Source organism: Gallinula chloropus (assembly GCF_964237585.1).
Source record: "Gallinula chloropus genome assembly, chromosome: 19".
NCBI lineage: Eukaryota > Metazoa > Chordata > Aves > Gruiformes > Rallidae > Gallinula > Gallinula chloropus.
The window spans coordinates 11,183,695-11,317,250 of record NC_140104.1 but is presented as its reverse complement, the minus strand read 5'-3'; the positions used below and the strand labels follow the sequence as shown (position 1 = coordinate 11,317,250).

Here is a 133,556-nt window from a genome sequence, read left to right as displayed (position 1 = left end):
ACTTCATAAGGATACTTTTACAACAGAATCTTGCCAATTATCAACTGAAATAATTTTCCTAAATTAATGCTGCTTTTGTCTGGATTTAAATTTATTATGGAGGCAAACAAATAATAACGATCTGAATCTTCCAGCCCCTCACCACTCTCTCTGTAAAAAACTTCCCCTGAATATCTAATTTAAACCTTCCTTCCTTTAGCTTTAATCCATTTCCCCTTGTCCTGCCATTGTCTACCCTTTTAAAAAGATGATTCCCCTCCTATCAACTACAGCTCCTGATATTAAATACTGCAATACAGTATTTAGAAAGTATTTTTTAATTCAGATATATTTTCCACTGAAAACTAGTCATGCTTAATTATTTGGTGTATATTGAGAACTGTCACATGAAGAGCAAGAGAAGTCCTTTTGACTGACTTAGCACATTAATATTTTTCTTTATTGTTATTTACTCAAACCCCTTCCACAGTTTTGCTCAAAGGAATGCTATTTGCTCCTTCACAAGTTTCACAGGCACTCATGCAATCTATGTCCTGAACAATTACTGAAATAATTTTCCTAAATTAATGCTGCTTTTGCCTGGATTTAAATTTATTATGGAGGCAAACAAATAATAACTATCTGAATCTTTTTCCTTTCTCAATCACAAGTGATTAAGAGTATGTACACATACACAACTGCATAATCACTGACTTCTCCTGTAAAACAATGTTTCAAAAAGCATATACAAAGGAAGTTTAATCAATTCATTTTGTTCTGTTACAGGAAATCTTTGGGAGGAGCTGAAAGACGACAGCCTGGCTGTGGATCCCCTAGTTCTCATTTCATCATCCCCACCGTCTTCCCAGTGTTTCCCTTCTCACTGCCAGATGGAGAATGGCAACAACAGCAACATCCAGAACGGAACTGCACACAGCAACCTACCCGACCTACAGCTCACTACTCTGTACTCTGCCTTTATGGAACTGGATACAGTGTCTCCTGCCTACCTAAGTAATTCAGGATCCAAACCTATAGCACTAATGTGAACCACACACCAACCTAATTGTTCTGACCTTGGAACACAGTCCAAACCATCACACACGCCTCCCGATGTGATTCCTGTCAGCTGAAACTGTGTCCATGGGAATGAGAATCATCTTTTTCCAGAAGTCACCTGCAGGATATGTAGCTTTACTATGATAATTTTCTACAGACAGATATTAAAAAATAATAATAATTAAAACTATTTAAAGATAAAAGGCTGAACTGGTCAACACCATTTTACCAAGGCCCCCATCTTCTGCCTCTTCCAGAAACAAATGACTATAAGAGGAAAATTATTCACTTTTTTCCTCCCCCCCTTATGTTTTTTTTTAATGAAAGCTGCTTGCAACGAACTTATAGCAATACAATAACTTATTTCCTGGAGCCAATGATGTCAACATCATCTGCCACAAACTACTAAGAAAAAAAATATAAATCCAGATATTAACACATTTACAGTCCCCTTGAAAGAAGTTCTGTGTTTTGGGAAACAAGAAAATAATGGGAAACTCTGCAAGTATTGGAAGATAGAGGACTTGCTGCTGACAGACTAAACCAAAGGAACAAATATACTTTAGTGAAAAAACTAAGTTTTACTGTGTTTAAAAAGAATTTTAAAACCCTGGGAGTTTTTTTAATAAAAAAAAAAAAAAAGAACAAAACCATTTAGAAGAACTTTTACTTGGCTGGAAATTATTTGCATTCATTCATCTAATTTCATCCACATAGGCTGAACAATAAGATAAATTATTCTACCAATAAATCACAATTTTGGAAAATGCTATTAAAAAAAAAAAGAGAGAAAGAACAGTAATTGTTGCAGTTGGCCAAATCCAGAGAGCCTCTCTATTTTAAGGTCCAGCTGACATCTTGCTCATCCAGTGGGGTTTATTCTGAACTAGCCTGCACATTAGGATAGCACATGGGCCTTCACATGAGCTGAACAAAGGCATTTCAGTAGCCAGTTTCTCAGGAACACACTTCTCTCTGATTTACCATAAGGTGCTGCTCATGACACAACAGAACAGTGTTTTATTCCAAGTGAGGCAATTTATAAACAAAGCAGTCTGGAGCAGGAACCTTGAACAACATCAAGGAAAATATTCTACAAACAAAAAATATATCGAAGCATCTCACATGACATCTGTAGTCACGTATGGCCTCTTGGAAGAAATTAAGGAGGTTCTAATTTGAGTCAGATTGGGTCATTTACCCCATGAAAGAACAGCAAGGAATTATAAAGGAAAGTACAGATCAGGCAGAACAGTGAGATGGGATTGTTAAAATAAATGCAGCAGGGTAGATTAGCCTGCTTTCTCACGCAAGGTGGGAGTACTGCCAGTTAAAACTGAAGCCAAACCCAGGTTCAAATCTACACCCTCAACCATGTCTGCTAGCCCTGACTTAAACCAAAGCCAGATTAAGGGCAGATGGATAGAGAAGACTTAGGAAGGACACACGTGATGGAGTTTTGTAATCCCTCACCCGGCTATTAAGAAATCCTCACTTGACTTGAGCCCCTCTTCCTCTGCCCTCCTGGAAACAGAATATGCAGAGTGAGGAATACAGTCAAGTTTGCCAAGCTGTTTATACAAAAAATAAAGAGTTATGTAAACATAGTAGGTGAATTAATTCTTCACCATCCTAATATTTCTCTAAAGAAATAAGGAAAAAATTAACTGAGCCACAAAACTAGAAATGTGCATATTAAATTATAAGCCTAAAGCATAGAGTAAGCATAAAGCCACTAAACACTACATTCAGTATAATTTAGGGAGTGACTAAGTTACAAATAAATACCTACCTAACTTAAAAAGCAGTCTTACCCTAGATACTTTAAAAAAACCAAATACATATCTGAATATAACCATGCACTGAGGAAAAGCAAAACCACGCTGAGCCCTTGCCCTGCACTCAGACAGCATGGGTTTGCACCCCTGCTGGCTCTGCACACAGAGCTATTATTATTCCTTGAAACATGCTAACATTGCTCTTAAGCAAGCCAATAATGATAATATTTGGTAAATAATGTTATCTACGAATACTAGACTGCTTACAGCAGCGCCAAGAGATTGGTTTCCACAGCTCTGTGTGTTCCCTGAGACTTCAGAAAACACCACTACTGTGCCAGCACCACCCCCAGCACTGGGGCACGAGCCCAGACCCTCCCAAGGTCCTCAAATACCTTTACTTAACTTCAGTGAACAGCCACACGGATGTCAACGGGACTTCTGCACACAGCTGCCTATATCCTCAAGGACTTGTCAGCCTAGGACTCTCCTTTTAGTGAGTCCACACTGCAAACACCAGAGTGGGTACACTCATCACCATTTTCAGAGGCCTAAGAGAGCAAGGTGCTCAGGTTTTAATCACTTTCCATCACTGTTTGCATCAAACTCCTGTTAGCCCTTTTTTAAATGATACATACTGAGTAGCATTCAGTCAACCACATCATGGCCAGTATGTGGTGAATGGTACAGACCTGTGCAAGGTATTAGCCTACAGAATTAGCAATCTTCCTGATAATTCATGTTTGGCAGAGGGAGACAATGTCAAGAAAATCCATTCAAATCAATGCCATGATTCTGGACAGCACTTTACCAAGATGAGCTCAATATCTGCTACAGAAACTCCAAATTCACAGTTTAAAACAAGAAAGCTAACCTTTTTGTTTGTTTGTTTGTTTCTTTGATTCTGTGCTACTGTAATTTATGGACATAGCAATTAATTCACGGTTTGTAAATTCCTGTGTGTCATTCATATTCACTCTGAGCTGAATTTGGCAGGCTAGGGCAGTCCCTGATGCACCAATTTATTCCACACTCGTGACTACAAACATGATCAAAAGGGGGGGGGGTGGGAAGAAGCAGACAGAAATCCAAGTGCCATACTGCATTCTATATTTTACTTGGTAATAAATCTTTGAAGAATGACCAGGCATAAAGAACAAAAGGGGAAAAAGCACTCTAACGTGTTTTTTCTTGTTTCACTCGACTTTCTTGACATGCTGTGTTTACACAAGAGAGGATTGCCCTTGCTCTACAAAGTTAGTTATTCTAAGCACCTCAAAGTATTTTCACCAATGCATTCTGCATTTAACACCGTTGGACATTTCACAGAAGTTAAAAGCCATTACATGAATTTTCTAACATTAAAAAAAGAATCACGTTGAAAAAAAAGAAGACTGCAAGTCATTAACTAATGGAAGTTGTCTGGGTTCCACCTGTTCCCTTTCCCCCCCACCTTCAGGCTCCTACACCTAGAATTTCATTGTTTTGCTTCAGTTTAGCATTAGCTATTCTATTACATGTGAAATAAATCCCATTAAAATACAGGTGCACAAGAGTCATACTGTAAATTACAATTCTGGAACAATTATTTTTTAAAAAATATAATGCTGTGTTTATTTAACAACTTGTATTTAAGTTTATATAGCAGAATAATCCTTATCTTGTGCAAGTACTTTTAAAATATTTCTGACACAGCAATTTGTAGCACAGCAAACATTTTCTTAGAACTTGCAGAGCTCGTGACATTTTACTTTGTACCTACCCTAAGTATTCTGCACACACTGTAAATCTATTTAAGACACGTTTACATGAAAGACCATTTTAAGTAGTACTCTGAGAACAGAAGGAGAAAGGAAGAAAAGAATGAAGTTTACCCAGTTCAAGGCAAACGATGTTTGCTTAATCAGCCTTTGTTATGTAAACAGCTATTTCTGTCTAGGGAGGGAAAGTGTAATGGCCATAAAAATATCTTGTAACCAAACAGAAGAAAGTGTTCCCTGTTGCCCTCTCCAACATACAATTAGGAAACAAATGCAATCTAAAGTTTAGGATTTATTACTTTAACTTTTTTTTTAATTTTATGTTTCATTAATACTTTTAAAAAATATTTAAATAATAGCAATTTCTATTGGAACAGTTTTCAAGCTCTTTTTTCTTGAGCCCGAATTCACTGTTACAAGACTTCTCACTAAAGCAGGGTGACTCCCATGTATTTTCCTCTTCTTGGTATAAAACCATCACCCCTGAAGGTTCAGTTGGTTTTGTCCATACAGTTATTTTCAGATATGCTCATATCTTTGCACAATCTTTCAAAAACTGGCACAGCACTGAGCTACTTAAATCCAACTGTGACTAACAGGTATTATAGGAATATATAAAGTATTAAATAGCCCATCTGTCACTTATGTCTCCAACTTTATACCTAAAGTTTGAAAAGCACAACTGACTTACCAGCACTTTCAAATAACTTCAATTCAAACATTTGAATTCCAGAACTTAGTTTATCAGTCCCGATGCTTCATTTTTGTACCTCAGTCAGACTTCCAGACCCGTGTGCAAATATTTGTGGTTAGACCATTAAATATCAAAACCAGGAAACACTTTTACACAAGCTTTTTCTGACCTCTTAATCCATTTCTTGTCTAATTCAAACAAAATTGAAACATTCACTAGTTGAAGAGCTATATGATCCACCATACATCTCCTCACTGCAATAATGTAAACGGAGGCTTTAAAGTAGTCTTGTGTATATGGCCATATCAAAAGTTTAATTGAGAACTGCTGATTATTTCTTCACTAAAACAATGGATGGTGTCAGTTCACAAAATAAAATTTAAATCCATCCCTTTTGAGAAGCAAAAAAGGGCCTTTTTTATTTTAACAAACACACACAAACAGTATTTGCTAGCGGTGAAAATAAACAGCAGTAGGAACACCATTTCATTTCCCTTGGCTGCTTCTCCATCAGCCAGCACACCAGCCAAAAACCTGACACTAGATACCAATATAACAAAAACTGAGCAGATAATGAACAGCCAGCTACCAGCAACCAGCCATAACGTGAAACCATCGCCACGGAAAAGCCCTTCCCAGCGGTGGGAAGTCAGAGCTATCCGGCATCCTGCAGTAACGATGTTTTGGGTTTGCCATCCCCTCATCAAGGCTGGAGACCGTTTTTCCATCCTGCAGTCACGGTTCTCTAAGCTTGGCCTCAAAGCAGCGAGGAGCACAAGGAAGGAGGAGGCCTGACAAGCAGCCTTTTCTAGAATTAATCTCTGAACCAACAAGGGCTGCAAAACGGGGTAATTGTTTGAATTAGTTTCTAGGAACTACCAACTTCAGGCTAACTTTGCTACAAACCGTTTTACACGGAAAAACTGTGCCACGTCCCCCAAGGACAATAAATACAGGTGAGGAGGCCGCAGTCGCTATTAAACCTCTGTAATTCCACCGCCAGAGTAACAAAGCACTGGAACGCCTCACTGCTTCCATGGCTGGAAGCCTTCCTGTTCTAAAGCCAGTGCTTTACCACCTGGGCACAGATGAGGCAAGTAACCCCACTGAATGTTTATTACCGACCAGATCCCACTGTACAACGGGGACTGGCATTAGCTGCACCGCTCCAGCTTTTCATTCACACCATCGTCACTGGAAAATTCATTATGCCAACTAAGGAGCAGCAGGATGAACGGGGTGAACGACAGCTGCCCGAGCCGGCTATGAGGCGATTCCCAGCACCTGCCTCACCGGCTGCGGTTTCCCGCCACCTGGCAGGGAGCGTCCGAGCCACAGATCAGCCGGGCGCCGTGTGCCCGCAGCCCTCCCCTGCCCGCGGCCCGCCGCTCGTCCCCGTGTGCCGCCTGCCTTGAGACAACGGCCGGTTCCCCAACCTGGCGCCCGCAAGCAGCTCCAGACCGCGGGATGAGGCGGACGCCTCACCGCGAGGGCGGTACAGCTGGCACCCGGCCCCACCTTGCTGACCTGTGGCGGCCGTTGGGATTTGAAGGGGAAGGCGGGAAGGGCCGAGCGGGGTTTGCCGCTACCTCAGCGGGAAGAGCCAAGGGCCGGGGAAGGCCTAGCCTGGCCTGGCAGCGGGGCGGGGATGGGTAATGAGCTAACTCGTAATGAGCTCGCTCCCCGCGCAGCCAGGGATTCGCGGTGTTAACGTTAATCGACGTGATGTGGAGGAGCAGAGAGTTTAAGATCTCACCCATCAGGCGGCTACTGAAGAATTCCCTTTCAGCCACATGAATGGGCGCAGCGTGTTTGTGCCTGTCTGAGGCACCGGGCTTAAATGATTACTTCAGGCATTTCTTATACCTGCCTTTAACTCCATGACTTCAGAACGTTACAAAATAATCACAAATCCAACAAAAACCCCAAAACCTATGGAAAAAAAAACCCTTTCCACCCAATAGCCGGTTAATCTCAGGAGATAAACTGCAGTGCTTTTAGTGGGAGCTTTTGCTTTGGATGGGAATTACCTTTCTCATTTGAACTTCCCTTCAGGGAATTGCAATGTGAGCTGAAATGACAGTCTTTAAAGTTATGAAAGTGGTGATGCTTGTCGTGTTTCCTTCAAGTGTCTCGTGCTGGATAGCTGCAGGAAGTGTATTCGTGTGTTTGTCAGCTGCAGAGAACATCCCTGGACCCTGCGACTTCAGGTTGAGTTTATGACAAGTGCCAGCTGCTGAGCTCCAGCCAGGAAATGTCTTTAAATGGTTCGTGACATCTCGGTGCTGAAGAGACTTGGCATTTCTGGGCCAGAAAGTTTTCTTTCTTCTGAACTTCTAATCAGGTCTCCACACAGGCTTTAATTTCAGGGGATGTAGTGTACCCTCTGTTCTGGCTTCTGAAACTGTACAGACATCAAAGCAGCCAGCAGGTTTAATTAGACACTTAATTACATAGAAGGGTGGTAAGGTATGCGTTTGGGAAATAAAAACACGATCGTCAAAAGTAGTTGAACGCCAGTAAGCAGAGCTACATTCACTTAACTGTTGTACACTGTACCCTTCAGAGAGCATCATTCATAAAGAAAATGGTTTGGGTTAGAGTTTGGGTGGTTTGTTGTTGGTTTGGAGGGGTTTCTTTTGCTAAAATCTGTTCTAGCTATTTCTAGCATTCAGGTCTGGTCCACATAGGACCTTTCATAGCTGAAACAGGGTCTTGTGTACACATGATGAAAGGATGCTCTGTGTGGCCATTACTTTGCTCGGCTGTGTGTGCAAGAAATACACTTTACAGCAATGTTGTGGTTTTGCATGGCAAGGTTCTGGTGCAGGAGGGGGGACTGCAGGGACTAGTAAGTGATATGTAAATGGAAGTTTGGTATTTTACAGAAAGCTTTACTGGTAACTCCCAGAGGTTTCACTTTGCTACTCCAGTTTTTCCTCCTGCCTTTATTGCAAAAACAAAAGCTACCTACTCTTCTATAGCCAAGCAAGTGTAAGAAGTCCAAGTGTGTGCATAACTGGTCCAGTAAATAAGGTAAAGTCAGCATATTCCAGCAATCCTTCAACTGGAATATTTTTTAGTCTTTATAGCCAAACTATAAAGACTATAAAATACCTGGTGTGCTATCCCCCTCTTCTCATTCCTGCTGTCATTCAGTAGGAAAGGAAGAACTCAAAGTGTTTAGTACTCTCCCATATATGTTAACTTCCTTTCATAAAATAAGTTTCACTATGTGTTTTCTATATTGCTGTTTGTAACTTCCCTGCTTGTTTTTAATTCTTGCTACAAATTACTTTCATATGCCAGCTTCATCAACATGGTTTACGCCCTCTACCAGAATAATTAAATTATTATTAAATAAAACAGGCCTTTGTTATTTAAGGTCCCATGTCAGTTTTCAAAATTATGGCTAGGAATCATCCAGCTGCAATTATGCTTTACCTACCTAAATTCTCTTTGTAGTTTTAATTAATATACATTATCCAGCATGATTTCACCACCTATTTTAAGTTCTTGTACAGCACTGGTTTAGGAAAAAAAAAACCCCAGAAAACAAACCCAACTCTGTAAAGCAATTACTCCTTTTTGTGGCAGAATAAATACCTTTGTTTTATCCTAGCATGCAGTGATAGACTTCTGCAATCCTGAAAATTGCCTTTAAAAATAAGATACATTGTCTTAAATGTACACATTGGGGAACGTGGAGCAGTGGATCACTGAGAATTGTTCATATTACAGTTAAGAAATGTTAAGGGATTGCAGTTCACAGGGAGATGAATGCCCTTGAACAGTGACAAAAGACTTAGAAGCATGGTGTGAAGGTGTAAGGTTTGCCACAGCTGACAAACGCTCTAAGAAATAAAAATCTGAGGAGAGAATATCTCCAGGATGATTAGGCATATTTATTAATAAATGAGACTGACATATTAGCTGGGGGTGGGGTTGGAAAGAAGGAAACACTATTGTTAATGCAGGATATTTTTGGCAGACATTTAACACTGGGAAGTTTTCTCTTGAATAATTTAAAAAAAAAAATTCTCTTCAATCTCAGCAGCTTTTTAACCAGTCCAGGTAATTATACTAAAGTATCAAAATCAGAGACACTGTTTAACCTGCCTTATTAGAGTTACTATTCCCTATTTTGCTGTATCTCTTCTCTTTAGGTATTTAACAAAATCAGCATCCAGTCCTTTCAGGAATTCTAAGAAAATAGACCTGATGCTTCCAGTTGTTCAGCTCCTTCCAAATATAAACTTAACCAGGAGAGAGCATCTAACCCCAGAGAACCTGTACAGGCAACACTAGAGATATCCTGTGATTTAGAGGAGCCTGTAAGAGGACTGATACCAGACACTGCAGATTGCACACAAGCAATACCCAAACAACAGTCACATTACAAACCTGTGCTCAGGTCACCACCTTACTGCCGAGCTTTGTGCAGGTATCTGATGCAGCTCCAAGTGAGAGCTGAAAAGTTAAAGCCTTGTATTCATATAACTTCCTTCTGCAGGTTCCAGTACACAATCTCTGTTCTGCTGGGTGCTGTGTTACTGAGGCATCCCTGGTAATTCTGAGGAATCAAAGTGACTTACAGCAGATGTTTTCAAACAAAACCATTACACCTCTTTTCCTCCAAAACCAGGTAAGTAGTTGTGCTTCACAGAGACATCCCCAGGAATTTTTGACTAAAATAGCAAACACATCAAGATGGAATTACCCCAGTACAACTCATCTCAGCCTGAGCAGGTGTTTCCGTTTTAGTCGATGTGGCACAGACAGCAACTGCAGGTGTCACTCATTTCAAAAGCAAGTACCCGATGATACAGAGCTGGGAGGAGTGGATGACATGCAGGAACACTGTGCTGCCATCCAGAGAGACCTGGACAGGCTGGAGAGCTGGGCAGGGAGAGACTGGATGAAGTTCATCAAAAGCAAGTGGAGAGTCTGGCACCTGGGAAGGAACAACCATTTGTATCAGTACAGGCTGGGGGATGAGCTGCTGGAGAAGAGCTCAGTGGAGAAGGACCTGGGGGTCCTGGTTGATGACAGGTTGGCCATGAGCCAGCAGTGTGCCCTGGGGGCTGAGAGAGACAATGGGATCCTGGGGGGCATCAGGAGGAATGTGACCAGCAGGTCAAAGGAGGTGATCCTCCCCCTCTGCTCTGCTCTGGTCAGGCCCCCCTGGAGTGTTGTGTCCAGTTGTGGGCTCCTTGGTATAAAAAGGACAGGGATCTCCTGGACAGAGTCCAGAGAAGGGCCATGAAGATGATTAAGGGCCTGGAGCATCTCCCCTATGAGGAAAGGCTGAGTAAGTTGGGACTGTTCAGCCTTGAGAAGAGAAGACTAAGGGGGGACCTAATTAAAGTCTATAATTATCTTAAGCAGGGGATGCAGGGGGAATCAGCCAGCCCCTTTTCAGTGGCTGTGGGGACAGGACAAGGGGCAATGGCTGCAAGTTGGAGCACAGGGAGTTCCACACCAACATGGGGAAAAACTTTTTCCCAGTGAGGGTGCCAGAGCCCTGGGACAGGCTGCCCAGGGAGGTGGTGGAGTCTCCTTCTCTGGAGATATTCAACACCCATCTGGACGCCTATCTCAGTGATGTGTCCTAGGGAGCTGCTTTGGCAGGGCGGTTGGACCCAATGATCTCTCGAGGTCCCTTCCAACCCCTACAATTCTATGATTCGCCATAATGCAGCCAGCAGCTTTCTCAAAAGCACTGCCTGGTGCATAACTGCAATCTGTGGAATTCCAAAGCTCTGTACTTTGAAAAGAATTTATTTTAATTTTGCCCCAAGGTATTTTTAACCAATCAGAAAGCTGAATTTAAACACTTTCAATGTAATGGTGTTACCAGTGTAACTATGGAAATCACTGGAGCATTTTTAGATGTGCACTGCTTAGTTTACAATCATCAGAAAGTAAACCTAGCTACACAAATTTGCACAAAACTGGAGCTGGAATATTGATGGAAGACATCTGAAATGAAGAAGTTTCTCAAGTGCTAACATAAACATTTAAATAAAATCACCAATCACCCACCTTCTAGGATCAATAATTTATTTCAGTTTATTTTTACATTTTGCAATTTGTTACAGAAGAAACACTTGCTAATGAAAGTGACATGTTTTTGAACCATTTTCTGAGGTAATGGAAAAAGTTAAGCATTTTCTCTAGTATGCACATTTATGACTAAGCTGCCAATATTAAATAATTTTAAGCAAGTGTACTCCCTATTTAATCCTTGTATAAATTAATTTTAGTACTCTCCTTCTCCTACAGGAAGACTAAATTGTAGCATCTAATTTTCTTTATCCTGAAGTCTCAATCTTTGCTCTTGCTACTTATCTATCTGCAGACAAGTGAAGCAGACTAGTTAATGAAGCCAAAGCCACAGAAGTGGATTTGGTGCCAAGGTTCCTTTTTCTCCTGGCAACCTACTTGATTTCCTACTGTCCCAAAAGGAAACAAAAGACTCCCAGTTTTCTGAAAACCAGATTCTCTGCATGACAGTGCATTGCATTGCCACTAAAGGGGCCACAGTGGATGTTCTTAGAGGAAACAAATCAGGTAACTTACAAGATACAAAGAATTATAAATGAGCTTGGTAAAAATGTTTCTAACATTTTCCCAATGGTATATTAACTAGAATCCTACTTTCCTTCCACAAAAAATAGATATTTTTTATAAATACATTTTAATACAGACAATTCTGATTCTATGCAAAAAAGTCAATGTCACATTCAAACAGGTTTTCTCAGTGTAGCATGAAGATACAAGCAGACATCACAGTAGGCATTAACACAGTGATTCTAGGGAGGCTGTTAACTACAGCTTGTGAACAGATACACAAACACACAATTTCACCCGCTTAGTCAGACTGTCCTGGGATTTAGAAAACAACTGAGCTGCACTTGAGGCCTTAAGCATCACACTCTTCCATGTGTTCAGGTGAAGTGATGTGAACTGCCAATGAAATTTAGGATCTGATTCATACTGAAACATTTGTATAGGCTCAGGTAATGCTTATGCTGGGGCTACAGAAAAGAGCTGCTGACAGATGCTACCAGCTACCTCAAACTTAAGAGGAAAAACATTTAACCCTTACCATGGCCTTAAAACTCTTGGTTCCAATTAGCCACAATTAACTCTTTTCCCTCTCCCTGGCTTTTTCCCAAAGATGACTCTTACTGCTGGAGTCAATGGTTTTGTGTGACACAGGCCATTCTAGTTGCTCTTCCCTGTTCCCCCAGTAAGGGATAGCAGTAATCTCTGTAGTTTCATTCTTAGTCAGACCTGAGGAAAATCGAGCTGTCAACCATATTTCTTCAGGCTATGAATAATTAATAGAACATTTTTATAATACATATTAAGTATGGGAGCTGGATATTAGCATTTTCTTACCTTAAACAACCCCCAAATAATTTTTACATGATTAAGAGTTCCCTTTAAATTTTGTCATGAAGATGGGAATCTAACTTTTATGGGCCAACACACAGTTCTATTTCTCAATATACCTTAATAGTCAGCTTGCTCAAAATGACCACATTTGGAACTTGGAAGCTTGTAATGTTTCACATGCAGCCAGCCACTACTTTAACACTCTTTTAAAATAAGACTCAAATAGAGGAGTGACAGAGAGAGCTATCTTACTGACCTGCTCAAAAACAAGACGTGGAGAGAGATGATGAGCAAGAACTCAACCCCAAAACCTGCCTGTCAAACCTGAAGAGACTTTTTCATTTAAAAAGAAAATTCTCCTTGAGCCAGGGAAAGTGGAATATTCAGTTATTTCATAGTTGTCATCACAGAAAGGACACATTCAAAGAAACTATTTTGGCTATTGTCACCATAGTTTCTAAAATTTAAACCATCCTTATACTTCATGTGTTAATCTTAGATTGTTCCCTTTCTGCCACTGGAGCTTGTGAATTATTAGACCATGCAGCATAGCACTTAACCACAAGTGTATTCCTGCTGGTTTTCTCTAAAAAAAACCCTGAAGCTTAAAGGAATCCAAGACTGAGAAAGTGAAAAAATGTGTTGAGTTATAATTTCCTGGTCTCTCAGAAAAATGACGTCACTATTGGCACTCACAGAGACTTAGTTTCTTTTCCCAAGATTAATTCACCCTGTGAAGTACACGTGTAATCATGTCTTATGACAGGAAACAGCTAGTCATTATTAGCAGATAATCTTGGTTAGCTGTTTGATGTTCTCTTTCACTTTGAGAAAGTCAGATCCCGAATTTCCAGCCTGGCTCGTTAAAACAGCTGTAGCACTAATTAAAATAAGTTTAAAAATGAAACTACAGGAATATTGGGTGATTTTGTAGATGAACTTCCAAAGGAAAGCCAAGAATGATTAACATTAAAATACAAAATAATAACCAGGCAGGAAGATGAACCCATTCTGTGAACAATGCTGTTCAGAATTGATTTTTCAACTGCATTATAGTAAGAATCAGCTGCCAGTTTAAGAGGGAAAAAAATGTGGGGTTTATTTTACGACTCACCTGAGAGCTCTCAGCTCCCTTTCCAATTAAAGCTGAAGTTCAGTGCCATACAAAGTCTTTAACTTTCAGTTCCACATGTAGTTTTAATGCAAAACAAGGACAGAAGTGGTGTTAAAACAGCAACTGTGCTGTAAAAGTTTTTGAAGAAACACTCTTCTAGTGCTATGTGCAACAGTGCAATGTCCCACACTGACACTACACATTAAACTCCTGCATAAACAAGCAGCAAAGGAATGGCACCTCTCCCTTGGACAGCAATTCCTACACGTTTGTAAACATTGTGGATGTAGGTGACCTTACATAAATGCAAACTACCTGTTTCCAGGTGAAACAGAGAGATAACAATAACTGCTGCAGTGGAATGCAGAAAAAAAAACACCTCCCTTACACTTCCCAGCAAAAGTTGTGTTATTTGCCTTGGTTTAAGAGTGCTGAGTTTTTATTTGTAGCAAATTGTGGGGACTTCTGAAAAAGTAAAGTTCCTCAAACTGAAAAGTTAAAGCTAAAATAGATTGAAATTTATTTTTATTAAAAATGTCCAGTAGTTGTTCCTGTTTTAAAGTATTCCTAATTATAGAAGAGAACAAATTCACTCAATAAATTATCTCCTTTATGATTCACACTGAATTTTCTGTTAGAAATACACAGAATCTGAACTGTTAGCAGAATTCAGGAGATCAGTTGTGGACAGTTCACCCTCTTAACCTAAACCTTATCACAAAATGCAGTGTCAGAAATTGCATTCAACAACATACAGCACTACTGGGGACAAGGTAACTTTCTCTAGGGTTTGGGGTTGTTTTTTTTAAAGGGGCCATATCTACTGCTCAGGTTTTTGTTGATCACAGTAATATTTTTATGGAATTACTTTTGGTTTTGAAGTCCAACATCTTAAAAAGAGGTAGAATAAAAAAAGGAGGAGAACGTGACTATACTATCAGTACAGGCTGGGGGATGACCTGCTGGAGAAGAGCTCTGTGGAGAAGGACCTGGGGGTCCTGGTTGATGACAGGGTGGCCATGAGCCAGCAGTGTGCCCTGGGGGCTGAGAGAGACAATGGGATCCTGGGGGCATCAGGAAGAGTGTGGCCAACAGGTCAAAGGAGGTGATTCTCCCCCTTTACTCTGCCCTGGTCAGGCCCCACCTGGAGTGTTGTGTCCAGTTCTGGGCTCCCTGGGATAAAAAGACAGGGATCTCCTGGAGAGAGTCCAGAGAAGGGCCACGAAGATGATGAAGGGCCTGGAGCATCTCCCCTATGAGGAAAGGCTGAGTGAGCTGGGGCTGTTCAGCCTGGAGAAGAGAAGACTGAGGGGGGACCTTATTAATGCTTATCGATATCTGAAGTATGGGATGCAGGAGGAAATGGGCAGCCCCTTTTCAGTGTCTGTGGGGAAAGGACAAGGGGTAATGGCTGCAAGTTGGAGCATAGGAAGTTCCACACCAACATGGGGAAGAACTTTTCCCCAGTGAGGGTGAGGGAGCCCTGGGACAGGCTGCCCAGGGGGTGTGGAGTCTCCATCTCTGGAGAGATTCCAGACCCCTCTGGACACCGCCCTGTGCAGTAGGAGCTGGGGAGCTGCTCTGGCAGGGGGGTTGGACCCCATGAGCTCTGGAGATCCCTTCCAACCCCTGTGATTCTGTGATTCTATGATACTCTGCACCATAACACAAGAGTCTGCACCCCAGTAGGACAACTGCTCTCATCAAAATACACCAAGATGTATTTCTGTCTGAAACACACATCTGTTTGAAACATGTGACTGGAAGTTCTGGGCAAGCACCATTGCTAGAAAGCTTTTAAAAATCATATACACCAAGGTGCTTATTATGAACAGCAGGTGAGAACTGAAAGCTACCCCCAAAAAACACCTTTATAGGGTGCTAGGTATGGACACACACACCCTGTCCTCGGTATATTTTTCTCTTTCAAGAATTGGAACAAAACTCACAGATACTTAACCTGTAGACTATCATTGAATATATAGCTAGTTTAACAGCCCTGATGCAAGAAAAATGGGGGGGGGGGAGGCCTTAGACATTTTGAGACTAGTAATTTAGTAATCATTGTGCTGTAAAATTTAATGATCAGTAGCTCAAAGCATTGGACAAATGATGAGGAAATTCTCTGTAACTCTCAAACAGATAAGTCAGCCGTAGCCTAATTGTATGTTTTAATACACTAGAGACAAAAAAATAGTGATAAATACAAGTCTCATTGTGATAATTATTACTACAAGCTACTTGTTGTGTAAAATCAGTGTACTTCACGTACTTTCTTAGCTATCAATAAAAAATTCTGTGCTGTGACCTAAACTCACTGCATTTTCTTTAGAAAACTGAATCCTCTTTCAGAAAAGAGCCAAGCCAAAGACAAATGGTAACACATTTACTAGTGACCACAACCCCAACACAGAGAGCACAAAGCCCTCCCTGTCCTTAGGCCGATGGCTACCTTTGGAACCATCTGTAGTTCTGTTTGACTTAGGCTGTGACTAGAAAGATGTTCATCAGGACTGGAAATGGGATTTTATAAAAATTATTACAAATCACACCTATCTGAGGCTAACATATAATGTTCCACTTAAACTCACAGAATTAGACATGGAGACATCAAGTATTTATAGAAGTATCTACAAACTGCAACTGCCTTTTATCTTTTTCAAAGTAGCAGTGAGCTGACCTTTAGGGTAAGGATTTCATGACACCAGGCTACCCCACAAAGCCTTCTCAGGTTTTGTTTTGCATACACTAGTTTTGATGTTGCTACTTCTTTCATTCTCAGAAGCACATGCCAGGAAACTGAGGCAAAATTGGTCCTAAACTTCTTATAGTCTGAAGAAAGGGTTTTTGCTAAATTTGCTCTGTGCCTTTACGTCCTGGAGTTTCAGATTTGCTCTTTTGCCTGGAAACGTTTTTAACAAAGGGAAAACACTGGCATAACGTTCTTCAAATTCAGCTTGCAGATGGAAAATCAGAAATTCCACACTCACCAACTGCCCCAGACAAAGGAAAGCATTGCTCTAACAAGCAGTGCTGAAGCCCTTACCTCAGTACTGAGCAGAGATGAATGAAAATAGACAAGGAAAACATATTGCACGATAAGCTGAATGTTAGCTATGTTAAAATGTTAAATCAAGCTAAAAATCCTTCAATACTTCCTGACCCTCCTGCAAACAAGTTTGTGAAAACTGAAATTAGTGGAAAATGCTTATGGAGGTTCACAGAGCCTCAATACTACCTTGTCTTCATCTGAAACGTAAGGACAGTACCTGATCAGAAACAGCTCTGCCTTTGAACTCCTGGTCTTCATTGTGAGTGTTCCCAGACTAAACAGAGTATTACACAGAAGGAGCACGACTAAAGGATGAAATACTCATTTAGAGAACTAATCTAAAGGTGAAACTTGCTTTTGCAAGACGTTACGCTCGACATTTTCAACTGGATGTACAGGTTAAATTGGCCATGCCTTTGAAGCATTCACAAAGAGAAACAAATCAACAAAGCTCTGCATTTGCATCCATCCACTCCTGGGGTTGCTCAGATTACATTCCTTGAGAAAGCAATCACGTCCTAAAAGATACATGAGGGCGAGACCACAAATCCACAGAATTAGGGCCAAATCCCCCCAGGTCCCACAAGGCCATTTTCAAAGCAGACACTTAGAGAGAACTTAGGGAAGTGGTATCCAAAGATCATCTAGGATTGTAGAACCCCCTTAAACTTCTGAAGAACTGGGTCTGCTTCAAAGCTGGAAAAAAAAAAGACGAGACTGGTAAATTTAGTCATGAAACTCCTACTGTGGCAAAGAGTCCTTGGTTTGTGGATCCTTGTCCAGTTGACACTGCAGGCAACGGAACCAAAGGTGTTGGTATCCCTGACGACTTTGATGGGAAAGGGAGGGAAGGCCAGCGCAGGTTGGCTGTGTGTCCTGTCCTCAAGGTCCTCCACTGTATGAATAATCTGCCTTGTTGTGCATCACCAGCTTGTTGTCTACAAAGTAGAAACTGTCCGACTGTGTCTCATATGGATGAAGGATCATCTCTCGAACTGCAGGGGCGAAGAAAATAAAGAAAATAAATTAAAAACTAATCGCATTGCACAGAAGCCCTACTGAGGCAACACTGCACTGGGCTTCAATTACATTTAATAGCATTGCTCAGAAAGCAGCAAACTCTTTAAGTGAAGAATCAAAACCAAGACAGTAACTTTTAGAGAATTCCAAACATCATCCAAACGTGTTAAGGCACCAAAGTGCAAGTGCTCTCCCTAACCTCAAAACAGTATCACACTAAAGTTGGGTGGGGTTTGGTGTTTTGTTTTTAAAAAGTGATCAAATGGCAAACTCAAATTTGTCCTGGTGTGACAGTAAGTCAGCAGCAGTGCATCACTGTATTTTCCACAGACTGTGATTTTAGCGCTGGCACAGATGATTAGGGGTTGTAAAGCATGTAGTGTCACGCAGATTTAGTACTGATGTTACTGTGTCTTGGGAGAGAGGAGGGAAAATAAAAGTTATGTTCCCACTAAAACCTCTCAGACTATCAATATAGCTCATCAAACACTAAAACAGAACATAATGTCTAAGTTGTTGGGGAAGGCAGCGGGCCTGCTGGCGGCCTAGCTCTCCTCACCAAAGACACAGGCCCTGACAATATCCTGGTGTTCCCATGAGACAGGAAATGTTACTCATGCTGAGAGGATTTTGATAATCACATTCTCAAAACACAGCGGCCTTGAAGACAGGGGTACAAACTGCCCTAAACCAAGAAGCAGCTATGGGAAGATCCTTGGGAGTAATGGAACATGTTAAGAAGCAGCCATAGTAAGATGGTCAAAACAGCCGGTGTGCGGATGCTTTTAGGCATCAAAGGTAAACTAAGGATATTTAGCTATAAGATGTTTATCAGAACTCGTTATAATCACTAACCAATCAGTGGGGTGTAATCAGTGTATGTAACCAATTAGCAGTTTTTTAGCTTGCCACATTTGCAGTAACAAATGTATACAATCTGTGTGATTCCACCCAATAAACGGCTTCACCTAAAATTCATATCGAATTGCGTGTTGCCCATCGCCGATCTCCACATTAAGTCACCCATTTATTGGGTGTGTCTTTAACCCTAGGGTTTTGTTTCTTTTATAACACAATTACCTTTTTTCTCCCTGACATTGAAGCATCCCTTTTATGAGTTAAAAACCCCCAAACAACTGTCTGGTGAGGGGCAAGATACACGCCACTAGAAAACAAACGCCATATTAATGCAGATAGAAAACTACCTGGAGGTATTTTACCCTACCCACTTTCTATGGGCCTATTTTAAGAAAGAGCTTCCTCAAAACACGTTAAATTAACATCCCTATGCAGTGATGCAGTAATTAGAGAGAGCTTACTGAGATCCTCAGAGAGCTGTGGGAATTCATAGATGTGCTCGCAAGTATTTTTACTGCTGGGGATGCAGAACCCAAATTCAAAATCAAAACTCTTAAGCAATTGATCCCGGAAGTAATGCCTCTCGATCATGCGGAAGTTATTGATGGGTTTGTCCCCCACTGTGAATTCCACCCTGAAAAAGAAGATTGAAATGAGCTTCATTGCTTAAGCAAGATTTGCAACCGCTCCTGAAAGCAGAAGAGAGCTCTTCTGTGGGGGGAAAGAGCAAAAAAAAAACAAAGCCAAAAATATAAAGCAGTGGTACTAACCAAATGGTCATTTCCTCTTAGAGCGTGCTACAGGGACACACCACAGCACTGCAAGCCACAGACTCTACCAGAGCTGGAGTCACTTGAGGAGGAAATAGATAAGACACACAATCTGCAGTGAAGGAAGGATCCTCCGACTATGCCGGATAGGCACTTCAGATCACTCACTAGCGTGAGTAGTAGAGATAGTAGTACTAGTAGTAATCACTACTAACTTCCTAAAAAGACAATACAGTCACCTTTGGCCTAAAGCTTTACAGAAAGATACTTCAGTGCTCACATTTTGGTGTGGTTTATCGACGGATCCAGGCAGCGCTACCAGACGCATAGAACATTCAGATATATCAAGGGTCAAATGTTTTTTCACCATTTCAGGCATATTTATGGATTAACAGTTTGGGGGGGATGCAACACAGAGGCTGCAGACACATCTTCCGAAGCTGGCAGAGCCTCTGGCAAGCAAAACACAACGCACCCAAGAGAATCAGAATATCTGGGTGGTCTGTGCACCTTATTTTCCCCCTTTTAGCGTGAATCTCTTCCTGACAGGATCAACAAGCAAGAGCCACTTGTTTGTTTTCTTTTTTAAACAAGATTTCCATTGTTTCCTGTACTAGTAAAATTACACATGAGCAATTACTTACGTGGCTCCCACTTGCCGAAGTCTAAGGAAAGCTGGGGTGAACTGATAGCGTACGAAGCGGCCGGCGTTGGGGTCAATGTCCTTCTTGTCATTGTGGTCACGTTCTGGAAAAGCGCAAAGCAAATCTCCGTCACAGTCGTCTGAGAAACAGAAACCCAGGGAAAAATACTTGCAATCACAGGTTATTGAGTCATACAAGGCAGGAAACTATTCTGAGAAAACCCGATGACGTGTTTACCCTCTTCCTACCCTCTCTAAGGCATCCGCCACTGGTCACTCAGAGTAGTGCAGGTTGACCCTTTGGTTTGATACTCTTCTGCTCCCACCTCCATTCAGGATCACATCTGGTTCTCTACCTCTAAGCTACAGAAAACTCCCTCTCACCTGCTGGGAGATGGGGAAGATGCAAAAACGTGCTTGATGAGGAAAGGAGCAGTTGCCATGGGCTTTTATTATGCCTGGCAACAGGTAACGCTTTGGTGGTTACAAGTAACACCTATAAAATTAGGAAGACAATTAAAATATGCAAATTTTCCATTTGACTAATTTGCACAATTGATGAAGTTTCTCCCTTTCAGAAATGCCACTTTCCTGACTCCTGAGTGAAAGGTGTTACACTAACAGTTAAACTACGTAGAGGGGGACTCTGGCTGGTGAACAGCCGAGACTAACACACGGTGACCTCCTCCTCCTCCTCCTCTGCTTCTGTTTACAACATCCATCTGTCCTTTCTCGACACAGATGGCAATCACAAGAATACAGCAGCAACAGCTTCTGTTCACTGTGTTAGTACAGAGGGACACCTGAGTAGTGCTTCTGCTGCAAGCTAGGACTCTTAACTCCGTCTTGCAACAGAGAACAACCCCTATTTTGGGGAAAGGTATTGAGTAAAAAAGTGGGGAAAAGGCAAAAGGAAGCAGACACTAGTGTTTGCTCATGAAAGTTGGGGTGGGGGGGTTACATGTGCTCACCTGAAGCTGCTGGTTTGGTGATTTCAAACAAGACTGTGCCAGATTCCATGTCCCGGATTTTGAACCTGGTGAAGTCAATCTTGTAAACATTTTCCTCTGGAGTGCACAAATAATCTGCAGAGGAAAGTAAATTTAAATGAAGGCTGCCCAGAATTACCAGGTATTTCTGGCTGCTCTTTGGAGGTCACAGCCAGCAGCGAGAGCAGCCCCAAGGCATCCCCACTACTACCCCGGTTTGAATCCAAACCTGAGGTCTATAAAGACAGTCCCAGTTCTGAATGCTCACACTGCCCTGCTTGGGCAGGACAGGGAAAAGGCTTCCCTCCTGCAATACTTGGAGGTCATCACCTTTTCCCAACCCTATACCAGCATCTTCTGCATCCATTTCCCCTCAGGGTTTTGAGAACAGTCAGCACCTCCACCAAATCCCAGACTTTTCAGTGTAAGAGGCTTTGCCCGTTTTAAAAACTGCCCTCTGGCAGAATGCAAGTGCTAAGCAGCTTTGTGAGCACTAAGCCTGCACTTAACTGGAACAGGAGCGTCCTCCTGCCTTGTGCCACCTCCCTGTCTCCAGCCCTCTGTGACAAAGGATGGCTTCTTCTCCACCAATGCTTGTCCCACACAAGGATGTTTTCTCCTCAGCACTGAAAATGGTGTGGAAGCTTAGGAAACCAGTCTGGGAACAGAGCCCTTCCCTGCTTCCACCAGAAAACATCATTGTTTCTTTCTTCAGCCTTCCTGTGCCCTGAGACAGCTTCCTGGCCTGGGTATCCACCTCCTTTCCGGGCACAGAGCAGTGGTACTTCATTTTCACTGCACATACAGGCACAGATGGAAAGCAGCTCCAGTAACTTACTTTATCCTGACCAATCCTAACAGAAGTTGTATGTATACAAGCTGGGTTAGCCTGTGAACCACTGCACACCTGCGTGTTGTAGGAGACTTGTTTCGGAGGTCCTAAGGTGAAAGTAATACTTTAACACTCTAATTCTAAGCCCTTTCTCAGCTACTAATTCCTGCTGTTAGCCTGAGTTAATCACTTCTTTCTGTCTGCTTTCCTATTTTTAAAATTCAGATACACCCATCCACCTAAGGCTTATTCATTGAATATATGAAACCAAGTTCGAGATCACACCTGCCCATTACAACCCCAACTTCGGCGCCGGCGCAGCAGATCCGGTACCTACGTTAGGGCTGGGGGATATGGTTCCATAACCAGGCAGTGGGTAGCACATCCCATAGATAAGGACTTCATAAAAGGTTGCTTTGGCATAGTAAGAGAACATCCCAGACCCCACGCATCGCAACTACCAGACAGCGAGGTTCTCATGCTGGGAGCTGTAATTACAGAAATCAGGTCCCTCTGTAGTGAAGAGACAAAGATAGCTGCAGTCAGCGCCATGGAAGATTGCTCCTGGGTGCTGCCTGCAGCCAGTGTAGCTTTCCTACCAGCCTTTTATTCTCCTTAACTTGGGGAACTGTCAAGAGTCTCTTCCACTGGTACGAGACCAGAGGTATCAAACCTACTCTCTGGAGAGTTTTGCTGCTCTCCATCCTCACCACCCATCAGGAAGGGGACTTTAAGAGAGGACTGTTTTTGAAGCATCTCCAGCATTTGGCAGGGAGGTTTCCCTTTCCTAATCAGTATGGCACAAAGAAACAGCGGTACCCACACCATCAGGAAGAACAAGATAAAAAAGCTCAACCTTTTTCACTACCACAAGAAATCACAAGCCAACTGGTAGCCAAAATAGCCTAAGAACTGCCCAAAACCTTCTCTGCCATCTTTAACAGCAGCCAAGGAGATGGGACAGGAATTTAAACCAAGCCCTCTCCTGAAGCCTCAACATTCAGCAATCCTCAGGTAGATGTCCCACAGTGATTTTAGGTTCCAACACATCAGCCAGCCCAAATCCTTAACGCATCCCACAACCTCCCCACTCCAAGCAGCCGCATGCAGAACACAGATCGACAGGAGCAGGCACCGCTTCCCGCAGCCCCGGCTTCGCCTCCCTCGGCCCCACGGCCACGCTTGGACACGTTGCTCTCCACGATGGTGAAGGGGCTGTACCAGAACAGGCTGGCGGTCGCCTGGGAGCCCAGGACACCTTCCCTAGAGCACGCAGGCAAAATCGGAAGCCGCGTTTGTCTGCAAGTTAATTATTAAGTGTTTTTTCCTCCTGCAGAATTCCTGCCCATCCAGCACCATGGCAACAGCTTTATCCCCCTCCTTGGCAGCAGCGTTGCTGCAGTAACAGTGTCCATGACTCATCTGGAGGAGAGGAGAGTCAAGCAGAGCCACCGAAGAGGAGTAAAACCCGGGTAGAATCCCCACCACGTTCCTGCTCATTGATGTTTGCATCCCTGCACTATATTTTCCAACTCTTTTTGCACTGAAAAGATTTTAAACCTTTTTTTCCTTCTTTTTTTTTTTTTTCCTAAAAATCAACATGCCAGTATCTAACTGGATGACATCTGGGAAGATCAGCAGCCAGAGTACTGCAATCAAGTGGTTTTTCCTCCTCTGGCAGTGCCTAGTCTCCTAGCAGGGGAAAAAGAAAAAAAAAAAAAACCCAAGATATATGTATTCCTCTCAGTCTGTATTAAATTTTCTTGCTGCAATTCTTGTTCAAAAATCAATCAAAGCAGTCACAAACTGGTTTTTTCCCCATATATCACAGAAGCCCGCAGCTATGCTGGAAGGTCTTACTGCAAACGGGCTGCACGCAACTGGCAGATACTTCTGCTCAGCTGAGCACTGTCAAATTTGCTAATCTCATCCCATACAGACTTATTTTTAAATTACTGTAGGGCCCAGTTGCCCACACTTCCGTGACGCATTTAAATGTATCATCTGCTCTCATTATCCTAATTCACCGTCACCACAACTTGGGGACTGGAGGCAGCAGCCATGTCTATTTTAGAGCAGCTCAAACCTCCATGGAGTGAAGCAGCTCGTTAGAGGGAAGGTACACCTGATAGCCAAATAATCATGGTATCTCCCTGAACAATCCCTCAGGGCTCACCTGATTCAGGTGAACAAGGGATGAAGGGATGGACACTTCTGCACTGCCTTGGGAAACTACAGTTTGGGTTTTGTCCTCAAGTACCCACATTAGGTCACAGAAGAGGAGGGTTTCTACTGAAAGCCCCGTGAATTGCCATGCCCAAGACCTCCACACCCCAACCCTTCCTGGAAAGAGTTCACCACCCAAGCTGGGGTTGCTCTCACAGCAAACTCTTGCAGCTTGCCCCAGCCTGGTGCCAGTAGCTGCTGCCCACTGACCCATCACTATTCCTGGTGGTGCCTCTGCAGCTCCTGCCCCGTAATGCCATTCATTGTGCCCAAAGATCTGCAATTCTCCACCATCAGGGACATTTCCTTTCTTAAGGTCTGCCGTGGTTTGGAAGTTTGGAAGCACAACTAGCCGTGTTGTGGTGGCCTCAGCAGAGGTAATGGACTTCCTGAGCCAGACACAATGGATCCCTTCAGGAATTCCCCAATTCCCTCTGTAGGAAAAAGTGATTCAAACACCACCCCCCCCGCCCCAACCAGCCATCTGTAGCAAGGCATTCAGTTAAGACACCTCTAGCTTTGTTACCAGAACTCATGGGTGCTCACTCACTGTGTACAGTTCCAAGGTGACACCTTGGCTGTCCAACCCAGGGAAGAGCCAGGTCTCATCCAGGAAACCTTCCTCCCCTCCCAAGAACAGCCAAGACTGCAGAAGAAGGTGGCAAAAGAGCCCAGACAATGACAGTGGGCACTGCCTGTTCTCTCCTGAACCCTGGTGCACGTTCCCAGCCATGTATTTCACCAAGTTGGCGTTATGGAGGAGTGCAAAAGGTGAAGGCTAATACAACGCTGGGGAACACAAGAGCAGTGCCTCATGAAGGTACTTTCTCCTCCCGCCCTCTCCTTGTTATTTCAGTGGATGGATGGGATTAGGGGTTTGATCCTCCTCAGAGAAAGCGAGAAGCCGATCCTATATTTTCAGATTTCCTTTGCAACCACCCCAGCAGGCACGTTTTACCACGAGGAGTTCATGGGAACGACAGGTTGTGCTCCTTCTCTGCGATCAGGAGCAAAGCACGTGTCCCCTCTCAGACATTCCGGATATTTCTGCTGCGCTCATTGCGGCCTAAGATTGGGCAAAGCTCCTCTTTAAGCCTTTAACAGCCCACAGCAGAAAGCAGGGTGTACCAGAATCACAGAATTGTAGGGGTTGGAAGGGACCTTCAGAGCTCATGGGGTCCAACCCCCCTGCCAGAGCAGCTCCCCAGCTCACATTGCACAGGGCGGTGTCCAGACGGGGCTGGAATCTCTCCAGAGATGGAGACTCCACCACCTCCCTGGGCAGCCTGTCCCAGGGCTCTGGCACCCTCACTGGGGAAAAGTTCTTCCCCATGTTGGTGTGGAACTTCCTGTGCTCCAACTTGCAGCCATTGCCCCTTGTCCTGGCCCCACAGACACTGAAAAGGGGCTGCCCATTTCCTCCTGCATCCCCTGCTTAAGATATCGATAAACATTAATAAGGTCCCCCCTTAGTCTTCTTTTCTCCAGGCTGAACAGTCCCAGCTCACTCAGCCTTTCCTCACAGGGGAGATGCTCCAGGTCCTTCATCATCTTTGTAGCCTCCTCTGGACTCTCTCCAGGAGATCCTCATCTTTTTTATCCCAGGGAGCCCAGAACTGGACAAAATACTCCAGGTGGGGCCTGACCAGGGCAGAGTAAAGGGGGAGAATCATCTCCTTTGACCTGCTGGCCACACTCTTCCTGATGCCCCCCAGGATCCCATTGTCTCTCTCAGCCCCCAGGGCACACTGCTGGCTCATGGCCACCCTGTCATCAACCAGGACGCCCAGGTCCTTCTCCACAGAGCTCTTCTCCAGCAGCTCATCCCCCAGCCTGTACTGATACAGACTGTTATTCCTCCCCAGGTGCCAGACTCTCCACTTGCTTTTGTTGAATTTCATCTGGTTTCTCCCTGCTCAGCTCTCCAGCCTGTCCAGGTCTCGCTGGGGTAAGAAAGAACTCAAAATCTGGTCCTGAGAATGGGTGTCAGCCAGGAGGATGCTGTGCAAGAAGCTGATGGAGCAGCAGTGACTGGGAACGGGGACATCTCTCCTCAGTACAGGCCATAATAAGAATTTGGGGAACGAGGAGTTTCCCGTAGCTACACAAGCCTATTTCTTACCGCGCGTTAGGCAACAAGGTCAGAAGCTATTTTGAAGACAACTCCCAAGACATAAGCCAGGTATAAAGCAAAGACAAGTGCAGATGAATTGCTGGGAGCTGGAGATTAGGAGATTATCAGATTGAAGAGTCTCAGGAGGAAGAGAGCGAAAATAGCACGAGCCCCGTGAAGATGCCGAGCGGTGACGCAGGACAGAGTGCAAGACCTCGAGGGGAAGGCAGGGCAAGTTTCAAGCGGTATTGATACGTCTGCTTAGACAACCAGAGCTCAGTTAAAGAAAAGGAACCTAAACCATTCCACAGACTCATAGGGGTCAGAAGGGTCAGAGCTCATTGGGTCCAAACCCCCGGCCAAAGCAGGGTCCCCAGGACAGGTCACACAGGAGGGTACCCAGATGGGTCTGGAATATCTCCAGAGAAGGAGACTCCACACACCCCTGGGCAGCCTGTCCCAGGGCTCTGTCACTCTGCCCCAGCAGTTCAATCCTGTAAATCGAGGGGCAGAGAAGCGAGATGAGGCAGCCAGGATCCACACTGTGGGTTTTGGATAAGCCAAGCCAGCAGGGGTAAAGAGGGAGGAAGGCTCCTGCAGCCCCCCTGCCCCCTACCTAGCTCAGTAATCAGGCTGCTGTGAATGCCCCAGAGGAGAAATCCCACACTGGTAGGATCCCACAGGAGTTTTTCTTCTGCAGGAGCTTTCCTGACCATCACTGTGAGTGAAGCAGAGGATGGCATCCCAGCAGGCTGGAGTAGGGAGGTGCCCATTGCCTGCACAGTGCCCCACTACGCACCAAGCCCTGCTACACAGCTCACCACCCCCCAGGCTCTGCTTTTTGTGCCAGCCTCCTCAGCTTTTGGGGTAGTTTTTTTTTTAGCTAGAGCCTCCCAGATTTCACCCTCTCACAATTAATTTCATCCCAAGTCCTCCAGGCCTTGTTAAGGAAGGATGGAGCCGCACTTCCCCCATCCCCAAGGCCTCCCAGCATTCTCTCCTGCCCTTTTCTTCATGCTGATTGCACTCAAACTCTGAAACCACGTGCATGCACAACATGAGCAAAATCAGCTCACTCTGCCCTTGCACAGGGCTAAGCCAGGGCAATCAGGCTCTGACCGAGCCCCCATCCTGAATCCCCCAACTCTCCTCCCACCTTTGCCATTCCCACCAGGGATGGCCCAAACCCACAATGCTGGCAGGAGGAACCCCATGCTACACACACACCATGGGTGATGCCCCTGGAAATCCACCAGTCCGTATTGCACCGCCAGACTACCCAGAAGCACCAAAACAAACCATCTCCCCGTTGCTTTGAGCTGGGCGTTACCACAGAGCCCTGAAGCCCTGAAAAGCTTCACAAAGTAAGTAGCAGTGCTGAAGAAAGCAGCTGTGGTGAGAGCAGCTTGGCATATCGCTCTGCGACAGGAAATCCCCACATCAAACCACTTTTACACATCACAGCCCCGGGGCAACTCAGAACCGCCACTCCTTAAACCCCCTCAAAAAACACCACCAGCTAATCAGAGCTCCCAGCACAATACATTTGCCCAATTAACTGGGGAAGGAAAAGAAAGTCATGATCCAGGAGCGGCTTTTGTCGATCGATTCACGCGCGTCGGCTCCTGTTACCGCCACGGGGAAAACTGGGCTGAAAGTCACCCACAGAGGGTCTGCCCTGAGTGACCCATCAGGGCAGCCCTCTGCCAAGCTGGCCTTCAGCTAAAGCTGCTGAGAGAAGCCTCAGAGAAATCCTCAGTGACAGCTCGGGGAAGAGATTAGCTTCAGAAATGATTAAGCGTGTGTTCCCTCTATCTAGGTTTTGTTTTGTAATTGTTTCCAAGTATGTGATCAATTATTTAACCCTTCAGGTTTGCTAAAATGAAATCAGCCTTAGCATCAAGCTGGAAGTGTAAGATTTGAGCTAGGGTGACAAACAAACTGTACAGGTGCCTAAAGCTGTGACAGCCTGGGCAGCTGGACCTTGCCTACCTGGTGGAGGCCAGTGCTATCGCAAACTGACAAAGGACTGGGAGGGGGGGAACATCACCACCCATGACTCCAACCCCAAAGATGGAAGAAGGGATCAAAGCTCTTGCTTAAATTAACCTTGCCCTACAGCTGGCGTGGGAGTAGCACAGCGTGACCCGTCAGAGACACAAGACAGTGCCCGGGAACGACAGGTGCCAGGTCCTCAGCTGGCTCCGTGAGGCAGGACATGCTGTTTGCAGACACTGGTGTCCCAGTAAGTGCAGACAGACTCCTCTGATCCTCTGGCTGCTTCAGTAATTAATGGCAATTTGAGCCGAGCTCTGCCCCACTCCTTTGCTAATCCCAAATTACTCACCTGGTAAGGTTTCTTTTTCCCTCTCTTTGTAAGTGCAGTTGTGTGAGCGAGTAGCAAATGGTACTAACTGCAAAGATACCAGTTCATTGGCCTTACACCTAACGCAGCTGGAGCAGAGCCAGCCTGGCCAAAAGACCCAGATCCTCCAGGCCAGCACCCCCGATCCATCCAGCTGGACCCCAGTGTGCCCAGAAATGTTATAACCCTGGAACCCCCGGGAATTTAACACCAGGAGGACAGGGGGTGTGCAGGACAGTTTGCACAGCTCCCCCTCTAAGCTCATTAGGAGCACGCTGGGAGCAGAGCCCAGCTGGTTCTTCTGGCCGGTTGCAGATGGGGCTTCTCAGGGTGCACGGAAAGCGTGTTCCTGCCACAGAGCCACATCCTGCACCTCCACCCTCAACCTGTGACAACTCAACGTTACCCACTGGCACAGCCCAACCCCGCGTCCCCATACAAAAACAAGGGCTTCCCCTCACCCAAACGTCAGAGCAGGGCTAACAGCCTGCCCCCTTTTGCTGCCTGGTCAATGGGTAGCAACCACAAGCAGTTTGGAGTCCCAGAGACCCAGGTTGAAGGGCAGGCAGAGGAAGCACTGAGGAGCTCTGCAGCAGGCAGAGCTGGTACGAGATGGCAACGCCCGGCTCCAAAAGAGCATCTCTAAAGACAAGCACATGCCAGGCACACACAGGGCTGGAAGGTCCTCTCGGGTGTGAGCACGGTGCCCCACCACCACAGGAAGCCACGCTGTGGGGTTCCATCTGTCACTGGGTCCACACCAGACTCTGTCTACGACTCGGCCTCTCCCCAGGCGAGCTGGAGGCCATTCGGGAACACACGGGCTACTTGTGGTGTGAGCCCAAGTACCAACTAAACCACTCGCTCCCGCTGTACCAAGCCCTCTTCTAACATGGCTCAACCTGGACTTTGTTTGCTGAAGTGATGTTTAAACGTGGCCAGAGCACCCTGGGTCCCTGGGCAGCAACACACCCTCATCAGGGTCCCTCAACAGCACAAGTTACAGCGTTACCGGCCCATGAATTTGGGCGATGAGGAATTGTACTCCATCTGGAACAACAAAGAGCATCCAGAGCACCAGGACATTTCTGTTGCAACCCCACCACCATCTCCCCCTTCAACTTCCACCTGTCCAGTGGCACCAAAACCTGAATTGCTGAAACAGGGCATCACATCTGCCCTGACTCAGCATCTCCACAGGAGAGGCTGGGGCTGCCACGAACTTCTCTCCTGCAGTCTGGTCCTTCCTCCTCCCTGCAGCACCCTCCGCTCGGAGCTGAAGACTGGAACGGTTTCACACCAGTATTTTTGGCAGCCTGGTTTTAAGAGCTTGCTGTGGAGCGTGGAAATGAGAAAAGGCCACAGAACGCCCCAAGTTAATCGTTTCATAATAAGCAGGGGGAAGATATTCCTGTACCTTCGCTCTCTGGTTAAACCCACCAGGTGGAAAAACGAGCCTGAGCAAGGGTGCTGCAAAATCCTCCTGGGTAATTAGATACCAAACACCCAACGTGGATGTATCGTATGCCTGTATCCCCAAAGCACGCCCAGGATCCCAGAGGCAGGGAGCATTTGCTGGCTCCCACGTGCCCAACAGGACAGACAAACGCTTCCCGAGGGCAGGCATTACCTGTGGCTCATCCCAGTGCCTGCTCCTGGTCCGGTATGACCCACCCTTTGTACCAAGAAGTCTCACAGCAGGAAGGGAACAAACCATTCCTCAGGTGTTTCACATCTTCCTCATGGTTGGAAGAGGTGGGTGACAACCAGCATGGCCCCCAGCCTGGCTCTGAAACCAGAGCGACCAGCTCAGCCTCACCTGCGCCCTGGGCACACGAGCGCTTCCCAAGAGCAGGGACAGAGCCAGCTGCTGCCACACACCATCCACGCCAGCTGGAGATGCCCTGTGAGGTCTGTGTGCCCCAGGAGCGAGGGTGTGGGGCAGCCCCGAGCCTGCAGCCCCTCCAGACAGCACCGACGGGCAGGGACACAGGGGCTGCCATAAACCAAGCACGCAGCACGCGCAACGCGGCCATCGCTTGGATTCACCATCTAACTGCTGTTCCTCTGGCTGTGCCAGCAGCACGCTTCAGCGCCGGCCACACAGCTCTGCCTGCTATAGGCAGGGCACTTCTGGGCCTGGGCAGTGAACCACGCTGCTGCTGCAGCCCATCGGAACATCTCGGGTCAGAGAAGGGGACCTGGGGCTCCCCCAGAGCATCAGCAGCCCTTCCTTCAGAGAAGCCTCAATAAGCCCTTCCTGAGTGGTAATACTGATCCCACAGGGCTTTCCTCCCACCCTCCTTTCACCCCTCTCCCCACACACCGGCCCCCAGGGCTGCCTGCATGCACCGACCCCGTACTTGCAGCTGCATCCTTCCTCTCTGAGGTTCAACACAGCACACAGCCCTGGCCTGCAACATGCAGCCTGCTCCAGTGCCACATCACAGAGGAGGACAGCTGGGCAAGCCCCCTCCTCCCTGCCAGCACTACTCTCCCCCTACCCAACATGCTGCCCACAGAGAAACGACCCATAAGGTCCCAAGACATACAAAAAAGGCCTTCTTGGGAGCATTGGGGTAGGTTCCCCTGGGCATCACCATGCCAGGCTGGCCAGTGGGCTGCAATCCTGATGGGTCCAATGCAGCCGCGAGCTGCCTGGTCCCAACTGAGCTGTTCTGCCAAGCACAACGAACCCTCCAGCCCACACACTCCTGTGCCGCCCGTCCCCTGAGGATGCTCTGAAGACCAGCAGCGCTATATTGAGGAAAGGGAAACTGGGGGGCTGCTGGATGGGGCTGCAGTGAAGCCCCCCTGTTCTGCAGCCAGGGATTCAGCCTATCCCCCCCCTGCCCTAGCAGCAGGCACAGGCTAGGGGCTCAGCCTGGCCCGACCCTGTGCAAAGGGGCACAGGCACAGGAGGGGCGATGGGGGGAGAACCGAGGAGCATCTCACCACTGACCTTCGACCCCGAGGATGGACACACACACTCCCCCCCTTCGCTCCACAGCCTGTGCATCCCTAGTGGGGGGGAAAGACTGCACCCCCAGCCCTGAACCTCAGCTCTGGGCATCCCCTGGGGCAAGGCCGGTCCCCACTTCCTTACACCCAGACCCCAGGGGTTCCACATCCCCGGGGCGGGCCCCGCACCCTGCGCTACCCCATCCCCGCTGCTCACCATCCCCCGGGGAGGGCGGGGGGGGGGGGGGGAACCGTCTCCCTTTGCCCCCTCCCCGCCGGCTGTTAGCCCAGTCCCCTCCCCAGCCCCGGGGGGACGCGGTCCCCATCCCCTCCCCACCTCCTCCTCCCCCGGTCTGCTCTCGACCTCCCCGCCCCGGGGCAGCCCGGTGCCCGGTACGCACCGCTGGTGACCCGCTGCAGCCCCAGCACGTCGTCGGGCCCGATGAGCGCCTTACGGCCCAGCTCCTCCTCGGTGCGCGGCGCCGCCGCCGCCCCGGCCCCGCCGCTCTTCTTCACCTTCATGGCCCCGCCGCCGCCGCCGGTGTGAGCGGCCTCGGCCCCGCTGCGCGCCGCCGCCGGCCCCGCCGCACCGGGAGGGGCATCGCCGCCCCGCCCCCCGCCCTGCCCAGCACCGCCCGGCACGGCTTGTGGGGGGGCGAGGGGGGAAGCACGGCCCCCAGGGGCTCTGAGCGTCCCGTGTCTCCTCCCCCGCCAAAGGGATCGGCGCCCCGGGGGTGTCCCCAGCAGCCTGTGGGCAAACAGCCCCCCAGAACCGTGGGGATAGACTCCATAGGTGCCCGAAAGCACGGGGAGGGGGACACCCGAAGGGGGCGGGGGCTCTATAACCACCCCCCAAGAGCCTCAGGCTCACGGAAGGGAAGGGCTGGACCCCATTAAGGTGTAACCGCCCCAGTAGCCTCATCAAGGCTCATCTGCCCCTCATCAAGGAACAGAGCCCCCTAAGCACTGCCCCACCCCCAGAACTGCTCCCCACAAGGGCTTTGGGCAAAGTACCCCGGAGACTAGCGCCAGCCCCCCATAAAAGCCCAGGACAGGGGAGCTGTGCCAGGGGAAGGGAGGGTCACACAGCCCCACAACTGGGTTTTACTGTTTATTTATACAGCAGCTTGTTGTGAACACAGTGCAGGGCTGGGGGGTAGGGGCATGGGAGGAGCCCCTGCCCTCCTCCCTGCTCACACCAGTTTGAGACCATCTCCCACCCCTCAAAGCCACCTCTCTTCCCCCTTCGGCACCTTGGCTGTAGCAGCTCGAAGCCACACAGCCAAGCCTGGCTTTGACACCGCTCCAGAGCACCTTCTTGGAGCACAGGTCCATAACAACACCCTCCAGGAGGTGGGGACAGCCCCAGCCCCAAGGTGATGGGCTCAGTCCATCTTGGTGGGCTCCTTCTTACGCTGCCTGGCCTCCCGGACAATCTTGGCCAAGGAGAGGAGGATGGGGACAGCCATGGGCAGGAAGAGTGGGATGTAGATGGCAAACTTCTGGTCGTCAGGGAAGTAGAGGAGATGGAGCAGAGAGGGGTCAAAGAAGGCTCGCTCCGAGGAGGTGACCGCCTCCTTGCTGGCCTGGAAAGCCAACTGCAGGTGGCCCGTGGCCAAGTTGGCCATGGCGCTCTGTGCTGAGGCCACTGCTTGGTACACCTGTGTGGGAACCACAGCCATGGTCAGTCCCTGGCCAGGGAGGACAAGAGACACAAGGCTCTGGCAGCACCACAGCCCTGAGGGCTCATGGTCTGCGCAGGGACAGCGAGCTCTGGCCCCCTTGGGGTGCTCCAGCCCTACCTCAGAGGCAACATCGTCTTTGATGACAATGTTCCCAATCTTGTCTAGGAGCTGGGCCAGCGAGGTCAAGGTGGTGGACACAGTGGCGATGTTCTCCACGCTGTGAGCCCAGAGCAGGCGGTCCAGCTCCCAGTCAGTCAGCCCCTCGTTCCCTGGGCTCTCCAGAAGGAACTCGGGGGGCAGCTCCTCCCGAGCTAATCCAAACAGTAACCTGGGAGGAGAGGGGAAGGTGCCAGCCCCCATCACAAGCCTGCAGTCCCACGCCCAACTCCCTGCTTTCCCCACTGCCTTCACCACTGGCAGAGCTCAGGTTAAGGGGCTCCTGGCCACAGGGCAGGATAAGACAAGCCTCCTGAGAGGGGAGATGCACCAGCACCCCTGACTAGAGAAGTGCTGGCCCATGGTCAGCACCTTGAAGGCAACAGAAAGCCACCCTCAGCCTCCCAAAGCCCAGAGAGGAGTGGGTGAGCTGTTGGGCTCCACCATAGGTATAATCTGTGCCAATCCCATCAATTTCCACACGTGCCAGGAGAGTGCAGAGAGGCCCAGGGAGGGAAGAACAAATCCTCACCGGAGCTGGGCCAGGAAAACCTCCATCACTCGCACCATGTCCACATCCACGTGCAGTGGCAGAGAGGCCGAGGAGGAATCAGGGGCTTCGACATTGTAAACCTGCAGGAGAGCCCATCAGCCAGGCACAGCCAGCTTGTCACAGGGGATGGGGAGCAATGGCCTTGTCTGAGCACTGCCAGCACCCCCACGGGTCCCGTACCATGATGCCACCCCAGCGGGGGCTGTGGAAGGCGTTGGTGCTCACTGAGGCCCCATCCCTGTCCTGGATGTACAGAGGAGAATGGGAACGCTCTGGCACGTACAGCAGGAAATTCAGCACGGGATAAAGCGAGGCAGCACTGGAACCTGCAGTGGGACAGAGTCAAAGAACACCCCTGGCATGAGCAGATCTCCCAGAGCCCAGCCCAGCTCCTCCCGCATCAAGCCCCGAGCAGAACTCCCACCAGGGATGGCAGGGCACAGTGGTGCGGGGAGGGAAGGGGCAGAGCTGCCCACCCCCCTGCAGCAGGGCACGCTGCTCACCCAGTCGGGCCTCCACAGGGTTGATGACATGTGGGAGGCTGTGGGCACTCAGGAGGAAGCTGGAGGACTCCTTGTCAAAGCGTGGTGTCACTCCCAGGACGGCGTAATACAGGATCTGTGGGCACGCAACACAGACGTTGCTGGCAGAGAAGCGCGTCCCAGGGCGCCCGGGAAGGCCGGGGCTGGGCTCTCCCCATCAACCTCTCCCAGCCCTCACCTGAGAGTCAACAGAGAAGTTGGCCACCAAGCTCAGCTTGTCCAGGACAGGCTGCACGTAGCGGTTCACAGCATCCTCGATGTTCCAGTCCACATCGTGGGACTTGGGGTCGGGGTTCAGCAGACTGAAGGTGATCTCGTACCCTGCGCAGGACCCGCAGCCCGTGAGGCTGTTGATGCCACGGCCAGGCACGCAGCCGTGACCAGATCCTGGCCCAGGTACAGCAGGCACAGCATCTCCCACCGCAGCCAGAGGGCTTTCCTGAGGTCTGGGAAGGGGGCAGGGGGCACACATCCCTACCCAGGCTGGATTTCAGGTGCCGCCGGGCATCAAGGCTGAGCTGGCTGTCGGGCAGGCGGTCTGAGAGGGCAGCGGCGATGGAGGTGGTCGTGAAGGACACCAGCTCCATGAGCCGCTGGAAGCGGGTGCGGAAGACGGACAGGTATTCCCCAGCCCTTATCAGGGCACTGCGGTGCTTCCCCACGTAGACATTGACGCCCTGGGGAAGGGGCAGAGGTGAGGGCCAGGCACAGAGCTGGCTCCCAGCACCGCCTGCCACAGCCTGGGGACGGATACCTTCTCCCCCCTCCTGCCAGGGCACCTCCTGAGGGTGCAGCACGCAGAGGCTGGCACTGCAGGGTGCTGCTTCCTACCTGAGGCAAGACAGAGGAGGCTTCAGGGACCATGTACACAGTCAGGGAGCCCAAGGAAGCATCCTGCAGCAGGCGCAGAGCGGCGTCAGCCTCTGGGGAAGATGGGAGGCATTGGCAGGGTTGGGAATTTCACTCCAATGCTTCATCCCACCCTGAGACTCAGCAAAGGCAAGTCCTCTGCTCAACCAGGCTCAGGAAGAGCAGCCTGCTCCACCCCACTCGTCCTGGTACCTCGTGCAGTAGCTGCACCCAGTGCTGCCTCCTCCTGAGCCGTGGTGCTGCGACACAATATCTCATAGCGGGACACGAAGCTGGTTCTCTCTGCCAGGATAGAAAGCCTGAGTGAAACCATCAACCCTGGCCCCCCAGCCCTTCCTAAGGGACAAGGGAGAGCTCCGGGGGGGCACACGCCACAGGGTCCTTTGGGCTCTCAGCCAAGCGACCCACGGTGGCACGAGGCCTTAGCAAGGCAGGGCAGCAGGCAGCACCCAGGGAGCATCCCACCCTCTGAGGGCTGCCAGCATCCTGGCCCCAGGGACGGGTGCCAGACTCTTCCCTGCCCCTGCTGCTCCCCAGCACCGCCAGCTCAGGGGGGGATGATGCCGGGAAGCGCGGCTTGCAGGCGGGGAGAGCTGCGGGCTGCTGGTGGGTGCCAGCCACCCCCCCCCGGGGAGAGAAGCCACCGGCACGCAGGATGAGGCCACTCAAGGAGGGACAAGCAGGGCGGGGACACCCGGAGGATCCTCTCACGGTTCACGTAAACATCCGTCTCCTCCAAGTCCCTGAAGGGCAGCGGCTTCAGGAGGTCCCTGGGCACCGTCCCTGGGGCGAAGACCACGGTGAGGGGCACCGCCAGCTGCAACTGAGCGGAGGCAGCGTCAGCCCGGGGCAGCCCGAGCCCCGGCACCCCGCTGCCTCAGGCACCCCGCGGGCCCTCACCGACAGCCGGCCCAGCTCATCGATGTCGGCGTAGGGCAGGGCGGCGCGGTACGTCTCCGTCGTCTTCCACCACAGCGGCAGCCCCAGCACCACGGCGATGGTGGCGAAGGACAGGGCGGCCCGGCGGCCCCGCGCACGCTCTGCGGGGACACAGCTCAGCACCGGGGGCAGCGGGGACCGGGGGGCCCCCCGCTCGCTGTCCCGCTGCTCCCGGCCACCCCACAGCCACCGGTACCTGCTTCATCCGCTGCTGCTGCGGCCGCCGCCGCCATCTTCACTTCCCGGACCTGCCGCGGGGGCGGGCTCTGTGCGCACCCCAGCCATTCACAACGCCCCGGTCCTCACGGCAGCCAATAGGAATGAAGTGCTAAGAGCGGCGGCGCAGACGGGCGGGTAGAAAGACGAATCAGAGCGCGGTACGCGCCCGAAGGAGGCGGGCTTTGGGCGCATGATCCTCTACGAGAGCCGCGGAGGGTCAGAAAGCGTGGCCGGGGGTGGGAATGGAGAGGGGGGGAAGGTAATAGAGGGGGGAAAGGTAATAGAGGGGGGAAAGGTAATAGAGGGGGCTGCCCAGGGGCTCCTCACCCGCCCCACAGCCCACAGGCAGAGCCCATCCCCCTCTCTCAGCGCCCCAGGATAGGTGTGGGTGGGCTGAGACCGGGTACAGCTCATTGCACGGGTGAGCGCAAGAGGCTGGGGGTGGTGCCCAGAGCCAGCCAAGGCGGGAGGTGGCGGGGGGAGGGAGCGGGGGCCGACACAGCCCGGGCTGGAGCACCACGCACAAGAGAGGAGGCGGCACGGCGCTGTCTCTACCATTTATTCGTTGTTAGGCTATTTGGTACACGGGGTGCACACGGCGAACACAACACAGGTGCCCCAAGGGCGGCAGCGACCAAGACTGCGAAGCTACGGCAGGGCAGGGGCACCCCCAGGCCTCCCCTCTCCTGCCCGCCACGTGGCCGGGCCTTCCCCTAACAGCCTGGCCGGAGCCCCCCTGCCAAAGGGGCACCCCGGGTGGCTCTCTCAAGGGGGGGTCAGGTAAAACGGGACCCCCCCCTACTTCAGCTGCGGACACGGCAGTGTGGGGCCGGCCTGTGGGGCACGTTCCCCCCCCTTCCCCTCCCCACGTGGTGGCTCCCCTGGGTGGCTGGGGTGGAAGCAGGGTGTGAGCAGGGGCAGGGAGGTGGCCAGGGCCGGTGGGGCACCCGGCCGGGGCTCAGTATGCGTGGTTGGCCACGTAGAGGGACTGCCCGGCGGCCCCGGAGTCGTCCCCGCTGCCCTCGTACTTGCCCAGCGCTGCCAACCCATTCACCTGTAGGGAAAGGAAATGTCAGTCACCCCTGTGGAGTATGGCCTTTGGGGACCCCCAGCCCATGGGGACACAGGGCACCACCCTAGCTCCTGGGGACCCGGCCCTGTGCGCCCCACCCCATAGGGACCTGGCCCTTGGTGTCCCTGGATGGTTCCAAGGGTACTCACCCCCCACCTCCCCTGGGGACAGAGTTCTCAGCACCCCCAACCCCCAAAAGCCTTGCAGCCCCCATCACCCCCTGGGACATGGCAGCTCTTAGCATCCCTCTTCCCACACGGACAGACCCTCGCTGTCCCGTGTCACCCTCGGGGGCCCGGCCCATCCCACAGGGACCTGGCCTTTGGTATCCCCCCCTGTTGTCTGGGGACGTGGTCCTCACTGTCCCCCACCCCACAGGAAGGTCCTCCCACAGTGACCCCAGCATCCTGTGTAGCACAGCCCTCGACATCTCCCATCACCCACGGGACATCCCCCATCCCAAAGGGCGCAGTCATGGGCGTCCCGTCCCCCCCGCCACGGGGAACACAATCCCTGGTGTCCCCTCATCCCATCGGGACGCAGCCCTGAGCACCCCTCTCCTGCGGGGCCACCCCCCCTCACCTCTGCACGCTTGACAAACTCCTCGGTGGCGGCGGTGGCGTTGTCCCGCTGCCCGCGCCAGGCGCTGAGCGCCGATGCCTGCAGCGCCCGCCCGTAGGAGAAAGTGAGGGCCCATGGCCGCATCAGCGGGCACGTGTTGATGGCATTGAGGTTGATGGAAGCCTCCTCCTCGCTCTGACCCCCAGACAGGAAAGTGACACCTGCAGAGAGGGAGGTTATGACACCAGGGGGGCCACAAGGTATCCCCCTCCCGGTCCTCAGTACGTCCTGGTGCTGGTACCTGGCACGGCGGGGGGCACGGTGCGGCGCAGAGCGGTGACAGTGGCCATGGCGATCTCCTCGGGGCTGTACTTGGTGGGGCAGGAGTGCCCAGGTGTCACCATGTTGGGTTTCAGCAGGGTCCCCTCCAAGTAGACGTGGTGGTCGCTCAGTGCCTTGTAGACAGCTGCCAGCACCTGGGGAGGAGAGGCAGCGTGGAGTCGCCCCGGTGCAGCACGGCGTGGCGTGGCGCGGCGCGGCGCCTGCCCTGCTGCCTGCTCCATCGCTCACCTTTTCCGTCACGTACTGGCACCGCTTCAGGTCGTGGTCACCATCGGGCAGGATCTCTGGCTCCACGATGGGCACGATGCCGTTCTGCAAACACCAGGCAGATGCCATCATGGGGACATCCCTGGGCATTATCCCAGCCCCACGGCAACGTGGGCCAGTGCCTGTCTCTGAGGGCAATACTCAGCCCCAAAGGACAGCATCCAGCGTTGCCAGTGACGCCCATCCCAGTGAGGTGACACCACCCTGGGGCCATGCCTGGTCCTGGGGGTCAATGCCCATCCACCTGAGGTGTTACCCAGCCCACATGTTGATATCCAGCCCCACAGGGTGATACCCAGGCAACGCTGAGCCCTGCAGATCTGTGCCCATCCCTGTGAAGCCCCCTCAAGTAACAACCACCCTGTTTGGGGCAATGACCATGGGGTGGGGCAGTGCCACGTACCTGCTGGCAGATGCTGGCATAGCGGGCCAGGACGTTGGCGTTCTCCATGATGGCGAGCGCAGAGGGGGTGTTGTCGCTGATTTTCAGCACGCAGCGCCACTTGGCAAAGTCAGCCCCGTCCTTCTTGTACTGGGCACAGCGCTCTGACAGCCCATCCAGACCTGCCAGGCAGCGCCGTCAGCCCCGCAGCCTCAAACCACACGGCCCCCTACCCCACACTACCCACTCCACCTACCCTGCGTGGTGGTCTCTCCATCTGTCCCTGCCAGGGGCACAACACCCTTGTCCACCTGCAGAGAGAAAGAGGAGGCGAAACTTGAGGTCCAACAGAACCCTCCAAGCACCCTCAGCACCCCGCCAACCCACCAGCCACACCCCCCACACCTTGATGCCCACGACGATGCCCTTGTCCTTGATCATCTGGACGAAGGGGGTGCCGTCATCAGCCTTCTGGTACATGGTCTCGTGGAAGAAGATGACGCCCCCGATGCATTTCTTCACCCGGCTGTCGGCGCTGAAGAGGATCTGGCGGTACAGCCGGCGGTTCTCCTCCGTGTTCTCCACGCCGATCTGGTTGAGGCGCTTCGCCATGCTCCCTGCGGGCACCCGGCACCCCCCGTGAAGCTCAGGCGTGGGGAAAAGGGGTGGCGGGACAGATTATCCCCCCACACACACAAACACACTGACCTACGGACTCATCAGCAGCCAGGATGCCCTTGCCCGGGGCTACGATGCGCAGCGCGATGTCCGACAGCTCCTTCTTCTGCTCCGCCGTCAGCGCGGGGTATTGGTGCGTCATGGTGGTGGTGGTGGCTGAGAGGAGACGAGGGCTGAGTCACGCACCGGCGGGGTGGCCCCCTCATCCGCCACGCATCCGCATCCCGCGGGGACCAGGGACCGTCCCCCCGTCCCCCATGGGGCTGAGACCCTAACCCATGCGGGTCAGCAGGGAGGGCGCGTTGCATAAGCCGGCAGCTGCCCTCAACCCCGGGACGGGCAGGGCCTCGTGGAGGATGCCGGGGAGCTCCCAGCCATTTTGCTGCCTGCTCGCCCGCCCCCAGCCCAGCCATCTTGAGGGAGCAGAGCTCCGCGGGGGTCAGGGCATGGAACGGGGCGAGGGGAGCCCAGGGATGGAGATAGCCCGGCGCCGGGGATAGGCTGGGTGGGAGGTACGCGGGGGATACCGATAGCCCGGGGATGGGGATACAGGGGGAGGGGGGGGGATGAAAATACCCCGGGAATGGCGCTACTCGGGGAGGGGGAAGGTTCCCGAGGAGGCATGACCCGCGGCTGGGGGCACCCGGGGTTTGAGGAGCTCGGGGTCGGGGAAGGGGGATGCCCCAGGGAGCCGGCGCTCCCCCCACAGCAGCGGTTCCCCAGCCCACGCTGCCTGGGCTCGGGCTGCGCCGGCACCGGGAGTACCGGCAGGTTCCCAGCACCCCCATACCCCGGGCTCCCGGTGCTCCAGAGCCTCCCGGCCCTGCCCGAGCCCCGAGCTGCCGGTGGGGCCGCATGGAGACACCCCCGAAGCCTCGGCGGGGCTGGACCGCCTCCCGCCACCAAGACCCCTCAGCTGCATCCCCGGCTGCATCCCTGGCCGCCCCTCTCCCGCGGCCCATCCCCGCGGCCTCCCGGCTCCCCTTACCGTGCAGGGCTGGCGGCGACGGACGCGGACTGCGAACTGCGAGCTCCGGCCCCGCGGTAAATGGGGCTGCGGTGCCGCAGAGCTACGTGACCGGCGGGGCGGCACCCGACAGGACCGGCCCCCCCAGGCCGCTCCGCCCCCCCCGCCGCCGCCGCACGCACCCCTCCCCCGCCGGCGGCAGCCCCAGGCGCCGGTGGGGACCCCCCCTGTGAAACCCCCCGCCCAGGCTGGGGACCTCGGTGTGCCGCTGCTTTGCAACCCCTTGGTGCTGGTGGGGACCCCTCTTGTGACCCTCTCCCCCCAAACCCATGTGGCCAAGGACTCGACTGAGTCATGGACAGGGACCCCCCACTCCTCAGGCACCCCAATGTGCCAACGCACTGTCACCCCCCGTGCTGCTGGAGACCCCTCTGTGCTGGGACTCCCCCCACCATCAGCCCTTGCCACTGGCGGGGACCCCACCGTGCCCCCCTATTGCCCCTGCCCACTAGACGCAGCCTCATCACCCCCAGGCCGAGCCCCCCTTCTGCCACCCCAATGTTGCTGCGCCAGGACCCCCGCTCTCATTACCCACGCCTGCCAGAGGCCCAGCCTCAGCAGCACAGAGCTCTAGACCCCCGGGACAGGGTGGGGGTTCCCACAGCAGACCAGTGCCCCCCCAAAAAGCCGCCCGCAGCCGGCGCAGGGACAATGGCAGTGTCCCCGCTCACCCCACGGGCCGGCTGCCAGGGCCACGCTCTGCTGAATCCCCGCCGTAAAAGGAGGGCTCAGCCGGGCAGCATGGCCCTAATCCAGAGAGGGGAGCACATCCCCCCCCCCCCGTTCCACCATCCACCACGTTCCTCGGGCTGGGCACCCTGCTGCCAGCCCCTCATCTCGGGGGGAGCGGGGGGGCCATACCCCCACCACAAGCAGGGTGGGGGTGATGCCCAGGGGGCAGCAAGTGCTGCTTCCCCACAGGCTCCCCACACACCTGGGAAATAGAGGTACAGCCCTCAACACCCCAGTTCCTGGGGGAAATAGAGGCACCAGAACCGGGGGTTCCACAGCACCAACCCCACAGCGGGTGGTAGGGCTGCAGCAGAGGGCAGGGGAAGGTGATCCTCATCCCCGGGCAGGAGAAACAGGCCATTAAAAACCAGAGCACTTGTTTGAATGCTGCTATTTTGGGCGGTGCTGGGGGGAGGGAGGTGCTGCATGGCCCCCATGGCAGCAAGGAGCAGCCTTGGGGGGAACAGCAGGAAGGGGAACCCTGGGGGAGATGCCCAAGCAGGGAAAGAGGGAGGGGAGGGTGGAGCTGTGCTGGGAGCAGGGGGGGAGCCCAGGGGAGCCCTCCCCACCCCCAGAGCAGCAGGGGCCAGGGCCCTGCTGGGAGCAGGAGCTGGCAGAGCTCCCAGCACTCGCAGGGACCCAGGGGATGCTGCGTGCCAGGGCCACACTGGGAGGGGAACTAACCCCATACAACAGGCTGGTGGGGCGCAGCCCCTGGAATAGGGGTGCAGCACCCAGCCCCACTACCCTCTGCAGGGGAAGCAGGACAGGGGTAGAGGGAATCTAGGGCAAGAGGAGGAGCAGGGGCCCAGGGAGGGAAGCTAGGTCAGACCGGGCGCTGCCAGGGCCACAGGGTGGGAGCCTGGGGAATGCAGTGCCTTATTGAGAGCAAGCAGGGGGGGGTTACACAGCCCCCACCAAGGAGGAGAGGCTCTGGGGTGGCAGGGAGCCATGGCCACAGGGCCAGGGAAGGAGGAGGCAGCCCAGAGCCGGGGCCTGAGGAGCTTCCTCCATCCGTGGAGCAGGCAGGGTAAAAGCCAACACTTTATTGAACAAATAATTACAGCATTAAGAACAGGAGGGTTTCACACCAGGGGCTAGTGCAGCACAGCAGCTTCCTCACTGCTGCTGGCCGGCTTCAGGCCCAAGTACCGCAGCAGGCTGTGGAGCTCCTGGCAGCGTCCTGCCACCTCAGGGACAGTCAGCAGGACCTGGGGACAGGAGCAAGGTTTGGGAACAGAGTTTGGGGTGGGGGTTAGCATAGCTGCAGTCACAGCAAGGGGGAGAGCAATGAACCATCACCCCCTGCCTCACCTCCTTCATCTTCTCCTGTATCTCCTCATGGGTTCTCAGCAGTTTCTGGGTGTGATGGAGCCTCAGCTCCAGCTCTCCGACCTGTGGTGGGAGATGCTGGTCAGGAGTGTGTCCCAAAATTGGGCAGGGACTGGGCCAGGCAGGAGAGGTGACTAGAGCTAGGGCAGCCCCTCAGGCCCCCCCTACCTGCTCCAGGTACTTGTCAGCGAGCAGCTGATTCCCCTCCTCTTTCTCTAGGAGCAGCAACCGAAGTTTGTCTACCTGCAAAACCAGTGAGCAGCGCTAAGACCTGACTGCAGGGTGGGAGCCAGGGGGTGGGGGTTCTCCCCCCACCATCCCACTGACTGCCTGCTTGAGGAACAAGGTCTGGAGAGGTTGCCCTGGCCATGGAGAGGTGGTGAGAGGAGCTCTTGGGCCAAACAGTCCCTCCACAGCCTCACCTCCTGGCGCAGCAGGACGCGCTCCTGGACATGGGTAGTGTCCACCTTGGGCTCCTGCCCCCGCATCTCCTCCCACAGCACCTTGGCCTCCGTCTCCGCACGCTGGAGTGAGCGCCTCAGGTGGAATAGCTCTTCCTTCAGCCTCTGTGGGTGGGGGAAGAGAGATGCTGAGATGGGTCCTGCAGCCCACACCACCCACACCACATGCAGCCCAGCCAGGCCCCCACCACGCACCGTAACTTCCCCACTCTTGTCAATAATCTGCAGCATCTTGGCTTCCTGCTGTTTCACCACGTCCTGGAGCTCCTTCTCACTCTGCAGGGGGGAAGAAGTAGTGTTGAGTAGTGCCCAGCCCCAGCCCCCTGCAGAGGAGTGGGTTTTCTCATGTTCAGGAAGGTCAGACAAGCCAGGAGCACCCATGAGGTATCACTGGAGACGGTCACCCAGATTTCTCCGTGTCCTAGATCAGCGCCCGTCCCAGTTCGGCTCTGCCCTGGGGTGAGCACTGGCCCACTTCTGGCACCAGCTCACCTCTAACTTGCCCCTTAGTGCCTTGTTCAGCTTGGCAATGGTGGCAGCCTGGCTGTCCATCTTCTCCTGGCTCTCATCTGTCACCGTCTCCAGACGGAGCTGCAGGTCAGAGCTGGGAGAGAACAGCAGGGTTGAGCACAGTGCTGAGTACCAACCCCCCTCCTGGGCATCCCACCAGCCCCATGGGGTGGGGAGAAGCCAACACACCAGCTGGAAAACACTCTTCTAGCCCTGGCAGGAGAGATGTAACCCAGAGCTGGGGTGAGAGGCAGAGCCCAGGCAGGCTCCCCACAGGAGATGCCATGCCCAGCCCTTGACACAAGCCCCCAGGGAACTCACATCTTCGTCTGCAGGGCCTTGAACTCGCTCTGCTCCCGCTCCTGCATGCGGTAACTCAGCATGGCAAGGTCAGAGACCATGGATTTCAGCTCCTTCACACTCTCCAGCAGACTTTCCTCGGGCTCTGTGGGCAAGTCAGCGCCTCATGAGTGGCAGGGAGGGAACAGCAGCCCCAGGGGACACAGACCCAAGCAGGAAGGCATCCCCACTCATCCCCCCCATGCAGGCAGCCCCACAGCTTTGGAACAGGGACCAGGGGAGGGTGACAGCCCCAGTACCTGTTGGCTTTGGTGCAGAGGGAAGTTTGCCCTTGGTAAATGCACTCCCACCTCCATCATCTTTATCAGCATCTGCAAGAGGACAGAGATGCTGTGCCCAGCCCTGCACGGCCAGAGCTCGCACCCATCCATCTCCAGGAGCTCAGAGAAGACCCCAGGAGCTTGGAGGAGCCGTGACGCAACCCATGGGTGCCACAGGGGAACAAGCAGGAGGTCCACAGGGCTGGTGCTGGCATCTCCTCCTTGCTCAGCACCAGGGTGCTGGCTCACCTTTCCCTGACACAGCTTTCAGGACACTGCCCACAAAAGAGCTCCTGGGGCGATACGGGGTGCAGGATGCCGGTGGGCGGCGGGCGGGGGTCCAGGCACCGCGGGGTGTCTGCCAGACTAGTGTTCGTGGAGCTGGAGTCCAGGGGCGACTTGATGGGGCCTCATCCTTCAGAGGGGAGGGAGAACACAGCACCAGAGCACAGCTTGTGACAGCTCTACGCTGCCCTGGCAAGTAGGGGTGGGGGTATGATGAGGGCAGGGGGGGTGTGCCTTGAGGCCATGCCATGGAGAGCCACATGGGTCTGACCCCCTCCTCAATACATCCCCAAGGCCACCCCCTCATCCTTGTCCTCACACGGGGCTCCTACCTCCTCCTCCTCTTGTAAAGCAGCCCTGAGGCAGTCAGCAAGCTCCTGCAGCCGCATCCTGCTCTCCGTGATGTCAGTGGAGCACCAGGAGATTTTGTCCCTCTTGAGCTGCAAGTCAAGGAGCTTGGCCTTGGTGCTCTCCAGTTCTTTGCCAAGGGCAGCGTGCTCCTCCCTGTGGGATGACTTCAGCCTCAGCAGGAGCAGCATTCCCCCTCCTCAGCATGGCACAGGGACATTTCCCACACCTGCCTCCCACTGTGACCCAGGGGAGGTGCAAACCCCACGGATTTAAACAACTTGCCCCTGAGGTGGGGTCTGCTGGGCTTTCCCCACAGCCTCTTTCACTTGGCTGGGCAGCAGTGTGTGTTCTCCCATGTGTACCCTGCCTCCTCCCCCTCCACCAAGGAGCTCGGTTTCCCAAATCAGAGGGGTTCAAGCGGAGGTAGCAAGGGGAGGGGGGTCAGTACCGCAGGCGCTGGTGAGAGTCCATCAGCTCCTTGTACTGCTGGCTGCCCTCCTGCAGCGTGGCCAGCGTGGACTTCAGCTTGGCCTCCACCTCCAGCAGCTGCGTGCTGGACGTGTGGTTCTCCTGCTCCAGGAACTGCAAGAGTATGGGAGTGTGTGGAGGGGGGGATGGCACAGCCATGAGCCCCTGGCCAGAGACCCAAGAGGGCCCATTGTGACCCCCAGCACAGTCCCTCCCACAAAACAGCTTTACCCCAGCACACCAACCCCTGGACACCACAAGTTTACCCAGGATAGAGGACAGGCCAGGGGAATAATCCCAGGGAGCCATCCCCACCCCCTCCCTGGGCACGGGTGCTGAGCAGGATGGAGAGCTGATCTACATGACGGATGTCAACCGCCCCCGCCCCGGGATGGCTAATCCCGCCGCGGGCCGGCCGCCAGCGCTCCTCTGGGGCCGTGACAGGAGCCAGCAACACGTGACAGCGCGAGCAGGGTCAGGCAGCTCCTACCTCCCGGCACTCAGTGGCCTCCCGCAGCTCCTGGCACAGCCCGGTGCATTCCCGGCGCAGCTTGTCTCTCTCCTGCCCCAGGCTGCAGGGATGGGACAGGGTCAGGAGGTGCCACGGTTTGGGGATGAGGGGTGGCAGGAGGTGGCTGGGAGGGGAAGGGGGGGGGGGGAATGGGTGTGGGGGGTGGCAGTGTGGAGACAAAGGGCTGCCCCAAAGCTCAGACCCACCAAGCCATCTCCTCCCACAGATTCTCGTTCTCCTGCTGCAGCACGTCCCGCTCCTGCTCCACCTTGGCCAGATTCATCATCACAGAGCTCAGATCTGCAAGGGGCAGAGCCATCAGCTGGGGGGGAGGGGACTGGGGACAGTGGGGATGTGGGGCAGCTCCCAGCCCCACCCACCACTACCTGTGCCGAGGCGCGAGTTGGCCACCTTCAGCTGCTCCAGCTGAGCCAGCGCATCCTGCAGGGCCACTGAGGTCTCCTCCAGCTGGCAGGATATCTGTGGGGATACGGTGCCCTCTGAGCTCACTTTGGGCCACTCTTCCCCATGGGGTGTTCCCACACCAAGGGTACCCATACTCCCTCCATACCTGGGGCCAGCCAAGGAGCACCCCAGGCATCACTCAGCACTCAGCAACCCCCTACCTCCTCCTTGGCTTGAAGAGCTTCATCCGCTCGCTGCCTCATGCCATCCCGCTCCTCCAGGCAGCTCTGCAGCTTGCCAGGCATGGTCTTCACCACAGCCCGGCACCGGGACACCAGGGTCCTCATCTTCTCCCGCTGCGAGGGGACACAGCACCGGCAGAGCTGAGCACGGTGTGGCTGTGCCAGCCGGTGGCTCTGCCGGCTGCACCATCGGCATGATCCGAGATGGAGCAAAGCAGCAGCAGCCAGCTGGCCCCACAGAGACACCCCTCACCTCCACGTCCAGCGCTCCCCTTTCCTTCTCCAGATTTTCAAAGGTGATGCCTATGAACTCCCTGAAGCGCTGAGCCTCAGCGGCCAGGGATGCCTGCAGGGCAGGAGAGACAAATCCGATGGCCATGGAGGAAGGAGAGCACCAACCTCCAGCAGCAGCACCAAGAAGCCTCAGATGGAGCCCAGCCCGTCACAGACCCCTGCTCAGAGCATCACCCAAGCCCAGGATGTGGGATGGTTGCCCGCCTGCTCAGTACCTGCTGGTCGATGGCATCTGCCAGCAGCGTGCCCAGCTCTCGCTGGGAAGCCAGGCTCTGATCACGGGCGGCGATCCGGGCGCTGGCATGGCTGCGGAAGGCCTCAAAGAAGCGATCGCCCTGCCGAGGGAAGGATGCTGCTCCAGGCACAGCATCACACGAGGAGCAGCTCCCAGGAGCCATCCCTGCATGCTGTGGCAACCCAGGGCTCCTGCTTCCAGCCGAAAACCCACTCAGAGACCCCCAGCTGCCCAGGCAGACACAGCCCTCCAGGCCTCCCAGGCTTTGCCACCAGTACCAGAAAGACTGTCTCCCACGCAGGGACACAGGAGGTCACATCAGAGGCCCAGGGACAGCAGAGCCTGCCCTGATCCCACCAGCAGCCTCCCTACCTCCTCCTTGGCTCGGAGAGCTTTGTCCGCTCGCTGCCTCATGGCATCCCGCTCCTCCAGGCAGCTCCGCAGCTTGCCGGGCAAGGTCTTCACCACAGCCCGGCACCGGGACACCAGGGTCCTCACCTGCTCCCGCTGCGAGGGGAGATGGTGTCAGGAGGCAGCAGGTACAACTGACAGCTGCCACGTATGCCAGCAGTGCCAGTGCTCCTGAAACATGGGTCTAAAGGATGCGTGGGGCTCACCTCCTGGGCCAAGGTTCCCTGCTCATCCCTCAAGCTCTGAAACGCAGCATCCGCAAGGTGCCGAAACAGGAGGCACTGCTGGCTCCAGGCACCCTGGGGTAAAGGACAAAGGTACCGACACTCAGGCAGCACCCTAGGGCCAGCACAAGCAGTGCTGGGCACTCTTATGCCCTGGCATGCTGAGACCCAGCACACTCATCACACGCCAGGACGCACCATCCCCGCAGAGGTTCGCTCCAGCTCCCGCTGCAGGTCCTGCTCCGCTCCCCGCTGCCGCTGCAGAGCCTCCAACTTCCTCCGCAGCTCGAGGTAGAGGTTGTGGTAGATCTCTTCCTCCTAAAGGCATCCCAGCAGAGCACAGGGGGCTTGGCATCAGCCCTCCTCCACCCCTGGGTCCACCCTTGACACCTCCTATGCACCCCCCACCCCCACCCCACACGTGCCACGGATGTTCCCACACACAAAGGACTCAAAACCAGCAAGCTCAGCAGGTCAAGCTGGGCGGGATAACGCGGCCGGGGCCACGCTGGGCACTGCGCCACAGCAGCCACCCTTGTGTTCCATCAGGCTGCAGGCAGCATGGAGACCACAGAAAACTGGGTGGCATCACCCCAGCAAGGGTTCTTACCCCTTTGGGGTGGGTGACGTCTGTCTGCGTGAGCACATCCCTCTGCTCAGCTGGCCCCACGCCGGGCAGCGGCCGCTGGTTCTCCTGCCAGTCCCGCAGCTGGAGCGCGAGGGCTTCAATGATGATGAGGGTGCTCTCCAGGCGTCCCTCCAGCTCGGCCCGTGGAAGGGACTTCAGCTGCTCCCGGGGACAGCTGGGGACAGAGAGAGGGCTTGGGATGGTGTAGCAATGTATCGTGAGAGGAGTGGGTTTGTGACCCAGCCTCATTAATGCCCTAATATAATCAGGCCTGGGGAAGCTAACGAAGATCAGAATGCAGGAACAGGAGAACAGGAGCTTGTGAGAAACAAGCCTGTGAGATAAGAAGCTGCAAGAATGTTAACAGCTGCCTTACAAAGGAATAACATGACTGCACAGCTTTAACCAACTGTTAGCAATAGGGAGACACATGTAAGGCAGGTGGACAGAGCATCTAACCAACAGCAATGTCATGTAACTCATGTGCTGATACAGACACCTATATAAGCTGTGTGTGTGTTTGAATAAACCAGCTCAACATTGATCACATTGATCTGAGTTGGGTCCGGTATTCCGACTCCGGCAAGATGGGGACAACCCAGAGGTGTCACAGCCCCATATCCATGGGGACATCCCATACTTACAGCCAGAGCAGGGAGTCTGTTTCAGCAGCACTGTCCTTGGCACGGAACACTCTGCCCATGGATGTGTTGGTGCTCCTCTCCTGCAGGTCCCGGGGGGTCATAAAGGTGCCGGTGACTGTGGTTGACACTGGAGTGATGCTGGTGCCGGCAGCTGCGGTGGGCACGGGGGTGATGCTGGTGCTGGCAGCCGCGGTGGGCACGGGGGTGACGCTGGTGCCGGCAGCTGCGGTGGGCACCGGGGTGACGCTGGTGCCGGCAGCCGCGGTGGGCACCGGGGTGACGCTGGTGCCGGCGTCCCGCCGCGACAGGCTGGGCCACACGGTCTCCAGCAGCGATGAGGTGTTGAGGCTCTTCTCCAACCACACCAGTGGCAACACCCAGGACACTCCACTCCGGGTCACCTCGGGTGAGGGGCTGGGGGTGGCCATTGCCTCTGACCCAGCATGATCTGACCTTCCTGCCTGGGTGGGAGGGGGTCTGGGGGAACCCTGCTCTGGAGGGACAGGGGCTTGGGACTCTGCCTCCTCAGGGGCATCTTGGCAAGATGTGGGACCTGCACTCCCATCTCCAGCTGGGGACTTGGGGGCCACCAGGGTGCAAGAGAGGTTGTCGGGAACTGCTTGCCAGCCACGGAAAGGAGCTTCCTGCGGGGTGGAGCTGGTGCCAGGGGGTCCCAGAGTGCAGGAGGCCGAGACAACAGTGCTGGGGGACCCTGGAGCGATGCTGCCAGTGGGCTCCGGGGTACACAACCCCAGGATGGGGCTGCATGGGGATACCGGCACGGTGCTGCCAGGGTACTTGAAGGAGCAGGGTCCTGGGACCGGGCTGTGCAGGGGGTCCAGCACAGTGCTGTCAGGGGGCTCTGGGGTGCATGACCCCAGGATGGGGCTGCACAAAGGAATTGGCAAGTTGCTGACAGGTGTCTCCAGGCTGCAAGGTCCTGGGATGGAGCTGCACGGGGGGGCTGGCACAGGGCTTCTGGGGGGCTCCAGGGTGCAGGGCTCTGGGATAGCGTTGACAAGGGCCTCTGGGCTGCAGGGCCCTGGGAGGGGGCTGCACAGGGGTGCTGGCACAGGGCTGCTGGGAGGCTCTGGGCTGCAGGGCCTTGGGAGGGGGCTGCACAGGGGTGCTGGCACAGGGCTGCTGGGAGGCTCTGGAGTGCAGGGCCCTGGGAGGGGGCTGCACAGGGGTGCTGGCACAGGGCTGCTGGGAGGCTCTAGGGTGCAGGTCTCTGGAGTAGAAATGCCAGGGGGCTCCAGGTTCATGCTGCTGGGGGTCTCTGGGGCACTGGGCACCTCGGTGGAACTCCTGGGGGGTTCAAGGGCACCAGGTTTCAGAGGGGCACTCAAGGGTGACTCTGAGGTGTTGGGACCCAGGGTGAGAGCCGCAGGACGCTCCAGGACACTCCTTCTGGGGAGCCTCGGGGTACAAGGCACTGGGGTGGTGCTACCGGGGGGGAGCAGATGAGCTCTCCTGGGGGGCTCTGGGGGGCAGAACACCTGGGAGACCCTACTGGGGCGGGGCTGGATGCAGGACACTGGGGTGGCACAGTCATGGTCCTGTGAGAGATTCAAGGGGGTGGAGGGGATCAGCGTTGTCCTGCCCTTCCCCCAGCACCCCACAGCCATTTGTCCCAGCCCCCCTCACCTCCCCGTCCCCCGGCCAGGAGATACGCCGATTTCCCCACACCCCCCTCCCAGTGTCCCCAGTCCCGGTACATCCCAACACCTCCCCCCCTCAGCCTCCCTCCTCCTCCTCCTCCGCTTCCCGCCCCACGGCCCCGCACCGACCTTGAGCCGCAGGCAGCGGAGCAGCGGGGTGAGGCTGGTGTGCTCGGCCGCCGGCTGCAGCCGCAGCTCCCGCAGAGGGGTCCGCCGGGGCGGCTGCTTCGCCTGCGGATGGGGCACCGGGAGTTACCGGCAGGGGCACCACCACCACCGCCGCCGCCATCCCTCCACCATAGACCGGGAGCGCTCCGACCCGCGCTGGCCTCGCTGTTCCCCCCACCCACCCCGCAGCCACCCCTGGGCAAACCAGGGGCCACCCTACCGTGACTTAACCCCCACCCCCGGGGCCCTCCCCGCCGCCCCACCGGGATGCCCAAACCGGTACCCGGTACCCCCACCCCCCGCCCCATTCCGAGCCCCCACGCCGCACTCACGGCGGGAGTCTGAGCAGCCTGCATGGCCCCGTCCAGGCCCCGGTTCAGGCCCCGGTTCAGGCCCCGTCCAGTGCTCGGTACCGGCCCCGCTCCGATCCCACCGCACCCCGCGCGCCGCCGCCGCCGCCCGTTTGAAAGCCACAGCGCCGCTCTGATTGGCTGCTCCGCGCACGCGTCACTGCGGCGGGGAGGCTGTTAGGGGCGGGGCCACCGCTGTGATTGACACGAGGGGAGCGCGGTTCAGAGCCCAACCCCGCCCGCCCCCTCTCCGCGGGGAGGGGCGGCCCGGCCCGGGCTGTTCCGAGCGGCTCCGGGGGATGGGCCCGGCACCGGGGGATGGGCCCGGCTCCGGCTCCCCCCCAGCGCCTGCCCCGGGGCAGCCCAGCCCTGCGCGGCTCCCCGGAGCCAGCCTCTCCCCCCCCGACCCCTGCCCCGGGGCGGACCCAGCCCCGCACCCCCGCGCTGGTCCCGCTGTGCCCCGGTGGTCCCGCGGGAGTCCGGGCATCGCGGCGGCGGAGCCCGCGGCTCTGGGGTTTATTGCTCCCGCGGGGAGAGGTACAGCGTGAGGGTAAGGGGGGACCCGGCCCAGCAGGGTCCGACCCGCTGCCGGGGTGTGTAGGGAATGGCGGGGGGGGGAGGGCGGGGGATGTCCCTGAGCAATGCCGGGGGTCCCGGTGGTGGCGGCTCAGCCGGGCCAGGGCCGGCCCGGGGAAGCAGCGAGGTCGCAGTCGAAATCTGCGAAGGTGTCAGGGTCGGGCGGGGGCTGCTCGGGGGGCCGCGGGGCCACGGCCACGGCAACCGCCACCGGGTCCTTCTGCAGCAGGTCGGCGTCGAAGGTCACCCCGCGGAAGAAGGGGTGGCCCTGGAAGTGGTGGAGGTAGCGCAGGCGGTGCAGGGGGTTGTGGCACAGCAGCTGGGGACAAGGAGAGGGCGGTGAGAATGGGGAGACGGGCATCCGGCCGGGGGGGGAAGGGGCCATGGGGGACCCCCGAAATCCACGTGGGAGGGTTACCTCGGCCAGCAGCCGGGCTAGTGCGGGGCTGAGCGTGGGTGGGCTCTCGTAGGTGCTCTGCTTGACTTGCTCCAGCATGGCCACATGGTCCCCCGCTGGTGCCACGGGGAACTGGGTGAGGGGGTGCATGGAGTGGATTTAGGAGCTCTGTGGGTGCCCCTCTGCCCCCCCCCCCCCACACACACACACACCCTGCCATCCTCACCTCCCCACTCGCCAGGGCGAAGAGCAGGATTCCCAGCGACCACCAGTCAGCTGCGTGGCTGTAGGGTCCCCCGCTCAGCACCTCTGGGGCTGTGGGGGGAGCAGGTGAGCACCTGGGGGAGCCATGCCCTCCTCTACAGCCCCCCCGCTGCCCTCTTACCCATGTACTGCAGGGTGCCGCAGATGGTGTGGGCTCGCTCACCCCACCGCAGGTGCCGGGAGAGCCCAAAGTCGGTGAGCTTGAGGTGTCCTGTGGGGTGAGACGCTGCGTGGGAGGTGGGGGGGCTGTGCTTGGGGTGTCCCCATGAGCAGAGGCATCCCCACAGATGGGATGTCCCCACATGGGTGCCACCAGATTCTTACCTCTCTCATCCAGGAGGATGTTCTCCATCTGAAATGAGATGTGTGCTGGGGTGGCCTCTCCGTGCTGGGATCTTGACAGACACCCACATCCCCCCACAACCCTGTGTTTCCCCCCAGCCCTGCAACCACTCACCTTCACGTCTCTGTGTACGATGCCCAGGTCGTGGAGATACACTGGGAAGAAGACAGTGCCATCAGAGTGGCAGCTCCCCACTGCCACCCCCCACAGCAGGCAGCTGCCCACCCCTGGCCACAGCTGATCCTGCCTACAGGTCCCCCAGCACTGGGGATGGTGGTGGCTGTCCCCAGCACGGCAGGCGACTCACCCAGCACCAGCACCAGCTCGGCAGCGAACAGGCGGACGGTGGCCTCGGCGAAGCGCCCGGCGGCACGCCACAGCGCGTGCAGGTCTCCGGTGCTGCAGTAGGTGCACACTGCCGGGACGGGCGATGGACCTTACCGACGGGCTGCCCCGCGGGGCCGGGCTGCGCTGGCACGAGGGGCACAGGCACCAGGGTGGCATGGGAAGGGGAGGGCCAGGTGCCAAGGTGACATGGACAGCAGAGCCGTAAGAGCGGCAAGGTGGCACAAGCACCCAGGACCGCACGGGCACCGAGATGGCACAAGCATCATATAGGGGCACCAGGACCACACGCTAAGATCACGTAGGCACAACTAAGGGGCTGTGTACCACGGTGACGTGGGCACCAGAGCCATGTGGGCACGAGGAACATGCAAGCACCAGGGCTGCATGAGCTCTGAGGTGGCAGAGGCACGGTGGCCACATGGCTACCAAAGTGGCAACAGTCCCCAGGGTCACACAACGCACTGGGAACGTGCAAACTACATGGGTACCAAGGTGGCAGAGCCATCAGAGCCAGGCAGGCAAAGGGGTTCATTCACCCACACGCAGGTCCCTGCTCCGCTGTGGCTCGTCCCCATCCCTATGTCCCTTGTCCGCGGGGTGGGTGCGGGGTGGGAGCTGGCAGCCGAGCGCCTGGATCCCCGCAGGGCAGCGGGCAGTGCGGGGAGGGGGGGGGAGCGTGTGCGTGTGCAGGGACACGTGTGCAGGCGGCGGGGACATGTGCGCAGGCGGAGCAGGGGGGCGGGGGGGGGGGTGGAGGGGGGAGCTGGGGCGAGCCCGCAGGCAGATGGTCACTCACTGATGAAGAGGTGGCGCTGGCCCTGCCAGCTGTCCCCCAGCCCGTGGACAAACGGGTGCCTGACCTGTCTCTGGGGACACAAAGCAGAGAGGGTGAGCGGCCCCTGGGGTGGGGGGTCAGGGGAGCCAGGGACCTTGCTCCTGCCACCCTCCCTCCACAGCCCCAGCTGGCTCCTGCTGCCCCCACGGCTACCCCGACTCCCCCTCCCTCCCTCCCCCGCGCCACGGGCTGGGGTCTCCCCCTGGATCCCCCCTAACCTGGATGCTGACTTCTTCCTTGCACTGCTTGAGGGTGTCACGGCGCAGCACCTCCACTTTGGGCACGACCTGGCGGGGGGGGGGGGGGGGGAGACACAACGATGAGAGGCTGTCAGGGGGGGCTGAGAGGGCATCCACGGGCCCTGGGGGGTGCACCCACCTTCACGGCGCAGACCTTCTCCCGCCCACAGTCCAGCACTTTGAGGATGGTCCCGAAGGAGCCTTTGGCCACGAAACCCAGAATCTGGGGGGAGAAAGGGGAGGGGGGTGACTGAGCACCCCACAGAGATGGGCTTGGGGTGGGGCAGGGTCCTGCGTGGAGTGAGGTGGGGTGACACAGGGCACCCAAAGCAGGCGGTGGGGACGTAGGAAGACCGGGGGACACAACAGGGTGTTTAGGGAGCCAAGAGGGACGCACTGGGACACAGTAAGGGGCACATGGGGACGGGGGACAGGGACACGGGGACCCCAGCGCGGGGTTGTGGATGCTGGCGGTAGGACACGGAGACGCGACACGAGGCACCGGGACCCGGCGGGGGTAGAAGGGGTCCCGGTGGGACAGTCGGAGACGCCGGTAGGATGCTCAGGGACCCCAGGCAGCATGCGAGGACAGCCGGTAAGACGGTCGGTGATCCCGGGATGGCGACACGGGATGCACAGACGGCGCGGCAGGACGCTCGGGGACCCCAGGAGGATGGCAAGGGGTGCTGGGGGACCCCGGGAGGACGTGCAGGGGACCCCGGTGACACACGGTGCGAGGGGACCCGTGGAGAGCGCTCGGGGCTGCCGGGTCAGGATGCGCGGGCACCCCGGTAGGACGGTCGGGGACCCCGGGAGGATGCACCGGGACCCCGGGAGGATGGAGGGGGGGAAGCCCCGGGACGGCACCTTGAGCTGCTGCTGGCGGGCGGAGGGGCGGACGGGGAACTCCGGCAGGAAGAGCGAGACGAGCTGCGGCAGCGGCCACCCGGGCAGCGGCGGCTCCTCGGCGGGGCCCCGCGGGGCCGGGACGAGCCCCGACCCCGGTACTGGTACCGGTACCGGCCCGGTGCGGCTCAGCAGCGCCCGTACCCACGACCCCACGGCGCGTCCCTGCGGAACCCGGGGCAGCGTCAGCGGGGGGGACCCCAGGATGGGGGGGCCCCCCGGGGCCCCACGCACCTGGGGGGACCGCGCCGGGGCCGGGCCGGGGCCGCTGCTCGTCGCTCCCATCGCGGCGCCGCCCGGCCGCGCCCCGGGCCCGGGCCCCGGTAATCCGCCGCTTTACATAACCCCGCCGCCCCGCCTCGCCCTGCCTCGCCCCGCCCCGCCCGGGTGCGACCACCCCCCGCCGCGGGCACCGGGGCTGCCCCCGCGCACCGGGAGCACACCCCGGGACCCTCACCCGTGACTGACTCCCAACCCTCGCTTTTGGGCAGGTAACACCCTCCGGGAACCCCTTGCACACTTTGGGGGTCACCCTTCAACCACACATACTCTCCCTGCACCCATTTTGCTGCAGCCCCCCACCTCCCAAGCCCTGGGGTAGCCGGTGGGGTACCCACAGCCCCCCCAAGCCCCAGTACAGCCCTGGGCACCGATGGGCACAGGAGAGGGGTGAGGACTGAGCCTGAGGTGATGGCAGACACCGCACCCCCAAACCGCGTATCCCCAGGGAAGGAGGGGGGGTGTGTGTGCTGCTGAGCAGAGAGGGGGGATAGCGCTGATCCAGCACAAACAGGGGGATGAGGGCCAGACCCAGCTGAGCAAGGCTGTTCCAAATTAAAAACTCTTTATTGAAACTCTGTCCCCTTCCCCTTTCTCCCAGCCTGGAGCGATCCTGCTGCTTCACCAGGCCCCAGGGCCGGGCCCAGCACCCACACAGCAGGGAGAGGGAGATGCTCACAGGAGCCCTTGGCACAGAGGGCTGCGCCCCACATAGTGGCCCCAGAGCACGCTGAACCCCACACCCCTGTACTGCTGCACCCCCGCCCCGCAGCGACAGGGCTGGCGAGGGTCTGTGCATGGCTAACCCCCACCTCGGGCATCACTGCGCTGCGCAGCGTGACCCCCCCACCCTCCCCACCATCGGGGTGCCCTTGGGCAGTGGGGAGCATGGGGCACCCCAGTCCCTTCCCGGCCTGCCGGGTGCTGCCGTCATTTGCGCCTGCCAAAGATCGACTTCTTGCTGGGGTTCTTCTCGCCCACGCTCAGCCCGATGAGCAGACGTGCCTTCTCGTCTTCCTCCTGCTGCTGGATGGTCCCGTCCGATTTGTTTTCCAGCTTCCCCCGGGCCTCCGCGCCAGCCGCCGGCTTCAGGCGTAGCTTCTCCTTGATCACCTGCCCAGGAAATGAGGGTGCTCAGCACCCCACAACTGCACCCACTCCTCGGTGCGGGTGAGAGCCTGAGCTGCCGAGCCAGCCTGGCTGCTGCCTGCTCTGGGGTTACATCCAGCTCCAGCACTCTCCCTGTGAGGGGGAAGGAGCCACTGCGGGCTGAGGTCCCACCTGTGCCACCAAGGCCTTGCGGCTGTCCCTCTTCACTGCCATGGCGAAGTCCAGCCACGTCCATGTGTTGTTGTGGTACTCCAGGCACGGCAGCACCAGGTTCAGGTCACCCCAGTCCACGCTGTTCTTCTCGCCCTGGGTGACAGGCAGCGTGTGACAATGCCCCGGGTCACCCCCAGCCAGCCAGGCTGTGCCCCCTCCCCAGCACGCTGGCCCCGCACCTTGTAGCTGACACAGAGCGGCACCTGCGGGATCTTGATGTAGATGAAGGAGTTGTTCATGGCCGCACGCTCCTTCATCTTGTCGATGTCATCCACAGGATGCTGGGGACAGAGCCATGAGCAGAAGGGAAGGAGAGGGGACAGAGCCAGGAACCAGCAGGGAAGGGACAGCTGGGCACTAGGCCATGGTATTGCTTCACCGGGGAGAGGTGAGAGCTGCTCTGGTATGGTGTTAGGGAAAGGAAATGCTGCAGGGTGTGTGGGTGCTTGGTTGTAAAGGTTGCAAACCCTCACAGTGGGAGGGAGCAGGAGAAGAGACAGGCAAGCAGGGGAGGACAGGGCTGCCCAGCCCTGCAGCTGAGGGAAAACAGGCTGGCTCCACAGCAGGGCTCTCCCACCTTCCCCCCGCAAGGCAGCAGCAGGTACCTCAGGTGCTTTTCGGAATGATCTTCTGACCCCCGACGTCCGGTTCAGTCCCTGAGTGACTCCCTTCCCTGGGCCCAGCGAGTCATCAGCCACGATGAGCTGCCGTGGCTTCACCACGGGGATCCCTGGGACAACAGGGTGGGAGGCAGGGGCTGGTGCCGGTGCCTGGCTGGGGGTTAGCTGTGACCCAGACCCCTCCCGGCTTCACCACTCTGCCCAACATCTCCCTGACCACCGGGGAGACCACAAACCCCTCCATGAGTGACCACCCACCAATACATCCTGGACACGCAGCCAGAGCTGCTCAAGAACATCACTTGAGTGCCAGGGAGTGAGGGGTGACCATGGACCCCTCACCTGTCGTCACCAGCTTGGACTTGTCTTCCTCATCCCCCACCTCCTCCTCTTCCATGTTGCGGCCGGGAAAGAAGAAACCCATCATCCTGTGGAAGAACTGGTGGGTGAGCTGGATGGTGAGGGGTACGACATTCACCTGCAGGGACAGAGGCACATGTCAGAGCCGGGCACAAGCTGCCCACACCCCGCGGGGACCCTGCCACCTCCTGGCCCAGCACCTCGAAGTGTTCCTTGATGGAGATGCCTCCCACGGGCGGCCGGACCTTGCTGAAGATCCTCAGTGCCAGCTGCCGGCCGGACTGGCAGGAGCTCTGGGGCCGCAGCACCACCTGCAGGGAAGAGGACGGGCGGCCAGGGTGAGGACAGGCCACCCTGGCCAGGCCACCCGTAGGTCCCCAGGGTGCCGCTTGCCTTGTACACAGCGTTGGGCAGGAGGTTGTTCATCGTCACCCAGCCCAGCTCCAGCAGATGCTCGGCTGTGTCATCAGACTTGTTGACCTGCGCACAGAGACCCATCAGAGCCGCAGGGCCTGCACCCCGGCTCAGGGGCCACATGAGGGCTGCAGGGCCCGTGCCCTGGCTCAGGGGCCATGAGAACCACAGGGCCTGCGCCCCAGCTCAGGGGCCATGAGAACCACAGGGCCTGTGCCCCAGCTCAGGGGCCACATGAGGGCTGCAGGGCCCGCGCCCCGGCTCAGAGGCCATGAGAACCACAGGGCCTGTGCCCCAGCTCAGGGGCCATGAGAACCACAGGGCCTGTGTCCCAGCTCAGGGGCCACGAGAGCTGCAGGGCCTGTGCCCTGGCTTAGGGGCCATGAGAGCCGCAGGGCCTGCGCCCCGGCTCAGGGGCCATGAGAGCTGCAGGGCCTGCGCCCCGGCTCAGGGGCCATGAGAACCACAGGGCCTGTGTCCCAGCTCAGGGGCCACATGAGAGCCGCAGGGCCTGTGCCCCAGCTCAGGGGCCACATGAGAGCCGCAGGGCCTGTGCCCCGGCTCAGGGGCCACGTGAGGGCCGCAGGGCCTGCGCCCCGGCTCAGGGGCCACATGAGAGCCGCAGGGCCTGTGCCCCGGCTCAGGGGCCACGTGAGGGCCGCAGGGCCTGCGCCCCGGCTCAGGGGCTGCGGGTGCCACAGGCCAGCTCCGTACCTTGCTGTAGAGGAAGCGCTGGAGCTCCAGCTCGGCTATACCCAGCTGCCCGTCCTCCTCAGTCAGGCGCCAGCGTGCCTGGGCAAAGTAGAACTCAGTCCGCCGTGCCACGCTCACGTCCTCCGGCTGCTTCCGCAGCTCCATCTTGTTGGCTCGCTGCAGCTGGAAGTCCTTGAAGCACCTGCAGCGGAAAGGGGGAGCGCTGGGATGTGGAAGCCCCAGAGTAAGGGGGAGGCAATGCCAGGGAAGCCAGGAATGGGCCCTACCTGATCAGTATGTTCAGCTCCTCGCTCTCCAGCTGCAGGTCAGCTTTCTCCTGGCTCAGCTGCTGCTGCAGCCTGTGGTTGAGGTCGAGCAAGCTCTCGTTTTTGCTGTCATCCTGCAGGGACTGAAGGAGAAACAACCCTCAGGACCCTCTGCCTCAGAGCAGGGACCCCAAAGAGCCAGGACAGCAAGGATGCAGGCTCACCTTCACGTTGGAGTACATCTGCTTCTCCAGCAGCCGGATCTGGGCAACGTGCTGCCTCACGGCCTCTTGCAGGTGTAGGATACTGCTGCGCTGCTCCTCAGGGTTGCTGGAGATTTCCAGCTGGAAGCGCACCCGTTGTTTCTTCTCGCTGTGCTCCTGGACATGGGGACAGAGGAAGGTTGGGGTTGCCCTGGGTGCAGCGAGCGAGACGGGGGCCTGAAGCCTTGCGAGTACCTTGCGCTTGGGCTCCACGTGCAGCAGCAGGTTGTTGACTATGTCGAGGATCATGGCGTACTGCGCAGGGTTGGTGGAGATCTCCAGGTCATGGTGGATCAGGGTGAACGTATCCACAGCTCCTGCAGGGACACAGGGAGGACACGCTGGGGCCTCAGCACAGCCAGACAGAGGATGTACATGGAGACCAGCTACAGATGGAGGGGATGGGGAAGAAGCCAAGGTGGTTACACCAGCTCCAGCAAGCACAGTGTGTCCAGCATCATCTGGTGTGCTGCCACATGGCTGGGGACCCCCTCTGACCTCAGCAGGGCCAAGACAGACCATCCCCCAGGCGCAACAGTCAGCTGTGGGTGAGGCCAGCGTCCTGCCTCCCTGAGACATGGTGTCTGGATGTACCCACCCTCCTGCTTCTTCAGCAGATCCTCCTTCTCCTGGTTGGCTGGAGTCTCAGGGGGCTTTATCTGCGTGGCCAGCTCAGGGTCGATGTCATGGCTATAGCTGATATAGTACATGCGGCAGCTGCAGCGAGAGATGATCCTCTGCACTTGCTGGGTCTGCTGGGCTTCTGAGGGCTGGTTCCAGTCTGGGGACAGGCAGGAAAACCACGGTCAGAGCACTGCATCCTAGCATGTTGGGGACCTCCCAGCATGGAGCATCAGCCAGCTCCTGGAGCCATCCAGGGACAGGCCAGGTGCTCCTGGCTTCATCACCCTCAGGGTCACATGCTGGGGTAGGCAGGGCAGGCAGCTCTATGGCCAGTACCTGTGGTGGTGCTGACCATGCCCCCCACCGCCTGCCCACTCTCCATCAGCTCCTGCACCGAGTCCAAGCTCCGCTGACGATGCTCCTCGATATTTTTCACCTGGGGACACAAGGAGGAACCGCTGGCTGTCCCCACTGTCCCTGTCCAGGACACCGGCAGACCTGCCCACCCCCTGCCAGCTGCTCACCTCCAGCCAGAGCTGCCCATGCTCCCTCTCCGTGGGGCTGCTCTCTGTTGTGGCAAAGTACTGCATACCATCCAGCAAGCAGGTCCAGGACGTCTTCTGCTTCAGCGTGTCCCCATACCAGGCGGGGTGGTGCTGGCACTGCAGCAGCTGGGCCTTGGCCGCGGACACAATCACACAGCCCTCAGTCTCCGCGCCACGCAGCACCATCTGCGAGGGGAGAGACCCCCGGGGTAGGATGAGACATTCTAGGCCCTCTCACAGCAAGGCCCTGGAAAGCATGGGGTGGGCAGGCCAACCATCAGGCAGGTACCTGGCAGTTGACCAGCTCGATGAGGCAATTGCGGTTGTAGATGTCGTCGGTTTGGCAGGCGGCAATGCCGCACAGCTGCTCGCTAGCCCCCGACTCCTCCTCCGTGAAGACTACGAACTTGTCTGTCTCCTCAATGAGCTTCTGCAGCATGTAGGCTCCTGGGGAAGGAGAAAGGGTCAGTGCCAAGCTGCAGGGGTTGGGGGGGGGGCAGCTGGATGAAAGCAGGCATGGCTTGGGGCTAGGGTGCACATTGCTGGGTGTGGGTTCCCCCTTGCTGCCAATCCCTGCCGTGCTCACCCCCTGAGGAGGCTCTCTCAGGACGGCCACTGGTGATAGGAGCGGTGACTCTGGCAGGGACGGAGTGAGCAGAGAGCGACCCCCGCTTCAGCTTCTTGGCTTGCAGCTGCGTGTCGATCTTCAGCCCCTTCAAGGCCTCAGTGGACAGGTTGCGCTTGAGCACAGCCGCTTTCTTGTAGCCATCATAGAGGCCGAAGGCGATGTCCCGGTTGGTGGTGGTCCAGGAGGCCCGCAGGTCCACCAAGTGCAGCTGGTGTGTGTGGAAACCATCGTCCCCATCCCGCAGGTGCAGCTCCTGGGCAAGGATGGTCAGAGCCTCAGAGTGGCAAAGCCACCCCCGGCCCCTGTACATCACACACAGGGGCTGGGAGCCCTGTGAGCACCCCCCCTGAGAGCCCAGAGGACCATCCCAGAGCCCTCAGCAGGGTCCCACATGAGGGATGCTGTGGCTGAACAAGGCCCAGGAGATCACAGGCCTGCAGGTCTGTCTCCTCTGCAGCCAAATCTTTCCCCCTTTGCACCCAAAGACCTAGGTCACCCTGTCCCACAGGATGACAGGAGGTCAGCACGGCTGGGTTACACCAGCCGCGTCCCGTGTTTGCGGCGGTACCTCCTCAGCCGTGCGGTTGCTGTGCCGCTGGTAGGTGAGGGAGGACAGGCTCAGCAGATGGGTTTTCTTCACCAGGGTGTCGAGCCGGTGGTCAGCGTTTTCATCACAAGTGGAGGCCATGAGGTGCACGGTGACCTGGCTCAGGTCGCTCACCATCTGCGTGATGCTCCACTCCGAAATGAGGCGTCGCATCACCGTCCCAGCTAAGGGATGGGGAGAGGGGTCAGCCAGGGCCCTGCCCTGCCGGGAAGCGCTTGCCCACACGGTCCCTTGCTCACCTTGTGGGATGAGCCGCTGGGTACCACGAGTGAAGATGTGCCCCTGGCAGCACTCCACCTGGATGCCCCGCTGCTGGGCGAAGGAGGCCCAGTAATGCACCTGCGAGAGAACAGACAGGATGGGCTGAGAGCTCCCAGCACAGGCAGAACAGGGAGAGAACAGCAGAACCCCCCATCCCCAAGGACTTGCCTGCAGCCGGGGGAAGAGCGCGGTGTACGACAGCTGCTTGTAATGCTGCCCCAGCTTCTTCTTGCTGGGTTTCATGTTGTTGAATAGCTTCCCGCGGCAGATGGGACGCGTCACGCTGGTCCACGTGGCCCAGAAGTTCTGCATCCAGCGGAGGGTGCTGCTGTACAGCAGGATCCGGGGCTGGGAGTGCTCTGAGGATACACCTGCTGTCAGCCAGCACTGCAGGGCAGGGACACCCCAGCACCCAGCCCAGCACTGATACAGACCACTAAAACCAGCACGCCCTGCAACATCCTCCCCAGACCCCCAGGGATCCTCAGGGTGCTGTCACCCACCCTCACTGGGCCGCGTCAGGTCCATCCGGATGGAGAGGTTGAGGTTCTCGGAGCGGAAGGCACGGTAGGAATCGTACTGCTGCCCCACCGGCACCTCGGGCAGGAACTCGGGGGAGCGCAGCACCACGCCATGGTGGTCGTGGGGGTTCCCATGGCACAACCACTGCAGGTCCAGCGTCATGCACAGGTCAGGCAGGTGCAGGAAGCAGCAGTCATCATACCTAGATGGGGAAAGAGACCCTGGTTACCCCCCTGCCCCAGCACCACAGGCAGACCTGGAGCTCCCAGGCCCACGCTCACTTGGACGCTGTCCGGACATTGATGTCCAAGTTGCCCTTGAAGATGAACTGCCCGGGCTTCCAGTGGAAGGAGAGGTGGTTCCACTCCCAATGCATGTTCTCTGTGGTGTTGTAGGGGTCCTGCAAGAACAAGGGTGAGGAGAGGCAGGTGTGAGCCGGCCCCACACTGTGCTCCACTCCCTACCCTGGCAGCACCCACCTCAGTGGCCAGCTGGTGCAGGTTGGCCTGTTCAATATCCATGTGCCAATCCCCATGGAAGAGAAGGCGACTCTTATCCCACCAGGGCAATGGGGCGCTGGGGTCCTCTGAGGGCTTGGTGAGGAGATCTACGCACTGGCCGATCAGAGTCCAGGCTGGGTCCCAGCAGGGCCCCCACACGATGGTGTACTGTGAGATCTCCGCTGGGGACACAGCTTGGCTTAGCCCTTTGCATGTCCCATGCAGCCCCATCCCCCAGCTCCAGCACAGAGCACACCCCCCCTCCCATCCCTACCCCTCCAGCTCTTACAGTGGAAGTCATGGTAGAACTTCAAGGGTGGCATGTTCCTCTCCACCGTCGCGTCCCCCCAGGGCAGCCCCAGCTTCAGGACCTGGCGGCGCCGGGAGCAAGCCTGGCCGCACTGCTCCGCTCCGATCAGCCGGCCCGAGAGCTGCCAGTTCCGGATCTCAAAGAGGTACCGAGGGTAGTCGCGGATCCGCACTGTGGGGCGGAGGAAGGGCTGAGAGATGGGGCAGCAAAGGAATGCTGCCCCGGTCCCCCATTCTGGGCAGTGACAGGAGCTCCTGTCCCGCCACATCTCTGCTCCCTTCCCACTCCAAAAATCATTTTCCCCTGCTTGGTTACGTATCACGTGGTGCCAGCAGGTCCCTGTCCTGGGAGCCCAGGCCATGCGGCCATCATGCTCTTCTCCAAGGGCACCCTCCTGGGCAGCAACTCACCAAAGAAGCTGCCAACTCTGCCCTTCATCATGCGGCACCACTGGGTGACCATCTCCAGACCCTCAGGGGGGAACGGGCTGACATCATCCAGGTCTCTCATCTGCTCCAACACACGCTCCACGCCGTGGAAGGACTCATCAGCCATGGCCACCAGCTCCAGGTGGGCCAGGGTCCAGGTGAGGAGTGCCCTCCGCATGGGCGTGTTTGAGTAGAGGCGCCGCGAGCGCTGGATGTAGATCTCGATGTTCTTCTTCTCCAGTGAGGCATAAAGCTCCTCGATCTTGCGGGCAGGCAGCAGCTCGCCGTGCTGCTTGCGTAGCGCGGCCACCTTGGCATCCAGCAGCTGCAACCGCTTGGCGCTCTCCTTGCTCTCATCCTTCATCAGCTCGTAGTTGTCTCGTAACTTGACCTCAAAGACATCATCCAGGAAGACCCAGGAGAAGTGCGTCACTTTGAGGAGGAGGTCGGGGGGCAGCGCCGTGCTGGCAGGGTGCCCACGCCGGTGCAGACCTTTCAACCACTTCTGCACCCCCACAGCAGCATCCAGCGTGCGGGAGAAGTCATACTGGTAGGGGAACTCGATGGTCACGCTGGCAAAGGAGAAAGCCCAGGCGCGGTTGCGGAGGGTGCGCAAGGTGGGGAAGGCGCAGCGGTGCAAGATGACCTCCTCCAGCTCTGGCAGCAGCTTCACCTCCACCTCCTTGAAGCTGAAGATGCTGTGCCCGTCAAAGCCAGCAGCCAGCTCGGGACAGTAGCCGTGCAGGGCACCACCGTGCCAGCTCACCGAGGTCCTTTCAGCAGCCAGGCTAATGTAGTTGGCTTCGGAGACAAAGGCTGTGAGCTTGGCAGAGCTCAGCTCCAGTGACAGGGACAGGAGTCTTTTGGGGGGGGACCCATCTGGCTGGACGGACCCTGTCGTCTCAGTAGGGGTGGCAGGGAGGGATGTTGGGCTCTCTGGGGGCTGGGAGTGAGGTGTCCTGCGGCCCAGGGCACTCTGCAAGGTTTCATGGCACTGGAGGGTGGCCAGGGTGTGATGGTACAAGTGCATGTGGTCGGGTGGGCTCCACAGCACCGCCAGCCCCTCGCCACACTGCACCTAGAGCGGAGAGAGCAAGCAGGCACTGAGTCATTGCTGGGGCCAGCACAGCACAGCCCCTGTCTCCTCTTCAGCACCTTCTGGTGCCAACCGATCCTCCCCTGGCCTCATCCACCCCAGTCCCACCAGTATGGGATAAAACAGAGCCCTGAGGCTCACACCAACCTCCAAGGAGCGGATGCTGCTGTGGTAGGTGACAGAGAGCATGGAGAGGTTGGCCATTGGGTTGGGGATGGCGGGAGCTTTGCAACACGGCTGCATCTTCTCTGTGATGCTCTTCACCAAGGCCAGCACCATGCCCTGGACACTGACCGTGCAGCTCTCGGCACTCCCCAGGACAGTCAGCGTGTCCAGCCGCAGCTCCAGGGCACCTAGAGAGACAGCACGTCAGCACTAGGGGCACGGAGGAAGCAGGTGACAACACTCCAGGTTCCTCTGTTCGCAGCTCCAGGACAGCCATCTGCCATCAGCCTGGATGGTACTTACCCACCAGGGCTGAGAGCGTGAAAAGGTTCACATCCTCCACCTTCAGATCCACCTTCCAGAGCAGCCCCCAGGGCTCGCTTGAGGCAGAGGGTGGCTTTTCAGCAAGCTCAGCTCCGCTGGGCCGAGGGCAGAACAGGGGCAGGACCCTGGCCAGGCACTCGGTGCAGGTGTCCGACGACTCTACTTGCAACCCCCGGATGGTGCAGTCTAAGAAGAGTGTGTCCGACTGGGCACTGGACATGCCCAGGGGCTGGTTGTAGCTGCCCTGTAGAACCAAGAGAACGATCGCTCTCAGGCTGCAGGATGTCCTCACGCCACCCTGTGCCACCCACAAAGGGCTGCAGACAGGTAGCTCCCCCCCAGGAGACCCCCACCCACCTGCATGCTCCCCTCCCAGCTCACTGCTTACCTGCAGGTTGAAGGAATCGAGGATGAGGGCTTCTCCCCACACGTGCATGTTGGGGGGATGTGGGGCACGCTGGATGTGCGAGTCGTTGCCCACGCGCCAGCAGAGGTGGTCCACGGCCAGCACCGCTCGCTGGTGCACGCTCTGCGGCCGCAGGTGCTGGTAGTCTGTGGGCAGAGAGGAGGGGCTGAGAGCAGGGCAGGGCTCCCTGCTGCCTGCTCACTGTCCCCGAAGAGTGGCAACCCAGGCACAGGATGCTGGGTATCCTGGTGACGCTCTGCCAGAGCCACTGAACCCCAGGAAGAGCCCAGCGGCCACCCCGTACCTGCAGAGATGGAGTTGAAGCCCAAGGCGAAGGGTGGCGTGTCCCCCAGCTGCACAGACACATTGACATTGGACAGGGAGGCACACAGGATGATGGGTGCTATGATCTGGGGGTAGCTCCTGCACAGGACAAGCAGGGACAGGCTGTTAGAGGGGTGCTGTGTGCCACAGAGCCTGGCAGGGAGCGGGCCCAGAGGGATGCCTACTCTGCAGCAGCCCCCACCCCAACCACCTACCACCCTCCATACCAGCCTCCCCATCCCACGGGCTGTGCACGAGGCAGAGAAGATGCTGGGTGCCCAGGCACCCTGCCAGAGCGTGGCAGGCACCAGGGAAGGAGCTGTGATGCCGGCAGCTACACGGAGGCCGAGTTTACCTTCCCTTGCGCCCTTGGCTGGGGAGAGGCACTGCCCGGCACCCAAATTCCTGTGCCAGCAGGCCCAGCCAGTGTGAAAACTCTTGGTGGCGGTAGTGGATGATGCAGGTGTTGAGCAGCACAGCAGCCGAGAGGTCAATGGCTGTGACCTAGAGCAGGGAGAAGGCAGGGTGGCAAAAAAGCTCGTGCCAGGAGCCAAACCAACACCCTCAGGGGACAGGAGCGTGCCCAGAGCTCGCTCACCTGCACGCTGGTCTTCAGGACGTTGAGGCACACGATGCGCTGGCGGCTCTGCGACAGGAGAAGGCCGTCTGGGGACAGAGAGAGAGAGGAGGAGAAGTGAGGGGTGGCGGAGGGCAGCGATGGCACCCCTGTCCCGTGGGCACCCTCCTGGGTACTTGCCCTCCAGCTGGAGGTCTACACTCATTTGGTCCAGGTCTGAGGTGGGTGTGAAGTTGCGCAGTGGGATCTGCTCCTCCTCGCGCCGATACAGAAACTGCAGCAGCTTCAGGCTCCAGGTGAGGTGCCTGTGAGACACAGGGAGTCACTGCCAGAAGGGAACTGCACCGTCATGTGCTTCACCTCATGTCCTCCACCTCCCTGTCTCTGGAGCCTGGCCGGCTGGCACAAAAGCTTCAGCCAGCGCCCAGCTGCAACCCAGCACTCTCATCCCATCAGCAGAGGATCCCATCACGCTGTCCTACTGGAGAAGGAGCTCACATGCCTTCCTCCTTCTCCAGGCCAAGCTCAGTCCTGTCCCCAGGTCTCTGTGCCCAGCACTGATCGGGGGCTAGGGAAGCCTCCCCCTCTTTCCTTACCTCTTCTGACTGTTCATAGACAGCACCACACTAGTGTTCTCCAACTTCACCTCCACCCGCCTGGGAATGAGCTGCAGCGTGTCCCTGCTCAGCAGGGACAGGGACTCCAGGGGCTCCCCTGGGCCTGGAGAAGGAGACACATAGTCATGAGAAGGCTCTTGCCCAGACCCCCCTCTCCCTGCAGCGGATGGCAGTGATGGCACAGCTGAACTATCCATCTGCAGTGCAAGCATGGGGACTGCCAGAGCTTGTCCATATCCCTGTCCCCACCCCCTGACCTGCGCCAGGCTGTTCCCCTGCGGTGCTGCGCTGTGCCCTGGCAGTGACACGGTGCAGCAAGGGGCTGCAGAAAAGCCCTTCGTGCAGCTCTGCCTGCAGCGTCTGGACACGCAGCCGGACGTCCGTCAATCGCCGCGCGCTGCTGATCTCCAGCGACAGGGAGAGCGCCAGGGCCAGCTCCGCCAGGCACGTGTCATCCTGCACGGAGACGCGCGCAGGGAGTCACCCCCTTGCCCTGCCAGCGGATGCTGCGGGCTCTGCATGGAGCCCAGAGCCTGGCAGCATCGCCCAGCCTCAGCGATGGGCTGGAACAGCTCCCTGGGGTGTCCCAGCGAGCCGGTGCCCAGGTCTCAAGTGTTGAACTTCTCCTTTCCCCAGCACTCACCAGCTGGCTGCTCCGGAGCACTTTGCTGCTCACCTTGGTCAGGCTCACCTCACAGGTCAGGCTGGGGAGAGCAGAGGACAGACAGAGGCTGCAGGCCCTTCTGGCTCTGAACCAAGTGCCTACCCTCCCTTTTCTGTAGGACACTAGGACCCCAAGCCCCTGCTCCAAGTCCTCCCAAAAGGAGAGCGTCCCCTAACTCCACACAGAGAGCAGCAGCTCGTAATTCGGAGAGCACGCAAAGGGAGTGGGCCAGCCTTGGAGAACATTAATGTCTCACATCACAGGTGACATGGGATGCTGCTGAGTGGGACAGAGTGAGGTGAGATGGAGGTTTGGTTGGGTCTGAGGAACTTCCCCTGCCCCCTGGGACCCAGAGCGGGGCTGGGAGCAGAGCAGGATGCGAGGGCAGCGTTACCTCTTCCCATCGCCGTTCAGGAGGAGACGGGTCTTGCTGGCCTGGATGTGCCAGAGGGACTCTGAGGTGGCCACATGCAGAACGATGACATTGATGGAGTCCATGTGGATGGAAAAGAGCTGGGGGGAAGGTGGTATTGTAAGGGAGGCCTGACAGCGGTGCGGCCCACAGCAGCTTCTCACCGAGCCGCTGTCTCACCTGGCTAAGGAGCCTCAGCAGGGAGGGTTTAAGAGTCAGGTCTGCTCTGCTTTCGTTTCCATCGGCCTCTCTGGGAGCCTTCGGGACAGATGGCTGGAACCCTGGGCCCTTCTGGAGATCCGTACGGATTCGCACCTCCCCAAAACATAGCTCAAAGTAGCGCCTGATGAAGAGCAGCACAGGCAACTCTGAGTAGAGCTTGTACATATTACACCCAGCCCCATCACCAGGGATGCCCCCCACGCCCCAGGGATGCGCAGGACCAGGACAAGGACACGTGCAAGATGCTGCTGCCCAGAAGAAGGGACCAGCACAAGGACACATGCAAGATGCTGCTGCCCAGAAGAAGGGACCAGCACAAGGACACATGCAAGATGCTGCTGCCCAGAAGAAGGGACCAGCACAAGGACACGTGCAAGATGCTGCTGCCCAGAAGAAGGGACCAGCACAAGGACACATGCAAGATGCTGCTGCCCAGAAGAAGGGTGCTTCAGTCCCACCCAGAGCAGACCATGGGAAATGGGGACTGCAGAAGGGTGTAAAGGCAGCAGAACCGCAGCTGTCAGGGCCAGGGGTGAGGCAGACTCCCCAAAGGGAGCCAGGCTGGGGGTACGTACGGCAGCTCCCGGCTCAGTTTACTGGAGATCCAGATGTTGTCGATCTCCTGCAAGGACACACAGGTAGGTCAGAGAAAAAAAAACCAACTTGATTCTGCCTGACGTCACCCTGACGTTCCTATTTTGCTCCCAGTGCCTGGCATCACGCAGGGAGAACTGGGGAGCATGCCAAAACCCCACGTTTGGCCACGGGAGAAAGGGCCTGGCTACACAACAGGAGCCTGGCTGCAGGGGACTTGATGCCTGGCTGGAAGTGACTGCAGTGTCCTGCCTGCTCTCATCTGCCTGTGACCGCCCCTCACCCAGGTACCCACCACAGTCTGCTGCTCCTGCTGGAACTTGAGGCTGATGTTCTGAGCCCAGAAGAAGCCGAAGGAGCCGATCTTCAGCTCTGCACGAAGCTTCTGCCGGCACCAGGTGACAGCCAGGCGACACACCAGCCACCTGCGGGGACGGGTGGGCAGCCAGGGTCAGCCCCGCTGCGGGGGCTGGGGGCTGAGCACCCTCTTTGCCCTTCAAGCACCAGCTCCAGCACCCACAGCTGGACTGGGGCTCCCTGGGCAAAGCCCTCTCACCATGAATGCCCTGAACTGGGGCAGAGCCCCTGCAGTGTCACCCCAGCCCTCTGGGCCCCCATTGACCCCCAGACCCCCCGTCCTCCCCTCCCTAGGCTCCCCCAGACCCCTGTAAGCACCCAAGCCCCTGATGCCCTCCCAGACCCCCACCCCCATGCCCTACACACCACTCCCCACAGTCCTAGGACCCCCAAAAATCCCACAGGCTCCCCTGCCATCCCGACACCTCTCCCACAGCCCTCTGAGCCACCTCACACTCCGGACACCCCCCGAGCCCTCTTTGTCCCCCTCAATCCCCCCCGACACCTCATCCCCAGCCCCACGGGTCCCCCCACACCCCTGGTAGCCCCCCTTCCCTCCACCCCAACCAGCCCCATCACCCCCCAAAAGCCCCCGCGGACCCCCAAAACCCCCGACACCCCCCAGCCAGCCCCGTGTCCCCCCGTTTGTCCTTCGCGGGCCCCCCCCGCCCCCCCAGCCCGTGACACCCGCTACAAATCCCTGCGGACCCCTGTCACCCCCCCTCCCCAGACCCCTGCGCACCCCCTTAGCCCCGTCACCCCTCCCGAACCCCCGTATCCGCCTTCCCCCCCCCTCCCCGCCCCGCCTTCCCCGGTCCTGACCGCGCCAGCAGCCCGGCGAGCAGCGCCACGACGACGAGGCCGAGCAGGACGGCGGGGAGCAGCGGCGGCGGCGGCATGACTGCCCCCGGGCCCGGGGGAAGGGGGGTGCGTGTCCGTCCGTGTCCCCCCCCTCCCCTCCCCTCCTCCCTCCCCGCCCCTGCCCCGGTACCGCCGCCGTCCGTGGGGCCGACCGCCCGCGCACCCGGAGTGGCCGCTGGGAGGGGAGAGGCGGGGCGAGCCCGGCGGGGCCGAGCGGCGCTTTCCCGGAGTGAGCGGCAGCCGCAGCGCCCCGCCGGGGCCGGCACCGGAGGCACCCCCACCCCCAATACTCCTCCCGACCCCCAGCACAAACAGCCACACACGACAAAGGGAGGATTGAGCTCTTTTATAGGGCCCAGGCCCCCGCCGGGCACCGGGAGCGGTTGGGGTACAGCGGGGGGAGGGGGGGGTGATGGCAGGGCTCCCCGAGGGGACAGCAGTCCTTGGGGGTCCTGGGCTGGGGGTGGACAGAGGAGGGAGCTGCGAGGGGAGGAAGGGAGGGGCGGTTCAGGAATCTGCTCTGGATGTTGGGCTCAGCTTCTTTGGGTCAGGTCTAGGTGTTAGGCTGGGCTTTGTGTTGGGTCTGGGCACTGGGCTCAGCTTTGTGCTGGATTTGGGATGTTGGGGTCTGCTTTAGGTCAGGTCCGGACATCAGGATCTGGTGTCAGATGGATTTAGGATGTGGGGGCCTGTTACGTTCCAGATGTTGGGCTCTGCTTTAGGTCAGGTCTAGACGTTGGGATTTGGGACAGCGGAATCCACTCCAAAGTGGATTAAGAACATTGTGACCCGTTTCATGTTGGATTTGAGACCCTGTGTCCTGGTGTGTGTGAGACCCAGGTGGGGACAGAGCCATCCTCTGCCTCGAGCGGCCCCCAACACCACAGGGCAGCGCCCAGAGGCTCGGCAGCAGTCTGTCCTTCCTCCCTCACAACTCAGCGTGGTACTGCTCCGCCTTGAAGACCTCGCTGGGCTGCATGAAGATGCCCTCCATCACCTTCCAGTAGTTATTCTGGCTGGAGGCAGCCATGCCGTGCACCTCCTTCTGCCCATGGATGGGCCGCCCGTACTGCTCCCCCGTCACGGAGAGGAAGACGTCGGTCGAGGCGTGCTGGAAGCGGACCTCACCGTCCCGCGCCCAGTAGGTCCCACTGCACACCACTGTCCAGTCGTCCAGGTAGTCGCCCTCACCGGCCTCCCCAAACGCACTCACCTCCTGCGGGGGGGTAAGAGAGCTCGTCTGGGGGCTGGCGTGAAGGGGGTGGCTGGAGGGGGCTGAGCTGGGCTCATGGGGAGCAGAGGGAGCGGTGGGGGGGATGTTGTTGGGTTGAGGGTTCTGTTGTGGGGTCTGGATGGGACTGGGGCGCTGGGGGGAAGGGGGAGCTGGTCGGGACAGGGAGAGCCCAGTGGGGACTGGGGGAACGAGATGGGGCTGGTGGGGGTGACTTAGGGAGTCCCAGTTTGAACTGGGGAGCAGGGTGGGATTGGTGGGGACAGGGGCACCTGGTCGGGACCAGGGAACGTGGTAGGGACACGGGGACCTGGGCTGGCCCCGGGTGAAGCGGGCGGTGGGGTGGGATCCCCGCTCGGTCGGGGAGGGGTGGTGGGGTGTGTGTGTCCCCCAGCTGCGCCCAGCAGGTACCTGGTTCCCGGAGAGCGGGGAGGTGAAGCGGTGGCTGTGGAGGTTGCGGCCGGTGCCCAGGTGGGTGAGGCGGATGGCCTGCCCGCACCGCACCGGCGTGCCCCGCTCGCAGACGGCGGCCGTGCGGCCCCGCACCCGCCAGTAGCTGTTCCCGTCATCCGCCGCCGACACCCCGGTCACCGACTGCTGCCCGCTACCTGCGCAGGGAAGGGGGGGGAGGGAAGGAAAACCGCGGTTCAGGCCCGACACGGGTGCCGGTACCAGGGGCGGGCAGGGGATGCGGGGGAGTCCCGGTACCGGAGCCGTAGCGCACGTCGTGCGAGTGCAGGCGGACGTTGTGCCGCACGTTGAGCAGCTTCACCACCGAGCCGCAGGTGACGGGCCCAGCGCCGCCGCGCACCGCCGCGCCCAGCGCCACCACGAGCAACGGCACCAGGACCGGCGGCATCCCCCGCCGCCGCCCCGCCGCCACCCTCATCCCACCGCCGCCGCCGGAAGCGGAAGCGGCGCCGCTCCGCCCGCCAGGAGGTCGCCGCTCGCCTGCTCCGCCCCCCCTCGCTCGCCGCCGCCGCCGCGGAGGCCTCCATTTTCCCTCGGTGCCTCGGGTAAGGCCGAGCCGGGCCGGGGGCCGCAACGGGCCGAGCGGGGCCGAGCAGCGGCGACGGGGGAAGAGGGGGGGGGGATCGGCAAGGTGCGCAGCGCCCTGGAACGGGCGGGTGTAGGGGAGTCGTTGCCAGGGGAACGGCGGGTTCGCACGGGGGCCCGGAGCGGCGACGAGGCCTCCTGGGCGGCTCCGGCGGGCCGGGAGCCCGGTAAGGGCGGCAGGGACGTCCCGGCGGTCGTCGTCGGGCTGGGCCGCGGTTCCCGGTTGGGGCGTGTGGGTGGGATATATAGAGGCGGCGTCCCCTCCGCGCCCGGTTTGGCGGCCGCGGGTGGGGCCCGGCGGCAGCAGGAGCCTCCTGGGGCGGGGATCCAGGTTGGCGGCCGTGCCGCAGCGAGGGGACCCGGGCCGGGCCGGGCTGGGGCGGGCGGTAGCCGCAGGGTTCAAGGCTGGGCGGTGGGCATAGGGGCCGCGGCCGGGGAGAGGGAGAGCACCGGAGCCCCTCCGCCGGCCGGAGCAGCCCGGCTTCCCCGCGGCAGGGACCGCGGCGGGCGCGGGGGCTGCGGCACAGCACTGACACGCTGGGAAGAGCGGGGGGGCTGCGAGGTGATGGGCACGGGGAGCGGCGGGCGGCTGTTTTGGAGGGGGCTGGAAAGGGTCTGACCTTTGTTCCTCAGGCATATTGGTTGTCCGCATCCATCCCCCCCCCCCCCCCCCCCCCCCCCATCCCTCCCACTCGGCAGGTGCAATGCCCGGAGCCTTGCAAAGTCCTAACAGGCTCCTCTGTGAAAAACCAAGGGGCAGCAGCCTGGGAAGAGCCTTTTGGGAGTTAAGAACTGGGTGGAGGGCAGCAAAGATAAGGGAGGGATGAATAGTGGGTGCTCACAGAGGAATGAGGGTGGTTGTGCCGTTTCAGTCCTCTCTTCTCCTCCTTTTCCTGAATGGGATGGTATGGAGAAGGAATGTTTAACCTGGAATTCTTTAGGACAGCTAATCCAGGCTGTGCCCCAGTGCTGGTGTAGTGACTGGGGTGTGATAACAAACACCACAGCAATTGACTCCACTTCAGCTTTTACTATTCAGGAAAGAGCCGTTGGTGTCTCAGCAATTGTTTCCTTCCAGACATCACTTGGACACCCTGCTGTAGCCTGGAAAGGAGATTTTTTGGGATGGCTTTAAAGGAGCAGCAAACAAAGCAGAAACACAGCGTTACCCTGCTGCATGAATCCTTGGCAGCTTGTGCCCTGGCTACTGCTGGCAGTGCTGCTTAGCCCATCTCCAAAGGGAGGGCAGCACTGGAAAAGGCAGGGGCAGGAGCAGTGCTGAAAAGCAGGTTCCTTTGCTCACCTGAGGGGGAAAAGCTTGCTGACAGGAGATGTGGTGCAGGTGAAGATGAAGTCATAGGTGGGTCAAAGAAAAGGAGGAGGGAACGTCAATTTTCTGTTTCTTACAGGAAGTTGTGATGCAGCAGGTCTAAAATAAACAAGGGGAAGTGCTGGTTAAGCTGTGGCACTCTGCTGCAGGGTGTTCCACTGCCTGACAGTGTCGGGGGCGGTGGGACCAAGGGGGAGCATGAAACCTAACGAAGGGGGTATGGGGAGTTCCTGAGCTGCAGTTGCTGGCTGTGAGGACTTTCCCTGTCCTTTTGCCCCTGTGCTCCTTTGCACACCTACCCCTGAGGAGGGTGGGAATGTCTGGTTTAGTTCCTGGCTTGAGGAATTGGTAAAACAGCTGTAAAAGCTGAATGCAAAACTTTGGGAGGTTGGCCCTGTGGAGCTCCCTGCCCCTACCAAGGAGTGGCTCTGAGGGAGGGCTCAGCTCCAGTGAGGTGCCTGTTGAGGGTATTTGGTTGTGGGGCTTTGCCAGGATGTTTTTGTCAGGCTCATAAGCTTCAAATTCAAAGAAGCCAATAGGGTTTTGTCTGAATTCTGTGGTGGGGTGCAGCGTGGAGATCATTGCTTAGTGATTTGTCTTAAATCCACACAGTCTTAAATCCACACATCCCAGCTCAATCATGGCTTTTTTTTTTTTTTTAATAAGGAAATCAAAATTGCTTTCATCAGGACAGCATTAGGGGGGAACAGCAGTATCACCTTTGCAGTTTGTTTGGGTTTTTTGTAACAAGCCATTTATTGTCACAGCCTTTTACTCCTGTGGACGTACTTTGGCTGTAGTAAAATTAATTTCTATGAACATCTAACTGACAAAGTGAATAGACCAGGCTTTCTTAGGCTCTACATTTTAATTGAGTCGAGTTTCCCAGCCTTCTTGTTCTCACAGAGCTTTCTGAATCCCCTGCAATTTAACTTTCCTCTTTGAAGTGTAGACGAGAACTGAACGAAACCCTTCAGCAGTGGCTTTGGCCATGTGGGTCTGTGGACTTACATCATCTTAAGTGGACTGTGAGTTGAACCACAAAATGTCAGAGGCTAAAACAATCCCTGTCCAAATCATCTCTCCCCCAAAACATCCCCCCACAAAATGAGTATTAGCATGGGTCAGGGCCTTGGTGTAGTTTCTCCCATGAAGGATGGGGAGAAGTTAGGACTTGCTTCTCTCCAGCACCCATGCTGCAGTAATGCCTGGAGTAACACTTACTTTTGCTGGTTTGGGCATTGCTGCTGATATCCTCATGTTGATTGGTGAATAGTAAACGTCTCACTGGGAGGACACTCCTTATTCTGAGAGCATCACTGAGGTCTCGTGCCTTAGTTGTCATCCCTGAGCTGGGAGAGCATGAGATGCTTCTGATACCCGTCACCCTGCTCAGGCTGTGAACCTCCCATGTGGCACTGCTGATGCCATCCAGCACATGGTTGTGTCCCTGCCTTGCCAGAATGCCACTGTAATTAGCAAGGTGCAGGAGTTTTCCCCTGCACCCTGATATTTTGCAGGTACTCACTACCTGTTCCCATTTCTAAGCCTAACGAGTTGCCATTTGTGTGATGTACAGAGTGCCTCCAGCACTGCCATGTTTTGCAGTCCCAAGGCTTTTTAGCAGGTATTTGACCATCTGGTTTCCCTAATTCCCAGGTCTGTCACAAAGCAGAGCTCTTTAACTCTGCAAGGCACTGCCTCACCTAACCAGGGAGGGAGCCCACAGCACCTGCAGCCAGCAGCCAGCCCAGTCCTGCCAAGCTGCCCAGAGGTCTCCAGTCTCAGTATTGACAGAAGAGAGCTCTCTGCTCGGGGTCATCCCAGTTAAAAGGAGCTGTGGACTCTGGACAATTGCCATTGTGCCCTTGAGCTGAGCAAAGTGCGTGCAGCCCTAGATTGAAAGCAGAGGGTGTGTAATGGCTCAGTCCTGAGCTGCTCTGGTGCTGCTGCCTGGTGAGAGAGGCTGTGCTTGAGGTGCCTGGCTCGGACTGAAGGCACCCGTTGCTTCCCTCATGTGCTGCCGTCGCAGTGCTGCGCTCTGCAGCGCCCTTGTCCTTCTCTGTCAGTGTTTGGTGGCTGTATGATACCTTTGGGGTGAAGCTGTATGTACATAACACCCCCAGGAGCCTGTGTGCTTGTGCACAGGTGAGTGTGTGGGATTAGGGTTGGTCTCCTTGCATTTTTGGTGTTCTAGTGCTGTTTGGTACTTGTTCCTGTGCTACAGCACTCTCTGGTCCTCTCCTGGGAGCGTGCTGCAGGAGCAGGGACACTGCTGTGCTGCTCTGAAGAAAGGCCCATAGCATGATACAGCAGGAATGGCCCATCATCCTCAGTCTGGCATCTCCAAACCTGACCCAAACCAGACAAGCTGTGCTGCTAGAGCAGGGCTTTCCCTGTGGGACCGACTGCTCGGGGGGTCCCGCCGGGCAGCCGTGCTGGTCGGAGCTCTGCCCCTCTGCCTGTTTGTTCCTCTGGAGCAGAGGATGGGAGATGCACCCTCAGTCCATTGTCTGATTCAGCAGCTCTGTGGTAATAGCTCCCCTGGCTTCTGTTTGCCAGGGTTAAGTGATATCCCTGCTGTCCTGAGGTGGATTTCACTGGAGCTGAAAGCACCCGGTTTGGTGGGCGGTTGCCTTGTGTGGAACCTGCTCAGCTGGCTCACTCACTGAGATGGGTTTCTTAAGTCATGGCTGTTCCCTGTGTCCAGGCAAATTTGGTTGGATGTGAACTGAACTTGCTGGGAAATGGTGTAAGAGGCGATGAGGAAGGAAGTTGGAATTGTGACTGGAACACTTTGACTGGCAGAGAAGAGTAAAACTGTGTGTGGTGCTGTGGCGAGGGGCTCGCTGTCTTGGTAGGTTTCTGTGCTGAGTATGGGCAAGGGATAAACGAGGTTATTAGAAGTGTGGGTGCTCTAGGAAAGGCTCCCAGCCTGCAGCTTTCTGTATGTTAATACATGTGGAAAACATGGTGAGGAAATGTGGAGCTGACACATTCCTGCACAGGCTGGTAAACGTAACAGTTACTCTGTGTAGTTACACGATTCATCGGTGGCATTTGCTTCAGGAACACATATTTAACCAGCATCTGTACCACCATCTGAAGAGCTATTTCAGAGAGGGATGCTTAAATCCATATGTGTGACTTCTGTGGTGTCCTCCCAAGGATGGGAGTCACCCTGTGCCCATGCACCAAGCTGGAGCAGCGGTGTCCTGTCTTGGTGCAGAGCAGTAGCCTTGGTCTGCTGCAGTTTCAGTCTGTCTGGAGCATCCCAGACACATGTTGGCCACAGCCACGTAATCTGCAGCCAAGGAGTGTGAGCTGCTATCTGCTTGTGTCTGAAATCTGGCAGAGGTCTTTCCCTTGTCTCTGTTGTGGGTTTTCTTTAATGAGATCTGTCCAGCACGTTCCTTCAGAGCAATTAGTATTTTAAGAATGAGCTTGGAGAATATTTAAAGTCTTGTGTGTGTTTGTTGATTTATTTATAAACCTGAGAAGCCCCTGGTTCTCTCTTTGTGCTGGTGTGCCAGATGAGTGGACCTTGGGGTAGAACAAGGTGAAGTGTCATGGCAAACCCTTGCTCAGCTTCCCCTGTGTGGGACTGATTCCCTTCAGCAGTCTGTTTGCAGTGGGGAAATTATTATGGGGCCATTCTGTTTAGGTATCATTCCCTGGCACATGGAATTAATTTCTCACCATAATATATTCTCCCCTCCACCTTTTTTTTTTCTTTTTTCAATGCTAAATTGCATCAGATGTAATTTAACATGGAGGTTTTGGCTTTAGATCTGACACCTCCTCTGAGCTCCTTTTTGTACCTTCCCAAAGGCTGGTGCTCCTCCTGGGCTGGCTTTTTCATCTTCGCAGCCATCTGAGGAATTGATTTGGCTTTCGTTACAGTTGGCTTTTGGAAACTTCTGTTGTTTTGATCTATGCAAAAAGGAATTAATTAAAAAAAAGAAAATCCTTTGAAAATCTAAAAACTGACAGCAAGGTTTGAAACCACAAGAAGTAAAAGGCCCAGAGAGAAAGAACTTGAGCCACGTCTTTGGACGCGCGGTTCCCTTTGTGCCAAACGTGGTTTATACGGCTTCCAGAAACCCCAGTTGGGGAAACACATCAAACAGAAGGTTCTGGATGTAGGAAACACCCTGGTTTTGTAGTTACTTGTTACTTCCTAGCCTCTGGACAAAGGCCCCTGGCCTCCATTAACTTGAGTGGGAATTAATCATGTTAAGATCCTAATTGGTAGGACGGTGTGCCTAACGCAGTGCAGCGCTGGTGATGGTGTGGGGCTGCTCTCTGGGCTGCATGGGAGGGTGTGGATGGGATGAAGGGCTTTGGCTGCCTGCACCATTCAGCTACAGCTGGGAGCTTGGCTGTGGAACAAATGCAGCTGTGACAGGGCCTGTCCTGCTTGCTGAGACGTGGGCTGACAGGAGGCAGCATCACTTGGCTGCTGGCTAATCTGTGGTGACTGAGATGTCCAGGCAAGGTGGACACTGGGTAATCTGAGGCCTTGATGGGTGATTCAAAACCCTCTTGCCTTAGCTGTCTTCTCTCCAGCAGAGGGGGAAGTGTGAGTGTTTCTCTCTCTCTGCTGATGTGATGGATGCCTCCTCTTTCCCCAGTGCCTGTGGAGCTGTGTGTGAGGCGCCGCAGCCATGTCTGACTTCGTCGAAAGTGAAGCAGAGGAGTCAGAGGAGGAGTACAACCAGGATGGGGAGGTTGTGCCCAGAGTAACCAAGAAGTTTGTAGAGGAAGATGAGGATGGTGAGTCTGCCTGGCTCTTCTGAGTCTGCTGAATTGTCTGTGTGCCTTGCTGCTCTGTTTTACGTCTCATGACTCTGCAGATGGGGCAATAACTGCTATAATAGCATGGCCATCTGTAGTCAATAGAGTCAGCTGTTGAAGTGTTTCCCTTCCTCAAAGTGCTGAGGTGGTTTTTATATTTGGCAATAGAAAATACAGGGCTTCACCCCTGTGAGACTTGCAGTTGCACAGCTTGATAGTAAACAGTACAAGGAGAGGGATTCTCTGTGTGACCGTTCCACCTGTTCTCCCTGCAGCGACCGTGAGACAAGAAGTGGGGCTGTAGCACAAGCTGCTGCCTGGGTTCTGTGTCAGTAAAAGTGCTCAGTTCAGGCTCTCTGTGTGCACAGTGGGAGGGGAGGTGCTGTCTGCACAGAGCCAAGAGAGACTCTCAACACTCAGCCAACAAATACTTGTCTTAACACTCGCTGCTCTCCACTAGATGAGGAAGAGGAGGAGGAGAACCTTGATGATCAAGATGAGCAGGGGAACCTGAAAGGCTTCATTAATGATGATGATGATGAGGAAGAGGAAGAGGAGGAAGAAGCCAGTGACTCTGGAGACTCTGAGGACAATGTTGGCCACAAAAAGAGAAAGCGCAGTGAGTTTTATGACGATGGTTCGTAGCAGCCTGCAGATGATGCTCTCACACTGCCCTCCAGAGCTGGCCCTCTGCCCCAGCTGTCTGCAGGGGGAGGTTACACAGTTACACCCTTCCATTCCCAGATTAGTGAGGGGAGAGGGTAACTCATCTCTGCTTTCTTCTCTTAGCTTTTGATGACCGCCTGGAGGATGATGATTTTGACCTCATTGAAGAGAACTTGGGTGTTAAAGTCAAAAGAGTGAGTTGTGTTCCCACACTGCTGCTAACGGTGTGTCTCTGCACAAGGGAGGGTGGGCTGCTGCCTGGGCTGAGGGAGTGGTGCTTCCTGGCTCTTCCTCTCCTCTTGTGAAGGGAGAGCTGAGTGCTCCAGGAAAGCAGGGCTTCTCCCTGCCCAGGCAGCTGGGAAGTGGCTCCTAGAGTTTGCCAACCACTTCCTGCTCGTTCCTGACATTGCTGTACTCCCCACCTCTGCAAGATGGTCTCAGAGGACTCCATCTTACAGATGCTTTCTCCTGCATGGTGCCGACCTCAAAGTCACAGAATCACAAGGTTGGAAGACACCTTTGAAGGTCATCAAGTCCAACCATTCCCATCCTAAGCTAAACCAGATCCCTAAGTACCTCATCTACCCTTTTTTTGAACACACCCAGGGAAGGTTACTCAGCCCCCTCCCTGGGCAGCCTGTTCCAGCCCTGACAACTCTTTCAGTAACAAATTTTTTTCTAATATCCAATCTGTCCCTGCCCTGGCACAGCTTCATGCCATTGCCCCTTGTCCCATCTCCTGTCCCCTGGCTGAAGAGACCATCGCCCACCTCTCTACACCCTCCCTTCAGGTAGTTGTAGGTGGTGATAAGGTCTCCCCTCAGCCTCCTCTTCTCCAGGCTGAACACCCCCAGCTCCCTCAGCCGTTCCTCACAGGATTTGCCCTCCAGCCCCTTCCCCAGCCTGGTTGCCCTTCTCTGCACTTGCTCAAGGACCTCAATGTCCTTCTGATGGTGGGGAGCCCAGAACTGCACACGGTACTCGAGGTGCATCCTCACCAATGCTGAGTACAGGGGCACAATTACCTCTCTAGACCTACTGGCCACACTATTTTTGACACAAGCCAAGATGCCATCGGCCTTTCTGGCCACCTGGGCACACTGCTGGCTCATATTCAGCCTGCAGTCACCCAACACCCCCAGGTCCTTCTCTGCCTGACAGCTCTCCAGCCAGTCTCCCCCAGCCTGTAGCACTGCATGGGGTTGTTCTGTCCCATGTGCAGCACTCTGCACTTGGCCTTGTTAAACCTCATCCCGTTGGTCTCAGCCCATCAGTCCAGTCTGTTCAGATCCCTCTGAAGAGCCTCCCTACCCTCAGGCAGATCAACATTTCCTCCTAGTTTAGTATCATCTGCAAACTGACTGAGGGAGCTTCAATCCCTTCATCCAGGCCAGTGATAAAGGTGTTGAACAGAACTGGACCCAGGACTGAGCCCTGGGGGACGCCACTCGTGACTCATGACTTGTGAAGTCAGTACAAGTTGTTATGGGCTCTCAAGCTCCTTCCACATGTGCTAGAGACACATCATGCCAGGCTAAGACCGGTGGTGACAGCACACCGGTGACACGACACAGTCCTCACCAGGCAGTTATTGTGTCATGTGCCCAAGGAGCAAGGCTGGGCTCTGTCCTGCTCTCTCTCAGGTGCCTGTAGAGGAAGTGCAGTTCTGGCCTGGCAGAGACCACGCAGAGCTCAGGTGCCAGGAATTTTGGGGTGCTGATGAGTGTTTTTCCTTGCAGCAAAAATTCAGGCGTGTGCGAAAAATGTCCGACGATGAGGATGATGAAGAGGAAGACTATGGAAAGGAAGAACACGAGAAGGAAGCCATTGCTGAAGAAATCTTTCAGGATGGTGAAGGAGAGGAGGGAGGGGAAGCTGTTGAAGCTCCTGTTGCTCAACCAGAAGAGGAAGAAGAGGAAGAGGAAGATGAATCTGGTGAGTATGGATGGATAATCATCTCCAAAGGTTTGTCCTAGGAGTGAAGTACAGGAACAGCGTTACGACTTTCTCTGAGCTAGGAGGAACTGAAGGCTGTAGCCCTGTTGTAAAGCTCTTGCTGGTCTGATGGATGTATCTTTAGAAATAGATGTTTTTGGGTGCAGGTTTAGTCTGTCCCTCTACACCACTTCATCCAGAAGCACGTTACATGTGTTGAGGTGTTGAGCACCTTCACTCTTTTGTACCTAGTAGCACAGTGCATGCTTGTCCTGCTTCTCAGCATCACACTCTTGCCATGCTAGTACCACACTGAAAGAGCTTCAAGAAGTCTGTCTGTCTACTGACTGAAGCAGCAAGGCCTTTTCTGACTGTGTTTTCAGTGCATTTGAGCTGCACATTGTTGCCAAGTGGCTTTCCCTGTGTTTGGAAGTTTGTTCTAGCTTGTTATTGTGGTTCAGACTCCTGGAACGTCTGAGGTTGGTGTAGGACATGCTGCAGGTAGCTGGGAGACTGACAGCCAGCAGCAGCCTAAACCTGTGATGGAAGCTCATAGATGTACTGGCTGAGCTGAGCTTTGTCAGAGGTACCAGTTGAATGTGGGGGTGGTCCTGACCACTGTGTTGCTCTTCAACATTCAGACATTGATGACTTCATTGTGGATGACGATGGGCAACCTCTAAAGAAGCCAAAATGGCGAAAGAAGCTGCCTGGATACACAGATGCGTAAGTATTGATTGGAGGTTGGCCTGAAACCTTGAAAACAGAGCTCAGCCTGCTTGATACTTGCAACTGCAGAGTGATTCAGCTTGTGGTTGGATACTGCTGGTCTCTTGCCCCAAGGGAACCTGATAAATTTAAGCATGGAGCTTTTAGCCTTAAAAGGAGCCTCACTCCTTCCTTTCTTCCCTGGATTTTTTTACAGGGATACCAAACCCACTCCCTTAAGAGAAGTATTTGCATGTAAAGCTCAGAGTTGTGTACTTATCCATGACCTTTTAGCGTAGGTGCAAAACTGAAGCTTAGACTTTGATGCTCTGCCTTCCTCTGAAGGGTTAGATGATGTTCTGTGAACTGCACTGTGGGGCTGAACGATAGTTTTTGCCTTCCAGTGCTTTGCAGGAAGCCCAGGAAATCTTTGGTGTGGACTTTGACTATGATGAGTTTGAGAAGTACAACGAGTACGATGAGGAGATGGAGGAGGAATATGAGTATGAGGATGAAGAAACTGAAGGGGAGACCCGTGTACGACCCAAAAAGACCGCCAAGAAGCGCGTCAGTCGGCGTAGCATCTTTGAGATGTACGAGCCCAGCGAGCTGGAGAGCAGTCACTTAACAGACCAGGACAATGAGATCCGCATGACAGACATGCCTGAGAGGTTCCAGGTGAGGAAGAGGGGCAGATGAGCAGGCAAGAAGCACTTCATCTCCCACCTGGGTCCAGCTTTCTCACCTAGCTGGATTTTGGCATCTCTTCTTTCCTTCTTGGAAGGTCCCACCTGTCAGATGTTCAGGCTAAACCTGCACTGAACCATCTTGGTGATTTGGTGAAGTGTTGAGGTGGTGCAAACCCCATTTTAGCACCCATTGTAGGTTCCTTTTGGCCACTGGGTGCCAGTGTTGCTGCGCTCCCGGAATGGGTGCGGGGCTTGTGCTGAGATGTCCTTGATGTGGGGGTGCTGATAGTAATCCCATGAGGTGTATCTCTGGACAGCAAGAGTGAAGCTGTGGTGCCAGAGAAGGTTTACTAGGGGTTTCTACCCTACCCATGCACCAGCCAGCACATAACTGTTGATGAGTCATGTAACTGTAGGAAGTGTTTCTGTAACTCACTTTGAAGGCTGGGTGAGCTGGGGCTGTTCAGCCTTGAGAAAAGAGACTGAGAGGGGATCTGATCTGTGTTTATCAATATCTGAAGTGTGGGACACAGGGGGAAATGGGCAGCCTCTTCTCAGAGGTCTGTGGGCAAGGGGCATTGGCCTCAAGTTGGAGCATGGGAAGTTCCACATCAATATGTGGAAGAACTTCTTCGTAGTGAGGGTGAGGGAGCCCTGGGACAGGCTGCCCGGGGGCGTGTGGAGTCTCGTTCTCTGGAGATATTCCAGACCCATCTGGACACCTCCCTGGGTGACCTGTCCTAGGGACCCTGCTTTGGTAGGGGGGTTGGACTTGATGAGCTCTGGAGCTCCCTTCCAACCCCTATGGTTCTGTGATTGGGCAATCCAAACAATTGGGATTTTCAGTGCTCTGTGTGGACTCCTGTTTGTGCTGCTGGGAATTGTTCTGGTACCTCATATTTTTGTCTTAATTTTACCCTGTCACCAGGCTTTGTGTGAGCAGTCAGTGCTTCCATCGCCCTTCAGTATATGTTAATGCAAGTCTGGGCAGAGCCCTGTTACCCTCCTTTGTAAAACAGGACATCTGAAGCTGCCAAAGTTTCAGAAGGACTTTTCTTCCCCCATGCCAGTGTGCCCAGCACAAGGGAATGCTCTGTGTAATGTTTTCTGCCCATATGTGACCTATTCAAACATTGTGTCATCTTCATGGATGTCAGTGATGATTAGAGCAGGCCCCCTGAAAGAGAAGTGGCTGAGACTAAATGCCTCATGAGGCTTTGGAGCTGCTTTGTACCCTGTTATTCTATAGCTGCAGTGAGAAAAGTGGTAACAAGGTCAGAACAGGCAGAGAGAGGTGGAACAGAGGGTTCAGGAGTCTGGTAGGAAGTGAGGGCACCCTGACTTGATCCTCACAGAAGATTTTGCAGCATTGCTGGCCTTCCCACAAGCCTCTGACAGAAATCTTTATCTAGAGTAAAGCTGATACAGGTTTCCTGTGTGCTCAGGAGAGGGAGATGTTAAATTTCTGTCCTCAAAAAGTGCTGTGGATCTAGGAGATGCTGAGACCCCATAGGCCACCTGCAGCTCCAAACAGTAATTTCCAGGCTTCTGGAAAACAACAGTAGTGTGTGTGCAGTGCCCTGGTGTTGCATGTGCCTCTGCTTATCCTGCTGTCTTCCCACAGCTGCGATCCATTCCAGTGAAGAGTGCTGAAGATGATGAACTGGAGGAAGAAGCTGACTGGATTTACAGGAACGCCTTTGCGACGCCCACCATCTCCTTGCAGGTAAAGGGCTGTGCCTGGGGTTTCTGCCCCAACAGGACTTGAAGGTGCTGCAGATTTGCAAGAATAATTGTCAAGAATGGTTGTAAGATTCCTGAGCCACTGAGCACTTAGGGATAAACTGGTGTTAGCCATGATCTGCTTTTAACTGGCACTTACCTCAGCTACGTGCTGCTGCTCCGTGTTCCTTTAAGCCAGTCAGGGCTAGGATGCTTTTCTGCAGTCTAAAATCTGAGTGTTCCTGTGATCCCAGCTAACTAAATCACCTCTGTTTTCCAGCCTTAGCCTGGGCTGGGTTTTGGGAGTCAGCTCAGGAATACAATTGACATGATGTGTTTCTCCTTTTAGGAAAGTTCTGACTACCTTGACCGTGGACAAGCCAGCAGCAGCTTCAGCCGCAAGGGACCCAGCACCATCCAGAAGATTAAAGAAGCCCTGAATTTCATGAGAAACCAGCATTTTGAGGTATTGCACAACAGTTGTTGCCAAAGTAGTCGAGTTGCTGGCTCCTTATCCAGACAGGGTTAGCAGAGAGGGGCTGCTGGAAGTATTTAGAGTAGCAAACTAGAGAACTTGTTGTGGTTGCCTCTCTGGTGTCAGGATAGTGCTTCATTTTAAAGTGTGGCTACTCTTATGTGAGGTGTGGCAGCACAGGTTTTTAGGGCCTGTTTGTTTGGGCTGATTGTTGGATTTTCCTGATCCTGGACAAATGCAATTTCAGAGCACCCTGAGCCTTGCTTGATCTGTTCAATCAGTTCTCTGAGATACTGCCTGATGTTGCCGAAGGTCTTTGGTCTACATGAAATGTATTGTTTAGTGGAATGGCCTCAAGCTGGGACATGGCTTGGTCCATCTCCCACACTACTTCCCCACAAAGCTTGCTCTTCCACGTGGAACAGAAGTACTGGCCTCCTGGCTGTCCAGTCTCCTGCTTGGTGGTGATGACTCTCATTCTGACCTAGGTCCCATTCATCGCCTTCTACAGAAAGGAGTATGTGGAGCCAGAGCTGCACATCAACGACCTGTGGAGGGTCTGGCAATGGGATGAGAAGGTGAGGAGTGTTTTCACTGCCTTGTTTTTCCACCAGTGTTTAACATATCTTCCCCACCTACCTTGATACTTTGAGCAGATTTTGGTTTGGCCATGGAGATCTTGTGTGCTTGTTTTACCCGTGCTGTTTTTGCATGTTTGCTGTCATGTGATGGTGAAGGGTTATCTGAAAACAGTGTGTTCAAAACAGTCCTTCCTCTTCACTGATTTCCTTCTGTGCAGTGACCTTTCTGCAAGGAGCCCAGGTTCCTTCTCTGCTATTGAGTAGATTCAAACCTTAATTTAGTTGGGGTTTTATTTTGTTAATACAATCCATCTCTGAGATGAGACCTGCCACGTTTGTCACATCTGGGCTTGGATGTGGATGAGGAATGATGATTATTTTCATATGTCAAATATCCTAAGATCTTGGGTGCCCCTGTTTGGGAAGGGTGGAGCCAGGTGTGACACACAGCTCTGGTGCATTTCACTGTGTGTCTTTGTTCTTGCATTAGTGGACCCAGCTGAAGATCCGCAAGCAGAACCTGACGCGTCTGTTTGAGAAGATGCAGGCCTATCAGTATGAACAGATCTCTGCTGACCCCGACAAGCCCTTGGCTGATGGAATAAGGGCCCTGGATACTACTGACATGGAGAGGTATGGTGCCATGTCTGTCTTAGATTCATTCCAGAGTGACTTAAAGTGTGTGTTAACTCACTGAACAGCATGACCTCTCTGGCTGCTGCCACGTGTTGACTTTATCTTCCACGCAAAACCAGCCCTGAGAAATATTTAAAACTCCTTTTGGAAGATGAGCCCAAGCACTCCCCTCCCTCTGCCTGACCTGTACCAGGTTCCTTGAGCGCTCTGGCCATGGCTCAGTGGCACACAGGGTGTAATGTGCTGGCTTTGCATGCTGTAGGCTGAAGGATGTGCAGTCCATGGACGAGCTGAAGGATGTGTACAATCATTTCCTGCTCTACTACGGCCGAGACATCCCCAAGATGCAAAATGCTGCCAAGGCTGCTCGAAAGAAGCAGAAGCGTATCCGAGAGGATGGTGAAGAGGAGGAAGGTTTGTCCCTTCATTTGATAATCTCCTAATCTCATGGGTCAGGTGAAAATCTTGATTTAAAAGAATGGTAAACAAGTGTGTTGAATCACAGAATCACAAGGTTGGAAGAGACCTTTGAAGGTCATCGAGTCCAACCATTCCCATCCTAAGCTAAACCAGATCCCTAAGTACCTCATCTACCCTTTTTTTGAACACACCCAGGGAAGGTGACTCAGCCCCCTCCCTGGGCAGCCTGTTCCAGCCCTGACAACTCTTTCAGTAACAAATTATTTTCTAATATCCAATCTGTCCCTGCCCTGGCACAGCTTCATGCCATTGCCCCTTGTCCCATCTCCTGTCTCCTGGCTGAAGAGACCATCACCCACCTCTCTACAACCTCCCTTCAGGTAGTTGTAGGTGGTGATAAGGTCTCCCCTCAGCCTCCTCTTCTCCAGGATGAACACCCCCAGCTCCCTCAGCTGCTCCTCATAGGATTTGCCCTCCAGCCCCTTCCCCAGCCTGGTTGCCCTTCTCTGCACTTGCTCAAGGACCTCTTTGTCCTTCTTATGGTGGGGAGCCCAGAACTGCACACAGTACTCGAGGTGTGGCCTCACCAATGCCGAGTACAGGGGCACAATTACCTCTCTAGACCTACTGGCCACACTGTTTTTGATACAAAAAAAGCCTGTGTGTTTGCACAGAGCGTCACTGCTGTTCACTTCTGTCTCCAATTAGGCCCAGGTCTTTCCAGGCATCTCTGAAAATTCTTAGTTTGCCACACAAGGTGCTGCTTGTCTGGTAGACTAAATACCAGCCCTCGTGGCAGAGGCCAAAGCAAGGATCAACCAACTTGATGTGTGTTTTAATGTGCAGCCCAGGGATATTGCTGTTGGAACTGCAAAAGAATTTTCATGTTTTCAAGGTGGTTTTCTAAATCTGAATAAGGCTTCTGTGACCTTTGAGATGAGTTTGTGGAATTTAGGGACTCCACTGCACAACGTAGGTTGTGTTTGATCCCTTCACTGTGGTTCTGACACACTGCAGGTGCCAAGGTACCTCTGTAAAGTTATGCTAAATGTATCCTTCCCATAGGTGAAGGGGAAGATGCAGAAGATGATGAGCAGAAGGGGCCGGAGCTGAAACAGGCTTCCCGTCGGGATATGTACACCATCTGTCAAACAGCTGGGCTCGGTAAGGGCTGTGAGCACTGTCATGCTGAGCTTGCAGTGGCCTGGCCTGCCTGCTCTTCTGGGCCACGTGGTTTACAACAGAATCCCTAGGTTGGAAAAGACCTTTAAGATCATGGAGTCCAACCATAGTTTGTCCTCTATGAAACCATATCCCTGAGCACCTCATCTACCCATCTGTTAAACACATCGAGGGATGCTGACTCAACCCCCTTCCTGGGCAGCCTGTTCCACTTCTTGACAGCTCTTTCAGGGAAGAACTTTTCCCTCACATCTGCTCTGACCCTGCCCTGGCACAGCTTGAGGCCATTTCCCCTTGTCCCATCTTCTGTCCCCTGGCTGAAGAGACCATCACCCACTTCTCTGCACCCTCCTGTCAGATAATTATAGGCAGTGATAAGGTCGCTCCTCAGCCTCCTCTCCTCCAAGGAGGAGGACTGGTAGTTTTGCTCAATATAAGCTACAAAACACAGGTCCTCACTGTTTTTTGTGGGTTGTTTTTTCTTCTAACAGATGGCCTGGCTAAGAAGTTTGGTCTCACACCTGAACAGTTTGGAGAGAATCTTCGAGACAGTTACCAGCGTCATGAGACAGAGCAGTTCCCTGCAGAGCCACTGGAGCTGGCCAAGGATTATGTGTGTAGGTCAGTGTGTGTGGATCTTTGTGCAGGTCCTGCAGATGTGAGGCAGGGAAGGGATCTGGGCATGTTTTCAAGTCCCAAGCCTTCACATTGCCTTTTTGCTTTTAGTCAATTCCCCAGCCCCGAAGCTGTGCTGGAAGGAGCCCGGTACATGGTGGCTTTGCAAATAGCCAGGGAGCCTTTGGTCAGACAGGTCCTAAGACAAACTTTCCAAGAAAGAGCTAAAATCAACATTTCACCAACCAAAAAGGGGAAGAAGGTAAGGAAGGAAGCTCTGACTCTGTGGGTTAATTCAGGGAAGGATCTAAATAATGTACAAATGCTCATTTTTGTGTCTGAAAACTTCTCCCATGTCAGTGGCAACTCTGAATAAATCTCAGCAGCATGTGAGCTGGGCCATTGCAAAGGCCAGCTCAGCAGCACGCTGTCTGTTTAGTCTGGGCATTTCATCAGACCCAATTCTTGCTGTTGAGATGTTGCTTTTAATTATTGGAACAATCTCAGCTTCTCTGGGACTGGGAACTAATTCTTCTGTGTCCTGCTGGGGAAGGGAATGTAGACTGGCAAGTGTAGGGATGAGGGGGGATTGAATACAAACTATTGTCTGCCACAGTATACAGAAGGGTCTGTCTTTGTGAATGCCCTGCATGCATGCTGACTGTCTCCTCTCTCTCCCAGGATATTGATGAAGCCCACTATGCCTATTCCTTTAAATACTTGAAGAACAAGCCTGTGAAGGAGCTGCGAGATGACCAGTTCCTTAAAATGAGCCTGGCAGAGGATGAGGGGCTGCTAACTATAGATATCAGCATCGACATGAAAGGAGTGGAGGGGTGAGTCCTCACTGGCTGTGCCATCCATGCCTTGGCAGAGCTCATTCACCCAGTGGTGCCATGGTGTTAAAACTCTTCTATAACCCAAACTGCTCCTGGAAGTCATGGCCTGGTGGCTTCCTGCAACTTAAAAAGCCAGGCAGCCTCTTAGGGTCTTGCTTTCTCCTACATCTTTATGAAAACTTTACCAGGCAGCTGGCTTGTTCATTTGAAGCCTTTGGGATTTTTGTGAGAGGTGATGTTTGTTTCCCAACCACTCTCATTGTGCAGCCCCTTGGATCCTTCCCTGTGCATCTGAGGAGCCACACTGCAGCATGGGCGTGCTGGAGTGGCTGCAGGCTGCCCTGTGTTGCACTGATCAGGCCCTCTTTGTGCTGCCAGCGTGGTGTTTAGCTGCTCTCTGTCTAGCAGCACACCTTTGGTAGCTAAAGGAATTTTTGATGGGAAGATTTGCTCTTTAAATTTTCCAGGCAGCTCGCTGAATCTGAGGTGCTGCTGTTACATCCTCGTACAGGAATCTGGTGGTGGTGTCAGTGCAGGTGTTTGGAACCCTTCTGCATATCTCCTCCTCCTGTTTCTTGCAGTTATGGTAGTGACCAGACATACTTTGAGGAAATCAAACAGTTCTATTATCGGGATGAGTTCAGCCACCAGGTGCAGGAGTGGAATCGGCAGCGTACGATGGCCATCGAGCGGTCCCTCAACCAGTTCCTCTACGTGCAGATGGCTAAAGAGTTGAAAAATAAGCTGTTGGTGGAAGCTAAGGAGTACGTCCTCAAGGTGAGATGGGAAGGACAGGTGGGTTTGAGTCAGAGCTGGGTTACAGATGCTAAGCAGCATGGTGGGGATAGCTGCTCACAGGCTGTACATGAGGAGGAGACAACCTGGGGTCTGAGACTGCTTCTTTCTCAGGGATGGAGAAAAAAGCAGGTATCTCAGTGGGAGGATGGGCACTGTGGTGCTGGAGAGCTGGTCTGCATCTTGGCAGAATACACTGCAGTGGGTTTTCTCACTCCTCTCTCCCCTTCTCTCTTCCACCAGGCTTGCAGCCGCAAACTGTACAACTGGCTAAAGGTGGCCTCGTACCGTCCTGATCAGCAAGTGGAGGAAGATGATGATTTCATGGATGAAAACCAAGGGAAAGGCATTCGGGTGTTAGGCATTGCATTTTCCTCAGCCAGGTAGGAGGAAAGGAATTGCCTGTGGTTTCAGGCACTGCTGCAGCAGTCCTCTGTGTCTGAGTGACCTCTGTTTGCAGGGACCACCCCGTGTTCTGTGCCCTGGTTAATGGAGAGGGTGAGGTTACAGACTTCCTCCGGCTGCCGCATTTCACGAAGAGGAGGAACGCCTGGCGTGAGGAGGAGAGGGAGAAGAAGGTGAGCTTTGGGGCAGCTGTGGTCGAGAGAAATGTCTGCATGCTGATTTCAGTACCATGGCTATCTGCTGTGGGCCAGAGAGGAATGGTCAGTCAGAAGATAGCTCAGATAGCTCAGCCCTTGCTACTCTTGCAGGCAAAAATACTGCCTTTTTCCCTACCCTGTAATTACTCTGGCAAAAAAGTTCCTTCCAGTTAGATTCCAATTCATCTCTTCTGCTCCTCTGACAGGGAGTAGCAGGACCTTGCCATTCCCAAATTCTGCTGCTTGGGAGCTTCTGAGCTTCTGTGGTCCCAGCTGCAGAACTTTCCTCCCCTTTTCCTAATTGCATTAAATAGCAAGAGGCTGTGAGATCTACTGGAGCCTGGGGCAGGCTTTTCACTTCCACTCCCTACTTGCAGATTCCCTGTAACAGAGAGCATGATGCCACAAGACTTCTGGCTGCAGAGCTTTCTTGTTTGCCCACAGTGGTCGGCAGCAGCTGCGAGACTGGCCTGTGGGAAAGGCATTTAGCCTTGTTCATGTCATGGTGGCTGATTGGGGTGGCTGTGGGGAAGGATTTGCCTGGTGAAATAGGAACCTGTTTCTGGTAGCTTGGTACAGAAACCCTCTAGCTTTTCTACTCTGCTCTGCCTCACATTCCAGGCTCAGGATATTGAAACCTTGAAAAAATTCCTCCTGAACAAGAAGCCTCACGTGGTGACAATTGCAGGCGAGAACAGGTCAGTCTGGGTTCCTTTCACTTCCAGTCTCTTTGCAGTCCTTCCCTCAGGCTTGTCCATATGTCACTGTTCCTGTCCATGGTGTGAGGTAACCTGTTTGGGTTATCTCCTGAAGTGATGCCAGGACCCAGCTTTGCTCTCTCCCCTCAATCCCTTTGACCGTCTCTCCCTAGGGATGCTCAGATGCTGATGGAGGATGTAAAGAGAATTGTTCATGAGCTGGATCAGGGGCAGCAGCTGTCCTCTATCGGGGTGGAGCTGGTGGACAACGAACTGGCCATCCTGTACATGAACAGCAAGAAGTCTGAGGTGAATCTTCTGTCATTACAGCTATCCCTTTGTTGCTCATTTGTGCTGTCTCATTCTCCATCTGTTGTACTGCCTTGCATCATCCACCACCTTGTATGAACCATCTAGGCAGTGACGTAGTGGTCTTTGGATCAAGGCAAAACACCTTATTTAGGCTTCTCTGAGGAGATCAGTGCCAGCAGATGTACAAAGTAGATATTGATGTAGTCTGAAATGCATCTTGCTCAGCTGAGTGGATGGGATTGTTTTATTCCTAGTTGCAGCAGAGCCCTAGGAGCTTTTGACCTCAGCTCTCCTTCCCCTGAGCACCAAATGCTTCCCTTGTTCCCAAGGCTTTGCTACTTGTAGTACCAAGTATAAAAACACCAGCAGAGTTTTCCCTGATGCTTCTGGCCTCTTGCAGAACGAGTTCCGGGACTACCCACCTCTGCTGCGTCAAGCAGTCTCCCTCGCTCGCCGAATTCAGGACCCCCTCATAGAGTTCGCCCAGGTCTGCAGCTCCGATGAGGATATTCTCTGCCTGAAGCTCCATCCTCTGCAGGTAACTTTCCTTGGGCAAGGAAAGGTCCTTCTCTGCAAGAGAAAGTGGCCTGGGTTGCTTTGCTGTCAAAGAAAAGAATCCCAAGTTCAACTGGCACAGGTTCTGCCTGTTCCATGCCTTTGCCAGGTTGCACAGCATCTTTTTTTTTTGGCCTCCTTTGGCTCATCTACATCCACACTGTCCTTGGGTAACTCTGAGGTGTTGTACAGCTCCTTAGAGCCAGCCTGTTGTGTTTGGCTCAGCTTTTCCTTAGGGCAAAAGCATCACACGCCTCTTCCTTTCTGTCAGGAGCACGTGGTGAAGGAGGAACTCCTGAACGCCCTCTACTGCGAATTCATCAACCGTGTGAACGAGGTGGGAGTGGATGTCAACCGGGCGATCGCTCACCCTCACAGCCAGGCTTTGCTGCAGTATGTGTGTGGCCTGGGACCACGCAAAGGCACCCACCTGCTAAAGGTAAGGAGGCTTCTGTCCCTGCCTACAAAAACAGGGTGTCACCAGTAACATGTGAGGTGGCCTGATGGCAGCACCGCTAGGCACAGAGTCAGCATCCCGTGTGCCACATGCAGCTGACAGCTCCGTTGACATGTGCTTTAGTATGTGAGGTCTCACTGAAGTGTGTGTGGACTCACAGCCTCAATAAACCCAGCAGATCCATCAGTCTGAGCTAGCTCCTGATCCCCCAGGAACAGCAGCGCTGTTACAGAATCAAAACGCCTCCGTACTGGAGAAAACACAAGGCAAAAAGCCAACGCTTTTCCTGAGAGTTGGAGCTGTTCCATGTGGAGCCATCTCCTTTCATACAATGTTGAAACACAGGCAGGGGGCAACGCTTTGAGCTGGGAAGTGCTTGAGTTGTGAGATGCTTTGAAGGCTGCAGTGACGTGCGAGTCCTCTGCTTCTCCCAAAGAACCCTTGTGTTTGAACAGCAAGGTTTATGCTGTTACCTCTCTCTCCAGATCTTAAAACAAAACAACACACGGCTGGAAAACAGGACCCAGCTGGTTACAATGTGCCACATGGGACCCAAGGTGTTCATCAACTGTGCTGGCTTCATCAAAATTGACACAGCATCACTGGGTGACAGGTGGGTGTTGAGTTCCACTCAGTGCCAGGCAGGGGATGGAGTTAGGCTGAACCCATCGTTTCCGTGCGGCCCGTGTTCCCAGGAGTTCCTGTGTGGCCCCTCTGATCTCTGGCCAAGTTCAGCTATTGCTGGTTATTAATCTGGTTCTTAAGGGCAGCTCAACTCGCACAGCAATGCGAGCTGCAGAATGTGAATTGTATAGCTTATTACAGCTTGAAAGACCCTTTGTGGCCAGGAGGAACTACACTACAAACAGTTGTTCCCTAACAGTCATCACGCGCGTCCGTCGGTAACCCGTGTGCACTTCTGCTTAACTTCTGCCTGACTTCTGCCTAGTCCTACCACCAGTATTTTGGTTTTCTGAAGTCTCAAACATAATTTGGCAATTTAACCATTTCTTAAACTCATGGCAATAGTGGGGAGTTTGTAGAGCACTGGGTTACAGGTAATGAAACGAGAGGTGTGTTTGGGGGACGGCAGTAACCTGCTTCCTACATCTCATAACTCGCTGCTTTGTCCAGAAGGGTCACTTGTTGGGAACATACTTTCCCTGGGGCTGGCCCAGTGCCCTCCTTGCCTTGAAAAGCAGCCTGAGAAAGGATGAATCCTTGCACTGAGTGATCCGACCTTGCTCACTGCCTGCTTCCTGTAGGATACAAATCCCAGAGATGCAGGTGGGGGGGCAAAGTGTAGCCTCATCCAGACAGCTACCTGCAGATGGCTACGCTGCTGGTTGACACCACTTCATTTGTAGGAGAGCAGCTGTGAAGAGCTGTGTGCTCAGAGCAGCTGTACCACCCAGAGAGATCAAACCTGGCCAGAATGCCTGGCTGTATCTGCAGTGCAAGAGCTGCAGCCTGGAATCTGTCATGTCTTGCCTGGGTTCCTGTTGATTGAGCAATGAAGAGTTCATTGTCTTCTTTTCAGAACAGCTTGTCCCAGCGGTGGCAAAGCAGCCACACAGCCAATACTTGTCCCCAACAGTGTGATTTATTCTTGACCTGAAGGACTCTGAAACCTTGTGGAGTCCTTATCTGAACGTTGCTTTGGTTTTGTTTCAGTACCGATTCCTATATCGAAGTCCTGGATGGGTCCAGGGTCCATCCTGAAACCTATGAATGGGCAAGAAAAATGGCAGTGGATGCCTTGGAATACGATGAGTCAGCAGAGGATGCGAATCCTGCAGGAGCTCTGGAGGAGATCTTGGAAAACCCGGAGCGCCTGAAGGACCTGGATCTCGATGCCTTTGCTGAAGAACTGGAAAGACAGGTGAGCTGGGGGTTCCTGGTGCTGAGAGGCAGAGGGGAAGCTCTGCTGGCCAGCTCAGTTTTACAGCTGGTAACCCTTATCCTTTTTAGGAGCTGAACATTTAGCTCTTGCTGTTGTAAAATATATAAACAGCCATGATGAGTACTCAGTGTCTGACAACAGGATGTAGCATGTGCTTACAGAAAGCAGGCTTGGGGCAGAGGGAGGGAGGAGGTGGGAGTCAGTAGTTGGACTGTTTAAGCTGTTCTCCCTGAACCAATCTGTTTCCTATACACGTTGGTACTTTTGTCCTCCACCACATCCTGGGACTGAGTTCCTCTGTTTTCACAGTGCATTCCTCCTTTTTTAAATTTGCTTTTTGACAAGTTCCTGGAGCCCTCTCATAACTTCTGCCAGATTCCCTGTTTACCTCCTTCCTGCTGCTCATGGCTTTGTCATCTTTGAATACCCCACAGGGCTACGGTGACAAGCACATCACGTTATATGACATTCGAGCTGAACTCAGCTGCAGGTACAAGGACCTGAGAACCCCATACCGTTCTCCAAACACAGAAGAGGTCTTCAACATGCTGACCAAAGAAACCCCAGAGACTTTTTATATAGGTACATCCCTGTTTAAATTCCCTGCTTTCTGTCATCCAAAATTGACTTAGGATGTGTAAAGATGGGGCAGAGGGATCTCAGTGAGGGTGATGTTGGGATGGTGCTACGGTGGCATAGATGTGAGGCAGCTTTCTGAGTACCTGGGTAGTCTCCTAACACCTTCATTTACAGCTACCTTTGATTGAGGGAAGTGCCCAGCCCCATAGTTGACTTCTGGCTTTTCATTCTTCCCTTCTCCCATCACACCACAGGCAAAATGATCATCTGCAACGTGACTGGGATAGCCCACAGGCGGCCACAAGGAGAGAGCTACGACCAGGCAATACGAAACGACGAAACTGGCCTTTGGCAGTGTCCTTTCTGTCAGCAGGATAACTTCCCAGAGCTCAGTGAGGTGAGGCTGCTTCTCCTGATGGGCCTGCCTTTGTCAGGACTCTGCTGTCAGCAGGCTGAGCATTTGGTAGGGTTCTTAAGAGATGATGTATGAAAGCCAAGATTGTGTCTGCACTGCCCCAGGGTCCCAGTCCAAGCGTGGCCTTGGCTGTACATAGAATCTGTTCCACTTTTGACTAATTGCTTCAGTATAGATCTGACAGGTCTGTTATGGCTGTGTTATGGATTTTAGGACTAGGAGTGAAATGGACTTGAGGGCTAAGCTGACTGCTTCTTTGCCAATACATAAAGCAGGCTTGTTTGTGGTCTAGGACTGGGTTTTACACAGAGAAGCTGCCTGTGACACTGAGAACAGGTTGTTCTGCCACCTTCTCAATGTTAAGAACTTGTCTGAACTCCCCGCTGCTTAATGCAGCTGTACTTTAGGTCTCTTCTAAACACTCCTGAATTCCAGTCTTGGTAATCCATGACTTTAAACCCCTATAGTGTTCATTAGAAACCAGCCCTAGCTGCAGGCTCATGTTCAGGGTCTAAAAATGTTTTGACCTTCCTGATTGCAAAGCCCCATAAGCTGAGCAGAACCAGAGGGGGAAGATTGCATTACTGGGTAACATTCATGGAAATCCTCTGTCCCTTGCCCTTCCACATGTTTCTGCTGGCTGCATCAGTTTGCTGACACAGCTTTTAGACCTGTTGGAGTGTGAGCTGCTGGGTCTATTTTGTTTCCATGTTGAATGACTTTTAATTTTTGCTCTGCTCAAGGTTTGGAACCATTTTGACAGTGGCTCCTGCCCAGGTCAGGCCATTGGAGTGAAGACACGTCTGGATAATGGTGTCGCTGGCTTCATCCCAACAAAGTTTCTTAGTGATAAGGTGGTCAAACGCCCAGAAGAAAGGGTGAAGGTATGAAAGCAGTGGATTTTTCACATATCCAGCTGGAAGAGCATGGAGCCAATACCAAAGATTTGAAGTTTGGTTAATAACACTGTTCCCTAAATGACTTTTCAAACCTTATTTTCATTTAAGGGCTTGAAATCGTTAGCGAGTTCAGGCTCTGGTTAGTGTCCTTCTCCCACAGTGCAAATCTCTCTTGGCAGCTGCAGGGGAACCATGTTAATTGGTTAACATGTTGTGCTGCAGGAGGATTTATTATAGTCTGGCTAAAGTCTGGCTTTAGGAGACCAGAAGGCATGCTAATTCAGAGATGCCTTTTTCTCTCTGGCTCTCTGAAGAGTTCATGGAACCACCGCTACATACACAAGGGTCACTTTTCCTCTCACAGCTTTTTTTCTCTGTGTCATTCGTTTGTGGAGGTCACCAGAGTTACTGGTCTTGTTCAGGACAGAGATTTGGCTTCTGAAACAAACAGAACTGTGTATTTTTATCCCATGATAAAAGAGAGGTTTGACATCTTTGCACTCTTTTGGGGTCCCACTGACAGTTCATACAGGTGATGGATAATCCTATAAGCTCAGAGCTCTGTCAGCATTTCTTTTAAAGAGTCATTAACATCAGCACAGGTAACTGGTCTAAGACATTGCCTTTTTTGTGATGGCATTTTCTGTTTCCCATTTAATTAGAGCAGTCTTTTGGGTGTGTCCCACTCAGGGTTTGAACGGATTTAACTGCTTTCTTGCACATAGTCAAGGCCAGTTTTGCTGTTCCCATTGTAAAAGATAGATAAAATAGAAAACTTAACCATCCTTGGTCCCCAGACACGTGGTTTGCTGTGTGCTGTGAGCATAAGGAGTGGCTGTGCTGTCTTTTAATTCTGTCTTGGGGATAATTGGAAGGATCTCTTTTGAAGGTTGTGTCAGTCTGAAGTGTGTGAGGTCGCTTGTACCTCCTCAGTGGCAGCGTGACCCCACACAGCTCACTCTGCAGTGGAGGGAGGCTGGTGTGTCAGCCAGACTTGCTGCTCAGCTTTTGCCTGCCCCTCTCCTCTTAGGTGGGAATGACCGTTCACTGCAGGATTATGAAGATCGACATTGAGAAGTTCAGCGCAGACCTGACCTGCAGGACCTCAGACCTGATGGATAAGAACAACGAGTGGAAACTGCCTAAAGACACCTACTATGACTTTGACTCTGAGGCAGCAGATCACAAACAGGAAGAAGACATGAAAAGAAAGCAGCAGAGGACAAGTGAGTAGTTTTTTTTTCTCTCCCTTGTAATGCCAGCCTTCCCAGGGCACTTCAGGAGAGTAAGCACAGTTAGACATCCTCTTGGAATGAAGCAGTTCCTCTTGGAAGCCTGAACGCTCCTCTTTGTCCTCTAGCATACATCAAGAGAGTCATTGCTCACCCATCATTCCACAACATCAGCTTCAAGCAAGCTGAGAAGATGATGGAGACCATGGACCAAGGAGATGTGATTATTCGGCCAAGTAGCAAAGGGGAGAACCACCTGACAGTCACCTGGAAGGTGAACGATGGGATTTACCAGCACGTGGATGTCCGAGAAGAGGGCAAGGAGAATGCCTTCAGCCTGGGCTCCATGCTTTGGATTAACACAGAGGTAAGAGCTCTGCAGAGCATGCCAGGGAAGGAATTGGTGGGGAAGGAGAAGCATCTATTTGACAGGGATGGGTTCCTTCCATCCCTCTTTGGCAGGAACGGGACACAGCCCTTCCATTCTTGCAGCTGCTCTCGGACTATTGGAGAGTAAGTTCCACCAGAGTCTGAGCCAATACTCGAGTCTTCTTTTTTTCTCAAAGCATCCAGCCTTGCTCTGCAGCCTGAGAGCTTCATACTAAAATCAGAGCTCCTCATCCTGCACTTCACACACCTCTCTAAATGTGTTCTATTCAAAGGAATTTGAAGACCTGGATGAAATTGTTGCTCGCTATGTCCAACCAATGGCTTCCTTTGCCAGAGACCTGTTGAATCACAAATACTATCAGGACTGCAATGGTGGAGACAAGAAGGTGAGCCTGTCCCAGGCTGCTGTACCTTGTGTGGGAGATGAAGGAACAGAGCTTAAGTTTCTTTGAGTCTGGCACTAGCTGCTGCTGGACTGGGCTCCCTGGTCTTTCTCTGGTTACTTGAGGTTTGCCATCACGTTCCAGTTGTAGGTCTCAGGTGGGGGCTCTGTCTCGGAGCAGTGGGGTTAGGACATGGGAGCATGGTGGGTTGCAGTGGTGTGCAGGGCAGCAGAGGGTCACCCTGCCAGGAAATACCTCTGAAGGGAGAGCAGTGGCTTTCTGGCACCTGGTGGTATTTGTGCACTGGCCCCGTGCAGAAACGGGGTGGTTGGTGGTTGTTCTTGGATCTCTGGCATCTATCTGGCTGGAGGGAAAAAGGGCTTGATTGCAGCGTGGAGGGAGGTATCTGTAGGCCCTGTGTGTTGCTAAAATGCAAGCTCTCCTGAGCATTTCCCTTCCCCTCTCTCTAATTAGAAGCTGGAAGAGTTGCTGATAAAGACCAAGAAGGAGAAACCAACATTTATTCCCTACTTTATCAGTGCCTGTAAAGATCTACCTGGCAAATTCCTCTTGGGATATCAGCCTCGAGGCAAACCAAGGTAAGTGAGAGGCAAGCCCAGCAGCTGCAGCTGAGTACTCAGTTCCACACCTCATCTTATTGCTGCCAGATTCTATTCCAGCTGTCAGTATCCCCTAAGTCAGACCTGCCCTTACCCAGGGTTCGGGCTCCTGACAGCGGAGGACCCGTGTCTCACCCAGGAGACTCCGGTGTACGCAACCATCTGGCTGCCACAGCAGGACTGCCCTGTGCAGGGGGTGTCACTGGGGCATAGGCAGCAAGTGGTAGAGGTTTTGCATGGAAAAGCATGATATTTTGGAACAATTCTTTGAAAACCAAGACACTTTTGTTTCCTAGGTTGGTCTGCTCCTTATCAGTACAGCCATCGCCTGAGTTTCTGGGTCTTGCCTTTTCTGTCTGTGACCTGTCTGTGTGAGGGTGCTGTACAGTGGCAGGTATGGCTCTGAAACAGCCCATCATCTCTCATGTTCTCCTGCATTCACTTCTCACAGGATAGAGTATGTGACAGTGACACCAGAAGGATTCCGCTACCGGGGCCAGGTCTTCCCTACCGTGAACGGACTCTTCCGATGGTTTAAAGATCATTACCAGGACCCTGTTCCAGGTGAGCATCCCAAAATCTGAGTGCCTCAGCTGTTCATTTTGTGGGTGTCACACAGCAGGAACAGTTAGTAAAGGACAATTCCATGCCTCTTTGTCCCTGAAATGTATCCTAGGATTTTCACTAAGTGGGAAGTTTAACAGCAGTGCTCAAGGGTTTGGCTTCTAGGCATCTGCCAAGAGCCCTCCTGAGAGTTAATCTTCTACCCAAGTGGGCCATGCAGCAAGGGCTGGGCTTGTCCCTTTCCTGTCCTTTAGCCTCCCTGACCATGTACAACCCAGCACCGGCCATTCCCTGGTAAAATCACATCTTGCCAGTATGACTGTTGCCTTTGTTTTTCAACTCCCAAGTTTCAGGTGGGTATCTGCTCCTCTGGGAGAACTAACTCTTGGTTTCTGTTTTATCCAGGTATCACCCCCAGCAGTAGCAGTCGGACCAGGACTCCAGCCTCCATTAATGCTACTCCTGCTAACATTAACCTGGCAGGTCAGCACAGGCCTTTCCTGGTTGGAAATCGGGCTGTGGGCTGCTCTCCCAGGCTCTGCTTTGTCTAACCCCAGGTGTCTTTCATGCAGACCTGACCCGTGCAGTGAACGCTCTACCACAGAACATGACATCCCAGATGTTCAGTGCCATCGCTGCTGTGACAGGCCAGGGACAGAACCCGAATGCCACCCCTGCGCAGTGGGCATCCAGCCAGTACGGCTACGGAGGCAGCGGAGGCGGCAGCAGCGCCTACCACGTAGGTGTCACTGAAGTTTCTCAGAGGTGGTGGTGTGTGACACCTCCTCACTGCTAAAAACCATCCTGTGGGGGCTCAGCTGGGGGTTACTCAGTGTTTGGGACCATCCAGTCCTGTTGTGTACCCATGGTGAGCCTGACTGGATTCTTGGACCAGGTTTCTTCTTGCCTCCTGTGTCTGAGGAAATGAGGCATGTAGTCCAGCTCTGCTCTAAGGGAGCCCAAGACCAAATCAGTTTGGGCCCCCCCCAAGGAATGTGGCAGGGTGGAGAGGTGGGATCCAGCAGTGAGGGCACACAAACTTCTGATTGTGCCCCCCGAGTTGGCAGGGTGAGCTGCCAGTGGGAGAGATTAGCCATGGAATTATGTGCTGAGTCTGCACGGCTTTTCAGCTCAGCCTGCTAATCTCCCAGCTGCACCAGCAGGCCAGCACCTCAGCCTGACCACACACCCAGGGGCTGTGCAGGGAACAGGGTGGAATTGGACAGTTTTCAGCTCATGCTGAAGCTTTTCCTCATGTGTGCTGGTGTGTACCCCCTCCCAGCTCCCCAGCTGACCCCGAGGCTAAATCCAGCTGCGGGGCTGACGTGCCTGGATACAAGAAATGCAGCCTGGCATTGGAGCTCTAAACGAAGAGGTGCTGCAAGACAAGGCTTGCAGGGAGGAGTCAGCCTCTTTTAGACCACCTTGGAATGCTTTCCCAGAGTTTGGCACTGTAAATACCAAGCTGGGGATGGGCAGGGATTGTGGATAACCCAGTGTATTAATCATCAAGCTAATCTGAAGGAAAAGGGAGATGAACACCAGGAGGCAGAGGGATTAAGCCCTGAATTGGACAAACAGTGGGAGGGAGCTATCTCGGGAGCTGCTGGACCTTCTCTGCAGCCACAGAAGTGCTGCTCATCTGTTCTTCATGCCCTGCTGCAGGACAGTCGTTTCTGCCAGCTTGCCCATCTCTTGCAGTCCTTTTTTTTTGCTTGCCTTAAGCATCTCCCCTTCCTCCTTCTGCAGGGTGGACAAGGAAGGCGGGCTGCTGTGACCCTGCTGCCCCAGGTTGGGTGGGGGATGAGGGGCTCTCCGGGAGCAAACGTCCTGTGCTCAGCAGGGTGTTGCTCCTTCTGCCCTCAGTCCCCCTTTCCCCATACAGCAGTCACTGCCACCCTCTCCTTGTCTGGATGAGGGGCTCTGGCAGGGCCAGGAGTGTGCAGCAAGGGTGTGCAACAGCTTCCTGGGCAAGCAGGGCACTGCAGAGCGTGCCTGACCTCCACCCTGCAGCCTGGCAGGGCCTGTCCTCTGCCCCCTAACAGTGTCTGCTCTCTGCAGGTCTTCACGACTCCAGCACAGCAACCGGTGGCCACCCCACTGATGACCCCCAGCTACTCCTACACTACCCCCAGCCAGCCGATTACAACGCCCCAGTACCAGCTCCAGGCCAACACCACACCCCAGTCCACCCAGTCCCAGACACAGTCGCAGCCATCGTCCAGCTCCAGGCAGAGGCAGCAGCCAAAGTGAGTGACTGCAGCACGGGGTGCACGTATCCCTCTTGTCTCCCTCCCATCTTGGCTGCTTCTGTTGATAACAACCAGCATGGTGGGGTCACCTCACACCTTCCTGCACGGCACCCTTGGGGATGTGGGAGGGTGGGGAAGGTCTCCTGCTCCCATGTCTCACCTCCTGCCCGTGTCCTTACAGGACCAACAGTCACGCTGCCATCGACTGGGGGAAGATGGCCGAGCAGTGGCTCCAGGAGAAGGAGGCCGAGCGGAGGAAACAGAAGCAGAGGTTGACCCCTCGCCCGTCTCCCAGCCCCATGATCGAGAGCACGCCCATGTCCATCGCTGGGGACGCCACGCCGCTGCTGGATGAGATGGATCGATAGGCCGTGCTGGACCTGACCTGCAACCTCCCTTCCCATCTCTAGGAAGAAGGGGGAGTGAACAGTTGGGGAAAAAAACAAAACCCCACCAGACTTCCCTTACTTTAGCCACATAACTCCTGTTTTATACGTTGTGAGATGATAGGAAATGACTTTTGGGGACGTGCATCTGTGTGAGTGAATAGACTTGGCAGGGCTGGTCTAAATATATATACTATATATATAAATATATCATAGGAAGAGACGCTGCAGCAGCCTCTGTGTTCCAGGCCCTGGTTCACTGCTTTGGAAGCTTGACAAAGGCATTACGAGGTCGAACGCCTCCGACCTTGTCTGCTCTCACCACAGAGCCTACCTAGGAAGCAAGCAGACCATCCAGCCTGGAGCCAGCCTGTTCCACTTGGGATTCTCCCAGACCCTGTCTGTCTACCCCTCCTTGTCCCGAGAGCACAAAGAAAAACTCCCAGGGGTTGTGATGAGCAAACTTAAGAGTTCTCCCAAAAAGGTTTCTGGTGGCGTTTGCTCTGTGGTTGTGTGTGTGTGACAGGCTCCAGGGAGCCTGTGCCAACCCCCCCTGGCTGTGTTTGTAGGGGTCTAACACAGCAGCTCCAGGACTTGAGGGCTTGCAGGAGAGAAAAGCAGCTGGTGTACCAAAGGCTTGCTCTCTCCTCCTGGCTTCTTTTGGAACAATATTTATTTAGTTTTGATTTATTTTTAATTTTTTTTTTCCCAGTTTTGTTCTGTTTTAAAATCAGACTGCGAAGCAAAACACCGGCCAAGGGCAGCTTCCTCCAGGGTGAGCCAGAGAGGGCTGAAACGCTGTAAGAGCAGCCCCTCCGAGGGTGGAGACCACGAAGCAGCCCGGAGTGCATGGCCTCCTCCTCAATATCTGCTTAACCCTGCCCAGTTGTAACCCAAGGGTGAATAAATAGTGTTTCTACTGAAGGTTGAGAGGTTTTCTGCCTGCACCCTGCGCTGCCCTGTCTTGCCCCCTCCTCTTAGCGATGGATTTGCTTAGAAACAGTTCAGGGCTGAGAGTGGATGCTCCTTCCTTTGTTGTTTGGAGTTTGCCCTCTGTGTGCTGAAACTTGCCCAGAGAAACCCGATTTCTGTTGAATTGATAAAAGGACATTTTGTTCTGAAAGGCGACGTACAGATACATCACACCGACGTCTGGGGCACCTCCCAGAGGTCCTGGGTGGGGATCTGGGGGGGGAAGGGGGCAGAAACAGCCCACTGCAGTATTACAGAGCCCAGAGCCGTTTCTGAACTGGAAAGTTCCTGCTGCACACACTTTCCTCTCTCTCCTGCTTTGTTAGTAGGATTTTGTGTGGAGGCCGAGTCTTTGTCCCTTCCAAGTGCTCCTGGTTTGCCCCTCTCCTAGGAAGTGAGCAAGAACAGCACATCTTAAGAAACAAAGACCTTTTTTTGCATGTAAATGCTCTTGAAGAATGGCAGCGACCCGGGAGACAAAGCAAAAGCTCTTTCCACAGAGGAATTCAGGCCCTGGCTTCCCCTCAGCCATCTCTGGGGGCTGACACTGCCTTCCCCCCCCCCCGACCCCTGCGACAGGGCAGCTGGGCCCCAGGACCCAGTTTCAGTGCTCACAGTCTGTAGGCTGCAGGGGTATTTCCTTAACGCTATTTCTTTATTTCACCCAAATCGGTATGATGGGAATTTGATTGGGAGCAGCTCCGTACCGGGGGGGAGGGTGAGTTGGATCCATCCGTCCGGGGAGGGACTAGTTGTGCGTTGTCAGCTCCTTTTTGCCTGTCTTTTTTTTGAGTTTAGTTTTCCCCTGACTGTCAATAAAAATTCTCCTTTTGGGAAGGTGCTGTCACACCACGTGTCTGCGCTCCCTGGGGTGAGGCCGTGTTTGCACCCATCAGTGATGCTCCAGAGGGTGCAAGACCTCGCTACAACCTTGGTGTTCCCCTACACACACACACACTCTGGGCTCCTGTGGTCTGGTTTGTTTCAGAGATTTGGGAATGAACCCCAGGATCCTCTGGGAATGGTGGGGCTTGTGTAGGGGCAGCTGTGCCCAGCCCTGCTCTTTGCTTGGGAGCACTTCGCAGGGGTCGGTGCCAAAGCACTGGCTGTGGGACCTGCCATGAAAATCATCACCCAGTGAGGGGAATGGGCTGGGCAGGGACATGGGCAGCTTGTCTCTCCTCAGGCAGCATCTGCCTTTGTCCCAGGGCTGGAAAAGCTTCTATTGTCCCACTCCAAAGAGCTCCTGTGCCGTGTTGGAGGAGCTGCCGGGGAGGGACAAGGCCCCCCATTCCTCTCCTGCTGCTGCTGGGGTCTGGAGAAGGAAGGAGGCAGTGCTGGGGTGGTGTGGTGTGGTGTGTGGGGTGGGGTGGGGTGTGGTGTGGTGTGTGGTGTGGTGTGGTGTGGTGTGGGAGCACCGTGTGTGTCCCAGCATGGGAAGAGGCAGAGGAGGGGCTGGGAAGGTGCAATTCATTAACTGCTCCTCTTAGAGAAATCCATCCCTGGTGTGCTGGAGCTCAACCATCTGTCTGGGGAGCTAAACCCAGGGCTGTGCTGGCATGGGGCTGGGGGCTGTCCCCCCAGCCAGAGCCCTGCCTCACCATCCCCTGTGCCCAGGAAGGTGAAGTGAGCCAGTGGGAGCAGTGAAGAACCACTTGTAGCCCCTCAAAACCCACCCAGCTCCCCTCCCACAGCCCTGGGTCAACCCTGGGATTCCCCCTGGATGCCTCCCCCCGGAAGGATCTGTCCCCCCAGCATAGACAGGGCTGAGGCTGCACCATCTGCTCGAGCGACCAACTTTATTATACAGCCAAGACCCATGTGGGGCAAGGGGGGAGTCAGGGCCATGGCTGCCATGCAGGCTCTGACTCAGCTTTGCTTTTCAGCCTCTTCTTTCTGTTTCTCTCCTTCCTCTTCCTTTTCCCACTGGCAGTGGGAACTGGGGATGGAGGGGCCAGGGCTGGCTGCCTGCCCAAACCCTCCTGTGCCCCCGGGGCATTGCTCAGGACAGTGTTGGCTGCTTCCCCCAAGTCCAGTAGTGAGGCCTGTGGGTCCTGCCCAGTGGAGGTGATGGCTGCAGGATGGCTCAGCTCCCCGTTTTTGGAAGGTCTGTTCTTTTTCAGACCTTTCCCCTTCTTTTTCTTGTCTTTCTTCTTCCCCTTCCTCTCTTTCTTGGCTGGCTTGGGGGGGGACAGTGGGCGAGCAGGCACGTGATGCTCCACCGGGCTGGCTCCTCCACCCGTGTTGCTCCACGGGGGGCTCAGAGGGAACCCCACAGGCCTTGCTGCCCGGTCGATCAGCTCCCCACCGAACTCATACAGCACCGGCTCCTGGGGCACCGCGATGGCCACCGTGTTGTACGCCCTGCACCTGCAGAGAGCAGGGGGAGACAAGCTGCAGCAGGGCCGAGCAGGGGAGGGGGGGTAGTCCCTACAGCAGGGGACACTCACCAGATGTACAGGTAGGGCTCCACACACTCCTCCTTGTAGGTGAACTCAAAGCAGGGCACCTGGATGACGTTGAAGAAGGCCTGGCCCACCACACGCGAGGCGGTGTCATTCACCCGCTGCAGGCACTCCTTCAACCTGCCACACAGACCGTGTGAGGGGTGGGTTTGGGGGGTTGAGGGGGGCTGCCCAGGAAGGCTGGGACCCCTCCTGGGATGGAGAGATGCTGCAGGGCACGGCCAGGCACGGGGCCGCTCACCTGCGGTCGCAGTCGCAGTGGCTGATGGTGTGCCAGCGCAGGTTGCGGTACCCGTAGCGGGAGGTGAAGGGGTGGATGACGTGCTGGCAGTGGTCATGGTCCCGGCAGCACCGGTCCGTGTCCCGGTGTTCCCCTGCAGGGAAGGCACAGGGTGCAGGCAGGGCTGGGGGGGTGCGTGGGCTAGATGGGGTGGGGGGGTTAGGGCTGAACTGGGGCTGAGCTGGGCTACGACTGGGATCAGAATGAGATCAGATTGAAACAGGGCTGGGATCAGACTGGATCTGGATGGTACTTGGAGAGGGACAAGGCTGGCACTGGGTTAGGGACTGGGACTCATCCCACAGTGGGGATGAGACTAGGACTAGGCTGCAATCAGCATGGGAACCAGGACTAGACCCGGAGAGGCTGTGATCAGGATGGGGACTAGGAGTGGAGCAGGTTGGACCAGTGCTAGGGTGGGGACCACAGTGGGAGTAGGATGGACCGAGGACCAGGCTGGGGACAGAGGGTGAATCATGACTGGAGCAGCACCAGGATGTGGACAGTAATGGGACCAGCATGGGGACCAGAATGGACCAACCCTGTGATGGGAACTAGGCAGAGGTGAACTGATGGGCTGGGACTGGACCAGCGCTGGGGTAGGGACTGGAGTGGGCCAGAATTGGGATGGGACTAGCCTAGGATTGATGGAGACTGAGCCAGCGCTGGCAAGGGGACAGGGACTGGGCTGGGGTGGAGCAGCCCCGGGATGGGGATGGGATGGGGATAGGATGGCGGAGGGGTTTGGGGGGGGGGGGGTGGAAACAGGTAGCAGCAGCCCCGCCGCCCTTACCCAGCTGCTCGTAGGCATCCGCGTTGCTTCCCGCACCGCACCACAGCGTCCCGGGGTAGGTGAGTCCGCGGCGGGCGCGGGGCCGTCCCGGCGGGGCCGCTCCGGTGCCGGGGGCCGCTCCGGGAACGGCTGCCAGGAGGAGGAGGAAGAGGCGGCAGAGCAGCCCCGGGGCGCACATGGCACCGCGCCGCCCGCCGCCGTGGGGCCGCCTTATAGCCCCGTGCAGCCCGCCCACCCGGGGCGGCTCGTCACGGCGCGGCACCGTGCGGAGGGTCCTGGAGAGCCGGGGTGCTGGAGCCGCTCCCCGGAGCCGCGGCGAATCCCACGCCCGCAGCCCGCGGGGAAGGGGTTTACCCCTCCCGGTGGGGCCGGGCCCCGTTGCTGTGGCAGCCGGTGGGGTGATGTGAAGGGGCCGGTAACGTGCCGGCCCCGCCGCTCCCGCCCCGTGACGCACCGATCCCCTCACGGCCCCCGACGGGAGGAGGATGCTCCCCGTGTCCCCGTCCCACGAGTGCCCCGCGGTGCCTTTCCCCGAGGCAGCCCCGATGCCCCTAGATCCCAGCGCGGCTGCCAGGGCATCATCATCATCATCATCATCATCCCCTGGCTGGCTGCCCCGCCACGGAGCCCGGTGACATCCCAGGCACAAAGCCAGTGCATTGGGTGGCCAAAGGAGCCGGTGCTTGGGAGGCAGGATGGCGCCTGGGCACCCCAATGGGTGCACCCTGAGCACCAACCTGACTTGCTGACCCTCGTACCCACGGGGTGCCAAGGGTGCCATGCCACCTGCACCGCTCCCTGGCATCCCCAGTGCGGGTAGCTGGGTGCTGGGGACACTCACACGGAGTGTGGGTGACCTGGCCCTGGTGGGCCCCACCATGCAACCGCTTGGCCAGGACAGCAGAGCCTGGAGGGGCACGTCGCGGGCTCGTGGGCAGGGCTCCCGCCTGGCACCAGCCCAGGGCCCAGCTGGCTGAGGGTGCTGGCTGGGGCCCAGCGTCGCAGGGACTGCCCCTGCTCAGCTGTTGCTGTCTGTGACGGTCCCCATGACAGTCGGTCCCGCTCGGCTCAGCCTCTCCGCTGCCGGCACCCAGGTATGGCACCGGCCCGGGTGCACTGGGATCCCAGGGTGCCCACGTAGGGGGATGTGGAAGGGGAGGGTAGAGGGCACTGAGCCATGGGGAGCCCTGTGGAGATTGCGGGTGGGGAGTCTCAGCCCTGTTACACGCTCAGGGCTTGCAGCGCCTGCAGTCCCTCTGCATGGACCTGTGCCACGTCCCCACCGTCCGAGAGAAGGGCTGGTACCTGGCACTGATGGCCCCCAACATCAAGGGTCCCAACTTCGCCTGGCTGGACCCCTCCCGACTCTACTGCCACCCGCAAGTACCCAGCACCCGGGGCAGAGGACACCCACAGGGGTGCCCAGCTGGGCTTCAGCTCCGCAGGGTTGTCAGGGCACCCAGCTGTGCCCATGGGCATGGACATGGGGGCTGCAGGTGCCCATGGCGGGCTGCAGGCACCCAGCACCTCCCCTCTCTCACCAGGGCTTGCAGGACTGCGTGGCCGACCTGCTGCAGCCCTTCCAGGGAGACCCCATCGACATGGTGGCCGGTATCGACGCCATGGGCTTCATCCTGGGTGAGTGGGGATGCGGGTGCACCCAGGGTCCCCATTCCTAGTCCCCGTGGGGTCTGACAGTGCCATGCCCACCCCCCCAAGGTGCTGCTGCTGCCGCTGCTCTGCAGAAAGGCTTCCTGGCCATCCGCAAAGCCGGGCATCTCTGCGTGGAGACAGTGACACAGCCCTACACAGACTACACGGGCCGAGAGAAGGTGTTGGAGGTGCGCAGTGATGTCATCTCGCCGGGTGAGCCAGCGGGGTGTTCCCATTGCAGGGGGGAGATGGGGGGTTGGAAGACACACTGCCCACACGGGCACCGGGCGCTCAGCCGGCACCTCTGCCCCGTCCCAGGTCTGCGTGTTCTCCTCGTGGACCAGTGGATTGAAACCGGGGGCACCATGCGAGCGGCCATCCAGCTGGTGGAGCAGCTGGGGGGGGTTGTGGCAGGTAGGAGGGGGGATACTGGGGCACCCCAAGGAGCACCCGTGGGTGCATCATCCCTGTACCCCGTGGTGGCCAGCACTGAGCCCCCCCCCCCTTGTCCCACAGGTGTCGCGGCCATCTGCATTGAGGACAGCGAGGGTGGGCGCTGGATCCAGGAGCGCTACAAGTGCTCCCACTGTGTCCCCCCCAGCCTGCAGCCCCGCTTCAACCGCCACCAGTTCGGCTGGGACTGACAGGAGGCTGGCACCCCACATGTCCCCCTTTGCATTATCCTGTGGGGCGCAGAGCTGCCAGCTCTTTGGGGCAAGGATGCCACGGGGATCCACCACCTGGTTTAGCTTTCACCCTACCCAAGATGCTCACCCCCTCGCCCCGTGGCAGCCATCCTTCCCTAATGCCATCATCCCACCTGCTCACGAGCCTGGGGAGGGCTGTGCCTGGGGGCAGGGGGAGCTGCAGCCAGCCCCCAGCCCCCAGCCTTTCTTAAAAAGCATAAAAAAAGGTTTTATTAAGACAAACAGGAGCCTGGGAGCATCTCTCCCTCCAAGTGGTACCTGGATTTGCATAGCTAAGGGAGCTGGGCAGGTGCTCCTTCTCGCCCTGGCAGCGGGTGCCCAGGCAGATTGAGGGCCCGGGGGGCAGCTCCTCGGAACCAGCTGGGGCCACCCCTCTTTGGTCCAGAGGTGTGAGTTGGGGGAGGGTGTGGTGGAGGGGGGCAGGGGCTGCCCCTCACTGGCAGCACTTGGGTTTCTTGCGGGGTGCCGACAAGTACAGGTCGCTCTCGTTGCTGTTGATCCCTGGAGGGACAGAGGGGAGGAAGGGGGAGGGGTAAGGGGAGGGTTGGGAGGGGGGTCAGTCCCATGGGGCTGGCTGCTTTGGGGTACTCACGCACGGTGTCGCCGATCTTGCGGGTGCTGCTGCGCTCCAGCTCGGCCAGCACGCTGCTCTCGAAGGTCAGCGCAGCCACGCGGAAGAAGAAATCCCGCACGTTCTCCCCTGCCCCAAGGGATGAGACACCCCCCCTGCCCTGAGTTTCCCCTCACCTGGCTGGACACCAGGGTCTGCATCTGCCCCCCCACCACCGCCCGGTGACCCACCGGTGAGGGAGGAGACAGCCCAGTACTCCGCCTGCATCTCCTGGGCCACCTTCAGAGCATCCTTCTCCATCAGGCTGTACTGCGCCGGTGTCTGCCAACCGAGCCAGGGTGCTGGGTGGGTTGTGGGGGGATGGTGGAATGAACCCCCCCCCCCCATCCTCCCCACTCCCCCAAGCTGTGGCGCAAGGTGCCCGTGGGAAGGGGGACACACTCACGCTCAGGTCCTTCTTGGAGCCCACCAAGAAGAGGATCACGTTGGATGGGTCATTCTCCTTCAGGGCGTCAGCCAGCCACTGCCTGTTGGGGCCACTGTCACCAGCTGCTGGCTCATGGCCAAGCACTGCCAGCAGCACCCCCAAATCCTCCTGCCCAGCTCCTGCGCCTCCATCCAGCCTCACCACCCCCCCCACGCTTGTACCCAGTTACACCCGAGCCCCCTGACTCCGCATCACCTACCGCGTGTGGTCCAGGGACGCCACGTCATTGACATCGAAGACGATGACGATGGCTGGGGGAGGAAGGAGGGGTGAGATGGGGATGAGGACAGCCGGTGGGGTGGAACATGGTTGGGGAGCCTCACCTTGTGCACCCCGGTAGTAGGTGGAGGCGATACACTTGAAGCGCTCCTGGCCGGCTGTGTCCCACCTGGTGGGGAGGGTGCAGAGAGGAGGTGAGGGGGGAGGCTGTGGGGGTCCGTGGGGAGGGGGCTGGCATCTACTCACAGCTGCAGGCTGAAGGGCACCCCCAGCACCTCAAACCGCTCCATCTCGAAATCCACCCCGATGGTGGCCTTGTAGTTCTTGTCAAAGGTGTCCTTGCAAAAGCTGGAGGGGTGGGGGTGGGGGGTGCAAGGGACAGGGAACATGGGTGTCAGGAGCCCCCATCCCCCCCACCCTGGGGGGCTCAGTGCTCCCCATCCTGGGAGATGCCCAGCACCAGACTCTGGCTGCAGTCAGGCTCAGCCCAAGGTGATGCTGCCCTTTGTTGGGGAGGCTCTTCCCCTGCTCCCCATGCCCCCCACCCCCAAACACCCAGACCCTCTCTGGGAGGGGGTGTCCCATTACCGGTTGATCAGACAGGTCTTCCCCACCGAGAGGTCCCCAACCACGATGATCTTGGAGATCTTAAACCTGCACGACAGGAGCCCACACAGCCACTCCACTCAGCGAGGCAGGGGGGGGGCTCTCTGCCCACCTCCCCCCCCCACTCCCTCCAGCCACGGGGGCAGAGGAGGCCATGGGGTGAGGGGGGGTCACTCCGTACCCCTCCAGCATCCATCAGCTCCCTGCATCCCGGCTCTCCCGCGCCACCACCAGCCGCAGCCGAGCCCAGACCCCCGTGTGTGTGTGTGTGTGTGTGTGTGTGTGGTGTGTGTCCCCCCCCCGCTGCATTCCTGCGCCGTGACGCAGACCTCGCCGTGCAGGCAGTGCCGGCAGCCACGCGGCGCCCGCGTCAGAGACCCGACCCCCCCCCCACGCGGGGCTGGTGGGGGCTGTGGGCCTGTTCGTCAGGCTTCCCACCCCCCCTTCTTCCACTAAACCCATGGAGTGGGTCCCCGAATCAAGCCCGGACTCACCCCACGGTGCCCGTCCGCTGCTCCTGGCAGGCGCTGGCCACCCTGGGGTGGAAGGCGGCACGGGTGTGCAGGGCGGCCTCCTTCCGAAAGCACTGCGAGCCGGGGACAAAGGGGGACAGCGGGGTGAGCGCGGGGCACGGCGAGGACACCCCCTCCCCGCCCCAGACACGTGTTGCCCCCCCCTCTCCCCCCCGCCTCTCACCGGGGGCAGGTCGGGGATCACCCTGTCCCTGCGGACCGGAGCCAGCACGTTCATCGTCCCGCGGGGCTGCCGGGGGTCTCTGGGTGGCTGGGGGTAGCGGGGAGGGGCAGAGGCCTTGGGGACAGGGGGAGCAGGGAGCGGTGATGCCCCCCCCGTGTCCCCACGCACGGCATCCTGTCCCGCCCCCTCACCGAGCGGGACCGTCCCCTTACCCCAGCTGGCTCCACACGCCCGGGGCGCGTCTGTCCCCACGTCCTGGCTGTCTCCGCGTCCCCAGGCAAGGCCGCCCCCCTGTCCCAGCCGCCCCAACGTCCCCAAGTGGGGCTGTCCGCCAGCCACGGGATGCGGTCGTCCCCGCGTCCCCAGCCCCCCCGGCCACCCCCAGCCCCCTGTGCGCGGCCGTCGCCGTGTCCCAGCCGCCCTCCCAGCCCAGGGTGCCGCTCCGGGGTGCGGCTGTCCCAACTACGTCCCAGCCGTTCCCACGGCTCCGCACCCCCGGGGCCCCGCTGCCCCCACGCCACATCCCAAGCCTGGCATCCCGCTGCCCGGCGGTCCCTCCGTCCCGCTGATGTCCCCCCGAGGGCGCCTGCCCGCACGTCCCCGCGCCCTGCCCGTGCATCCCCGCGTCCCGCCGGTCCCCACGTCCCCGCGTGTGCCTGTCCCCGTGTCCCCGGGCACTGGCCCCGCCGGCCCCACGCACGCCCCCTCCCCGCCTCATCCCGGTTTACAGCCGAGCCCGCCCCGTCCCGCTGCCCTCCGTGGGAGAGCGGAGGAGGGGGGGCGGTGTCCGTGTGTCCGTCCCGTTACCGGTAGCGGTGCTCGGCGCTGCACGCCCAGCCCCGGAGAAACCGGCCCCACCTCCGGACCCCCCGGGGGGTGGCGGGGGAGGGGCCAGGACGCCGGTTCCTCCGGGATTGAGGCCGCGGCGCTGCTGCCCGCGCTGCGGGACCCCGGTAACGCCCCCCCCACAGCGGTTTGTCCCGGACCAGCCCGTCGGGGCGGCGGCCGGAGAGAGGGACGCGCAGGACTACGACTCCCATGAAGCCTCGCGGCGGATGGGGCAGTATCTGCGCATGCGTAGAGGAGGAAGCCCCCCCCTCCCGAGTACTACTACTCCCGGCGGGCCTCGCGGTGCCGCGAGAGTTTGTCGGGAGGCGTTAAGAGCGGGAGGGGGGAGGGGGAGTCTCGCGAGATTTGGGGTTATAAGCCCGTGCGGTGCGGCGCGGGAAGCCCCTTTCGGCTTCCGCCTGGCCAAGATGGCGCCCAAGGCAAAGAAGGAGGGTGAGGGCTGCGGGCGTGTGAGGCGCCGGGTCGTGCTGAGCCCTTCCCCGGGGTGCGGGTGTACGCGGGACGGCCCGGGTCGAACGGGGGAGGCGGGGGGGGGTGGGGGTGTGGGCCGCAACCCGGCGCTGGGCCGCGGGCACGTGGAGCGGCCGGGAGAGGCCTGGCGGCGTGAGGGGCCCGGGCCCGGAGCTGGGCCCGTTGGGGTCTGTAAGGGGTGGGGGAGCTGGGGGAGGGGACGAGTGGCTCCCTTGAGGAGGTTTGAGGGGGTCTGGGTTAGTTGGGAGGGCGTGGGGCGCTTGGAGAGGCCCTGTTCTTTCAGTTGCGTGGCAGGAGAAGCCGCGGCCCGCTGGGGCGGCCGGGGGTGCACGGCCCGGCCCTGCAGAGCCTGGCTCTGCTGACCGAGCTGTCGTTGTAGCCGTGCCTCCGAAGACAGAGGCAAAGGCCAAGGCGCTGAAAGCCAAGAAGGCCGTTCTGAAGGGGGTCCACAGTCACAAGAAGAAGAAGATCCGCACATCACCCACCTTCCGCAGGCCCAAGACCCTGCGACTGCGGCGACAGCCCAAGTACCCCCGGAAGAGCGCCCCGCGGAGAAACAAGTAAGTGGGTGGGGGGGGCTTGGGCTCTGCCCCCCCCCTACAGGGCTAGTAGGGTGGGAGCAGCTCCACGTGTGGGCTGACAGCGTGCTGCCTTGGGAGCTGAGCTGTGCCTCGGTGGCGGAGCAGGGGTTGTTTGGGGTGCAGGTGATGATTTCAAGCGACCAAAGTCCGAGAGTTTGTGATGAGAACTTTTCTTTTTGCAACTGATGCACCCCAAACCTTCTTCCAGTAGTGTCTGTGGTATTTGGAAACGTTGGAAGTGCAGAGTCTGCCAGCCTTCTGTTAACCACAGGGTCTCTCTTGCAGGCTGGACCATTATGCCATTATCAAGTTCCCTTTGACCACAGAATCAGCCATGAAGAAGATAGAGGATAACAATACTCTGGTTTTCATTGTTGATGTCAAGGCAAACAAGCACCAGATCAAACAGGCAGTCAAGAAGTTGTACGATATCGATGTGGCCAAGGTTAACACGCTGATTAGGTGAGAAAAGGGAGGAAAATGGGTCACTGGTGGGTGCTTTGAGAGCCCAGGGTGGCTTTTTGCAGAAAATGGGAACACATGTGGGCATTTCAGTTCATGTGGGATCGAGTCTGTAGTGTTTTCCCTGTTAAAAGATGTGGTTTCTTAGGGAAAGTGGGAAGTGTTTGCAGACTGGAGGGCCAGCTTCACCAGGGAGCTCTGGTAACCCCCCCTGGGAGGGAGTCTTGTGCAAATGATGTGAACGTTTTTCTTACCACTGAGCAAGGTGATGTTTCCAAAGGAACCACTGATGCACACTGCTCCAGGGGGAAAGTGGAGTAGGTGAGGGGAGGGATTTGTGCACCTCCATCCTGATGCCTCCTGTTCCTCTTTAGGCCTGATGGGGAGAAGAAGGCTTATGTCCGACTGGCTCCGGATTACGATGCGCTGGATGTAGCCAACAAGGTGAGAAAATCTGGGGAACCTGGTACCTACCCTTAGCTGTCTTGTAATTCCTGGTGGTTCTTCCTGGTGTATGCCTGAGGTACTTGTACTTCAAGCACAGCAGCACTTCCCTGGAGTGTCCTTAACTGTTCTTGGCCAGCAGCTCCTGAGGACAGGGGAGTGCTGTGGGAGGCACCGTCACGCTGCTGGCCTGGCACAGGGAGGGGTTTCTGCTGGGCCAGTGGCTGTGCTTGGAAAGAGGCAGCTCACTCCTCAGGGTGGGATTGAGGAGGGCAGGAGGAAGCAGAGTGGGGGGATGTGGCTTAGCAGAGGGCTGACTGGAATAAAGGCATGGAGTGGTGGTGTGAGGCACTCAGGCCTGGGAGGGAGAAGCCTGGTGTTGGAGGATAGGAATGCTGGGGGAGGTGCTGCCCTGGTGATGTCCATGGTGGAGGCTCTGCCTTTCTGCCCCTGTAATGTCTGTTCTAACATACTTTGCTTCTTTCCAGATTGGAATCATCTAAACTGCATCTACCAAGGGACTGTACAGACAGGATAATAAACCCTGTGACACCACTGAGGGGCTCTTGTGTTTTGTGACAGCATCACCCATATGAAAGAGCACCCCAGGAACTTCTGGGGCTTCGTTTCAGCCAAGGGTGGGGGGGGGTTCCTCCCTGGCACTGGGTGGGCAGACACACCTCACTGTCTTGTGCCTGGGTCTCCTGGGTCACCAATGTGTTCTCTCTCTGCTGGGAGTCCCCCATGAGGGGACCCCAGCCCCAAATCACAAACCTCTTTCCTCTGCTGCCCTCCTGCATTCCCTTGCCCTGTGTAATGACTGTGTGTGTGTCAGTGTTCTCTCTGTCCTACATACCTTCCTCCTGCAGCGTGCCACAGGAGAGAGGTGGGAAGTAACCACAACAAGAAGTGTTTGTGGTTCAGGTCTGGTATGAGTGGTCACTCTTATTTCCTGACTTCTGGCTATTCAATGCTGCAGGCTTCACTGACAAAGCCCCTGTGCTAATCCCATTGAGGGGGGGTCTTTTCTGGTCTGACCCCCACTCCCTGCACTGTGGTGTCTGCATCCCCACCTGGGTTCCCTGGTGCTTCCTCTCAGTGCTGCCTGTAACTCGGGGAGGGGTTGGTGACCCTCATCAGGGCTGTTTCTGGAGCAGCTGCCTTGGGAATCTTCTTCCTTGGATTTATGGAAGGAGCTGGCTTTTCAGAGTGCTGCATCAAGTAGGGGGTGGAGGTAAAAGCACAGCTAAAGCCTTTAGAGGCACTTGATTGAAGTATGTAGTTAGACTTGACTGAGGTGATGAAAGCTGTGACCAAATACTGGTTGGGGTAATTAACCTCTGGGGCAGTGGGACACTCAGTTCCCTCCAGCCTCTTGCACTGGGTGGTGGAGTCTTGGGGTGATGGTTTCAACATCAGGGAAGGTTGAGAAGGGGGGGGAGCTGGAGCCATCCAGCCCCATCACTGCCACTCTTGGGACTGTGGGGTAAAGGTGCTGGGCTGTGTGGTCCCTTGGCTGGAGGCTCCTCACCTGGTGCCCAGCTCCAGGTGCTGGGGAGGTCTGGTGGGTACCCACAGGCTTCCTGTGGTGAGGGGGCAGTGGGGCAGGCTGCCATCACACCCATGCCCTGCCAGGGCAGCAGCTCAGGGTGCAGCAGAGCCTGTGTGCTCGCCTTCATGCAGGTAGAGCCTGGCTGCTCTCAGCTGTGGAGAGCTGAGGGTAGAAGTGGGGCTGCCTGGCTCTTGCTGACAGGCGTTAGGAGCACCCCAATTCTCCCCTGGCCCCCACAGGGAGCTTGGCTGGGTGGTGGAGACACTTCCTGCCTGGGGTGATGAGTAACTGCTTGGAGGATGCTGCTTCCCTGGGTGCTGGTGCCCTGGGAGCAGGCCAGAGCCCAGCATCTCTCCCTGAGCCCTGGGCTTGGGGCTTGAACCTGTTGGCAAGCTGTGTGGGGCCAGGTGAGGCTGAACGATGGGCACCCTGCCCTACCTGTGCCACGGCCCAGCATCTGGAAGTGTGGTGACAGGAGGACCTGGCACAGCCCAGCTCCCTGCTGGGGCTGATCTTCCCACTGACTGGGGGGTGAGGGCACCTCCCCAGCCTCCTGGGTGGGGGATGAGCTGCAGCGGGGGCTCCATGGGTTTGCCCTCCCCAGCTATAGGCACCCCAAGACAGATGTGGGGGGTCTCCTGTCCTTCCTGTAGCAAAGCTGGTGTGGCTGCTGGGGTGAGGAGCAGGTACGTGCCGCAGCAGGGAGGCTGGGGAGGGATTTCACAGCAGCATGACTTGCAGTCTGCCCTCACCCTGCCTCAACTTAGCCCAGAGGCTGCTGCTGGCTGGCACTTCGCTTCCCCTCGCTCACTTCTCGCTCTGGGCTGGCAGCTGGCCTGACCCACAGCTGCCCCAGACTGGCCAGTGCTGAGCTGCTGGGAGATGCTCTGTCTGGAAGCTGGGAGGGGAGCAGGGGAAGCTGAGTTCCTTCATTTGGGAAGCTTTGTTGTGCCTGACCCTTCCAAGCTGCTCTAAGGGAGCGTGGCTGGTCCCTGAGCTTGTGACCTTCTGGGACAGAGCTGGGTGTGCTCTGTGAGGAGGGGCAAGGGGAAACTGCCATCTGGGCTTGGCTGTGTGATGGAGTCAGTGCTTGGGGGCTGCAGGGCTTATGCTGCAGCTGGGAAGATGTGGGATGTGCTGCCAGGTTCTGGCTGTGCCCTGTTGGGACCCCCTGCAGCTCAGTGTGGGGCATCCCAGGTTCTGGCTGTGCCCTGTTGGGACCCCCTGCAGCTCGGTGTGGGGCATCCCAGGTTCTGGCTGTGCCCTGTTGGGACCCCCTGCAGCTCGGTGTGGGGCATCCCAGGTTCTGGCTGTGCCCTGTTGGGACCCCCTGCAGCTCGGTGTGGGGCATCCCAGGTTCTGGCTGTGCCCTGTTGGGACCCCCTGCAGCTCGGTGTGGGGGCTGCTGAGCTCTGCTTTGAGCAAGGAGGGGGCAAGGCAATGGGTTTGGTGCTGGCATAGGTCCCTGCCCACGCAGTGTCCCGAGTATCACATCTCTGCTCCAGCTGCCAGGCTGTTCCCGGCACGCACCCCCTGCGCCTGCCAGTGTCGGTGCACCCTGGGGAGCCCCAGCAGGATCCCGATCCTGTGGGGTGTTTCCAGGCCCTCTGAAGGGACAGTGACATCCCCCCACAGCTTCCATTTAATCACCAGCTTATTTAAAACACAGGTTTTGCCTCTGCCTGAGCTGGGCCAGCTGTGGGGCTGGAGGGATGGGGCCTGCCCCGCAGCAGGGGCTGGGCAGGAGTCCCTCTAAGCCCCACTGCTTTCTGCCAGGCTGGTGTGATCCTGGAGCCGTCATGTCAGCAGGATTTGCCTTCCTGATGCTCTGGTGCTCCATGGAACCGGCTGGGCCGGTTCTAGCCCCGCTCCCCTGAGGAGCTGAACCCCCCTCTCTCCTCCCACTGCTTTGGGGGGGGGCCTGCTTGGTCCTGCCCCTGCAAGAGGGGTCCCTGCAGGCTCCCGGGGAGCCCAGAGCTGTGCTGTCAGTGAAGATGGCTCCGGGGGGATGCGAGCAGGCAGCAGTCTTCCAGGAAGAGCCTGTGGCCTCACACGGCTTTCCCATGCCAGCTCCACTTCACGTGGCTGCCGAGTGAGTCATGCAGCCCAGCCAGGCTCCTTGCCGCCAGGCCGGAGACAAGCAGGTCAGGGACTGCAGCACGGCTCTCAACCTCTCCTGGCTGCCTTCCCCTGCTCCCAGCACAGCCCTGGGTCTCTGGAAGAGCAGAGGAGGAGTGAGGAGGAGGGGAGGCACCCATCCGTGGGGTCTTGCTGTTCCAGGCTCGGCAGGGCGCAGCCGGGCTGGTAGGACCCAGCAGGCTTGAGTGGATCCCTGAAGGGTCCCTAGAATGAAGTGAGTGGCAGAAATGTGCCTTCTCCCTCCCGGAGGACATCCAGCTCTCCAGGGGGAACAGGGGCACATCCTTTCCCATGGCCCTCCCCGCAGTGCTGCTCTGCCCCACAGAAAAGCCAGCCCAGCCATGCTGCGGCAGCAGTAAACAGACTGATTTTTAATGCACATAACACCCAGCATCACCACGGGAGGGACTCTGCCCTTCCCCTTGCAAACCTCTCAGGCCATCAGCTGCAAAATGCAGCCACCCCTGGCCCTCCAGCTGCCTGTGCAGAAGCTGGCTTGGGCTGCTGCTCCATCAGCCGTGCCCCTGGCTTTGGTGGTGTCCCTGTGGCTCGGCGAGGCTGTTGGGCTGGTCCAGCAGGGAAGCGCTTTTAGGTAACAGAGAGGGTGAAGGCAGGGCCCAAGGCCAAGGAGCGAGCCCTAAGGCACATCAGAGCAGGTTTGGAGAGCCCAAGATGCCCAGGAGCCAGAGCCTGGGCTTGGCTCGGCACGCACGTCTCAGTCTATCAGAAACTTCTCGCCATCCACGTCTCTCCCTGCAGAGCCCTTACGTAGAGAGGGGAAGAAATCAGAGCGGAGGAGGCGGGAGAAGTACATGAGGATCATGGCATCGAGCATCAGGAGGTTGGCGGTGAGGAAGGCACCCTGGCCCTGCACCTCCACGTAGCGGAGGAAATACCAGGTGAGGTAAGCCTGGGGCGCCAGGCGGAAGGCGAAGTACATCACCAGGTTGATGTACTTGTTGGCCTGGTAGAGTGCTGGGGAAGGCACGTTGCTCATCTTCAACAGCATGCGGATGGTGAGGAAGATGTTGCTCACCTCCACCAGCAGCAGCAGCACCGCCGCCACCAGGAAACGGCCCGTGATGATGAGCGAGACGAAGGCAGAGATGGCCTGGAAGCGGGGAGGACACACCTCAGAGTCAGCTCTCCTCACCAGGGGGGAGATGAGTCCTTCCCTACCAAGGTTTGGCTATACACACTACGGCTCTCCTCCTCCCTGAGATCCCAGCAGGCACCTGGGCCAAGGGAAAGCCGGTCGGGAAGCCAGGTCCCCCAGGACCGGTTACACCTCCCTGCACAGAAGTGCCTCCAGCTCTTCCCTCCCCCGTCGCGGCAGCCTGTCTGCCTCCCGGCGCTCTGAGCTGCTGTTGGCATGGGTCCTGCCCCCACCGGGCGCCCTGGCTTTGTTGGTGCGCTGCCTACCTGGCAGCCAGGGTGAGGTGGAGGGAAAGGTGCCAGCTTGCCCCATCTTAACACACTAAACCCGTGTGGGCTGAGCCCTGGGGCATTTGGTAGCCCCCACCCCCCAATGCTGGCCCTTCACTTCCCTGAGGCTGTACTCACCATGGCGTGGTGCACCAGGTACTCCCAGGAAGAGCGGGACTGGTGGTTGAAGATGATGTCAAGGCTGTCGTGGATGAAGTAGCCTGTGGGATGAGGGGGGAAGAGAGTTGAGGGGGTGCAGTTTGTGCACTGTCACCTCCTCCTGTGGCGAAGGGGGAGCAGCGAGGAGGAGGAGGGGGGGGTGACTGCTCAAGGCACTGGAAACACCTCTGCCCCAGCTTGAGCATGGTGGGGAGATGGCCAGGCCCTGGGGCTGGCAGCTGCCGGGCTGCGTGCTCACCGTCCAGGCAGGAGGCACAGAGCCGGCCGGCCCTTGAGCCAGTGGCTCATCCCAGGCTGGCAGGTCGGGAGGGGGATGATCTTCAGCCCAGCAGGAGGGTCATGGCCATCAGCACCCTGCCTGGCCCCTTACCTGAGGAGAAGCAGACCAGCAGGTGCCCTGAGATGCTGTAGCCGTCCTGGATGTCAGAGAGGAGGTCCGGGGAGTGCCAGAGGCTGCGGGGGGGGGTTGGGGGGGAGGGGAGCAGAGCAGGGAAAGATTCAGCCTGGGCGCTGGGTCAGGGGGACCCTCGAGCACCCCACCCTGCGTCTCCACCCTCGGGGGCAGCACGCGGGGTCGTGCTCCGGGGGTGTCCCGGTTCCCCGTGGTGCCAGAGCCCCGTTCAGGGCTCACACCGCGTTCCTTCCCCCCCCCCCCTTCCCCCGGTCCCCGGTACCTGAAGAGGGCCCATAGCCCGGCCAGCACGGAGTGTGCGAACGAAACGAGGAGGTTCCACCAGCGCCAGGCGCGTCCTGGGCGGCTCCGCACGGCAGCGGGCTGGGGCAGGGCCCGCGCCACCTTCCCCAGCGCCCCGAAAAGCGCCACGCTGCCGCCCACCAGCGCTGCCGACGGCGCCCGCCAGCCCGGGCCCATCGCGCCCAGCTCCGGTGGCCCGGGGCGCGCGGCGCCGCGGGCGGGGCGGGGCTGGGCTGGGCTGGGCTGGGCTGGTCCCGCCTCCCCCATTCACCACGCCTATGAATGGCCACGCCCCATTCTGACCACGCCCCCCTCTCGCTGGACACGCCCATAACAAATCAACGCCCCCATTGATCACGCCCTCCCGCGTGGCCACGCCCCCATGTGTGGCTACGCCCAATCGTGTCTCTCCTCCCCATCTGACCACGCCCCCCCGCCTCACCCAGCGCCTGCGCGGTAGCGGCCGTGCGGGCTGCCCACGTGCGCGCGTGTGCGTGTGTCCCCCGCGGGGCTCCACGTGTTGGTGGCGGGCGCTGCACGTGTGCGCGGGTTACAGGGGCGCTGGGGCTTGTCCCCGCTGCTCTGCGAGCCGGGGCGTCGTGCTTGGGCAGCGGGTGTTACGCGTGGGAAGGGAGCAGCGCGGGGCGGGGGCGGCGTGTGCGTGGCAGGTGTTGCGTGTCGGTGCTTGGGGCCCTCCCTGCACATCTGTCTTGCCGACTGCACAGCTGGTGTGGGGCATTGCACAGCTGGCCTGGGCACTGTGTGAGTGTGCGGTGTGGCTGCCATGGCGGGTTGTGGTGCCTGGCATGGTGGGGATACCTGGGAAAACTGCTACACCCTGGAAATGGAGTGGCCAAGCTGGCTGGGATCATGGCCAGGCTGGGTGCCCAGGGCCAGCACCCACATGAAGGCATGGAGGCGGGGGGCGAGGCCAGGAAAGGGGTGGGGAGGAGGCAGGTGCACCCTAATCTCATGGCAGCAGGGGGAAGCCGGCTCTGTGGCCACCAAGCCACGGCTGGGTGCTGGTTCCTGCGTGGGGGTCCTGCCCCCGGTAAAAGCTACTAGGCGCTGGCTGGCTCAGGGGAGGGGGTGACACACCCACCCCCCCTCCGCCCCGGTGAGCCGGGCTCGGTGTCGCTAGATGGCAGCATGGCCACGTGGCGTGGCGTGGCGTGGGGGAGCCAGTGCCGCCGCTGTCCCTTTCCCCGCTGCGGGACAGGGGAAGCCCTCCCCGGGGTACAGAGCACGGCCCCCCGCGGGGGTGCTCGAGGCGACAGAGCTCTGAAGCGTGTTGCGGGAGGGGGGAGGGGGGGGCACGACAGAGAGCGGACCCGCGGGCCTTGTGCGCGGCCCTTAGGCAACACAGCCCCCGGGATGGGCGCTCTCCCGGGGTCGGGGCTGCAGGGCAGGAGGCCGCCGCGGGCATCGCTGGTCTCTGTGGGTGCGGGGGACCCTGCTGGCACCCCTCAGGCTGGGGGCGGCAGGCGCAGGGCACCCCAACCCCGGGGTGCTTCCCGAGGGGAGCCCCTCTCCCCGCGGCACTGTGGCGCCCACCCAAGCTGGGGAGGTCCAGCCTGGGCCTACTTGGGGCTGCGTTACCCTCCGCCGGCTGAAACAGGGAGCCCCGCGTCCTCCCCACGGAAGGGACGAGCGCGGCCCGCCGTGTTTCGACCACCCGCGGCCGCCGTAGCGGCTCCCGGAAGTGTCTCCATGGAGACGGGAGGAGCCCGGGCCTGGTTGGGGCAGTGATGGAGAAATACGAGCGGATCCGGGTGGTGGGGAGAGGTGCCTTCGGGTGAGGGCGGCGCCGGGGGCTCCCTGTGATGCCAGGGGGCACCGGGCCTGGGGGGGGGGGAGGTGTCCGGGCCTTTTTACCGTGGTAAAGGGGGGGTTGGGGGTTGGGGGCGCTCCGGGCCTATGGCGCCTCAGGGAGGAGGGTGCCGCAGGCCGAGTTACCATGGCAACAAGGCGCACGGGCACTGTCGCCATGGTAACTCGGTGGTCAGCCGGCGTGTGGCACCCTGGGGGGGGGGTGGTGTCGGGCCTGGCTGTTGCCATGGCGATGGGGTGACACGGCACCAGGGGTGTACGTGGCGGGTGGGGGGGGGGGTGAATTTCAGACCCCGTTACCACGGCAACAGTGGGGGGCAGGGGCCACGTGTCACCCAGCGATGGTGGGCAGGCCGTGTGTGTGTGTGTGTGTGTGTGTGTGTGTCCCAGCCCCAACCCCGTGCTGAGGCCTCATCCCCATCCCCACAGCATCGTGCACCTGTGCCTGCGCAAGGCTGACCAGAAGCTGGTGATCCTGAAGCAGATCCCGGTGGAGCAGATGAGCAAGGACGAGCGGCTGGCAGCGCAGAACGAGTGCCAGGTCCTCAAGCTGCTCAGCCACCCCAACGTCATCGAGTACTATGAGAACTTTCTGGAGGACAAGGCGCTCATGATCGCCATGGAGTATGCCCCAGGTGGGCCTTGATCTCCCACAGGTGGTTCCTCAGTGGGTCTGAGGGATGCCAAGCCCTCAGCTTTCCTTGGGTTGGGCTGGTGTGGGCCCATGTTGTGCTTCTCATAACCATCCTGTGCTTTGAACCCCTCAAAGAGTCCAAATGCAGCTCTCTTAAACAGACATTTTTGTAGAAAAGGATCTGGGGGTGCTTTTTGACACCAAGTTGTCCATGAGCCAAGTGACACAGGTTGCCTGGAGAGGTTGTGGAGTCACCATCCTTGGAGATATTCAAAAGACAGGTCATAGTCCTGGGCAACCAGCTGTCAGTCGCCCTGCCTGACTGAGCAGGGGATTGGACCAGAGCACCTTCTGAAATCCCTTCCAACCTCAACCACTCTGTGATTCTGTGATTATATGCCTTGTGCCTGCTAATCTTATCCAAACCAAAGAGATTTCTAACACCTCTGGGGCTGAGAAGCGTGCTGCCATCTGCCCTTGGCTTCGGTTTCACATACATTCCCCTGTGTCAGCTCTCAGCCATGCTGCTGGTCCCACAGCTCTGCGTGGGCAGGCGTGATTTCTCACGAGATTTACTGTGAAGTTGAAGATGAAATCAACAGTTACCTGAGGGTTTCATTCAAAGTTGTACATGAGCCCTGAAGCTGGACCTCCCCTTCTCCACACAGGGGCCTCTCCGTGCCACGTGGCCTCTCGGACTGCAAGAATTCTCTTTGGCAGAACAGGCTTATCTTGTTCTGCCATCGAGCTTTATGTCTTCCTCCAAGAGCTGTAACGTTAGTGTTTCTTTTCCTGCTGCCTTGGACAGTATGTCAGCAGTAACTTCTCACCCGCGCTTTCTTCGCGCCACCAACTGCGCTGCCATTGTTCTCAGGAGCAGCGGAGGACGTGCTGCGTGTCCCACCAGGATGTGCTTTTCCCCATGTGCTTGACTTGTTAAGATGCCAGGACTAAATCCCCCTGGGTTTTAGGCTGGGTTTGTGCTGCCCTGTGCAGCCTCCCTTTGCTGACAGCCCTCTGTTGTTCTTTGCAGGGGGCACGCTAGCGGAGTTTATTCATAAGCGCTGCAACTCCTTGCTGGATGAGGATACCATCCTGCACTTCTTTGTGCAGATCCTCCTGGCTCTCCACCACGTGCACACCAAGCAGATCCTCCACCGTGACCTGAAGACTCAGAACATCCTCTTGGACAAGCATCGTATGATTGTCAAGATCGGAGACTTTGGCATCTCCAAAATCTTGAGCAGCAAGAGCAAAGCCTACACGGTGAGTGGCCTGGCTTTGCAGGCAGAACACTTAACACCATGGCAGCAGGCTGGAAACTCTGGATTTGGCTTGAGATAATCTCTTAGGAGCTGCTGTAGGCAGCAAGGTCAGATGCAGCATACCTGCAGTACACCATATCCACGTGTCGCGATGCTGCTTTGCTCCTTGGAGTTTCTATAGGCTGATGTGTTCATGCCCAAGCTTGCTACAGCTCTGTTAGGATGGAGATGGGTGAGGAAGAGCTGCCTGGAAGAAATTGGGGTGTCTGGGTGCACTGGTGAGGGGGGCAGGGTTCCTCCCACTGTCACACTGGCAGGTGTTGCGTTTGCAGGCTCTCCTGGCAACTGAATTCCTGCCTGTGTCCCGCTGTCCTGCCTTGTCCTAATCCCCTCTCTCTGCTTGAGACTTCGGTACAGTCACTACCCAGTTTAATCTGACTAGACGTTTCTATCACGCTCCTTGCTCTGGGCTCTGATTCTCTCAAATGGATAGGAGCAAAATTAGAGGTAATCTCTGGATGTGCAAGGGAGGTCACCAGAAAGGCAAATCCTCCTGTTTCTTACTGAGATTGTCAGCCAGATGTTGACACCAGGGAACAAAAGCCCAGCTCCTCTAAGCTGCAGTTGACAGTGCCCTAGCCAGCCTACGCACCGGGGCTCTAAACCGAACCCTTCTCTTTCCACTTCCCTGCCCCAGTTTCACAGCATCACAGTAGATTTGTCTCTTCTAGGTTGTGGGAACTCCGTGCTACATCTCCCCAGAGCTCTGTGAAGGGAAGCCTTACAACCAGAAGAGTGATATCTGGGCTTTGGGCTGTGTGCTGTACGAACTCGCCAGTCTCAAGAGGGCTTTCGAAGCTGCGGTAAGAGGGATACGTATGGTTTACAAGCAGCGCAGGGAGCTCTGGCTCCCTGCAGAGGTGAAAATGTACGATCGGATCCCTCTCGCTGAGCCTGGAGGTGTGAAGGCAGAGGGCAGTGCTGAGAACTTCTTGCTTCTCACAGCCTCGCCTCTGACCGCCCAGCTCTTTGTATGTCTCTCCTTTTCTCTCCAGAATCTTCCTGCCTTAGTATTGAAGATCATGAGCGGGACGTTTGCCCCAATATCAGACAGGTATAGCCCCGACCTGCGCCAGCTCATCCTCAGCATGCTGAACCTGGATCCTTCCAAGCGGCCCCAGCTGAATGAGATCATGGCCCAGGCTATCTGCATTCGGCCCCTTCTGAACCTCTACACCGATGTGGGCAGTGTCAAAATGAGAAGGCAAGTGATACTGCCACCTGAGTGTCCCTTGGGAGGGGCTGCTACGGGTGGCAGCGTGTCGGGGCTCACTGCCCTCATGACAAGCTCTGAAGAGAGCCTTGTCCCCATGCAGCTCTCCTGCCTTACCCAGCGTGCAGCTGCTGTGGGCCCAGGCTGGCCCTGTGGCTTGAGGCCACGGCAGGTGTCCTGGCAGGTGTTGGGTTGTCATCACACAACAGTGAACAGAGAGTTGTGAGCTTTGGTGGGGGGGAAAGTGAACTGATGCCAACTCCCCTCTCCCGGGTGGTTTAAAGCACCTACCGTGGCAATTCTGCGAGCTGTTCAGCTGCAGCTTATGCTGTAGCTCTGCCCAGACCTTCTGTGATCCAGGGAGTGTCAGGACCTCTGGGGCTGAGCTGGCACTAAGAACTGGATTTTGGTTTGCCAGGCCTGAAAAGCCCTTGGCTCCGGTGCCGACAGTGACCCACAGCCGGACGGGGGGACGAGCGAGCAGTGCCAAACCGAGGGGTGAGTCCTGCCATGGTGTGTTCAACCCAGCTCTGCTCAGAATGACCCTTTCCTTTGGATGAAAGGGTCCCAGAGGCACCTGGGCTTCCAGAGAGAGGAAGTTGGAGACATCAGCTTCCCTGTTGGGCACCTCAGCTCTGACGACCAAGCAGTGCTCCTTCTCCAGCTGCCTCTTCTAGGTTTTGAACCCTTGAATGAAGTTTCTGCTGTTCTCAGCAAAGGCTGGGAAGCAGCTGGGGGTGCTGAGTGGGGAGCGTTCCAGCGCAGGGCAGTGCAGCTGGCACTGGTAACAATTAGGCTAGAGCTGTCATCGTGCTGCTTCTCTCAATTCTGGGATAAAACACAAGGATTTGTTCCTGCCTGCTTCTCTCAGCCCTGGCTTTGAGCTCCCCAGCAGCCCCTTGCCAATGTTGGATCAGTAACTGGTCTGGCCCTGCAGGCTGGCAGGCAGCTCTGCTGGCACCCAGGCTGGCTCCTGTTGTTTCTTTCCCTCTGGGAGGAGAGTCAGAGAGGTGCATGTTGACCATTTCTCTTTGCCTCACAGGTGTTCGAGGTGGTTCAGCCAGAACAGGAATCCCTCCTCCGCTGTCATCCATCTACACCTGGGGGAGCGGGATCACCACCCCGCTCCGCCTGCCCATGCTTAACACCGAAGTGGTGCAGGTGTCTGCTGGCAGGACGCAGAAGGCCGGGGTCACCAAATCAGGGCGGCTCATCATGTGGGAGGTGAGTGACGGGGAATTTGTGGCCAGCAGTGGCCGTGGAAGCCTCAGATGTGCGTTTTCTAAGGAGGCCCAGGCTCTGTGTCTCCCAAGACCACAATCCAGTCCTGGGTGCAAGTGACCCTGCTAAGCCTGTGGGAAGGGGCTCATCTGAATCCTCCAGCCCAGCTCTTGCTGCATGACAGTGCAGCAGCTGACATGGTTTCTCGCTGCCAGGCTCCCCCAATGGGCACTGCAGGAGGCCCATCTCTCCCAGGAGCCACCGAGCAGCTCCAGCCTCAGTTTGTATCCCGCTTTCTTGAGGGTCAGTCTGGTGTGACCATCAAACACGTGTCCTGTGGTGATCTCTTCACATCCTGCCTCACAGGTGAGCTGCTGCCTCCTGCCTTCGCCTGGCTGAGTCCCAGAGCCAGGTGTGACTGCCTGGGGAGCCTGCTCAGAGAGGAACCCCAGAGATGGCTGGGGTGACACAAAGAGCCCTGTGACCTGGCATATAATGTGAGGAGGGGCTCAGAAACGGCAGGCGTGCTCCTCCTGTGATGCCACGCTCCAAAGGTCTATCCAGTGTGGGGAGGGCAATAATTCTGCTTTGTGTGGTGTTCTGGCTGCACTAGTGTCACCTGAAACCAGAACTGGCCTGTACAGTGGGTACTACCACGTGAACAGGGAGGTTCAGCCTTTCTCTGTCACGTCCCCTGCGAGTGTGACACAGACACGAGCTGTGACCAGCAGTGACTGGTGCTGCAGAGAGGAGCCACCATGAACTCCTGCATGGCTGGTTGCCCTCAGCAGCAAGAAAGCAGTGTGGGGGGGGGGGTGTCTGAAACCCTCTCAGCATGAGCCAGGAGGTATTCTGGCTGTAAGGGAAGCACACACACCAGCCCAAGGCCGTGTTTGTGGAGCAAAGGCCTCCCAATGATCCTCTGGGAGCCCTTCTGCGAGGGATCAGGGCAGCAACGACAGACGTGCAACTGGCAAACTGTAGTCGTCTGTTTGTCCTACCTCTCCCTGGCATTTCCTGCCACCCCTCTGCAGGGTATCTGCTCAGTGGGAGCCTCTTGTGTATTTAACACCTGGACAGAGTGTGGAGCTCACAGCTCCTGCGTACACAGCTGCAATAATGTTATCTGGGTGCTCTCCTATCAGCTGCTGTTTGTTTGGCTGGTTGTCGCAGCGCATTGAAGCTGCTGCTCTCAGGAAGGTCACTGAAGGCCTTTGGCACCCCCAAGCAAGTTATGAGTCAGCGTGGGTCCAAGCAGAGCTGCTCTCCTGGGAGCCACGGTCAGCCCCATGAGCTGTGCACGCCTCACGTGGGCTGGTAACATGACTTCTTTCTGCTCTTCCAGACAGGGGGATAATCATGACGTTCGGCAGCGGCAGCAATGGCTGTTTGGGGCATGGAAACTTCACAGATGTCAGCCAGGTTGGTCGTGAGGGAGCTGGGTGTGCTGCTTCCCCAGGGTAGAAGATGGATCGTGCTTTCTGCTCCGTGCGAGAGGGCTCATCCCAGCTCCAGGGATGTGCATCCCAGGCATGCTGTGGCATCTGACTCCCTCCCCCTCCTCTCCCTGTCACTGCGAGTTTTAAAAGACCCAACCTACCTCTCTTTTTCTTTCTCTTCCCCCCCCCTCCCTCCCCTACACAATGATCCCTTTGAGCGTGGGGGAAGTCAAGAGCTGCCTTGTGGTTGCTGTTGGCACGCTCCCAGCTTGGAGGCTGCCTCCAATCACACACCTGCCTGCTTCACTCTTGGCCTGCAGCTGCCAGGGTTCACTGAGAAAAGTTATTTTTCAAAAGAGCCAGTATTTAAAGAAGAGCTGTGTGTTTCCGATTGGCTTGGAGCACTAGGGCTGAGGGCTCATTGCTCCCTTCCAGCTTCTTCCTCTCCTGCCCTCGGATGTGGCAGCAGCCAATGGCTTCCAGCCGAGGCCGGGGACTGGTGCCATTTGTCACTGTGGTCAGCTGGCTCATTTGTTCCTGCTCAGGAGCTTAGCTGCTCAGTGCTTATTGCTGGGGCAGAGAGACCAGTTGGGAGCAACATCCAGGTCCCAACAAATGGTGCTTTTCACTAAAAGAAGATAATGAGAATGAGAATCGCTGTGGTGAGGTGTCAGATCTAACAGCAGGTCACAGCAGGGGCTGGGCAAAATGTGGAGATGCTGAGCTCTCCACACCCTAACGAATATGTAGTGATAACTCACAGCTCCTCTGCACCAGAGCCTTCCAGCCAACGCATCCTGCACCAAGCCCCTGCCTGCTCAGAGCGTGCGTTAACAGCCCCTGGCACTCCCCACATGGGCAGGGGGGCAAATCCCAACCCTTTTCCCCCTCTCCAAACTGTTGTGCTGGCTGCTTTCTTCTGCCCCAGAGATGTTTGCATTATCTTCTGTGCTATGTGCACGTAGTCTCTAAACCCTTTGAAGACTGTTTGGAACAAAAAAAAAACCCAAAACCCAAACCCAAATCTCTGCTGTTTGTGTTGGATGAAAACTGGGACACTGCCAGCACTGTGTTGAGACTGGGGGGGGGCTGGGTGGGAGGGATGGGAGCAGCCAGGCAGGCTGGGAGGTCTCGGCTGACGGCTGCTGCTCTTCCCCTGCCAGCCCAAGATCGTGGAGGCCCTGCTGGGCTACGAGATGGTGCAGGTGGCCTGTGGCGCATCTCACGTCCTGGCAGTTTCCAATGAACGGGAAGTGTTTGCCTGGGGCAGGGGGGATAATGGTAAGAGATGCCTGCTTTGCAAAACAGGGCTTGTGCTTTCCCCCTTGCCTGCTCCCACTCCCCTCGCTGGCCCTGCTTGCCCACGGTCCTCTCCAGATGTGCCAGGCTAGGTGGGTGTGGAAGCATTGCAGCTGCTTTGCCGCATACCAGGGCCCCCTGTGCTTTGGGTTTCACCGTGCTCTGTGATGATAGATGCCAGGCTGGGCTCTCACAGCAGCTCTGGTGATGCTGTTGCTTGTGGGGGGTGCACTTGGTTGGTGTGTTGCCATCAGCTCTGTCCCTCCCAACAGGTCGGCTTGGGCTGGGTACACTGGAATGCCACAACTCCCCCCAGCAGGTCACAGTCCCACCAGAGCATGAGGCTCAGAGGGTCATCTGTGGCATTGATTCCTCCATGGTCCTCACAGTGAAGAACCAGATTCTTGCTTGTGGGAGCAACAGGTAAGAGGGGTCTGGCACTGCAGAACTTGGCCACAGCCTCCTGTGCCTGTCCCTCACTGGCCAGTCCAGGAAGAGGAAGCAAGTGGCTCTAGAATACATCTCAGTGTGATCCTACTTTCCAGCATCTAGCTGCTGGTTATGCTAGGGCAGGATTTGGCTCAGGGTGTTTGTGCCAGGCTGTGTTTGGCTAGCTCTGAACTGTGCTGTTCCCTGTGCAGGTGTAACAAGCTGGGCCTAGATCAGATCAGTTCAGCAGAGGAGCCTTCCCCAGAGGACCAGGTGGAAGAGGCCACCGTGTTCACGTGTGCCCAGTCGTCCCCCTTGAACCAAGAGCCGATTGTGTGTGCTGACATCGGTACGGCACACTCAGCTGCAGTCACAGGTGAGGGGGGGATGCCCAAGTCCCTGGAGGAGGTGGGGGGAACCCCTGCATTTTCCCCATCCTCCTCCTGCCTCTGTTTCCCATGGGCAGAAGCCTCAGAGAGGCTCAAGAGGCATCCTGCACTCACCGCTGGAACTCTGAGTAGAGAGCAGCGGGGTTCAGGGGCTTCAGTGCCTCCTTTTGTGACACCTGGTTGTTTCTTTTGTCCCTGTTGTCAGCTTCTGGCCAGTGTTACACCTTTGGGAGCAACCAGCACGGGCAGCTGGGCACCAACTCCTGTCGCAGCAGCCGCGTACCCCACCTGGTTGTGGGGCTCCAAGCGATGAAGGTCACTGTGGTGGCTTGTGGGGATGCCTTCACTGTGGCTATTGGAGCAGGTGAGGCCAAAGGCCCCGTGTCCTGGGCTACAGCAGGCTCTGGCTTCCCTCTGCCTGCAGACCATGCTGTGGCCAGGGACGGCCTTGGAGCTAGCCCAGGGAGATGAGAAGCCTGTTTGCTGCTGGTGAGTTCTGTGTGCAGCAAGGTGTGTCTGTTCCTCTGCAGATGGTGAGGTGTGCACATGGGGGAAAGGAGCCAGGGGACGCCTGGGCAGGAAGGACGAAGAAACAGGAGCACCCAGGCCAGTGCAGCTGGAGGAGACACATCCATACCTGGTGACCTCTGTAGCCTGCTGCCACGGGAACACACTGCTGGCAGTAAAGCGTGAGTAGAGGCTTTGTTACTGTGATTCCTGCTGTGAGAGCCCAGCCAGACACAATGCCTTGTGACTCAGGCTTTACTGGGTAACCCTGGCGTGTAAGCTCTGTGTTATTCTAGTCCCTCTAAGAGCTGTAGATGAACAGAAATAACTGAAAGCTCATAAAAATTGCCCTTTTGCTACCCAGCACTGTGACAAGCCCACTTCCACTGGGCTGGGGGAACAGAGAGATGGCAGAGGCCGTCTCTTGCAGTCCCAGACAGGTGGGCTGGCCGAGCTGTGGCCAGTGGAGAGAGCTGGTGTGCTGGCGGTCCACCAAGTATCCAAAAAGAGCAGCTCTCTTAATTGATGCTGCTGAAATAGAAGCTGAGATTTGAGGCGTCCTTTTGGCTGCTGGCTTTCCATTGTGGTTTGGAAAAGATAGCGATGGTTTTGTGGTTCCTCCCTGCTTGGGCCAGAGGCAGCAGCGTTGCACAGTTAAAACGTGCCCGTGGTGTGACCTGCCCTTCTGTTGCCTGGATGTAGGATGGGAGCCTGGCCCAGACTGCTGGAGGGGCCTTTCTTCCTCCTCTGCTGGGCTGATTATGGCCTCGGCACTGGGCTGAGGGATTCCAGTCCCAGCCCACTTCAAGGAGGCTAATTACACCCCTGAGGGGAGGAGGCCCAGCTCACTGCCCCAGCGCAGCGGAGTCGGCTGTGGCTCCTGTCCTTTGCCTGTGAGTGCCGAGCTCTCGTGTGACGTGCGCTGCCATGTGAAGGGCACAGGGAATGGCTGAGTCCACACACTTGGGAACAAGTAGGGTATTTGTCATGGGAGCAAGAGGGGTTTGTTTCTGCAATAAGGCTGCAGCCACTCTATCCTTCCGTTGCCAGTAACCCTGAGCTCTGGTTTGTGGCAGCTGGTTTGTGGGCTCCCACCTGCAGCACCATAGAAGCAGGGGCTGAGCTCATAGCCCCACTCCCATCCCTCTGCACCACCTGGTCCGAAACCTCAACCCTCCTTCCCAGTACAGGAAGTACAAACTCAGCAGCAGCAGTGCCAGGGCAGCAGCCTCACCTGCTCCAGCATCCTTCAGTGCCCAGGCTGCAGAAAGCATTGAGAGTTCTGCAGAAACCTGAGATCTGCCTCTGGGTGTTTTCAGGCAGCTCTGTCTGCCTGAAAACCTCGAGAGACAGAGAGAGAGAGTGCACAAGAGCTGGTGACACCCTTGATGTCATTGCTGCTGTCAGCTCTGGCTGTGATCTGGCCCAGAGAGGGTGCTGGCACAGGCCAGCGCTGCTCCACCTTCGGGGCGGCAGTTCTCTGCCACTCTGCGGTTTCCTCCTGGTGTGCCTGACACTGTTTTGACTGGCTTGGGCTTCTGCCCACTTTATTGTGAGGTTGCAAACACAGGAATAACCAGGAGAAGCCAGGCATGCTGGAGAGGAAGAGGAGGAGGGCAAAAGCATCACGAGAAGGCGTTTCCTCCTGCTTGGGCTCTGCGTGCTGGGCATTGCGTCCTGTTTTGTGCCACTACTGAGGCCTTGCAGTGGCTTCCTGGGGTAGTGGGACAGGGATTGCAGTGCCCATCTGTTGGGTATCTGGCCTTTGTGGGGCAGGTGCCTGTAGCTTCATGGAGATGGCGGCTTATGGCTTATTCTTGGTCCTTTCCCTTTGTGTTTCAGCTGCCGTGGAAGAGTCACCTTCCCAGTGAGTCTGAGTTGAGAGGGGCTGTATCCAGCCCCATCGTGAAGGTGTGGAGGCACCCCCAGCTGCCCAGCGTGCCTGTCCTTGCTGCTACCCACTACAGCCTGGCTCAGACCTGCATCCCCAGAGTCAGGAGCTCCTCCGCGGTGCTCCGAAGGCAGCGGTCTGGGAACAAGGAGTTCTTAACGATGGTTCCCATGGAACCAGAGCTGGTCCTGCTCATCGAATCCACGAGGGTCACTACAAACCTCCAGTGCCTGAGAGCTGCTGCTGGCCTTGGATGTGCCATGTGGCAGATGTCCCAGGAGCATCTGAGGCTCACACTGGGGCTCTGCCCCTCCCTGCTGGAAGTGTCTGTGTAGAAGGGTGAGGACCACAGCGGTTATTTTCTCCCGTGGAAAGTGTCTCTGGTTACAAAGCAGAGGCTGACAGCTCCCTGTCTGAGAGAGCTGTCAGCCTCTGCACAGCAGCGTCTGGAGTTAGGGCCCCAGGCGTTATGCTGGGTGACTAAGTGCAAACCTCTTTTCTAATTAGAGAAGCCTGGCCTTTCCCATCCCCCCCCCCCCCCCCCCCCCTAAAAGGTTCCCCCCCCCCCTTTGTTGAGCTGTTCATGGTGTTTTGAGG

At 56.4% G+C, this 133,556-nt stretch overlaps 15 protein-coding genes across 18 annotated transcripts in view; 5 read left to right on the top strand and 10 right to left on the bottom strand.

Moving 5' to 3' along the window:
* Window positions 1–1,028, top strand: part of FOXN1 (forkhead box N1) — a gene marked incomplete at both ends in the record, with an annotated part of 22,183 nt that extends 21,155 nt beyond the window's left edge. The window contains one exon of the mRNA XM_084272846.1: window positions 766–1,028. Coding sequence (XP_084128972.1) covers window positions 766–1,028 — 263 coding nt within the window. The remainder of the gene's footprint in view (window positions 1–765) is intronic.
* A 16,694-nt stretch (window positions 1,029–17,722) lies between these two features.
* On the bottom strand, window positions 17,723–32,151 carry UNC119 (unc-119 lipid binding chaperone; the record flags this gene model as incomplete). 2 transcript variants are annotated; one of them, XM_084272927.1, is made up of 5 exons in its annotated part: window positions 17,723–17,835; window positions 19,180–19,352; window positions 20,133–20,235; window positions 21,103–21,216; window positions 32,019–32,151. In XM_084272927.1, the coding sequence occupies 5 exons, from the start codon at window positions 32,137–32,139 to the stop codon at window positions 17,723–17,725; spliced, it is 624 nt and encodes a 207-aa protein (XP_084129053.1). The 2 variants fall into 2 exon arrangements, with proteins under 2 accessions (XP_084129053.1, XP_084129052.1); XM_084272926.1 differs by having other exon boundaries at window positions 20,133–20,271; window positions 32,019–32,139.
* A 571-nt stretch (window positions 32,152–32,722) lies between these two features.
* Window positions 32,723–36,620, bottom strand: PIGS (phosphatidylinositol glycan anchor biosynthesis class S). The gene is made up of 12 exons (XM_084273262.1): window positions 36,559–36,620; window positions 36,324–36,463; window positions 36,135–36,246; window positions 35,616–35,705; window positions 35,385–35,476; window positions 35,032–35,230; window positions 34,732–34,874; window positions 34,515–34,629; window positions 34,192–34,337; window positions 33,991–34,091; window positions 33,420–33,630; window positions 32,723–33,278 (listed from the first exon to the last, which is right to left on the bottom strand). Exons 1-12 carry the CDS (start codon window positions 36,593–36,595, stop codon window positions 33,003–33,005), a joined length of 1,662 nt encoding a protein of 553 aa, XP_084129388.1. The 5' UTR covers window positions 36,596–36,620; the 3' UTR covers window positions 32,723–33,002.
* Window positions 36,621–37,133: 513 nt separating this feature from the next.
* Window positions 37,134–40,952, bottom strand: ALDOC (aldolase, fructose-bisphosphate C). The gene is made up of 9 exons (XM_084272996.1): window positions 40,872–40,952; window positions 39,914–40,039; window positions 39,611–39,822; window positions 39,462–39,516; window positions 39,227–39,387; window positions 38,785–38,868; window positions 38,516–38,690; window positions 38,236–38,435; window positions 37,134–37,635 (listed from the first exon to the last, which is right to left on the bottom strand). The coding sequence occupies exons 2-9, from the start codon at window positions 40,023–40,025 to the stop codon at window positions 37,540–37,542; spliced, it is 1,095 nt and encodes a 364-aa protein (XP_084129122.1). The 5' UTR covers window positions 40,026–40,039; window positions 40,872–40,952; the 3' UTR covers window positions 37,134–37,539.
* A 1,787-nt stretch (window positions 40,953–42,739) lies between these two features.
* On the bottom strand, window positions 42,740–51,448 carry SPAG5 (sperm associated antigen 5; the record flags this gene model as incomplete). The annotated part of the gene is made up of 24 exons (XM_084273100.1): window positions 42,740–42,853; window positions 42,957–43,037; window positions 43,143–43,217; window positions 43,397–43,540; window positions 43,631–43,711; window positions 43,928–44,039; window positions 44,267–44,390; window positions 44,545–44,616; window positions 44,815–44,974; window positions 45,183–45,354; window positions 45,650–45,783; window positions 46,160–46,241; window positions 46,387–46,480; window positions 46,567–46,660; window positions 46,807–46,941; window positions 47,081–47,173; window positions 47,337–47,456; window positions 47,729–47,863; window positions 47,974–48,066; window positions 48,190–48,309; window positions 48,602–48,794; window positions 49,264–50,822; window positions 51,054–51,155; window positions 51,425–51,448. 24 exons carry the CDS (start codon window positions 51,446–51,448, stop codon window positions 42,740–42,742), a joined length of 4,113 nt encoding a protein of 1,370 aa, XP_084129226.1.
* A 661-nt stretch (window positions 51,449–52,109) lies between these two features.
* On the bottom strand, window positions 52,110–55,635 carry RSKR (ribosomal protein S6 kinase related; the record flags this gene model as incomplete). The annotated part of the gene is made up of 12 exons (XM_084273099.1): window positions 52,110–52,337; window positions 52,437–52,547; window positions 52,642–52,730; window positions 52,801–52,890; window positions 53,004–53,031; window positions 53,137–53,177; window positions 53,330–53,437; window positions 54,167–54,236; window positions 54,424–54,492; window positions 54,584–54,667; window positions 55,312–55,515; window positions 55,585–55,635. The coding sequence occupies 12 exons, from the start codon at window positions 55,633–55,635 to the stop codon at window positions 52,110–52,112; spliced, it is 1,173 nt and encodes a 390-aa protein (XP_084129225.1).
* Window positions 55,636–56,175: 540 nt separating this feature from the next.
* On the bottom strand, window positions 56,176–70,650 carry BLTP2 (bridge-like lipid transfer protein family member 2; the record flags this gene model as incomplete). The annotated part of the gene is made up of 39 exons (XM_084273098.1): window positions 56,176–56,742; window positions 56,911–57,045; window positions 57,132–57,233; window positions 57,558–57,682; window positions 57,915–58,050; window positions 58,133–58,243; window positions 58,326–58,412; window positions 59,061–59,241; window positions 59,327–59,448; window positions 59,530–59,685; window positions 59,764–59,885; window positions 60,167–60,349; window positions 60,529–60,628; window positions 60,717–60,923; window positions 61,027–61,184; window positions 61,324–61,618; window positions 61,934–62,136; window positions 62,212–62,311; window positions 62,402–62,592; window positions 62,737–62,957; window positions 63,037–63,155; window positions 63,235–63,437; window positions 63,545–63,736; window positions 63,976–65,065; window positions 65,231–65,442; window positions 65,558–65,822; window positions 65,967–66,130; window positions 66,289–66,407; window positions 66,664–66,812; window positions 66,907–66,974; window positions 67,066–67,190; window positions 67,482–67,605; window positions 67,760–67,958; window positions 68,146–68,206; window positions 68,561–68,679; window positions 68,759–68,921; window positions 69,376–69,422; window positions 69,690–69,819; window positions 70,574–70,650. 39 exons carry the CDS (start codon window positions 70,648–70,650, stop codon window positions 56,560–56,562), a joined length of 6,744 nt encoding a protein of 2,247 aa, XP_084129224.1. The 3' UTR covers window positions 56,176–56,559.
* Window positions 70,651–70,943: 293 nt separating this feature from the next.
* SDF2 (stromal cell derived factor 2) lies at window positions 70,944–72,841 on the bottom strand (the record flags this gene model as incomplete). Its single annotated transcript, XM_084273261.1, is given in 4 exon segments — window positions 70,944–71,828; window positions 72,255–72,451; window positions 72,552–72,765; window positions 72,767–72,841. Coding segments are annotated over 4 exon segments (774 nt in total). The 3' UTR covers window positions 70,944–71,540.
* Window positions 72,842–73,022: 181 nt separating this feature from the next.
* On the top strand, window positions 73,023–103,458 carry SUPT6H (SPT6 homolog, histone chaperone and transcription elongation factor). Its single transcript, XM_084272800.1, has 37 exons — window positions 73,023–73,066; window positions 78,864–79,005; window positions 79,487–79,645; window positions 79,816–79,886; window positions 81,432–81,627; window positions 82,269–82,353; window positions 82,740–83,013; window positions 84,649–84,750; window positions 85,096–85,212; window positions 85,710–85,799; window positions 86,293–86,435; window positions 86,701–86,852; window positions 87,924–88,022; window positions 88,532–88,661; window positions 88,767–88,917; window positions 89,337–89,491; window positions 90,076–90,271; window positions 90,533–90,672; window positions 90,750–90,867; window positions 91,513–91,589; window positions 91,763–91,898; window positions 92,302–92,439; window positions 92,728–92,895; window positions 93,399–93,526; window positions 94,588–94,795; window positions 95,251–95,398; window positions 95,650–95,792; window positions 96,554–96,694; window positions 97,740–97,935; window positions 98,070–98,308; window positions 98,604–98,717; window positions 99,189–99,313; window positions 99,786–99,898; window positions 100,304–100,381; window positions 100,471–100,637; window positions 101,960–102,147; window positions 102,332–103,458. Exons 2-37 carry the CDS (start codon window positions 78,897–78,899, stop codon window positions 102,516–102,518), a joined length of 5,181 nt encoding a protein of 1,726 aa, XP_084128926.1. The 5' UTR covers window positions 73,023–73,066; window positions 78,864–78,896; the 3' UTR covers window positions 102,519–103,458.
* Window positions 103,459–105,346: 1,888 nt separating this feature from the next.
* Window positions 105,347–107,224, bottom strand: PROCA1 (protein interacting with cyclin A1; the record flags this gene model as incomplete). Its single annotated transcript, XM_084273097.1, has 4 exons — window positions 105,347–105,878; window positions 105,959–106,093; window positions 106,215–106,347; window positions 107,047–107,224. 4 exons carry the CDS (start codon window positions 107,222–107,224, stop codon window positions 105,347–105,349), a joined length of 978 nt encoding a protein of 325 aa, XP_084129223.1.
* Window positions 107,225–108,091: 867 nt separating this feature from the next.
* Window positions 108,092–109,583, top strand: LOC311198914 (adenine phosphoribosyltransferase-like; the record flags this gene model as incomplete). 2 transcript variants are annotated; one of them, XM_084272942.1, is made up of 6 exons in its annotated part: window positions 108,092–108,140; window positions 108,289–108,429; window positions 108,591–108,684; window positions 108,766–108,912; window positions 109,018–109,113; window positions 109,216–109,583. In XM_084272942.1, 6 exons carry the CDS (start codon window positions 108,093–108,095, stop codon window positions 109,341–109,343), a joined length of 654 nt encoding a protein of 217 aa, XP_084129068.1. In that variant the 3' UTR covers window positions 109,344–109,583. The 2 variants fall into 2 exon arrangements, with proteins under 2 accessions (XP_084129068.1, XP_084129067.1); XM_084272941.1 differs by having other exon boundaries at window positions 108,093–108,140; window positions 108,280–108,429.
* Window positions 109,584–109,688: 105 nt separating this feature from the next.
* RAB34 (RAB34, member RAS oncogene family) lies at window positions 109,689–112,805 on the bottom strand. Of its 2 annotated transcripts, XM_084272938.1 has the most exons (11): window positions 112,793–112,805; window positions 111,986–112,072; window positions 111,784–111,875; window positions 111,272–111,337; window positions 110,930–111,031; window positions 110,788–110,852; window positions 110,664–110,715; window positions 110,423–110,504; window positions 110,208–110,298; window positions 109,999–110,106; window positions 109,689–109,907 (listed from the first exon to the last, which is right to left on the bottom strand). In XM_084272938.1, the coding sequence occupies exons 2-11, from the start codon at window positions 112,037–112,039 to the stop codon at window positions 109,840–109,842; spliced, it is 780 nt and encodes a 259-aa protein (XP_084129064.1). In that variant the 5' UTR covers window positions 112,040–112,072; window positions 112,793–112,805; the 3' UTR covers window positions 109,689–109,839. The 2 variants fall into 2 exon arrangements, with proteins under 2 accessions (XP_084129064.1, XP_084129065.1); XM_084272939.1 differs by lacking the exon at window positions 112,793–112,805 and having other exon boundaries at window positions 110,664–110,852; window positions 111,986–112,228.
* Window positions 112,806–113,220: 415 nt separating this feature from the next.
* On the top strand, window positions 113,221–115,347 carry RPL23A (ribosomal protein L23a). The gene is made up of 5 exons (XM_084272870.1): window positions 113,221–113,266; window positions 113,685–113,865; window positions 114,172–114,348; window positions 114,723–114,792; window positions 115,281–115,347. The coding sequence occupies exons 1-5, from the start codon at window positions 113,242–113,244 to the stop codon at window positions 115,293–115,295; spliced, it is 468 nt and encodes a 155-aa protein (XP_084128996.1). The 5' UTR covers window positions 113,221–113,241; the 3' UTR covers window positions 115,296–115,347.
* A 3,481-nt stretch (window positions 115,348–118,828) lies between these two features.
* Window positions 118,829–120,992, bottom strand: TLCD1 (TLC domain containing 1). Its single transcript, XM_084272903.1, has 4 exons — window positions 120,763–120,992; window positions 120,459–120,541; window positions 120,047–120,129; window positions 118,829–119,594 (listed from the first exon to the last, which is right to left on the bottom strand). The coding sequence occupies exons 1-4, from the start codon at window positions 120,957–120,959 to the stop codon at window positions 119,199–119,201; spliced, it is 759 nt and encodes a 252-aa protein (XP_084129029.1). The 5' UTR covers window positions 120,960–120,992; the 3' UTR covers window positions 118,829–119,198.
* A 1,523-nt stretch (window positions 120,993–122,515) lies between these two features.
* NEK8 (NIMA related kinase 8) lies at window positions 122,516–133,056 on the top strand. The gene is made up of 15 exons (XM_084272897.1): window positions 122,516–122,577; window positions 123,042–123,247; window positions 124,280–124,512; window positions 125,243–125,374; window positions 125,567–125,775; window positions 126,203–126,282; window positions 126,827–127,008; window positions 127,221–127,371; window positions 128,351–128,427; window positions 129,608–129,725; window positions 130,016–130,166; window positions 130,385–130,548; window positions 130,767–130,925; window positions 131,092–131,250; window positions 132,911–133,056. Exons 1-15 carry the CDS (start codon window positions 122,531–122,533, stop codon window positions 132,937–132,939), a joined length of 2,097 nt encoding a protein of 698 aa, XP_084129023.1. The 5' UTR covers window positions 122,516–122,530; the 3' UTR covers window positions 132,940–133,056.
* The last annotated feature ends 500 nt before the right edge of the window (window positions 133,057–133,556 follow it).

Bases quoted from the DNA above. Each gene is read 5' to 3' on its own strand.
- NEK8 (XM_084272897.1), top strand. From the start codon at position 122,531: ATGGAGAAATACGAGCGGATCCGGGTGGTGGGGAGAGGTGCCTTCGG. The intron at 123,248-124,279 runs GTGGGCCTTGAT...TGTTCTTTGCAG, and splicing joins CGCCATGGAGTATGCCCCAG to GGGGCACGCTAGCGGAGTTT. The intron at 130,926-131,091 runs GTGAGGCCAAAG...GTTCCTCTGCAG, and splicing joins CACTGTGGCTATTGGAGCAG to ATGGTGAGGTGTGCACATGG.
- RAB34 (XM_084272939.1), bottom strand. From the start codon at position 112,039: ATGAACGTGCTGGCTCCGGTCCGCAGGGACAGGGTGATCCCCGACCTG. The intron at 111,032-111,271 runs GTAATGGGACAC...CCACCCCTCCAG, and splicing joins AAGACCTGTCTGATCAACCG to CTTTTGCAAGGACACCTTTG. The intron at 110,853-110,929 runs GTGAGTAGATGC...CCTCCCCACCAG, and splicing joins GTGCCCTTCAGCCTGCAGCT to GTGGGACACAGCCGGCCAGG.
- PIGS (XM_084273262.1), bottom strand. From the start codon at position 36,595: ATGGCGGCGGCGGCCGCAGCAGCAGCGGATGAAGCAG. The intron at 36,464-36,558 runs GTACCGGTGGCT...GTGTCCCCGCAG, and splicing joins AGCAGCAGCGGATGAAGCAG to AGCGTGCGCGGGGCCGCCGG. The intron at 36,247-36,323 runs GTGAGGGCCCGC...GCCTCCGCTCAG, and splicing joins ATGAGCTGGGCCGGCTGTCG to TTGCAGCTGGCGGTGCCCCT.
- RPL23A (XM_084272870.1), top strand. From the start codon at position 113,242: ATGGCGCCCAAGGCAAAGAAGGAGG. The intron at 113,866-114,171 runs GTAAGTGGGTGG...TCTCTCTTGCAG, and splicing joins AGCGCCCCGCGGAGAAACAA to GCTGGACCATTATGCCATTA. The intron at 114,349-114,722 runs GTGAGAAAAGGG...GTTCCTCTTTAG, and splicing joins AAGGTTAACACGCTGATTAG to GCCTGATGGGGAGAAGAAGG.
- TLCD1 (XM_084272903.1), bottom strand. From the start codon at position 120,959: ATGGGCCCGGGCTGGCGGGCGCCGTCGGCAGCGCTGGTGGGCGGCAGC. The intron at 120,542-120,762 runs GTACCGGGGACC...CCCCCCCCGCAG, and splicing joins GGGCTATGGGCCCTCTTCAG to CCTCTGGCACTCCCCGGACC. The intron at 119,595-120,046 runs GTGAGTACAGCC...CCCCGCTTCCAG, and splicing joins ACCTGGTGCACCACGCCATG to GCCATCTCTGCCTTCGTCTC.
- ALDOC (XM_084272996.1), bottom strand. From the start codon at position 40,025: ATGACGCACCAATACCCCGCGCTGACGGCGGAGCAGAAGAAGGAGCTG. The intron at 39,388-39,461 runs GTAGGTGGAGTG...GCTGCCTGGCAG, and splicing joins TGGAGAGACCACCACGCAGG to GTCTGGATGGGCTGTCAGAG. The intron at 37,636-38,235 runs GTGAGGGGGGGT...CTTTCCCTACAG, and splicing joins AGTTTGTCAAGCGTGCAGAG to GTGAATGGGTTGGCAGCGCT.
- SUPT6H (XM_084272800.1), top strand. From the start codon at position 78,897: ATGTCTGACTTCGTCGAAAGTGAAGCAGAGGAGTCAGAGGAGGAGTAC. The intron at 82,354-82,739 runs GTAAGTATTGAT...TTTGCCTTCCAG, and splicing joins CTGCCTGGATACACAGATGC to TGCTTTGCAGGAAGCCCAGG. The intron at 95,793-96,553 runs GTGAGGCTGCTT...GCTCTGCTCAAG, and splicing joins ACTTCCCAGAGCTCAGTGAG to GTTTGGAACCATTTTGACAG.